We start from the raw sequence: 134,782 nt of genomic DNA, 5'->3' as shown, positions 1-134,782 counted from the left end.
ACACAGAGACGTTTTTAATGTGGTTCGGTTTCACTGGAAACCTACGTCCACAGATTTTGTATTTTCTTATGCATTCTTAGCCTTCATCTATCCTCTCTATATATAGATGATTAGAGATAGGTTTGATGAGGTTACAAGGATTAATCTCATGAGGTGGATAAGTACAGTAGGACTTATAGTTTGAATGAATCTGGTCATGATCCTTGAGCTTAGAGGAGTTTGATTGCACTTCTACAACTGCACCATGATCCTTGAGCTTAGAGGAGTTAGATTTCACTTCTACAACTGCAACAACCTTGTGCGATGGGATGACTCCTGTGATGCTCTTCTCCTCTAATCGGTTGAGTTGTTTAGGATTAGATTGGGAGGATAAAGCCTTGTGCGTTGTGGTATCTTTACCCTTTAAGCCGTTGGGCTCTTCTGGATCAGTTGGGAAGGATAAAATATTATCCTTATCTCTAACACGCCCCCGCAAGTTCAAGGGTGGCAGAACCGCTGCCGTGATAATGCCTTGGTCAAAATATCTGCAATTTGATCCTTTGTAGAGATAAATCGAACATCGAGGTCCCCCTTTGCAACCTTATCCCTGACAAAGTGGAAGTCAATTTCCACGTGTTTGGTACGTGCATGGAACACCGGGTTTGCTGTCAAGTAGGTGGCACCTACATTATCGCACCATAGGACTAGTGCATGGGCCATGTAAAGGCCAATTTCACTCATCAACGATTGTAACCAAGTGAGTTCTGCTGCTGTGTTTGCCACAGCCCGATATTCTGATTCAGTGCTTGATCGGGCAACTGTGGCCTGTTTACGTGAACTCCAAGAGATTAAGTTGGTGCAATGATAAATGGCATAGCCACCAGTTGATTTTCTATCATCAGGGCATCCAGCCCAGTCAGCATCAGAGTAAGCATAGAGTTGTAGAGTCTGCTGAGGTTGAAAGTACAATCCATGATCAATGATAGTTTTGAGATATCGCAATATCCTTTTAACAGCATACCAGTGCTCAGTGGTAGGCTTGTGCATGAACTGGCACACTTTGTTGACTGCAAAGGCTATGTCTGGTCGAGTCAGTGTTGCATATTGCAGACCCCCTACAACACTGCGATACAGAGTGGGATCGTCCATGGGTGTCCCTGCTGCCTTTGATAGGATGTGGGTGGTGGCTATTGGTGTAGAAATTGGCTTGCAGCCAGCCATGGTGGTGCAATCAAGAAGATCAAGTATGTACCGGCGTTGAGAGAGTTGCAGGCCAGTAGGTTGTCTTTCCACACTGATGCCCAAGAAGTAATGAAGATGCCCTAGGTCCTTGATGGCAAAAGTGTTGGCAAGTGTATGAAGAAAGCTTGCAATAAATGTGTTGTTATTGCCTGTGAGGACTATATCATCAACGTAGACCAATAAGAACATAGAAATCCCAGTGGAGCTGTATATAAACAGTGATGTATCAGTTTTGGAGCCCTTGAAGCCAAAATCTTGAAGAAACATACTAAGTCGGTCAAACCAGGCCCGTGGAGCCTGTTTCAGTCCATAGAGGGACTTATGAAGTTTGCAAACATGAGTGGGATACTATAAATCTATAAAACCCTGTGGTTGGGCCATGTATACCTCCTCTTGTAACACACCATGTAAAAAGGCATTCTGTGCGCCAAGTTGCCGGATTACCCACCCTTTTGATACTGCCAACGATAAAATAAGCCGAATTGTGGTCAGCTTGACAACAGGACTGAAGGTTTCTGTATAGTCCAGACCCTCTTGTTGATGGAACCCTTTTGCCACCAAGCGAGCTTTAAATCGCTCTATAGTCCCATCAGCCAGTCGTTTGACCCTGTATATCCATTTACACCCTACTACATTCATCTTGGGTTGGTAGGGAACCAGAGTCCAGGTTCCATTACGGATGAGAGCATTAAATTCTTTGTCCATTGCATTACGCCAGTTGGGATCCTTGGAGGCAGTAGTATAACATGTTGGTTCCATAGAGTGAGCTACGGAGTCGGTTAAGAGAGAAATTGGTAGGGGATGGCGGGTTGTGAGCAGGACTTTAGGTCGCCTGGTGCCATCACGGGTCCTAGTAACCATATGGTGTCGTGGAGCTGGTGCTTGTGGTGAGGCAGGTGGAGAAGGTGGTGGGACAAAGGGTAATGGATCCACGGAGTTGGTGGAGTGTGGTGGGGAATCGGCTTCTGCAGGTAGTGGTATTTGAGGAGCTGCAGAAGCAATAGGTGAATTTTGTGGTGGTATAGAGGGCGTAGAACCAACAGGTGAAGTGGTCCCTTGAGAGCCCAATGAAAATAGGGGAAGGAGTGGTGGAGGGCCTAGAAGTGAGGACGGAGGGGACGGTATTGGAACCTTGTTCATAGCCTCTTTGAATGGAAACCGTTCCTCATCAAAAACAGCATGCCTAGATATGATAATTCCCCTGGTGCGCATATTTAGGCAAGTGTACCCCCTGTGCCGTGAGCTATAGCCAAGGAAGGCATGAAGCTCAGATCGATAGTCCATTTTATGCTTGTTAAATGGCCGTAATAATGGGTAACAGGCTGCCCCAAAGACTTTTAAAGTCATGTAGTCTGGCTAGGTCTCAAAAAGCTTGAATAAAGGGCAAATATTCCCAAGCACAACTGTCGGCAATCTGTTAATTAAAAAAACAGCAGTAGTAAATGCATAATGCCAGTAAATTTTAGGAATGCTAGCATGAGACAAAAGAGCCAGCCCTGTTTCAACAATCTGGCGATGGCGGCGCTCAGCTGCTCCATTTTGTTCATGTGTATGTGGGCAAGATATTCTATGTTCAATGCCATTCGCTTCCAGAAAGTGAGATACGGAGCGATACTCACCCCCCCAATCACTGTGCAGGCGTTTAATTTTCCTGTCAAACAAGTTCTCAACAAGCAACTTGAACTTGGTAAATACAGGCAATACATCAGATTTTTGTACTATAGGAAGTAACCATATAAATTTACTAAAATCATCAATAAAATGAACATAATAACGATGTCCATCTGAAGAGGGTATGGGTGAAGGGCCCCATACATCAGAATAAATAAGGTCTAATGGCCCGGATGACCTATGAGTAGATGAATAAAATGGTAATTTATGGCTTTTGGCTTGTTGATAGGCATTACAAATATTAAAATCCTTTTTAGTACTAAGAGGTAAATTAAATTGGCTGGTAATCTGACGAACAATGCGTAGAGCAGGGTGCCCTAGCCTGTTATGCCATTGATGCAAAGATGTCTTCTCTCCAATGAACGGCTTTGGATTCTTAGTGTCCTTAGCAGCAGCCTTATTTATAGTGAACTGGTACAACCCATCCTTAGTGATGCCCTGAAGGAGGCACTTCCCCGTGCATCGATCCTTTACAAAGAAACAGTCAGGATGAAATTCAAATAGAACATTATTATCCTTGGTAAATTGAGAGACAGAAAGCAGGTTTCTTGTAATGTCAGGCACATGCAATATTCTAGGAAGAATCAAATCTTTAGATTTAGAAATAATTTGAGTGGAGCCAGTGTGAAGAATTTTCAAACCTGAGCCATTGCCAACCTGAACCTGATCTGTTCCAGTGTACTCTGTTGATAAGCTTAAGTTGTCCATGCCAGCAATGATGTGATTTGTTGCACCAGAATCAGGAAACCAAGTATTATCAGTAGCAGCTGTCCTATTATAATCAACATTATTGGCAGCCAATGGGGAAGCACCCTGAGTGGACTGGTATGCATGATTAAAGCGTTGGCGACAGTCAAGGGCTTTGTGGCCAACACGATTACAAACTTGGCATATAGTCTGATTTTGAGAGTGGGGCTGTGGAGTTGTTGCCCCTTGATTTGCTTGACGGGGATAGCCAGATTTATAACCACCACGACCATTCCGGCCACCCCGATATGGGAACCTTCCACCTCGAGGGGTGAAGGCACCACGATTAGATCGCCCACCCTTATCATCAGTAGTGGTAACATTGTTCACAATGATACTAGTTTCAGACTTTTGGGCATCAAGCAGTCTGATTTCTTGTGTACGGAGCATACCACAGAGATCCGGGTATGAGATCACATCAGTTCGGGTGGTGATCGAAGTAACAAAGTCCTTATATTCTGAGCCTAAACCAGCAAGAGTATATAGACAGAGATCCTCATTACCTACAGGCTTACCAGCGGCTGCAAGAAGGTCTGTAATGGATTTAATTTTCAGCAAATACTCCTGTATGGTAGAGGATCCTCGTTTGGTTGTTTGTAGCTGATATCGAAGCTGCAATACTCGAGCACTCGACAGGCTGTTGTAGGAGCTTTCGAGCGTGCTCCAGACATCATGTGACGTTGTGCACCCAATGATTTGAGCATGCACTGGTTCAGATAGAGATGAAATTAACCAGCTCATGATAAGTTGGTCTTGCCGCTGCCACGTTATGTATGTCGGATTAGGTACTGGTGTGTCTGTAGATGCTTCAGGCCCTTGTTGATCTGTAGGAGAAGCATTTGTTGTAGCAGGAATGTACTGAGGTGGGCAAGTGGAGACACCAGTGACCAGGTCATACAGATCATACCCTCTAAGAAGAGGGACGAACTGTGACCTCCATAACAGATAGTTCGAATCTGTTAATTTGATAGCAATCGCATGGTTGAGAGATGGAAAAGGAGAGGATGATGAGGAGACCGATCCAAGAGTGGGAAGGTTACTAGCAGATCCCTAAGAACCCTGGTCGAATGATACCATGTTTAAACTAGAGAAATTAGATGCAAAGAGAAGAGATAAAGAGAAGAACACAGAGACGTTTTTAATGTGGTTCGGTTTCACTGGAAACCTACGTCCACAGATTTTGTATTTTCTTATGCATTCTTAGCCTTCATCTATCCTCTCTATATATAGATGATTAGAGATAGGTTTGATGAGGTTACAAGGATTAATCTCATGAGGTGGATAAGTACAGTAGGACTTATAGTTTGAATGAATCTGGTCATGATCCTTGAGCTTAGAGGAGTTTGATTGCACTTCTACAACTGCACCATGATCCTTGAGCTTAGAGGAGTTAGATTTCACTTCTACAACTGCAGCAACCTTGTGCGATGGGATGACTCCTGTGATGCTCTTATCCTCTAATCGGTTGAGTTGTTTAGGATTAGATTGGGAGGATAAAGCCTTGTGCGTTGTGGTATCTTTACCCTTTAAGCCGTTGGGCTCTTCTGGATCAGTTGGGAAGGATAAAATATTATCCTTATCTCTAACACCCGATGGTAGCGCTATTCCCATCACTAGTGCTGGTTCTCTTTTCCTCACACCCAATATAATTCTTCCTAATTTTCTACATGCCCCGGCATTTCGACATAACCTAATTTTGGTTCATCAACTCGCTACTCATTTGGATGCATTCGTAACTTTTTTTCCTTCTTATTGTCTTATCCAGGACCGCTTAACGAGGAAGGAGATTGGGTGGGGCCATGAACGTGGTGGTCACTACTACCTCCATATTGAGCCGCCACCCAACATTTTAGCCGCTTCTACCGTCACTCCCGAGTTATGGCGTCAACGACTTGGCCATCCTTCTAATGACACTATCAAGGCTTTACGCAGTACTTTAAATTTTTCATCCCCTTCCCCTAATTCAATTTTTTATGTCTGCCCTATAGCAAAACAACATCGGTTGGCTTTTCCTCTTCGCTCTATTTCCACTACAACTCCTTTTGAATTATTACATTGTGACATTTGGGGTCCATATTCCCCTACCAACAATGGTGCTCGTTATTTTTTTACCATTGTTGATGATTTCTCAAGGTGCACATGGACATTCTTGATGGTTTTTAAATCTGATATTTATAATGTTTTGCATAATTTTTTTTCTCATGTTCACACTCAATATAGACACCCCATTAAGACCATATGCACTAATAATGGCCTTGAATTTTTTTTCGCAACCCATGCAGTCCCTCTTTAATACTCATGGTGTTTCTCACCAGCATAGCATGGTCGCTACTCCTCAATAGAATGGCGTAGTTGAACGCAAGCATCGCCACCTTCTCAATGTGGCACGTGCTTTGCGTTTTCACGCTCATCTCCCTTCATATTTTCGGGGTTATTGGCTCCTTACGGCTGCATATTTAATAAATCATCTTCCCACCCCTCTTCTCAAAGGTCTCACACCTTTTCAATTACATGTTCAAAAACCACCCACTTATGACCACATAAAGATTTTTGGTTGTCTATGCTTTGCATCTTGTGGTCATTTACATCATGATAAATTTGGACCACGAGCCAAACGTTGCATTTTCGTTGGTTATCCACAAGGCAAGAAAGGTTACTGCCTGTTTGACCTTGTCACTGGCAAATATTTTTTTAGTCGCGATGTTGTTTTCCATGAGTCTATTTTTCCATACAAAGAACACCCTCCACCACCTTACCCAAATGACTCAACCGTAGTCTTACCTCTCCCACTACCCAACCAAATATCCTTGGATGAATCACCTCCAACAGTTCATTCCTTACCACCTACTCCAAATGACCCACCCATAGCCTTACCACCTGACCCGGATTCTCCAACACCACAGGCATGGTACCTTCCCAGGTTACCACTCGCACTCGTAACCAACCTGTTAAGATGCGAGAATATTACTGCAGTCATGTGCACCACAATCCCTCTTCTTTGTTGGGCAACACATCCATCAACTCAGGTTCGCCTTACCCTCCTTCAAATTATTTATCTTATTCTCGTTTTAGTGCAGCCCATTCTGCTTTCCTTTGTTCAATTACACATGATCAGGAGCCAAAATCTTTTATTGTGGCAAATAAAAATCCACATTGGTAGCATGCCATGGCAGCCGAAATTAAGGCCTTAGAGCAAAACCACACCTGGTCTATCACAGATTTACCCCCAAGCAAAGTTCTCATTGGTCGCAAATGGATTTATATGATCAAGAGAAAATCAGATGGCTCCATGAATGGTACAAAGTGCGTCTCGTCGCCAAAGACTTCACCCAAACCAAGGGCATTGATTATAATAAAACTTTTGCCCCATTAGCCAAGTTTGTTACTGTCCGGTGTCTCCTTGCTGTTGCCACTATTTGTGGATGGTTTTTACACTAAATGGACGTTAACAACGCATTCCTTCATGGTGACCTTGATGAAGAAGTGTGCATGACCATTCCACCCGGTTTTGCCAAATAGGGGGAGCGTCGTGTTTATCGCCTCCACAAATCATTATACGGCCTCAAACAGGCATCACGCAATTGGTTCTCCAAGCTTTCTCATGCACTTATCACTGCACGTTTCTTACAGTCCAAGGCCGATTATTCATTATTCACTACACACTGCCCTTTTTCTTTTACAGTTGTGCTCGTGTATGTTGAAGATATCGTAATCACCGGTGATGATCCCACTCCCATCAACATTTTAAAGCGGTATCTTCACTCTCAGTTTCAGATTACTGGGCCCTTTAAAATACTTTCTTAGCATTGAGGTGGCACGTGTCAAACAAGGAATTCACATTTCTCAGCGCAAATATGCTTTGGATATCATTAATGATGTTGGATTTCTGGGCGGCCGTCCTTGTGATTTTCCAATGAAAACCAATCTCAAACTCACACCTGAGGATGGTACTCCACTACATGATCCCACCATTTATCGGTGTTTAATTGGCAAACTCTTGTACCTCACTGTCACGCGGCCTAATTGTATGGTACATCAAAGCTCATCCAGGGACTGGTGTTATGTTCTCTTCTTCTAGCAAGATCCAACTCGGGCTTATTGTGACTCTGATTGGGCTACATGTTCTATCACTAGACGCTCTATAACTGGTGACTGTACATTTCTTGGTGATAGCCCCATTTCATGGAAGTCCAAGAAGCAACACATGGTTTCTCGCTCCTCGGTTGAAGCGGAATATCGGGCCATGGCTGCCGCATCTTGTGAAATTACATGGTTTCAAGCTCTACTTCAAGACCTCAATGTATCATCTTCCCCTCCCACTCTGTACTGTGACAATCAAGCCGCACTTCATATCGCTTCCAATTTTGTGTTTCACAAGGGGATGAAACACATAGAAATCGATTATCACCTCATTCGTGATAAGCTTCAATGAAGGAGCCTCAACACAGCCTATGTACCCTCCAAGCTTCAAGTAGCCGATGTTCTTACCAAGGCTTTGGGCAAAGACAGCTTTCACTCCTTAATTGGCAAGTTGGTTTGTGATCTTCACTCTCCAACTTAAGGGGCAGTCTTAACCATTACATGTATACCTATATTCTTATCTCCTTGTACACCTCATCCTTATCCCCTTCCTGTTGAACACACAGTGAAGATGGCAGTGACTGTGTGTTGGTTGCCATTGTTGTCAACACAGTGCATGTGTATTGTTGTGGTCAATACAATGCATCTTGGTGCAGATACAGCTCATAGGGGCATTTTGGTCATTTGACAGTATTGTGGCATGTTGGCATTGATGTTGGAGCATCCGAGAATTATGTAGCACTGTGGCAGCATAAGATTGTTCATTGCAATGTTTGGAAGCTTTGAATAGCCTTGGGTGAAGACTAGGTGTATTAAGAATGTTGATTTCGCATACAGCTCATAGGGGCATTTTGGTCATTTGACAGTGTTGTGACATGTTGGCAATGATATTGGAGCATCCGAGAATTATGTGGCACTGTGGCAGCATAAGATTGTTCATTGCAATGTTTGGAAGCTTTAAATAGCCTTAGGTGAAGGCTAGGTGTATTAAGAATGTTGATTTCATAGGTTTCCACACTGGCAGCGTGTTCGTCGGCATTTTTGGAGGTATAATGATAGAACTGGGTGAAGCATTCTACATGAATATTTTAGTTCGTCCAGTCCTCTTCGAAATGCAACTGGAATCGCGCAATTCCGAGTTCGGACGGCGAAGTTACATCAATTCCCGTTTGGTCACCTAAAATGAAGGGCAATTTAGTCAATCCGAATTATTTTTGGGTTTCCTGAGAAAATCAGTAAGGATTTTGCTGGTGTGGCTATTTTTGATTGGTAGTGCTCATCGTCACGGACACGTGGCCGCAAACGGCACTTAAATCGGAGCTAAAACGAAGAAGTTATGGCCTAGATTCCATTTTGGGCTCCTTGGTTAGTTGAAGATGCAAAAGATTCCGATCGATAAGACAACATTCAACTGGAATTTTAAAATTTGAATGTGCGGTCCAGATTAATTCAGATCTGTAGATCCTGTGGTCCCTGATTGAGTGTAGCGCCTACATATAAAGCTCCCAAGAAAGATTCTGTTTCGAAGGACCTCATAAGCCCTTTCATTTCAAGATGAAATGGATGACTATCCGATGGGTGAGAAGTATTCCCGCCTTCACCGACAGATCTGACGGTTCGCAGGAAGCCGTATGAGACAGCCAATAGGACCGCGAAACGTCGCCTGCCACTGTCAGCCTTTGACATTGACTTTACCTCGTGATACTGATCTGACGGATGAGATCTTGAGCGATCTGACATATGAAAAACATGCATATTTCAAAGTCAAGATCTGACGGATGTTGATAAATGTACTGATGCACTGGCGCTACATGAAATCAATCGCCGATATGATGCTTGCGCGCGCACATGTACACAGTCCTCAAGATTCCATTTTAAGCTCTACGAATGACCCAACTTCTAAACCCGATATCTCACTCATCCAATGGCCAAATGAGGTGAACTTTTTTTTGATTTTGGGTAATTTTTCGAGATCTATCGATTGGTGTGCTGAGAGAACATAGAAGAGAAGCAGAGGTCGCCGGAAAAGGAGCGCTAAATAGGTGATGTATGTAGTCATGGCTTGAATCACCTTCTTCATCTCATGTGTTCAGCCTCCCTAGAAGCCATTGATAGTCTGAAATCATAGTTTCAGCACCTCCCTTTGTGGTTGTAGCCAAGGAAGAAAGGGGAAAAGAGAAAGAAAAAAAGAAGGAAGGAAGGAAGGAAGAAAGAAGAAGGGGAAAAGAAGAAGAAGGAAAGGGGAATGAGATAAAGCAAAAAGGTTGAAGCTCATCTCACATTCGGTGAAGGTTTAGTGCAAAAAGAAAGAAAGGAAGAAGAAAGAAAGAAAAAGAAAAAGAAAGGAAAAGAAGAGAAAAGAAAAGAAAGGGAAGGAAATAGAAGGAAAAGAAAGAAAAGGAAGAAGACAGTGGTTTCCCACACTGTCAGGAACCACTCCATGACTCCAGTGACTGAGCACACTTGAAGATTCCAGTTCTCCATCAAATTGGGAGAAATTGAAGATTCCAGTGAGCCACCAGAGTTGTCAGACTCCATCACCGGATATCAGTGATCAGAGACAGTGCATGGTTGTGAGATTTTCTACACTTTATTGCCTGTTGTATTTGATATACTGTATTTCCATTGCATATGCTAGCTAGGTTATACTGCCATAGACCTATGCTATGTGGATTTCATTGTAGGGCATTTGTATAAGCCCAATTGTTTTTATTGAGTTGTCCAGTTGCATCTGGACACAGTGCTAGTTACCAGTGGGTGCTGGGAAAACCATTGGGGGTAACACCCTTGTCTTTATACTTAGGGATAGAAACAGGTCAGATGTCCTGAGTCATAGGTGTGACTAAAACATCATCTGCAGTGGGTGCGGCCTCTCAGCTTTATGTTGGGAAAATTAGTGATGAGTAGATGCTGAGGTCCAAGTGACCATTACTCTGTGCACGTAGGCAAATTGCCGAAGCACGTATTTCTTTGTGTTGTGGATGCTTGCTTGCCTTGGTTAGAAGTGCATTTCTACAGGATGGGTATACACACCTGGTAGAGCCTTTAAGTCTGGCTGGGGTGTGTATACGACTTTGTGGTTTGTATTCAGATCCTCCAGTTGTGATTGAGTCAGTGTGCTTGAGTGAGGGATCTCCAACAGTTGACATAGCAGCTCTTGGCAGCACTTTGTTTAGCAGCTCTTGACAGCAGTATCAGTGATTGTGGTTGTATGTGACTGTGTGAGGATTGCTAGTTAGATTGTGGTTGTGTGCCTGTTTGCCTTTTGAGAAGACTGTGTGATTGGTTGTAGTGAGTGTTAAAGATCTCACAAGTGAATTGGGAGTGAAACTGTTGAGAAAAAAGATTTTTATAGTCCACTGATTCACCCCCCCCTCTCAGTGGCCATCACTGTTCAACACTTCCCTTCTTTTTCCAATAGTCCATAGTGTAAATATGGTAAGATTAGATTGTTTCCATCAATCATGGAACCAATCAGTTTAAACAAAGGAGAGAACCTCTCCAATACTTCTGTACAAATTCCTATACTATCAATAGATTCAAACAACTGAGTTTTGAATATCAAATTCAAACTTTACAAGTAGACATATATATTAGTAGCGACAAACAAAATAGTGCCACTAAATCTCTATGTTCATCAATGGCAACTAAATACTGCCATTGAATGCGTATTTGTAGCTACAGTTTATTATTACTATTGCTAAATTGTTCATTTTAAAAAAAGTTAGATTAAAAAAAAATAAAGAAAGATTGCTGCCACTAATTATCTAGCTGAAATTCCAAAAATCTTGGTTTTTATTTCACCTTCCCGCTCACACTCTATTTCTTCTTCTCCTTCTCTTTCTCATTATTACTGCCTTCACTACCAAAAGGAGGATTAAGCCTGCCGATAGAGGATTTCATTTCTTCTACAGGCTTATCCCCTTTTGGTGGTATCTATAGTGGTTTCACCATTGGTTGGGCGGAGCACAAGTGGGGTGGATTAGGGGATGGGATGGAGAAAGTTGGGTGGTAGGCTACTATGAGGGTGGGAGCAGGAGATGCTTCTATGGGGGTGACAGTAGCTGAGGTGCTGTTACAGGAGTGAGGTTTATGGGAAGATATTAATGTAGGGTGGGGAGAAGTGGTGGTGGTATCCAAAGGGCGGGGTGACTGTGACTGGGTTCAAAGGGGGTTGCATGTGATTGTCATCGCGGATGGGGTATAGGGGTGACGGCTAGGGGGTTCTAGGTGGTTGTAGCATGCAGGTTTCCTTATAGGGATTGTCGAGGGTCGGGGTTATAGGGGTTGTTACAAGGAGGGGGCAAGGGCAAGAGATGTAGGGGTTTGTTGGATTACAGGGAGGTCCGTGAGGGAAGAGGGCTAACAAGGAAAGCTCATGGGATTTTGTAGAGGAGGACAAAGTGTGTGGGGGTGGGGATGAGCAGGAAAGATGAGGGCGGAATTTGTAGGGTGTAGTATAAGTGTGTGCAGGGACAGAGGCTGGGGTTGGGGGCTGAGGAGTTACAAAGGTTTGGGTGGGGCTTGGAAGAGGGGGCAAAGTGGGGTTGATGATGGGGGAGCATAGGGGAAAGGGTGGTGGGGCAAGGTGGACGAGGGAGCCTTTTGGGGTTGTAATGGGGATTCAGGGCTGGGGAGGGGTGGGGACGAGATGGATTTTTTATTTTCTTTAGAGAAATACTGTAATAACCCTGGTATTTGAGGATTGGTCATAACCTAAATTTTAGGAGATGACATGGCGATTAAGAGTCAACGTTGGACTTGTCAAAGTCAAAGATTCCATGCTATAATTTTATTGCTTTTTAATTAAATTCTTTTAAAATAAGTATTTAGAGGATCTGATTCTGATTTGAGTTTCTATGATTGTTGTGCTTGAAATGTTAATTAATGGTATAAGGTATGTATAATATTGGGTTTAATCGAATTTAGTAAGTAGGATATGAGATAGGCTAGTGTAATGGTAAGAATTTTTTAACTTAAACTTTGTCTAGGAATATTTGGAGGATATTTGTGGGGATTTCAATCTAAGATTTTAGCTAGTTTAGAGTCAAATCTTGGGAATCAAGATTTGAGGTGAGCTAGCCTATTCTGGGCCAACCCAAAATCGTGGGAGGGAGCTTTCACCCTTGGACGATTTTTAGAGAGAGAGATCATAGAGAGGAAGAAGAGAAAGAAGAGGAGGGGGCAAGAAGCATACCTCTCCCACCGGATTGTGCAACTTGGATCCTCTTTCAAGCCTAGGCTGGGTGATTCAATGGAAGTAGGATTTGGGTGTAGAAGATCTTTTATCTAAAGGGGTTAGGATTTCATTTTTTTTTATTCCTTCAAGCGGTTAGTGCCCTTCCTAATTTCCATGCTTTCATTCTTAATCTTCAAAGACTCGGTGTTCTATTTGATGTTATCTTTAATGATCTACGCCTATCCGATTTTATTTATAATGAATCCATGTCTATTTGATTTTTATCCTTAATGACCTATACCTATTCGATTGTATTTCTAATGATCTGTGTCGATTTCGATTTCTATCTTTGATAATCTATGTCTATTCGATTTAATCTCCAATGATTCGATGCTCTAGTCACTCTTATCTCTAATGATCTATGCCTTCTCAATTTTATCTTTTTACTGATCTATTCCTATTAGAATGCTGATTTATGTATATTCATCTTGAACCAAACTATGATTAATTTCATATCTCAATTTGGTTGTTTTGGTGAATCTATCTTATGGTTTAATTACCATATAAATTTTATGTGACGATTATAGTATGTACCGATTTTTAATTTTCTATAGTGATACTAGTATTGTGTCGTGTTTTTGTTTAAAAACGAGAAATCTTATAAAAGAATGTTGTAAGTTAATATGTGAGTGGGAAATTATGTTCTCCTACATTTGGATTGAAATAAAGAATTGATTGATTTTAACTAATAGTGATGATATAGTGTTTAAGGCTGTATTACGGCACAATGTCATGATCCTGAAGGATATATGAATAATTATAAGAATTTGGCATTGGTGAAACTTGAAAATGGTTAAAGGTTGTATCACGTTACAGGTTGTATTACGTTACGGGGTCATAATTTCATTTTCACCAAAAATTAATTGGAAATGTTCAAGAAGAAAATTATTATATAGCATAATCTCATCTTTGTTTATGATCATCTATTCCGTTATTACCATAGTTTCCATCTATTCTTGACTACTGTTATTTCTCAATTTGTGTCTCTAATTTTGGAATACTCGAATGGTTATTATGTTGTGCCTCCTTGCTAAGCTTTTTCCCGAAAGCTTACCCCCTTACAAATTCCAGTTAATGAATCCATAGAACCTGAACTCGCTTATGGTGAATGGGCGGCCAAAGAGGAGGAGCCACGTGGAGATAATGTCGGACCCTGCTCTATTTGTTGTTAGAGGATATTAAGGAATTTATTAGTTTAGAAATTTTTGGACTTAATGATTTAATTAGAGACTTTATGGAATGAGTGTATTAAAGTGTTAGTTAAGATTGAAAAGATGACTGTAACAAGGTAGATGTCGTTGGATTATTTAAAAACTTCTGCTGTGTTTATGTGAATGGTTATGATTAGTTACACTGTTACTAAAATTTGAAACTATGACGCTTTTTTTGTTCACACTCCGGTTCCTTTTCGCTAAGACAATCGATCTTGTGGAACGATAACGACCTAAACTCCTGGACGGATTTGGGGGTGTTACAAATACATTTAGCATGATTATTTTACCTTTCATGGTGGTAAATCAATTGTTGCTAATAGCTCTTAACCTGTTGGGTTTATTAATGAAATAGAAACATTTAGTGATATTAAGGGTGAAACAGGGTCGGGTTGGGCCGGGTTTTTAAAATCCTAGCCCAACAGTGAGTCCTCCTAGCTCAACCCAAGCCTAAACCGGCCCTAGATTGGGTTGAGATAATTAGCCTTTTTTTTGTAAACCAATAGATAATTGGATACTAAACAAAAATTGCAAAATGTAAACAATAAATTGTAAAGCATAACCTAACACAGGGTCGGGCCGGGCTGGATGGAGCCCAAGCCCTCAACCCTGGCTCAGCCCGACCTTGACCCAGGACCTGAAAATTTCAACTCTAACCTGCCCTCAGGGTTGAAAAATCAAGCCTAAGCCTTGTTCGGGCTCAAGGCGGGCTCTGGCCGACAGGGCCAAACATACACCCCTAAGTGATAGGAATTACCATAACTAAATGTAAACTATTTAGTATTGGTAATATTACGCACCGTCACTAAATCGACAAACACACCTAGTAGCTAATATCGCCAGAATTCATTAGTTGCAACACAATTTGCGGTAGATTTCCAGTGAGGAAAATAACTATTGGTAAATGATATAGTTGCGATTTTCTGGGCTTTAACATTGGTAAATACGGACGCTAAGGCAGACTTTTCGTGTAGTGAAAACTAAATAGATCTAGACAGTCCAAAGACTTTTTTCTGTTTAGGTTTAGGTCGGTGCCACCAATAGTGAATCCTTTAGAATCTGTGTTCCTAGAATAACCGAATAACCTCACCCTTTTGATTATGTGTTCATAGTGAGATAATGGAACCAATGGGCATTCTGAGAAATGACATCTAAATTGTGTAACCAATCATAGGAAAACGTGTACTACACGCATAGTGTGTGAGATATTTTCACATAAACACTCTGTTTTGCAACATGGATAGATGATTTAGTCACTCTAACCGTTGGATATGTGAAATCCCTAAGAGAATGAATTATGGAGAAACGTTTTCGATGAGAGAGTGTACTGCCCACGCCTAAACATAGTGGGGGACAAAAATCACAAAACGACTGCCCCACCCCTTTGAAATGCGGAAATCCTGCCTCCATGATGCTTCTACTCACACTCTCATTGGTAATCATTCCCACTTGTATGGCCATTAATTAGTAGCCCTTGTGTTTTAAAAAGGTCCTTGTTCTTCAAGCAAGTTTAATAATTTTACGCAATACTTTAAAACAGAATATTAAAACACGGGGAAATTAGTTTGGTTTGAAATTTAATCTCATAAATAGCTTAAGATATGTGCAACACATTCACATGGTTTGAACCTCATAGAAACTTCAACCCTTCGAATGTGATATGAAAGAAACTGTATATCCCTGGAATATACGTTTGGGATTTGAGGACCATACCGCCAACGCACATCACGCATTAATTGATTTAATTCTCTCCCCCAAACCCGCAGGGGAACAAATAAGAAGCAGATTATACAAAAGACTTTGACCAGAATGTGTTATGTTCACTAGACCTGGTCATATTAGAATCTCTCTCTTTCACTTTCTCTTTCTCTGTAATGCAAGTCTTGCTAGAAGTTAAGTCATTTGGGACAGATGTGCCTATTTTTATTAGAAGTCATTTGGTTCAGTGAAGATGTACAAATGCCTTTCCTCTTCTTGCTCCTCTATAAAAGGACATGCAACCTCTCTCACCCTTAAAAGCAAGAAAGCCAAGAGAAGAGTTTAAGAGTTCCTTCTACTTTTGTAGTAACAGTAAAATTAAGAGATTTGAATCTTCTTAAGAAATATGGGCATGGAGCTTCGTGTTCTAATGGTGATGGCTATGGTTATAGCTCTAACCTCTGTTGGTTCGGCAGCAAGTGGAACTGCCACTTACTACACCGCACCTTATGTTCGTAAGTTCCCACTAATTAATTAATTAATTAAGATCATCTTCCTTATTTGCAATTCTCATTTTATTGATCTGAACAAATTAAATAAATAATTTGTGTTTAATTAATTTTGATAGCCTCATCATGCTATGGGTATGAAGACGAAGGGACTATGATCGCAGCAGCAAGTGATGCAGTTTGGAACAATGGAGCAGCATGTGGTACATACTACACAGTGACATGCACTGGGCCTACAAACCAAGGTGTGACACAACCTTGCTACAATACAAGTGTAACCATTAAGATCGTCGATTATTGCCCTTCCGGTTGCCAAGGAACCCTTGATTTGTCTCAAGAAGCTTTTTCCACCATCGCCGATCTCAATGCCGGCAAAATCTACATCGATTATTATTAATTAATTAGTAAGCATGAATGCATGGACAATCCCTATATAATTTAATTTTCTGGTAAATTAACATTAGAATTAGTGCTGTTACTTTGTCACTCAGTCATATATAATTAGTTAAATTGATTGATCTTCACCATCAAATAAAAGGATTCTGATAAGTGTGTTCATTGTCTTCTCAACTGCAGGGTTTGAAGTTGTTCTTGAGAAGATAATAAAATTGTTTTTGAATAAGGTCTCCATGGCTAGCTAATGTTTATGTTTTTATTGACTAATAAAGGAAGAAATGTAATGTTTTGAGTTCCAATAAGAAATAAAGAATAAAAGAAAAAGAATTTAGTATGTTTTAATGGTATGTGGGACACTGGTACTATTAATCATCAATCATTAATTGGGCCACGACCAGAAAGTGGGTAACAAGGCACAGGCCCATAATGTTCTGTAATGGGCCACAATGATACGGTTATGCAATTTAGCTACCCATGCCCTTGTGCTATTTATTTAAATCCCAGATCTCTAGGTGAGCCATGGAATTAAAAATCAGATCAGAATCAGCCGATTTGACTTCAAATTGTTTGGGGTGCATTCCAATTAATCCTAATTCTACTCATACTGAGTCCTAATTCTGGAAAGATATGAATCAATGGAGACCGATCTCATGCTTGATTCCGAGTTTTCAAGTCTTTCGTGGGGCACCTTTGGAATTTTATTTATAATTGCGGTTGTACACAGATGGAAAGACATAGGTGTGCAAGTTTGACCTTGACGCTTGACCCTACCCTGGCCTTGGCCCGTCCGGAGTTTTGTATGCCTTTCTTCTTCTTCTTCTTTCTCCTCTTCTCCTTCTTCTTCCCAACCTGGCCGGCCAGCCCATGTATCTCCCTTCACCCCCCCCCCCCCCCATCGTTAGGGCCAATCAGGGTTAATCCGACCAAACCTTGAGGGCAGGTTAGGATTGGATTTTTCTAGCCCCAAGTCAAGGCCGGGTCGGGCCTGGACCCAGCTCAGGGGACTCAAGGTTGGACTAGGGTTTTAACTCCCAATATGAAATGTACAACACGCCTAATCCATAACCCCAAAAACTAAATGAGCACACAAACTCAGAAACGAATAAAACCCACAATATATTAAGAAGAACACAACTAAATTGTATATGTTTAGGGACTCTTCTTGGTCATTGAGACAATGTTTGCCAACCAATCAGGATTTTTCTCTTCTCTTATAAAATCCACATCCTTTAATTTATGAACTTATTTATCAATCTTCTTCATGAGGATCCTGGCCGCGAACTTGTACGCAGCGTTTGAACCGCGATGAATGTATAAAGATTTTGAACCCTTTTCTTATCTGAATCTTAAGGGCAGGACCCTACCAATTCTAGAACCCTTTGTCGACATGCCTCCACTGCTGTAGTTGGTATTAGAGCTGGATCGGTTCATGCTTTGGCGAGCAAGCGCTAGAGCCCGCTTTGGGCTGGCATTGAGTGGTACCATACATCATCCCTTTATAATAGCAAAACTCAACAAGACTCGACGCGAAGCACAAAAGCGCTTTAAGACGCATTAATCAGGCTTTGAAGGTCACACAAGAAGGCTCTATTCAACCGACAAAATTAAGAATCTCTTATTATTAATTAATCATCAAATGTGGATCTTTCATTCCTTACTAATACTGATTTGAATTGGACGATGGATGGTAGCCAATAGGATAATGACATGTGGCATAAAAGATTTTTTTTTTTTTTTTAAAAAAAAAAAAACATTGGATGAGAAAGTGTAAACAAAGATTGGTCATTTGTCATATTCAGCAATGAGAAGGGTAGTTTTGTCAAATAATTCTCTTATTGTCTACAAAGACTCAGTCTCACGCTCTTGCACTACCCTTATGGAGATGTACACCACGTACTCTACAGACCTGCTTTGTCTCTAAGACTCTTAACCGTTTTTATAACTTAGAACCATTCAATCCATTTTCCACAAATCCCATTTTCCTTTCTTTGAATCTTCCTCTAAGCATCATCAACCTTCTGGAAACTCTATACATCTTTTCTTCCTCCACTCTCTCCTTCAACCATTAATTAATTAAGTTATCTCCAACCTGCAAGTGGATTTCACAATCTGTAAGCTTTCTTTTTCTCTGGCTTTCTTTTATATTCCTGTTCCTTATTGCTAACATACATTCTCTTTGTTTGAATTTTTTTTATTACCAATTGGCTCCTCCCCCCATAATCACATCTAGGAGATCTCCTAAACCAATAATCAGATTGATTTATAATAGTTGTAATCAGTTATATGGGTTCTCAATTTCAGGGGAAATTCAAATCTTCAAATGAATCAATTCAGATTTCAAACATGTCTTAGATCTAACTGTTTCTTTCCTTCTGTCTCTTCTTCTTCTTCTTCTTCTTCTTCTTCTTCTTCCTGATTGAATTTATTAAGAAAAGGAGAGGAAGGATGACAGGTCCACCAGATAAATACATTCCAAAGAACATCTTGATAACAGGTGCAGCAGGGTTCATTGCCTCACATGTAACAAATCGTCTCATCAAGAACTACCCTGACTACAAAATTGTTGCCCTTGACAAGCTTGATTATTGTTCTAGCCTCAAGAACCTCATCCCTTCACGATCCTCGCCCAATTTCAAGTTCGTCAAGGGTGATATCGCCAGTGCTGACCTTGTTAATCACCTCTTGATTGCCGAAGATATCGACACTATAATGCACTTTGCTGCACAGACCCATGTGGACAATTCCTTTGGTAACTCATTTGAATTCACTACTAATAACATCTATTGCACCCATGTCCTCCTTGAGGCTTGCAAAGTTACTGGTCTGATCAAGAGGTTTATCCATGTAAGTACTGATGAGGTTTATGGTGAATCCGACATGGAGAGCGACATTGGCAACCCTGAGGCTTCCCAACTCCTCCCAACTAATCCTTATTCAGCTACCAAGGCTGGAGCAGAGATGTTGGTCATGGCTTATCGCAGATCTTATGGTCTTCCCACAATTACTACAAGAGGCAACAATGTCTATGGCCCAAACCAATTCCCCGAGAAGCTTATCCCCAAATTCATCCTCCTTGCAATGAAGGGTCAACCATTGCCTATTCATGGTGATGGTTCAAATGTGAGGAGCTACTTGTACTGTGAGGATGTTGCTGAGGCATTTGAAGTAGTGCTCCACAAAGGTGTCCTTGGGCATGTGTATAATATTGGCACCCAAAAGGAAAGGAGAGTGCTTGATGTGGCCGAGGATGTCTGCAATCTTATCGGATTGAATGCTAGAGAAGTTATAAAGTTTGTCCACGATCGGCCTTTCAATGACAAGCGATACTTCTTGGATGATCAAAAACTGAAGAAGCTAGGATGGGAGGAAAGGACCACTTGGGAAAAAGGACTAAAGATGACAATGGATTGGTACACTAAACACCCTGACTGGTGGGGTGATGTGAATGGTGCTCTTCTCCCTCACCCAAGAACCTTAGTGATGGGGTTTTCAGATGAGGATGCTTACTTTGCCCAATATGGTTATAAAAAAGAGTCAAATGGTACCACTACTGGAGAAGGGCATGGATCAACAGGTTTGAAATTCTTAATATATGGAAGGACAGGTTGGATAGGGGGATTAATAGGAGGACTCTGTAAGAATAAAGGTATAGAATATGAGTATGGTAGGGGAAGGCTGGAAGATAGAAAATCAATCATGGAGGATCTAAGAAGAGTAAGGCCTACTCATGTGTTTAACGCAGCGGGCGTGACAGGCAGGCCCAATGTAGATTGGTGCGAATCACACAAAGTTGAGACAATCAAGACCAATGTGGTGGGAACACTTACATTGGCTGATGCTTGTAAAGACCAAGGACTTCTGATGATGAACTTTGCTACAGGTTGCATATTTGAGTATGACAATGAGCATCCAGAAGGGTCAGGTATTGGATTTAAGGAAGAGGACAAGCCAAATTTCATTGGTTCTTTCTATTCCAAGACCAAGGCCATGGTAAGAGTAATAGTTCTTGGTGAAATTCCTCTGTTTTATCATCTAATTCTGAGTTCAGCATAGACTGAATTTTAATCTCAATTCTTTAAACTCAGTATTGATGCCCATTAGACCAATTTATGTGAACATTATTTATGATTGTGCAGGTGGAAGAGCTCTTGAAAGAATACGAGAATGTTTGCACCCTCAGGGTTCGCATGCCAATCTCCTCTGATCTTACTAATCCAAGGAACTTCATCACCAAGATCACTCGCTACAACAAAGTTGTTAACATACCAAACAGCATGACAGTGTTAGATGAGCTCATACCAATCTCAATTGAAATGGCAAAGAGTAATTGCAGAGGAATTTGGAATTTCACAAATCCAAGTGTAGTAAGTCACAATGAGATATTAGAGATGTATAGGGATTACATAGATCCCAATTTCAAGTGGGAAAACTTTGATTTGGAAGAACAAGCCAAGGTGATAGTGGCACCAAGGAGTAACAATGAGTTGGATGCTTCTAAACTACAAAAAGAGTTTCCTGAATTGTTGTCAATCAAAGATTCAATCATCAAGTATGTCTTTGAACCTAATAAGAAGACTTGAGTCTTTATGGTTACTTGAATTAATTAAAGAGGCCAGAAAATCCATCTTCTGGTGGTAGATGTGATTGCAACTATAACTTTATTCTTTCTATATTTGTCATTTATATTATGGAAATTTTTTTTCTTTTCTATCATTTAGATCATCAATTTTATTGTTCTTTTCTTTTAATTTTCATGTCATTAATAACTCATTTTTCAAAGTTTTTTTTCCCCTTGTACTATAAGTATAAGGTCACTCTTTTATTTTTCAATTCTTAGCTCCTAATTGCATGTTAGAATGTTTCAACAATGTAGTCCTTCAATTCATCCTTTAAAAGCTAATTCTCCATAGGCCTTCTATAGATAAGAGTAAGGGAGAAAGAATGCTAATTGGTGTTGTGCCTCGTCGTATACTTGTACCCAGGCATAACCACGCGTGAAATGATCGACGCACCTTTGGTCCTTTCCGAGACACAGCACCGGTTAGCGTTCTTTCTCCCTAGAATAAATTTGTAGAATAATCCGCTCTCTTCTCTGGCCTGTAGGTGTTGTAAGCCACCCTTGGATAGCCATGTTAAACTTTTTTGAGGCAATAATCCAATATTTATGGGCTCCTTCTAACTACCAAAACCATGAGAAATTAACTCAAGCAATGTATAACCACGAGATAATAAACCTATATAGTTGTAGGGATTTTCTTATTGAGACCTCTCAAGGTGCCAATTAATTTATAACTTTACCTTTTTGTCCTTTTGGTATGACACAATTTGTTTTCAATGAGGGTAATAGCATACTTTCGTATGCATATCTGAAAAATGTGCATGATAATAACATTTTTTGATAATGACATGTCAATTTTGTACTCCTATTTAAAAACCTTTTGAAAATAAGACAAGCGGCAATTAAAGAAGGTATAAAGTTCTAAATGCAACTATAGAGGTGTCATTCAGACACTTTCATAGGTGTATGTCTATCCAACTATTAACCAAATAGAAAGAAATTAGATATATATACTTGACCAGCAAATACTTTGAATAGAATTGATTGAAGGATAAGGATCCATGTAGCCAACCCCATTTAATTGGGATAAAACGGAGTTGTTGTTGTATTGGGCCAGACAATGCTTGATCTGGCCCATCCTATATTGGTGCCACCAGGTCTAAGGTTTTTAATTTTGCAGCCTCACATCCAGATTATTGTTTCTTCTTCACTTATTCTTCATTTCTCTTGCTGCTCAAGGATAGCCTAGTGTGGCCCACTAAATTCACAGGAGTAACACCACCAATTGGTAAAAGTGGTTTAATTTTCAACTACTTTAGATTTTACATGGATTGGATCCAGGCTCGCCCAGGAAAAAATGGTTCACACAAGTTTCAAGACATTACTTCTAAACTGACAGCTCAGAAGGTGTCCACGTGTTCTACTCTCGGGCTATCTTCTTTCATATGGAAAGTTGCAACCTATAGTTTTATGTCACATGGCAAAATGAGGCTAATTGAATGATAATTCCAAACGTCTTATTCTTTTGGAAAAAGGTTAGATATACTAGGGTATACCATATGCTAGCACCCTACGTGCCTGTCTCTCTTTCCCCCCCCCCCCCCATTTGAAGGTTAAAGAAGTCATTTCAAAGGGGGGAAAGAGAGAGAAAGATAGACACATAAGGTGCTAACATACGGTATACCGCTGGCATACCCATCCCTCTCCCCATTTTTATGAAAAACTAAGTATTAACAAAATAAAAGTTCACAACAATATTGGATACCAAGACCGAGAGACACTCAATCCCTGCAAGACTTGATAAAATCCCTATATTTTAGACTCTTGAGAGTTCCATACAAGGGCATAATTCACATAGAACGTAAAATTTAAATAGAAGCTCATCATGCTAAGCCAACCTTTGGCTCAAGGCTGCGATCACATATAATGATATACAATTCCCCTTCGAAGCTTAAGCAATGAGGGATTGAGGATAAAAGCTGCAATCAAATCACACAAAGTAAATTACTAAAAAGAAATCACACAAAGCTGGAGGGAGAGAAAGCATTCAGATTTCATGCACAAAGGTCCAGAAGCCAAAATACGTTTAGAGAAATCACATGATAAAAATAGATGCCACTCGGTCTCAATAGTATTGATCAATCAGAAGGAAAGAGTCCACCTTACTCTTAACATGCAAAGCATGAATTAGCACCTTCTACAAAACAATATGAAACTTATGATGAATACTTAGACACCACATAAAGTTCCAAACCTTCTTAGGAGACTATCTAGTAGTTAAACTATATTGACTAGGAAGCAGCCTATTACATCAGCACCCGAGATTCTAATGGTTTATCTCTGACCTTTTGATGTGTAGATGGTACTGCCATGTATGTTGGTGAGTTGTTCTCGATGATGGTCAAACCCAGCTACAAGATCATTAATTTTGATATGGGTTTGTCCCTCGAGGAGAGGTTTCTAAATCGGGAGTGGGGCAAATTCATCGATGGCGGCTTCACCAACTATCCTCCTAGTACAAGTCCTAAGAGTGAGGAGTACCGGAGGGAGCACCCCGTGTCGTGCCATATCGACACTTCATCCCTCAATGAAGTTAGCATCGCAGTAAGGAAACTCTTTGGGGTCACAGAGGACACACAATGACAGAAGTGGGCTAACTTACTGACCCTATTTATTATTTGTTACTATCCCCCTCGTAGTTCTGGAGGTCCGGGCCAACCTGTGGAGCTTTGATCGAGTGGTTGAGATAAAGGACGTAAGCTCGTCAGTGAGGACCTACATATCGTTAAGAAGGCAAACACAAATTCCTTGCAACTGTACAGTTCACCACCAGATGTACAGCCTTCGGTAGGCATCATGCCTTAGTTCTAAGGTCCTACCCAAATACACATTATAAATGACCTAAGAGGCATGTAGGTGGGTGGTCACACGAAAGCCTTGGCCTATGGATGATTTGACACAAAACAGCAGAGTGCTTTCAGCCTTTTTGGGTTTGAGATCTGACTAGGGTTATGAACAAGTGCTACTCTAGGTTGGGGTTGGATCATCCAAACCCTCACATGTCTTGATGAGAACTCAATTCCTTACGTGCTTGTTAAATCCCAACTCGATTGTCAAATTCTATTGTTTTGGCAGATTGACCCCTATTCAGTTAAAATGACATAACTCCACCATCTGAAACTTGATTGCCTTGATTCTTGATTTATTAGAAACTAGACTCATAGGACTTCCTTTTGTTAGAAGAAACCATTTTCCAATTCTCCCTCCAAGTGAGATGAAATTCCACTTCAAACCCAAACTTTCCTACTGTTGCTGTCACTGGTCGATTCAGATCAACCAGTCCAATCAACCAGTGATGTTGTTGTGTGTGCTTTTCATCTCTGATGTGTGGGGCCTAGTGTCTCGCACCATAAATCACCTCCCCGCATCCCAACTAACTCGTGGGAATATTACCCCAATAATGTGATCATGTGGGGCCCACCTATAGGCTTAAGTGCTTAGGAATAAGATATAGAATGTGTTTTTAGCCAAACAGGCCTTCAGCCAGCCTCTATATAATCCCAAATCTATTTCTGAAATTCATTTCTTTCCCAAAAAGAAACGTTGGAGAGAGAGGGAGAAGAGAAAGAAGAGAAAGGAGGAAGGTAGAAGAAGAGAGGGCTTGGGAGCTCTTGAACCTTAGAAATCCTAAGGTAAGTTTGCATCCCACGATTTTTCCCTTCCCATAGACCTCTTTAAATTCTGGTTTTGGCTAGATGATAAGTCAAATTATTAGCTTCCTTGACCCCTCATGTCTAATCTATCATGTGTATGAGCTTAGGAACATGATTCACTAAGCATGCAGCCCAATATACTTGTTGTTTGTATTTCTTTAAAGTTTCAGAACATGAAACTTCTCTTTAAGTTCTAATTCTTGTCCTTTTGTAGTTCAAATTGTCAATATCTTAAACCCCATGCTCAATTCTTCTTGTATTCAAGCTTAGGAACCCAAATCCATAAACATGCAAGCCAAACCCCTCTTTGATTGTTTCTTTTAAACTTCCAAAATCTGAAATCATCATGATGAAAAATGGCAGCCATGGAAATGACCATCTAACATGTAAAGTGATGTATATAAACCTTGGATTTGTAGGGTAAGACTCATTCCTTTACATGCATGTTAAATTCCTGAGTCAATAGCTTAACAAAGGTGTGGAGCTACTTATACTGTGAAGATGTTGCAGAGGCATTTGAAGTGGTGCTTCGCAAAAGTGTTCTTGGGCATGTGTATAATATTGACACCCAAAAGGAGAGGAGAGTGCTTGATGTGGTTGACAACGTCTGCAATCTTATCGGATTGAATGCTAAAGAAGTTATAAAGTTTACCTAAGATTGGCCTTTCAATGACAAACGATACTTCTTGGATGATCAAAAACTCAAGAAGCTAGGATGGGAGGAAAGGACCCCTTGGGAAGGACTAAAGATGACAATGGATTGGTACACTAAACACCCTGACTGGTGGGGTGATATGAATGGTGCTCTTCTCCCTCACCCAAGAACCTTAGTGATGAGGCTTTCAGATGAGGATGCTTACATTGCCCAATATGGTTATAAAAAGAGTCAAATGGTACTATCACTAGAGAAGGATATGGATCAACACGTTTGAAATTCTTAATATATGGAAGGACAGGTTGGGTAGGGGGATTAATAGGAGGACTCTGTAAGAATAAAGGTATAGAATATGAGTATGGTAGGGGAAGGCTGGAAGATAGAAAATCAATCATGGAGGATCTAAAAAGAGTAAGGCCTACTCATGTGTTTAATGCAGCGGGTGTGACAGGCGGGCCCAATGTAGATTGGTGCGAATCACACAAAGTTGAGACAATCAAGACCAGTATGGTGGGAACACTTACATTGACTGATGCTTGTAAAGACCAAGCACTTCTGATGATGAACTTTGCTACAGGTTGAATATTTGAGTATGACAAAGAGCATCCAGAAGGGTCAGGTATTGGATTCAAGGAAGAAAACAAGCCAAATTTCATTGGTTCTTTCTATTCCAAGACCAAGGCCACGGTAAGAGCAATAGTTCTTGGTGAAATTCATCTGTTTTATCATCTAATTCTAAGTTCAGCATAGACTGAATTTTAATCTCAATTCTTAAACTCAGTATTGATGCCCACCAAACCAATTCAAGTCATAAATATATGGTGATTGTGTAGTTGAAAGAGCTCTTGAAAGAATATGAGAATGTTTGTACCCTCAGGGTTCGCATGCCAATCTCCTCTGATCTTGCTAATCCAAGGAACTTCATCACCAAGATCACCCGCTACAATAAAGTGGTTAATATACCCAATAGCATGACAGTGTTAGATGAACTCATACCAATCTCAATTGAAATAGCAAAGAGGAATTGCAGAGGAATTTGGAATTTCACAAATCCAAGTGTAGTAAGTCACAATGAGATATTGGAGATATATAGGGATTACATAGATCCCAATTTCAAGTGAAAAAACTTTGATTTGGAAGAACAATCCAAGGTGGTAGTGGCCCCAAGGAGTAACAATGAGTTGGATGCTTCAAAACTACAAAAATTCGATCATTAAGTATGTCTTTGAACCTAATAAGAAGACTTGAGTCTTTATGGTTATTTGAATTAATCAAAGAGGTTAGAAAATCCATCTTCTGGTGATAGATGTGATTTCAACTATAACTATATTCTTTCTATATTTATCATTTATATTATGGAAATTATTTTCCTTTTCTGTCATTTAGATCATCAATTTTGTTGTTCTTTTCTTTTAATTTTCATGTCATTAATAACTCATTTTTCATAGTATTTCACCTTGTACTACAATTATAAGGTTACTCTGAGGATAAGATTTGAGTTGTGTTCAATCATATGAATTACGGATGACCTATCATTGTATTTATAATCGATATAGTTTTACATGATAAGGGCTAAGAGCCCAAGTATGAGTAAAACAAGATACATGATAAGAACTAAGTGTCCAGCTATACGTAAACTTAGTTAGAGTGATCCTCAATGGTGATAGTGCTTATCCTTATCCGTTATCATCCCCTTTCAAACTGATGGGAGAATCCACAACAATTTGCTATGATGTACGTTGAACTATGGATAAGAAAGCCCCTTTGTAAAAAATGTCTGGTAGCTGGTTGTGAGATCGTTCAAAAGTGACACAAACTTTCTTGTTGATGACCAAGTCATGAATGAAATGATAATCAACTTCGATGTGCTTTGTGCGAGCATGTAAAATTGGATTGATCGCCATATATGTAGTTGAAATGTTATCACACAAACCAACCATAGGTCTGTCAATCTTTATGTTGAGATCAGAGAGAAAATAGGAAAGCCAAAGCATTTCTAAAACTGTCACCGTTAGTGCTTTGTATTTTGCCTCGGAACTAGATCGAGGAATAGTTGGTTGTTTCTTGGTGCCCAAAGAGATGACAATAGTTAAACGTCTAGTGTCTGGACATCCGACTTAGTCAGCATCAGAATAGGCCAAAATCAATTGTAATGGGCTTGGTGTCAAGGAAATACCGGCACCAATAGTGTGCTTAATATATTATAAGATACTTTTGGCAGCCTGTAAGTGATCAGTTGTTGGGGCATGTATATGTTGGCAAACCTGATTCATAGCATAAGAAATGTTTGGACGAGTCATCGTCAGATAGTGAAGTGCACCAACTAACTGACGATACTCATGTGGATCTAGTAACAAGTCACCAGTTTTATTAGATAGTTTCGAACCATAGACAGCAGGGGTTGTACAGGGCTTGCAACCAGTCATACCCGTACGTTGGAGGAGATTGATGGCATACTTAATTTGTGAAATCACCATCTTGGCAGGATGCCTTGTTACCTCGATGCCCAAAAAATAATGGGACTCCCCAAGGTCAATCATGGTGAATTCTTTTCCAAGATTGACTATAAAACCATCAAGAAGATTGGTATTGTCTCCTGTCAGAATAATGTCATCAGCGTAAATAAGTAGGATGATTGTGCCCGTTTGTGACTGAAAAATGAACATAAAAACATCAGTCACACTCTGTTTGAATCCATACCGAAGTAAGTAGCTACTAAATCAGTTGTACCAAGCCCGTGGGGCTTGGCGAAGCCTATATACTGCTTTGTTCAATCGACACACATAGTTCGGGTTTGAGAAATGGTGTTGTAATTGGTGAGGATGGTGTTGGGGAATTATTAGATGGTGGGATAACAGTAGTGGAACTAGTGAGGAGTGGTGATGTAAATGGGGCTTGTGATTGGATAACAATGGAATGTGGGGAGGGTAAAGGAAGTGATACGGATTAGGTGAAAGTCTACCTCAAACCACATATAGAGCCATCATCCTCAAATGGATATAATGATTCATCAAACGTCACATGTCTTGAGATATATATTTTACCCGTTGGTCGTTGGAGACATTAATAACCCTTGTGTGATGAACTGTATCCAAGAAAAATACAAGGCATTGACTTTGGTGATAACTTGTTCGCCCGATAAGGACCAAGATAAGGGTAGCACCGATAGCTAAATACGCGCATGAAGCTGTAATCTGGCTTGTAACCAAAGAGAACCTCATGTGGAGACCTATGTTGTAAAATAGGTGTTGGTAACCTATTGATTATATACACAGTAGCATTAAAGGCCTCTAACCAATATTCTTGAGGTAAATGAGCTTGAAATATATGTTGCTGAGTATAAGGATAGGAGATGCAAGAAACAATGCCATTGGTGTCAAGAAATTCCTTGAAATGACCTTTTATGAGCTCAAAAGCTCCATCACTATTATAGAGAAAATATTTCTGTCATTGATTTAAAGTGCTTAAAACACATAAGTGCATCAGATTTGGCAATCAAAAAATATAACCAGGTAAAACGAGTAAATTCATCTATAAAGATTATATAATATTTATAACCAGAGATGGACAGAATTGGAGATGATCCCCACAAATCGCAATGTATTACTTTTAAAGGAGAAGTACATGGTGTAATGAAAGCAGAAAATGGTAGCCTATGGTGTTTACCTTGCTGACAAGAAGGACAAACAATATTTATTTCTTTGAAATTAGGAAAAGAAAGCTTGTTAGAACTGCTGATTTGGCGAAGAACAAGAACTGAGGTGTGTCCAAGGCGTTGGTGCCATGTAGATGCAGATACCCTTGTACTATGAAAAGCGAAAGATAGTAATGAAGAGGCTGGAAAACTGTATAGATCACCTATGAGTGAGCCTTTCAGGAGTGTCTGACCTGTGCAAAGATCCTTTACAGAGAAACCCCAGGGAAAAAATTCAACAGAGCAATGGTTGTCATGGGTTAGCTTAGAAACTGAAATTAAATTTCTAGGAATGTGGAGAACTATTAAAACATTGGGAAGAGTAAACTATTTATGAGGAGTCGATAGAATAGTATTACCAGTTCCAGTGATTGGGATTCCCTTTCCATCACCAACAGAGACTTCATCTGAACCAGAGTATGCAGAAGACTGTTGAAGAAGAGATGGGTCACAAGTCATATGGGAAGTAGCCCCTGTATCGGTAATCCACTGAGCATCAAAGGGGGCTTGGGCCCGTGGGTATGTTGGAGCAGCATAGGGTGGTGGTTGTGCAGTTGGCTGTGTGTGTAGCCTAGCATATGATGAGGAAGCAGCACTGTTTCTGCTTGCAGCATAACGATAATAGCACCTATTTACGGAATGGTCATGTTTGACACAAATCTGGCATTTCATGGTAGCACAAGGAGAATTATACTAAGGACGTGGTGGTGCATGTTGTTGAAAGGTGGGTGAGGCAATATTGATGGTAGCGGGAGTGGGTAGAATAGGGTTGTTAGGGTGAGTGCTATGAGAGAGATTTGATGAACCTCTCTCTTTGTTCTTATGAAATGGTTGTCTATCAGTGGTAAAAAGGGCAGTTGGTAAATTAGGATCCTGAAGAGGAGAGCTAGATGGGCCATAACCTCAACGCAACCACTGTTCATGAATGAGCAGCTTTGCACGCAAGTCAGCAAAGGAAATGAGTGGGGTGAGGTTTTCAATGGTTATAACAAAAGGACTGTACTCAGAATAGAGTCCATTAAGAGTGTGTCCAACTAGATCTAAATCGAAAATACCTTCATTGATAGCAGCAAGAGAATCGGCTAAGGACTTGAGTTAACAGAAAACCTTCTTAGAATTGTGCTAAAGTCCCTCGAATCCGAACTTCCACTTTACTTTGTCCCCGCCCGACTGTCAATAATTACAAATAAACCCCTATAGACCATTTTCGCGCGTCGTTACGGAAACGACCGTAACTTCTTCGTTTCAACTCGGAATCAAGTGCCGTTTGAACCGTTGCGAAGCTGACTCGATGGGCTACGCATCCATACTATTAACATCTCTAAAGAGCTTTAAAACATTTTCTTAGCATCATCTCCTCCATTTTCACAAGAATTCACCTAAAACCTGAAAAGTACAAGAAAGCACCGAGTAATTCTGTCCAATGTGGTAAAATGTATGCTTTATGCCCTAAGATTTCACACATAAATGTACTCATCACACGTGCTAGGGCCAATGGGAGCACGCACGACAGCATCAACAGGGTGGTCATTACCACCTTTCATGGGGTAGGGGCGATCATTCCCCCACAGAGAACTTCTCCCTAAACGTATAAGAGATTTTCTTATTTATGCCTCTCAAGGTGCTAAATAATTTTATAACCTTATTTTTTTGCCCTTTTGGTATGACACAATTTTTTTTCAATGAGGCTAATAGCATCATTTCATATGTGTACTCAAAAAACATGCATGACAATGACATGTTTTGATAATGGCATGTCACTTCCAACTTTTATTTGAAAAATCCTTTAATATTCCTATCTTAAAAACCTTATGAAAATAAGACAAGAGGAAATTAAAGAAGGTATCAAGTTCTAAATGCACCTATAGAAGTGTCATCCAAACATCTCAATAATTGTATGTGTATCCAACTATTAATTGAATAGAAAGAAATTAGACATATACACTGACCAAGAAAAAACCTCCAATAGAGCTGATTGAATGGGCAAGGATTCATGTAGCCGATCCTATTTAATTGGGATAAGGCTGAGTTGTTGTTGTTGATGTATTGGGCCAGAAAAATGTACAAATTGAGTTCGACCAGGCCCATCCTATATTGGTGCCACCAGGCCCAAAGTTTATAATGTTGCAGCCTCAAATCCAGATTATTGTTTCTTCTTCACTTATTCAAGATAAAAGGACATATTCTCATTTGTCTAGCTCAAGAATAGCCTAGCGCGGCCCACTAAATTCACAGGAGTAACAACACCACCAGTTGGTAAAATGGTTTAATTTTCAACTACTCTAGATTCTATATGGCCTGGATCCAGGCTAGCCCGATAAAAAGTGGTTCACACAAGTTTTGAGATATAACTTCTGAATTGGTAGACTCTAAAGGTGTCCACGTGTTCCTCAGGCTATCTTCTTTATATATGACAAGTTGCAACCTATAATTTCATGCCACATGGCAAAACGAGGCTAATTGAATTACAACTCCATCATTTTAATTTTTTTAGGCAAAAAGAACATCATCTGGTCTACCACCCATATGCCTTGACACGGGGGTGCATAAAATAACCGTCGCACCCCCCTGGAACCCCGAAAATGACTAGGCGTGTGGTGCTCATTTCGTGCACCCCTGTGTCAGGGCGCAAGGACGAGGTGTCTGGCGTGACCGGGTGGCGCTCTTTCTCCCTTTTTTATTATGAAAAAGTAACTAAGCATTAACAAAATAAAATAAAATGTTCACAACAATATCCATTACCGAGGTCTAATGACGCTCAATCCTCGCTTTTACAGCCCATATGGGCTATAGATCATAATTCAAATAGGCCGCTATGAAGTGAGAACGTAAAATTAAAATAGAACCCCATCTTACTAAGCCGAGCTTTGGGTCAAAAGCTGCCATCACATATAATGATATATGATTCCCCTTGTGAGCTTTAAGCACCGAGGGATTGAGGATAAACGATGCAATCAAATCACACAAAGTTAATAGACCTTAATAGTTGTGTACATGCTGATACAATTTTTTTAGTAACCCCTGATAGTGCTTTAATTTTTTGGATGACAATTTAGCTTGGAAAGCTATCAAAGGTCATCAAATCCTCTGGTATGATAAGAACACTGTAGATACTCTCTTTTCTTCTTAAGTAATATAATTTTATTTTCCATCAAAAACAAAAAAATCACACAAAGTTAATTACCAAAAAGAAATCACATGGAGCTGGAGAGAGAAAGCATTCAGATCTAAGGCCCAAAGCTCCAGCAACCAGAATACGCTTATAGAAATCACGTAATAAAAATAGATATGGTGTCAAAAAAACCCGACCATCCTGATCCGGCCCTAAACCGCCCTGAGCCCGAACAGGGCTGGGCCGGGCCTAGGATAAGGAAAGGTCAGGCTGGGTTTCATAATTGCTAGGCCATGGCAGGGCCAGGCCGGGCCTGGGTTGAGGCCTCGGCCCTGGCAAGGCCAACCCGACCCTGTATTAATGTATTGTATGTTATATAATATATTATATATTTTTATATATACATATATTAATAATACATTAATATATTATATAATACATAAAAAGTGGGCGGGGCTTTGTTAAGTGGGCTTTGATATACATTAATATATATCAAGTGGGTTGGGGCTTTGTTAAGTGGGTTGTGTCACCATGATGGGCTTTGTTAATTTCACTATTCACTGGGCCAATCAAGGTCTGGCCGGGCTGGGAAGACCCTTCCGATAAAACTGCTCTAACTTCCTCTCCTAATACCTGATTGACTTGATTCAAACCGCATTCGAAAAAAAACTTGAAATTATACAACTTTTATATTTTTATCTTCCTCAAGTTAATAGGATAGCTCAAAATTCCCATGAAGTTTCTATAAATGCACATTTAGAATTATGGACACAAATGATAACTCAATCAAAAGCCAATGGCCCTGAATTGAATCAAACTTGGAATATGGAATTCAAAGGGATCCAATAGGAACTGATACTCTGAATCATAAAACTATAATGAAATATATGAACAACCAACATTTCTCTAATTTGGAAAACAGTCTGAAGAAATGGTTTGATCCTCTTATTTCGTGAACCGAGAGATCCATGAATCGGGATCCTGATGCATATAGATACAAATGGTCCAATGGAATCCCTCATCCGAACTCGGATTGATATAATTCAAAATCCGATTAATATAAGCCTGAAAGAGCTTAAATCTTCATGTGTGAGATTCAACTAAGGTTCAGTGGAAGGGGCTCAAAATGGAGCTCGAAGTCACTGGACATGCAGAAATAATGTTTTGTAAAATTGAATTACCTTCACTATCCATAACATAACTCCTTCATCGAAACTTGGATTGATATGATTCTTGAGGCATTGGAACACCAACTCTGAGATATAAAAATTTCATCTTTTGAGCTTCAATAGATTCTTCCTCTAAGACAACTCAAAACTCTCTTGAAGGTATCGTACATGCAAAATGCACTGCAAAGCATTGCACATCAACTTCAAGCTTTGCTACCTATCACTTCACTACTGAACTCTAGGCTTCTTTCAACACACACCCAACATATTGAGCTTGACTACTGCTACCTCAAAATGTCAAACCGGCATTTGTGACAGAGTTGTTGCTTGTGTCTCTCAAACACTATTAAGAGAGGGTGTCGCCAACAATGACAACACAGCTCAAGTATCTTTGCCCGTGACTGACTGCCACAACTGACCACCCTGTCTGCCACATGCTAAACACATAAAACATCCTATTGGTGTAGAACAAAAAACTTTTTTCCTTAACCCAAATTTTGAACTATTTTTTTTGTTATGATAGTTGGGCTCCAAAGATAATTGAACTCATGGCCTCTTTTGTAATGTGCTTAATGGGGTCCACTCTAGTGTATGGGTGCTAAATTGGATCAGCCTAATATGAAATATGTTAAAGGGCTTGATTTAACATGTTTCATAAGCTTCGAAACTTTTGTCGTATCGATCAAGTACCTAACATCTTCTTTGTGATCGAGGTGTTGGTCCTTGCCAACTGAGCAACCCCCTTGAGGTTGAACCCATTTTTATTACCCTAAGAACACCCATATCCCACCTATCTTGTACCATGGCCCCATATTAAACCTTCTTTAACTTGTAAGCAAGAAGTTGATATTGACAGATTAACATATAAAATGACTCTATATATCCCATACAACATATTTTACCACAACGTGGCACGTTTCCTAGAAAATGATGGTTGTGGGCTTCAACAAGAAAGAAGAATGAAGAAAACTTTGTAAAATACATATAAAATCATGTATCTATCCTTGAATCGATTTTGAGCTTAAAAATGAGGTCCAATCTCCAAACACAACATGCCATCGTGGCTCAACAAGAATCAGACCTTGGTATTGAAGTAGTTGAGAAATGAAAGGAGTTTTATTCTTGTTTTTTGTGGTCCATAAACAAAACCTTTGTTTAGGTGTAAAGAAAGTTGGCAACTTTCAAGCACTCTTCCCCTCATGGTCTCTTTCAAACACCTTGGCAAAGGATTGTTCTAGTTTTGGTTAGATATCTTCCTAAGGCAGGATTTCGCCATAAAAGAGGTGGATGAAGCAATCAAACATGAGACAGAGAAAACCTAGAGACATCTTTTAGCCTTTTGCTAAAAGATGGGCCTCCCTAATAAAGTCACGATACACAGAATGAATGAAATACAAAAAAGAAAGAAAACAAGAAGAAAAATCACATCATCAAAAATAGATTTTGTCACCCCCAATCAAGAAATGATTCAAGCCTGTTAAGAGCCTTGATCACTAATAAGTAATCAGCACATATAACTCTAGAGAGGTAAGTTAGAAAGCTACAAACCAAAAGCATTACATCCTGAATTGCTTTGGCTTCCATAGTTGACCTTCTTCAGTTTATTATTGAAAATCTAGGTAGTCAGATTCCATGTAAGATCAAGCATTATCAATGTTGAAAACGAAACCTATAATGATGCAAAAAAGGAACGGAAATCGCAAAGAAACTATTACATAATGCATAACGATTTACGTAGTTCAGTAAAATTGCCCGTCCACGGTGAGAAGAGATCTATTTTACTATTAATGGATAATAGGATTAAAGACGTTTGTCCTCACACCTCTCTCAGATTGCATTACAGAGAAGAACCCTCGCTACCAATTTATAGCAAAACCCTATACATGAATTTTACCAAAATACCCTCAAAGCCTATGGGACGACCTTTTGAAATCAACCCACAGATCCAAAAGAAAGACGGAATATAAGACATCTTATCCCCAACAAGAAGGCCATATAATTGAGCTCTGAAATCTCCATTAAAAAGCAGCTTTTAACACCCCCATTCAGATTTCTGAAAACTCCTGATATTTCTTAAAGCAATATCAGGAGTTTAAGTTTTCTCTATAAAAACAATGGAAGAAAGGGAATGGGCCGGAGTGATGGATTATTTCTAGTCACATGTGAGGACAACCTCATGAGCAGAGGAACAGTCACACTCAAGTAATAGCAACTCTCACCGCCCAATAAACCAAACTCGTGATTCATATAAAACCAGTCATTAATGTATTGCCACTCCATACATGCATACCCCCCCTCCCTGTAAAGGAAACCCTTGGCATTTACTCCAGAGCCTGTAACTGCAGAGACCTTGCTTGGCAAATGGCAACCTCTGCAAGCTCTCAGTTTCAAGAAATTGAATACCCCCAAGGCTTCAGCTGTTGGGTAGTTATGCCCAACGACAGATAAAAGAAATTTTGAATTTTGAAACCCATTATAGACTCCCAACATCATAAAGAACCCATGTTAATTGAACAGAGAACTATCTCTACCTCCTGCAACATTAATGGAATTAACATCTAGTCTAGTACAAATGATACCCAAATTCAATGAAAACAACAAAAAAAGATTGAAGTTCAAGAAAAAAAGAATCAACTGAAGACATTTAAGATTGTGAATTTGTTGATAGAGAAGCCAAGTTGGACAGATTTTGTATTGGAGTCTATTAACATCTCTTTCATTTTCTGTTTTTGATTTCTCTAATGTTCCTATGTCTCATTTCTACCATTCCCTTCAAAACTCTGGATTCCAAAACTAATTAATCCAAAGATTAAAATCTAAAAGATTCAGAAATTTTGTGAAGAGGATGAATGAACCACCTTGTTCTGTCTTCCTACGAGCCAAAGCAGTGTTCTCCTTGCAAAAGATGGGGTTTTGGCCTGAGAATCCATACTAATACAGCTACCAATTTCTTCATCCAAACCCAATTCACTCCCCCCTCCACTCTCCCACCTGCCAACATCGATCTCTGAAATAGTCCTTGTACTGCTGTTGTTCTGCTTTGCCTTCAAATCATCCGACGAATTTCGATTCAATGGGAATCGGAAAGAGAAAGCCCGCCTCGACGAATCTCCGGTGGTCGCCGGCTTATCCTCCTTCGATCGAAGCCAGATCTTTGAAACAGAAAAGCTCTCTTTTTTAGTCCTTTCAACAGCAGTTCCAATTCCAATACTGCTTTCTCCTTGGAAATCACTACGACCCTTTACAGGGTCAAATCCCTTGAATCCTTCCCTACAAGAATGACCACCACATTCAGACATTGCAGTTCTGTGGCCAGGCATCAATTGCAGAGAAGGCTTCCTGGTTGAATACTTCTTAGTTGGAGGTCTTATGGGTACCTGCAATGAAGTGCCCTCATCCATAAAATACTCTAAAGAACCCATAGAAAAGCACCTCCTTGCATCTACATTGCTGTTACTGCTACTTCCCTCACCGCCACCTCCGCCGTCGACATTGATGAACTTCCCAAGCTTAACTGGAACAACCCTCTCTTCCGAAACCACTGGTGGTGCAGGTGGATCCTCTTTCACTGGAATTTCACAAGATTTCTGAGAAACATCACTATCATCCTCACCATTAGAACCCAGATGGGCACTTGTAACTGAACCTGTATTAAAGCCCTGAACAGCAGCTTCTCTGTCTGAAACAATCTCTCTAGAGCTCTCACTCCCAGATTCAAGAACAAAAACAATGGGTGAACAGATATTGCTTGAAGAGAGATCAGGAAGCAAGCTCCCTCTACAAAGAGGGCAAGTTGAGTGGGAGAGAAGCCATGTGTCTATGCATTCCATATGAAAGGCATGACTACATTTGGGAAGCAATCTAAGCTTATCTTCAGCTTCAAACTCACAGAGACAAACAGCACAATCAAATGGGTTCTTAACTCCTATAATAGCTTTATAAACAAACACAGGAAGGGTGTCTATGAAGGATTGATCAACCCCAGCATCATGAAGATGGAAAAGCTGCTGTAACTGTCCTTGTAAAGCAGTAGCATGTTCTGAATCTACTGGATCTCTGGTGGGAGGTCTCAGCAGGAATCTAACAAGGAGGTGTAGTAAACCAGAGATGAAAAAAATGATAGCAAGAATTATGATGATAAGCAAAATACTTGGGCTAATCTTGTTATCCTGATCCAAAACACCAGATTGAACAGTAGGAGGTGGGGGTGGCTGAGGAAAAAAGAATGGCTGTTGAGATGGAGAAAGTAAAGCCTTTACCCTTACTTCAAATACCCAATCCATATCTCTAAGGAAGAATCAGAACAACTTACCAGCCAACTCTCAAGAAATTCATCTGGCTCTGAAGAAATTAAAGCCTAAATGAAGAACCCATCAAGCTTTGCAGGCCCTTTTGAAGGGGGCTCATAGTTTTGTTTTTTCCTATTTTGCTGCAAAAAGGCCCTGCAAGTCAAAGGCAGAGAGAGAGAGAGAGAGAACTCAGAGAAGGGGAAGGAGAAGATTAAATCTCGAAATGAATCAACCCTTGGATTTAGAAATAAATGGAAACCAAGCAGGTAAGAATTCAAAAGTAGCAATAAATATTTCCAACAGGAAATATAAATGCGATTTGCCTCTTTACCAGAGAAGAGCTAATTAGCAGATTCATGGTCAAACATGGTAAAAAAATTAAATTTCTGCCAGAAAAAATGGTGAAAAGCTCGAAACCTGTGAATTATTGATCAAGAAGAGGAAGAAAGAAGGGGAAGAGACAAGAGTACTGGCCGAGATTTCAATCCAAATATAAAACGCTTCATGGTTGACTTTGAAAGGAGCCTTGCATCAAACCCAAAGTCCATTTAACTCTCCACAACTAAAACAAAAAAACAAAAAGAGAAAATCAATGTAATTTAAAATTTTTTTTTACTAAATAATGGGTTCCTTTTACCTTCTCTGATCACATTTTACCTTCTCTGATCACATTATTCTTCTTCTTCTATTCTTTTCCGAATTTTTTATTCCGGTCTGTGAATTGTGTGAGATTAAAAGTCTGAAAGGTTGAGACCCAACACATGAAAAGCCTATAAAAGCCCAGAGAAACTGAAAGAGAGAGAGATTGACGAACATCTCTAGAAAGTGCCTAGGATAATGTGAATTTCAGGATAAATTATGGTAAGGGAATTTAATGATATGGCGTGAGCACACGCTGGAGTTGAAGTGTTGAACTGCTGGTATCCTGACTGAGCACAGTAATTCTGTCCACACGCAGGAGTTGAACTGCTGGAATCCTGACAGCAGTGAGCACATTTAACTCTCTCTGTCTCTCTCTCTCTCACATGGATATATCCTATTGGTATCACTTTTTGTGCCGCTAAAAAAGGAAGTCAGAATGGACATAAAAACGCACACAACTAGGGATTATGTTTTTTTTCCATGCTTTCTTCCCTCTCTCTGTTTTGTAAGGTTTAATTCCACTTTTGGGCTGTCTTAGAACTTTTCTCCAACCTATAGTGGTGCCCCAATGTTTTCTGTATTCCAACTCTAGAACAAGGTTCTAAAACTCGAGTTTCGATTAAGTTTCAATCAGTTAGAAAACGAGTTCATCTCGATTTTGATCATATCTCAGTTGAAATCTGGGATTTTCTCCAGGCTAACTCAAACCTTAGTTTTGAGACCCAGAAGTTGTTCTTTTGCCCTGATTCTTATTTTGTTGCCTATTCTTGACATTTTAAACTCAATCTATGCATTAATTTCACATAGAAAACACTAAAAATATTATTTGTGATTATGATCCAAGTTTGATACTGTATATTGTTCTTGGACATGGTATCCAATAAAGTTTGACTGGAACATAACTCCTTCAATATAAATGAGATTTAAGCAATCTTAGATTTGTTAGCAAGCTTTCCAACAAGTCCAAGATCGCTTGCTAACAAGTCCAAGATTGCTTAAATCTGATTTATATTGAAGGAGTTATGTACCGGTCAAACTTAATTTGGTGTACACAAATGCTATCAAAATCGCTCTGAGTGAAAATATTTTTTTAGACATCAAAACAAATGAATATTTTATCACACTTTTGGTTTTTAGCAATGTTTTACCATATTGAGGTTTATGGAATTTTTAGATTTGAGAAAAATCCTAGCACTAGAAAGTTGAAAATTGCACCTACTGTTGAAAATCCAGTTTTTGTTCTTAAACTGGGGGATTGACTTTTTTTCCTTTTGAAATTTTATTTTTTAACTATTTTTATTAGATTCAAATAGGGGTTATTTGATTATTTATGAATAATATCTTAAGTAAATAAAAATATTTACTTAAATGATATTAGGCATAAATAAGTGTCTGTCCTAGTTTCTGGCCTAGTAACTGGCATACTTAAGTATCTGTACTGGTTTCGAGCCAGGTTTCCCCAAGTTTCGATGGGCACAAGGGTCAAAACTTGGGAAATTACCAACATCTCGGTCGAAACTAGTCGAAACCATCGAATTTCAGTCGAAACCCTGGATTTTTTAAAATCACCCTTCAACTCGTTTCGGAAACCTGCGAAACCGAGTTAACTCAGTGGTTTCGACAGGTTTCGATCGAGTTCTTTTTCCATGCTCTAGAATTGTTTCTGGAAAAAAATCATCTGCGCTTGAGAGTTTGACCCATGGAAGATGCAACATCCAACGATGTTCAATTCAAGAAGAAATTCGAAAAAAAATTTTGAGTCAATTGAGCTCGCACTATTGGATGACGCATCTTTCACGTGTCGAACTCTCAAACCCAAGATCGGTGCATTGCAGGGGATTTTAATCCTTTGTTTAGATGACTGATATCTAAAATTTTGGATCCGACCAACAACATGGGGGTACAAAATACCTTTCATCAAGAGTAGTAGCTATAATAGCCAACTATCCTAAGATTGGTTTAATGCACAAGGAATTTTGTCAAGCTAGGAAGTAAGCATGCATAATTGTAAGAAATAATACCGAATGAATTTCATTAAACAATAAGAGAGTGTATGCTGCCTCAGACCAGGTTGATGTGAACGGGCGAGTCTACAAGATTAGAAAGCAAAGGGAGTAAGAGAGCATTAGAGTGGACTTTGGGGGAGGACTCAATGATGCCTAAGTCAGTTCTCCAAGCAACGATATGAACTTGCAGAGCTAATATTGCGTAAGAGAATGAAAATTGGTCGAGAAGACAGAGCAAAAACCCTAGCAACAATTTCCCAGAGAGAGAATAAGCTGATCTTGACGATCGGCGCACTGGCAATGTGAGGTAAGACATTCTTAGAGAGAGAAGAGATAATCCAGCTTAGTATAAGCTGATCTTGACGATCACATAGTGCAATGGCAACAGTGGTAGACGCCAAGGTTTTAGGTATCAGTTTTGCCATTGGTTTCATCAGGCCATAAAACTGAGTTCTACCAAGATCTCGGTGAGATCTTGACGAGTTGTTGTATTTTTTTTTCGTCTTGACCTGGTGGGTTTTGGTGGCCATATGACCAGTTTAGGTCCTAAAACTTGATGCCCGCCCTACTTTAGGATTTCTAAACATAATGGAAACATTAGTTTTTATAAATTCAAACCCAAAATGGTACTTTGACTCCAAACCCTAGGTTGGTAGTCTACGACGTAGGTGAGCTCTATCTTAGGCTATTCCATGGTGGGTTTTGGTGGTTATATGGCCAATACAGGTCCTTAAACTTGATGTCAACCCTACTTTAGACTTTCTAAATACAATGGAAACATTAGTTTTTATAAATTCAAACTCAAAATGGTACTTTGACTTCGAACCCTAGGTTGGTAGTCTACGACATAGATGAGCTCTACCCTAGGCTATTCCACAGAATATATAAAACACATATACTTAAAGTAGAGGTGTAAAACAACTTAATTAATTATTAGGAATTAAAAAACATCAAACCATAAACCATTTAAGCATTAGGTATCATATTCATAATCTTACATGGTGATGGTTTTGACAATTTGTTAATAATTGTTAGAAGCTTGGAAAGAGAGAGATTAAATAAAGGGAAAATTACATGATTAGCTACTTTTGGGTTTTCATTTACAAAACTGTCCACCCTATGTTTGAGTTAACAAAAATAGACAAAAACAAGCTTAGTTTTACAAAACTAGACAAAACTGTGACTCTCCTTCCTTCCTTGGCAATTCCCCTCTGGAAAAATCTCTTCTTTTTTCCTCTGTTACTTGGGGTAGCAGAGAATGGTGGTGGCTAGGACAAGGGTAGAGTTGCAGGGAACGGAGGATGCCTGGGTGAGAAGGCAATGACAGGGGTAAAAATATCTAAAAAAGTAAGTGTGGGAGGGAGAGATACTATTTTGTCCAGTTTTGTAAATCATAACTTGTTTTTGTCTATTTTTGCTAACTCAAACATAGACTGGAGAGTTTTGTAAATGAAAACCCAAAAGTAGCTAATCATGTAATTTTCCCTTAAATAAATACAAGTGTAAGTGTGTAACAAGTCCTACCATTTGAGAGTAGCTAGTACTGAAACGAGTGTCGAGCAGATCATCGAAATGACCATGTTGCTGTTGTTGAATCAAGGTATGCTCTTCTTTTTACCTAAAACTATTCTTGAGATGCAATTCAGCTCCCTCTCTTGATGTTGAAACTTCAATCTTGAATGTCCAAGCTTAATCTCTAGTTGAGGTAAGATTTGCCAAAAAAAAAAAGCACCAAAAACCTCACATCCAAGTGTTTTTCCTTCAAAGCAGAGCGAGAGAGGTGAGACAGAGATGAGATTTCGAGTTGAGGTCGAATTCTTGCCGAGATTGGTTCCGAGTCGAACCGAGATCGAGATATATCATGAGACCTCAATGAGATACCGAGATCTCGAGTGAGATTCTGAGATCTTAAGAGAGATCTTGCACAAATCCTGTATCGCCTGCCGTCTTGTCTCGAGACTTCACAAAATTGAGATATTTTTTAAGATCTCGATGAGATCTTGCCGAGATCTTGTACTATGGTAGCTGCAGTCTCATCCGAAGTTCCAGAAGCAGAGATCGCTGGATGAGGAAAGGAACCGTCCACATAAGCAAGTAGATTGTAGCATCAGAGAAGAGGCAAGAACTAAGCACGCCAGAGGAGAATTTTGAGGAATTAAGTTTCAAAGGTAGATGCAAAGTGACATTCGGAGCGACAATAGACGAAGCTAGTAGAGGACCATCCGAGAAAGAACTCGTCGCCATCGCAGATGGAGCGGCCAAGAGAAAGGAAAGAGAGAAAACAGAGAGCTCGTGGAAGCGATTAGGGCAAAGCTAGTACCATGTAGAAAATAATATTGATGAATTTCATTAACAAATAAGAGAGTATATATACAGGTGTAACTGAACCCTAAAACAGAAAATAATAAAATATAAAATATGATGAGTTGGACACATGAGTGGTGAGATTTATTCGTAACAATAATCATATCCTTCACTAAATTCATTTCAAACTATATAATCAAAGCTGTATTATTTTAAGGTAAGGGTTTCTTGGATATCATACAATTTTACCTAACTTAGATAAATTTAGGCCATATGGTAGGTTAGGGGGTGGACCTTGGCGTAACGATAAGGTTGTTCCTTTGTGACCTAGTGTTTGTGGGTTCGAGTTAAGGATGCATACATTATGACCCTCTCTAAACCTTGTAGTGGCGGGAGCCTCGTGCATTGCAAACATATTAAAATGTTTTGGACTACCAAAAAGGTGTATGGATATACACATGTGAGGCTAGAATATTGAGGTTGAAGATGAAATTTAAAACATTGCCAATATAGAGTATTTCTTAAGGGAACGTATTCTCTGCCCGAGAGCGTGGCCCCTGCACCACTATGCAGGCCAATGGGAGTGCGGGTAAAAGCATCAATAAGGGTGGCATTTCTACATTGTATGGGGGCAGGCAGTCATGTTGACCCTTGTGTTTAGCTGCAAAGTGCACACTCCTGACATAGTTCTTTTTTCCATTTCTTAAATATCCAACTGTAAGAAATACCATGTCACACTACCGCAACTAGTTCCATAGAATTTTATCAAAAAAAAAAAAAAACACTACTGCCACAGAACAAATAAATTTACATGGTCTATGTATACCAAAAAACCTTTCATCAACTTATTTTTTGTGGTGTTTATGATGAAGATTATATATAACTTCATGAGAAAAGCCTTTGACAGAAGATTATCAAAATCCAAAGGATAAGTTGCTAAAATTAATATAGGGAAGGGTTCTATAAGCCTAAGATGTTTCCTACACCATCTCATAGTATAAGTTTCATTTTTTTTTTAAGAAAAACGAAAAAAAAAAATTTGATAAAAACACATAGTGAAAGGGCATAGGAAATGCCTTATGCTTGGAGGTACTTTTTTCAATTAATATATTTCATATGGCAATTGAAAAGCTAAAATATTGAAAAACACAATATCCATTGCATAGGGTCAAAACACCATAAATAGCAGCATTTAATTAATGGTCAAATTCTAGGTTAGCCACCATCACAATTAAGCTTGATATCGCCACATGAATAAAAATTGCACTAAATGAAGATTTACTACCTTAAGTATGTAACTTGGGACTAGATATGATACATCAATGCTATTAACTTCCATAACTGGCTAGATATTTTTTTCAAAATAATAATTAAACTACATAATCCTTACTTTAATCAAATTATGGGATCTTCTATCAAAAAAAAAAAAATCAAATTACGGGATCAAAGCCTTATTATTTGAGTTACTTCAATGAAGATTATCTATGGTTTCAAGAGGATTGCCTTTAACCAAAGCTTATAATGCATCCTAATTAAGAAATGTCCACTAAAATCCACATTATATGCATTGTCACATTGGGATCCAACCCTTGCATTTCACAATTGCTTTACTTGGAGCTATAACAAAATGCCTCAATTGCTTAGGAAGGTTCATTTAGGCAAGGAATGAGATGATTCTAAAGCGGGCAAAAAGAAACTAAGTAGCCAAGGCGAGAAGAGGCGGTGGGTGGGCTTGAAAAGTTATAATAGCAAAATATTACACAGAAAAAAATATCCTCGAGTAAATTTTCCTAGGTCAATAACTGTGATTAGTCACATTTGACATCTAGCCTATTAGGGAATTCTAACCCCACCTCCATAAATATTTTGATGATAACAAACATGTAGACATGGTCCTGTATATGTCTATATGCCAACAGGGCTAATAAAGTCAAAAGAATAAAAGACATATAATACGAAGTGGAGATGTTCAAGACAAAGCCATGAAGATCAAGATTTCAAGGGCATTTCAAGAAAAGAAGATCTTGAAAAATCTTTTGAAGATTGAAGAACATCACTTGAAGAAAGAGACCAAGACTTTAATGAAGACTCAAGATGCCCGTGTGCACATACTTAGACACACAACACTGCATACTTGTAATCGCATTTGCATTAAATAAATGAAAAAGCATATGCATCACTTAGAGACCTTAGGAGGTTAGACTTGAACCCTCCTTAACTCTTAAACATGTTGGAGTCAGTTGAAAAAAGCCTTGGTCCAATCCCCTCAGTCAAACGGTCGGAATCAAGTCTTGACTGTGATCCGATCTGAGCATCCGGTCGATCGGATCTCAGTGCATGCATAGACCGGATTGGGTAGAAGCTTCATGGGTACGTTCCCATTGATGATCCGGTTGATCGGATTAAGTGGGACGATGATCCGGTAGACCGGACATCGATCGAATGGCCCTATTGCCCTCTAATGGTTAGTTTTTGTAACGGCCAGGATCCGATCGACCGGATCAATCTCTAGATCGATCGGATTGATAAAAATAGATTCGTTAGAGCACTTTCTGCACATGTTTCTTAGACCATTAATGAGCCTATAAATAGAGAACATGTCAGACCTTTTCACCCATCAACTACAGTCCAAAATCCTACTTTTGAGAAAGGTGAAAAGTGATTATTGCTCTCTAATTAAAGTCTTGTCCGCATTATTCAAGAATTAACTTCAAAGGCTAAAGAATCTTCCTAAGCTCATACTCTTAACTCTTATAAGAAGATCTTCATTGTGCAAGCATACATTCGCATCATTTGGCACTTGTAAGGAGTACACATCACACTCCTTGCTTAGGTATTTTTACCTTTATTTCTCTTGTATTTAGTTTATGCTTTTAAGTTTATAAAGCATTGGTTGTATTGGCCTAGACTGTACTTAGGCATTGCAAGGATTCTCTTGTCCTTATGAGATTCGGATTCTCTTATCCTTAAAAGATTGAGATCCTCTTATCCCGTGTAAAAAGATTGTAAAGGTATTCTTCCCACCTACCGTACTGAAAGGAAGAAACGAGTAAATTCTTTCAAGGTTGAGAGGAGTGGACGTAGGCTAAGTTTAGCCGACCACTATAAATTCTTTGTGTCCTCTACTTGCTTATTTTATTTTTATCTATCTTATTTATATTCAAAAAAATTTTAAAAAGACATAAATTCACTAATGATAACCTATTCACCCCCCTCTAGGTTATCCAACATAGCCAACTATGTCTTAATATTGAAATAATTTTATGATATGAAAAAACTTTTTCCTTAAGTCTATGGGGCAGTGGAGTAAGATAAAGTGAAAAAAAATGGTGTTTGAACTAGGCTAGGGTTGAGGAGGCCCTATGTAGTCTTTCTTTTCATGGGCGGTGAGTAGGACAGTTAAAGCTTTAGCTTAATGGAGACATAAAATCATCCAAAGACTCATTTCCTTTGATGATAGTTTATCCGGAGTCAGAATTACTTCAAAGGATCTCCAACTCACACGACATTGGTCTTAACAGAGCCTGATAAACACCATTTTTTTTTTTGATGAAAAATGAAAACTTAAAAGTAAGAAAAAAAAAGTTTATATCTTTCTTTTATTTTTTGGTAAATAGAAATATTTACCAAAAAAAAAAAAGAGTTGTGAGAAGATGGCTCTAATACCATGAAAGTCTAAGATAATTTTGGTGTTCAAGTGTTGTCCACTATTCAGTCGGGTATTATATTTATAGAGTAATAGCGATTACAATCAATAGACAGATTCTATCGTACATGTAAAACTATATTCCTAGTGTTTGGATATTGTTACCACAAAGGTAAGGGAGAGGATAATGGTTATTAACAATCGTGTACAATTGAAAGAGATCAAATCAAAATGGTTGTTAGCAACCATGTACCGGTGGAAGAGACCAAGTGCTATACGTTATCAGAGCATTTTGTTTGATAGGTGTAGGAACCTAAGCCACGGCCTTGGGTGTTGCGGGTTGGGTGGTTTGGTGGATTACTTTGGGTGGTGGGGTTGGAATAGTTGGGGCCACAACCCTTGGGTTTGCGAGATTGATGGTTTGTATTGGTGAATAATGCAGTGGGAGTGATAGGATCAGGAATGGGGGAGATTGGAGTGTCGAAGCCGCGACGTAGCCGTTGTTCATGAGTAAGTAACTTCGCTCTGAATTCATTGAAGGTGACTGGTGGAGAGGCATTCTTAATGGAGATGATAAAAGAGTTGTACTCGCTACCCAGGCCATTCAAGGTGTAATTAACAAGATCGGAGTCCTTGACTCTTTCTTTAATGATAACTACGAAATCAGCCACAAATTTCAACTGTTGAAGGTATGCAGTGATAGTAGATCTCCACTTTTGGATGGAGTGAAGCTCTGTTTATAGGTAAGTTTTTTGTGCCATGGACTGCTAACGAAAAAGTTCAGCAAGTGAGTCACACGCCTCCTTAGATGTCTTGAGACCAAGTATATCAGAGGACAGGGAGGGGTAAAGAGTTGCATTAATGCAAACTCATACAAAGTAATTGGTTTTATACCAAGTGGTGTAAGTAGGATTGGTAATAGTGATTGTTGTTGAGATAGAGAGGTATTAGGGAGGTTTGGAGGTGGAGTGGTGGTTGTGGCATCAACATGACCAATGAGGTCAGAGCTGATAAAGATTGACTCCAATTGATCACACCACAATAGGTAGTTTGTGCCCTTAGGTTTGAGCTTCACAGCAACAAGGTTTGACAAGTTGATAATCGAAAATGGGGAGGATCCGGTGTTCACCATTAAAATAAAAATAAAAAAAAAACGAGTTGTGAGAAGATGGCTCTGATACCATGAAAGTCTGAGATAATTTTGGTGTTCAACTGTTGCAGACAATTCAGTTGGATATTATATTTATAGAGTGATAGAGATTACAACCAATTAACGGATTCTATCGTACATGTGAAATTATATTCCTAGTCTTTGGGTATTGTTACCACAAAGGTAGGGGAGAGGATAATGATTGTTAGCAACCATGTACAGTTGGAAGAGACCAAGTCATAATGGTTGTTAATAACCGTGTATAGTTGGAAGAGACCAAGTGCTATACGTTATCAAGTTTTGATACAGAGTATCAGAAACCAAGGAGTGGAGTATGACCACACTATCTTACATGCCAATGACAGGGTCTTCCTGGCTAGTGAATGGGTAAAACCAATGGACTCTTTAGAGATAAAGTTGTAGACACAACTTAAAAGATATAAGGGTACATTAACTATATCTTCAAGTGAAAAAGAAACTACTAGTGGATGTGTGGTAGATGACGCCCTATATATGTCCACTTTGATGTCTAACATATTGTCTGGTCTCACAGTTCCAAATTGCATACGTGTCACTTCTACCAAATTAGCAAGTATGTGGTCAGTGAGTGCTACAACCTCAGTTTCCTTACGATGGCCAGTGAATACTCTACGTTGCATGATGCAAGCAAACCTAGATAATTTAATTAATAGCTATAGACATCATAGTATTATTTTTCTTCTGAAAGTTCACAGATTTAAAGAGAGTTAAAAGTTTTGAAACATCTAGAATTAAAGAGCCAAAATTACAAGGCAACATTCATGATCAATCCATATTTCTATCGTTGAAAACCCTATCTGCAATGCCCTTTGCACTCCCTGCTAAACTCCCTTAATTTGTCTTCTTGTTTGTCTTCTGAAATATCAAAATCCATATATGTCCAGACAAAGTTACGGTGATTGAAAAAAATAAACAACAGCCCATCCAAACATAGTTGTTAATAAGTTAAAAAAACCATGACAAATGAATATAGGATGATCGTCGATGGTAAATCAGAATACGTAGAGATGAAAAAGGAAATATCATCAAAATATGGTAATGGAGAAAGGGAGTTAGTATTAAAAATGCCTAAATCACCTTCCCATCTAAGAACATTAGTTAGAATTGAAATTGAATTAGGGAAAACTTGTTGAAAAGACAAAGATTATGAGATTGCCATACTAAATAGAAAGTAAAAGAAACAACATTAAACTTATCAATAATACTCAAATGTTTATCAGAAACAAGGGATTGAAGGGGCTTGGAATGATGCACTCCTCACACTTAAAGGCCCTGCAAACCAAACATGTTCAAGCTACCGGACTACCAATACAAGAATTAGATTTTGAATTCGATGTCAAACAAATTGTATAATGTATATGCTCCCTCTAAATAACCATATACTATATTGAATGCATTGGAGAAGAAATATGTTTTGTAGGATGCTAGTAGGAAGAAGTATGTAGTGGCTAATTTTTTTGATTTTATTATGAAAGATGTGTGATGTGATAGAATTTCACTCACATTGTGTCTCTACTATTCTCGGCAACTATAGTTTTCAATCCTCCAACGTCACTTGATCAACTAGATCCCTATATAAAGATTCATATACAAACTTTTATAAGTGGCCGGCCTAGCCTAGTAAGCAAGATCCACCACAATTTTCCTTCATTAATCCCCCAAAAGCCCCTTTTTTGGTCATCCAAAAGAAGTGTCTAGTCGACCCCCATTCATGTGAGAATAACCGATCGATTGCTAGGTCGAACCGATCATCCGATTCTTGAGAAAATCATGCTCGAGAATGGTAGTTTCACTTGTTTTTCCCAAGAACTCAATGTGTAAGTACCGTGGTCCTCGGAGGGAGGGTTCCTCGGCCTTATGGTGACAGAATTTTCTTTGATGAATAACGATGTATCATTTCGATACATCTTCATGGGGATTGGGATCATGCTTTATAAAAAAATGGAGTCGCCACCTAGGATTCGGGCCTAGGACCCAATGGGCCCCATCTGGGATTAGCAGAAAGGTCTATGTGATAACGTATGGTCTAATCAGAGATTATGGGTAAGTGGTCAGGTTACAAGCGTGGGAAGGTACTAACACCCCATCTTGCCCGATTAAACCGATCTTTCTGCTAGATACAATATTTTGAAAATTCTCCTTTAATAATGCGTCTTATACCAACATGTAAGGCTAGATTATGATGCATCAAATATGACAAAGAAAAGAAAAAATTCATTTACTATGTACACTAAAGTAAATTACTTTAATGATCTATGTTGTATAAAAAATGGTAAGAAAAGAAACAAATACCTATCAGAAAATAAAAAAAATAAAAGAAGATATACCAAATGTGAAATATGTGATGTCCCACGGTTCAGGTGGAGACGGATGATCGGCTTGCTTCTCTCTTGTCGGACAAAGTAAGGACTATATGAGATGGATTTTATTACTCAAACTTTGGGCAGATCAACGGCTGTATAAGGGATTCTCGTTATCTGTATACAGACAGAATAATGGTTGTAATGAAGGCTTCTTCATTAACTGTATGCAGACAGAATAACGGCTGGGAGAGTTAGTTAGTAGGATCACTTCTTAAGTGGGGTAATCGAAGGATCTACCCATCGCCATCGCCAGAGTGACTCCCTACCCTCGAAAAAGAAAAACTAGGAAAAAAAGACTCTTTTTTCCCTTTTTTGGGGTAATCGAAGGATCTACTGGTGGCTTAGGAGCATCCTCGCTCAAAATCACTCAAAAGTTCTCAAAGAGGGAAAATGGGTGAAAAACGAGGCTGGGACCCTCTCCCTCACTCTATTTCTTCATCTTTTTGGGGGGAGGGGGACCCTCCTATTTATAGGGGTACGACAAAAAATACAGCGCCGTGGATGACGTCACAAGACTGACATCTGTCCTTTTTTGTGGTGTCATGTGATTTTACATGGCGCCGTGGAACCCCTTCCACGGCGCCGTGGTAACCTCACATGACGCCACACTTAATACATGACATCACCCACATTATTTTGGGCTCCCCAAGGGTTTTTTTGGGCTTTCAGGGGTTATTCTGGGTGAGCAGTACCTCCTTCAACATTTGGTAAAAATGTCTTATAAGTAATTTTTAGGGATGTTAGGGTGATCTAGCTTAAATGTAGAGGCAAGAGTCATTCTTTAGAGAGTTACTGATGTCTGTCCATGTCCTATTGTCATTATCGCTGGGGGGGTGACAAAATTCAATGTCTACACAATGGTATTTAAATCCCTCTCACACACAATCACAACAACCTACTGTCATTAACCCATAGGACTCCATGTTACATCAAAATCATATATTGAAAGTCAAAGGGTTATTAGGTAGATAGAACCTACCTCTTTGGATGCAAAAATCCATTTTTCAAAGTTGGCTTTTTGACCCCTTTGATCTCAAGCGCTCTAATCCTTGATTGTGCATCCAAATCAACAAAACCCCAAAGCTTTTGTACTAAATTCTCTGGCTCTTTCTCTTCTTCTTCTTCTCCTATTTCCCTTTTATTTTCTCTCACCTCTCTGATTTCTATTTTTGAAAAGAATGAAGAATGAGCCCTGATTTCCACTTAAAAGCTAACTTTTGTGATCCAACGTTCAACCGCCACATTGATCCGGTCGACCGAGTATTTAACCGACCTTAAGTTGTATCATCCAGATGCATACTAGACGACTCAAGTTCGTCCTATTGTTAGATCTAGTCGATCGACAAACCATCTGGTCACATTCGGTTACTCTCTATGACCTTTGTATGTAGCATCCGATTGACCGCTACCATGATCCAGTCGACTAGATCCAGTTTTCAGGATTTAGTGTATTGATCCTTGCCTACTCAAATGGTCATATCTCTCTCGTTCGAACTCCGATTGCCCTAATTCTTCTTCATTGGAAAGGTAATTCAATTACTTTCATTTCTCATGTTTTGGGCTTCCCAGATTCTAACTAAAGAGTATCTTAAAAATCAAGCAAAGTTGTTGCTTCACCCAAACTGCCTATCTATTAGATCCAACATTATACTGTGGACCATCAATAGGGTCTAAACTAGTTTAATCACATTGGGGCCATTTATCATTATAATAATCATATTAGTTTCACTCATCCTAATGTAATACATTCATAAATCAAATTTAGTTGTAGATAATACCATTCAGTTGGACAAACATAAGTCAGATTTTGTCAAAAGGAATCCGTATAGTATCTGTCAACCATGAACAATCTTACATTAATCAGTTTCTGGGTATAGAGTATAGCATGTATCAATAGGATAGTCATTACCGCAATTCATGGGGGTGGGACGATCATTTTGCCCCCTCTGTGTTTGGGTGTGGAACGCACACTCCCCCACTGAAAACTTTCATCCATAAAAATAATAATAATTTGCTTCATTTAACCACTGCTGTCTCATGCACAGAGAGAGAGAGAGAGTAATGAATGAAAATAATAACAATTTGTTTCATATAACCACTACTGTCTCATGCATATCCAGGGTAATAATACTTGGGACAACAAAATGGTCGGCACATAAATAGAAAAAGTACATTTTTGTATATATTTGTCAGATGTATGCACATTGTTATACCCCCCACAAGCCACAAGCCACAAGCCACAAGCCACAACCGATGCAAAATTAATCTTTAATTTAAAATGAAGATCACCCACTTTTAAGACAAAGAGGACTAGAGGCTCCTCCCAACTCTTTTCAATTTTTTCTTTTTGGAGCCACTCTTCCAAAGAATATGATGAATTGAGCTTAAACTTTAATAATCATAACAAACCACATTAATTAATTACAAAGACCCACACCCTATCAACGAATTGGAAACTATTCGATAATGATCAAGATCCAATGGTCCATCAATGTTGTAATAAAAGCATTAATTCCTCAAGTCTTGTTTAATATTTTACAAATCCCTAAACCGATCCATGAACTCACTAGCTTTCTTCTCTATTTATTTGGGAAGAAAAATGGTCAGTGGTTAGGTTAAATGAACTGGCCCCAAAAAGGAAAAAAATGAAAAAAGGTTAGGTTAACTGAAGGAAAAAAGGGTTTGATTAATCCAGATCTCTGGTATGAAACCCTTCAATTTCCAATTAGCAAAAGAGAGAAAGAGAGATCACCAAACACAACTAATCCATTTTACCTGCCTTAACAACTTCATTTGTCCCATTTGTAATTTTAAGATTAAAAAGGTTGAAAATGTAAAATGTCAAAGAAATGGAATCCAAAGAACTAATATAAATTTAATTTGGTGATATGACAGAGATGTGGAAGGGGGGGGGGGGGGTTTGAAGTGTCCCATGTGCATAAGATTTGGTAGTGCCCCACCCTCCACCAAAAAACAACCTTTACTTTGACTTTTAGGGTGTTATCTATCGAATCTTATTGGGCTTCTTTTCTTTGATACCTGAAGATCAAGAAGAGAAGATGCTAGAGGTCAGATATAACTCAGAGACAAGACCTTCCAACGAATTTTGTTTGGTTTCTTCTCTAAGTAGAATCTATCTGTACCTTTCTTCTATCCATTTCAAAATCTTGTTAAGTTGCAGATGAAAAAAACCAACAAACACAAAGAAGACCCAACATAGGAATCACCTGATGGGACCATGTTGTTGAATTCTATAAACTGAAAAAACTATTGCTTTACTTGATCTCTGAGACTCTGACCATTCTGTTTGTTTCAGACAAGAGGAAAGTTTACCAAATTACAATGGAGATTGATTGACCTTTCTCTATGTAAATAGCAATTTTTGACCTTTCTCTATGTAAATAGCAATTTTCTCAACCTAATTAATAACTGCACTTGAAGCTTAAAAAACACTGGGGATGACCAAAATTACCTAGTGCTTTTTACGGACTAGACTCATTTCTGATCGAGGTGAAGCAAGTAATAACCGCACTATATTAAGCCAATCCGGCCAGTCTTCTTCTTTCTGTTCTTTTTTTTTTTATATCTTTTTCTAGTTCTTGCTCTTCATTTTTTTTTTTACTTTCTTCTTTTTCTCAGCCTAGCCCAGCACATGCATCTCCGTTCTCCTCTCTTCATGGTCAGGGCCAATCAGAGTCAGCACGACCCTGGGCCTATCTAAGGGGACTCAGGTTTGAGCTAGGGTTTTCAAAAGGCCTAACCCAACCCGACCCTATTACAGCCTTATATATAGATCTCGCAAAAAAAAAAAAAAAAAAAAAAAAAAAAAAGCCTTCTTATAGATATATATTTCCTATTCAAAAAGATTTAGTTTACAAGTTTGAAGTTTAAATTAGAAATATAAATAGGGAGGGGATCACAGCCAGGCTGTGTGGTCCAACACCAATATGGTAACCAATGAGAATGCATGCAAGGGCATCTAATAGGAATGAGATTTTTATTTTTTTTTTTGGAATTGAAGAGCTTTAATAGGAGGGGGTAGGAGATAGGGATAGGCCCCAAGGTAGTTTGAACTCATGACCTCTTATTTGAGAAGTTGTCTATTGCTAATTGAACTGACCCCTTAGGGTAGGAATGGAAATTTTCATTACACGTTATAGAGCATTCATTTCTTTTCTCCCTTACTGTGTCTGGCATAGTTACTACACTACGCAGCCTAGCAGCTTTATTTTTTCCCATGTAAATAATTGGGAACATTAGGAAAGGAAAGCTAACACTCTAAGAAATTTTTAAGATATTTCTACCCAAAAAAGGGAAATATTAAGATAGGACTTAATGACAAGAAAAATGTTATAGTGTTGTACTCTACCTAACACAATAAGCAGCAGCTTATAAATGCCACATGGCACATCGCCTCAGGCAGAAATTTAAGGCACCAATAGTTCCCATCAACCTGAGAATAGAGATAGATGTGTCCCATGAAACAAAACCATTACAATTTAATGTGTTACTGAATCGGTCGGGCTTTAAGGCTGAGGCTTGGCCGGCCAATCATAGTAAAACCTGTTTTAAACCCCAATTTTTTTCTTGATGTTTGTCAAATGTAACTCTCACTTATTTACATAAATGCTCAATTGATGCCTTTCCCAGCTCTTTAGTGTTCCACAACAATTAGGGGCAGGGATCTACTCCCCACTTGCATGTAATGACATCTCCCAAACTAAATCAATAGGTGTACCGTGTACGGGAAGGGGTGTGGCTGTATGATGATTCATATGACGATGTGCACTTCCATAAGATGGCCTAAAACATATTTGGGCTCGATTTGGGAAAGTCTTGGTCTAGCACTCTAGCCTAATATATCCGGCCGTAGACAAGAGGGTGGGCTCAATCTAACCAATACTGGCCCAGAAGAACATTTGACAAGGTCCTTTCTAAGTTGTTTGGCCCCAAGTTGAAGGAGACTATCCTTGCACTATAGTTATTTCATTCCTAACTTAAAAAACAAAAAAAGTCTATTACTGACACCATATCATTCCACCTTGAACAATCTTGTTATATATCAGGTTTACCTATCAAGGATATTATCGCGCATTGGTTGCCGATCGAGCCTACATGTTATCTCTGTGGTGCTCGTGATGAAACCCAATGACATCTTTTTATATCTTGTGAATGGACTAAGCGTATCTGGGTATCTGGGCCCCTCGGGCTGAGAACTGAGTACCTTAGCAGCCCTTCTTTGGCACAGCTCTGTGCTTCCATCTTCAATTCTAAGGCCCTGGACTTGAAATCTGCTTCTTGGTTTTTTTCTATTGTTATTTTAACTTGCTGTTTTATTTGGTCTGTGAGGAACAAAGTCTCCCTTGGGTTAGCCTCGGTTAATCCGCACTTGGTTTTATCTAATGTTACTCACTGGATGTCCCTATTAGATCTCAACCCTCCTCTGGTTAATGATCTCGATATGATTCCCCAACCAACCACACTTTGCACTCCACTTTTCACACAACATTTGCCTAACAACGACATGCACTTCCCTGTTCTCTGCTATGCAGGCCTTTTTGAACCATCAATGGGACTAACCGGCTGGGGGTATTGCTTTTTGTTAAATGGAACGAGTGTTTTAGCATCTGCAGGATTTTCGTGTTCAACTAATCCAAAGGAAGCTGAGCTGATAAGGATCTTGTAGGGGTGGAAACACGCTCTCAAGGAGGGGATACCTTTAAAAGAAGTTTGGATTACTAGTTTTAGTCGTAGTCATATTTTGTAACCAGGACATACGTTTGGTGTACCTTGGCCACTTATGTAGTTATGTAGAACTTGCAGAACTAACTTCGAATTTTGCCACTATTCCTATATCTCACAGGCACAACCAATGGGCTGCAGCATCTTATACTCAGATAGGAGTTAGAACCAAAACTCACTCACATCCTTGTTTGTACATTGTCAATGAGTTTTTACTAAGGGTAATATAACATATGCTTTTTCTCATCAAAAAAAAATCTTGTTATATATAGCATTGAGATCCTGCTCTGAAATCGTTCGCTTCTTGATGAACTGCCCAAGGACAGACAGCTTGTTGAAACACTGTTTTATACTCGAGCCCATACCCAATTTGAGGAGTAGTAGTACGTGTGTTTTGGTGCTTTTTAGATTTGATTAGTGCCCCAAAACCTTTCTCTATGTCCTAGAAAAAGGGCCGGGAACAGGGAGGGAGATCGCCCTTTGCTTTAGTGGAAGATGGACTGACCAATACAAACACATTAATTAAATGTGCTCCATATATGACTCTTATCGATCAGTTATACGACTTTACTACTTATAACTCACTACCTCCTCCGAGCCTTGGGTTTTGTACTTTTATACATCCAACGGCTCACAGCCGTTAAAATGGAATCCACTCTATGTGGGTCCCATAGAATGGATTCTATCTGAATGACTGTGAGTCATTCTCGTACGTTCATGTACGTGAACATAATCCTGATTCTCTAACCAGACTTCTACATTTACCCACCTTTGCTCCCTACAAGCCCTGGTACAGTTCCTGTATCTCTGACTCTTATTACAAGATTATGATTCATATAGTCCACCACAAATTGAAAGATACCGATAGGATTGAAACCCATCTTGCTGTACTTGTTAAAGGATCGAAACTGCTATCACATATTAGAATAAAAGATCTCCATCTGATCATTTACGCTAACCATCTATGCATAAAAGACTATCATTATTATTATAGGAAAAGCTTATACGATCTGAAAATGAAAGGAACTTAAGATCATAGGTCCATTTACTAATTAGCTAAACAATCATCGTAGAATTGGGATTCAATTTACAAAAAAATTAAGGAATTATGAGCCATCCAATGAAATAAAAGGATATGGCCAAAACTAATATAATGTTATGCTTATCTCCGTTTAATAGAGAAGGGTTAGAAACAAAATATTTTATCAACTCACACAAAGAGCAAGATAGGAAATATCCTACCCTTAAACCTAAGTGTCCAATAGTCAAAATCTTTATCGAAAAATCACACAATAAAAAATAGGGGGAGCATAGCCTCTGCGTGTGTGGGGGCCAATGAAAGCACGCATGGAAGCATTATGGGGGTGAGATTTTCGCCTTTCATATGGGGGCAGTCATTTCGCCACCTACTATGTCTGGGCGTGGATGGTATACTCTCCCACAAAGAATTTTTCTCTTAAAAAATATGTCATTTTGTTTCTATATCCTTATTGCAAAAGCTGCAATAGGAATTAATAGGAGTTAGGAACGATAACTTACTTTTAGTACTTAACGCACCCATCAAAACTTTCCATAAAAAAAGATAAAACTTGGGATGGATCTTCAAATGCCATACAAAATCCTACAAATTCCTAGAGCCAATATTCACATTCATAGCTTGCTGTAACATAAGAAGCCATTTAGCTACGAGTAATCTTAGTACAGAAAACACCTATCATACTGAGAGGGAAAATCCAAAAGTTGTTCACATGATTATAACTTAGAAAAATACGAAGGATGGATGAGGCTACATCTGATGAAAGAAGAGAGTGAACATTAACATTTCAATTACTATTTTGAATCAACTCATTCAATAAGGAATTCAAGAATACCAAATTGAAATATTAGAACCATCTCCTACTTTCCAACAAGCTAGTTGCTGCAATAATGGTAAAGAAATGAAGTGGAAAAAGTTATGAACAAACCTTATGATATCTAACTTAACCATTTACCAACAATTTTGGTATAAGACAACAAGAATACCATTATGGACATGAGCCTTATAAGGCCCAATGACAAATGCATCTTCCTTAATTTACTCATGGGATAGCAATGAGTAACCTATTCTCCTCAAATATGATAAGGTCAACTAAACTTTCTATGAAAGATGGATCAAAAGGATTTGTAGGGGTATAAATAGTATCAAAATTTCAACAAAAACCTAGCTTTAGAAGGAACATCAAATCCTTCTACTCCTTGATTATTAAAAATATAAAGAATAGAAGGAGTGATGCCTTGTACCCCACAGGTGACAGATGGTAGATGTGATAATGTAGTATGGCAAATAGTATAGCACCGATATATTCTTGTAGAAACAATAACATCAATACACGTCCTCTTGTGTAACCCGAACAGTAAAAGGTAGAGTTGGATCGTATTGGATTTTTTTTTAAGGTTTTTAAATGCCCCAATTTGTGCAATCTAGGTTGACCATGCGTTTATACCTTCAAGATAAAACAATTCTCTAATCCCATACAGTGCATCCTGAAATGTGATTACATAGGGAAATCTGAACGCTATACTCACTAACTCATTGACACTAATGCACTACGATAGAGGGAAACGGATTTAAGATTTCTTCAAATAGTGTTAGATAAAATGCGCAAGACCTCCGATCCTCTCTTTATATAGGAGAGGAAGAGACACCACTAAGGGATGTCTCCAAAAGATATGCCCAAAACATGTCTTTTCCCACAATTCTTGTTTGTTAGCAATTCAAACAAGTCTTTCAAAGATACCTTCAGGGTCAGGTATCTCGGTCCAGGCCCTGTTCGGGCTCAGGGCGGGCCAAGGCGGGTTTGGGCCGACAGGGCCAAACTTGCATCCCTAGTTCTAACCCAAGGGAAAACCCCGGTTACATGATGAAGCTGTCCCCCTACCCCGTTTAACAATTCAACCCCAAAATAAATTAATAATATTTTGTTTTCACAAAAAGGAAAAAAAAACTAAACTTTTGGATTTAGTTATCTACAAAGAATTGACTCCCCCAACTACCACCAAAAGGACTATTAGGCTTTGCAATAACATTCCCATTAATTAAAACCTGGCTAGCAACAATAATGGAGCATAAATGCTTCTCATAAGGCCATTTACATGAGAAAAAACTGCAACCTTTTGTTCCACCATGCACTAATCCCACCTTTAGAATCAACCTAATTAGTTCCACTATCTGTGCCTCTTCTTTGACAAACACAGATCATGGCATGTTCCTCTTAACAAAATATACCCAATTCATAGTCTTAATTTCCAGTTATATTTATATATTTGATCCTTCATTCTGTAATGATCTTGTAAGGCAAAACAACAGATAATAAACTAAAGGGTAGTTAACATATTGAATTGGTGATGTTTTTTTGGGCTAATAAATGGTCCAACAAAAACTGCAACTTTAGTTGTTGACACCACACCTTTCAATTCAGTCATCCAAAAAGAATAACTACAGTGAGTTCTCAAACTGGATTAGACTTTTCTGTTTTCCAGACAAATAAAAATGAAAGTAGCAATTCAGAATAGAAAGAGGTGGACCTCCAAATGATAGTTTCTCATTCCATGCAATATTGATTATTATTCGGGCCCAACTTGTGTCTTTTTTTGGTATAATCAGGGCCCAACCATTTATAACATGAAAAAGCAATTTATTGGATCTGAGGCCTCATACTACTCTTTAAGGCAATTAGAAGAGAGAGAGAGAGAGACAGACATTGAATTCAAATACCGATCCCTATCCTCATTAACATTTTCCCAACCAACTACTATAGGAAGGAAAAGCACTCCTTTCAACTTATCAGGATTGTTGGTTGTTACTACTTAAGATTTATAGAGGATTACACATTATTATATATAATGAATTAAAGGAAGAAGGATACCATATTTGCAAATGTCAGCTGGTTTGTATCCATCATACTGTGAATTGATAAGGACCTCCCATGTTATTATACTTCTGATATGCAAATTACATTTTTTTTGTGGGGAGGAAGAACTATATTAGAAGAGGGGGTATGCCTGTAGGAGCCCAAACCCTAAAAAGGCTATTACATCGGAAAAGAAAATTCAAAACAAAACAAGCAACACAATTACATGGACCATGGTAAACAAAATTTTATTTAACATTATTAACTTAGAGGCAAGAAACGTTGGCTTGAACCCGATATGCGTAGACTACGGATTGGATATGATAACAATTGTGCATTCACATTCAGAGATCATGGTAAACAAAATTTTATTTACTCAGGAAGAATCGGTTACCTTTGAGCCACAATTAAAGCTCCTCCTCCAGATAATAGTTATTCCAATTTGTGCAAAAAATAGGATCAACCGTTTAACTCCTTGAATCTCCAATCCAGGAAACAATGGGAAGATTACAATCACCAAAGACTAGGGTTTCTAAAACCCTAAATTCCCACCACTCACACACACACACTCAAGAGAAAGAGAGTTGGGAAATTCGGCCAGCTTTCCTCCCTCTCATCTTTCTTTTATATTGTGATCCCACCCAAGGTGGTGGGATTCATTTTTCTACTCAATTTTCCAACAAGTGTGTACTTCTAATTTTGGTGGTGAAGAGAATCTTTCCAATTGTCAATTATCCTGGTTCTAGAGAAGGAAGAGGTAGAATCTAAAAGAAGGACTCTAATCTCTTTAATTATGACCAATTATATAATCCAATTGTATCTTATTTATTATCATAAATTAAAAGATAATTAACCAATTTAATATTTCCCAAAATTATCATGCATGCATGTTAAGATAAAAAACTGAATTTCATTCTCATTGAATTATTGTCACACGATTACATCTCAATATATATTGTGGATAGAGTTACAAAACAATATAAACACTTGGATAGAGTCTTAGTATTATCATATGTGATCAACACCTCTTGGTGATAGAATCCTATTGTTATCGCATGTGATCGGCATAGAGTCCTACTGTTATCACATGTGATCGGTAGCTCTTGATGATAGAGTTTGAGTCTCCGTAAACAACATCCGTTCATCATGATAGAGTCATACTCGGTTAGGCAATGTGAGAGATACGGTTGATGATAGGATCAACCAGCTTAGGGCTTTGCCGATGGTGAGAAAATGTAAGAGAGAAACATTCAGCTCATAATGCATAATTAAACTCTTTAATTTGCATGTAAGACCTTCCACTTTTCTAATATCCCATAGTGAGTTACAGGGCATGTAAATTTAATTCTGTCAAACCCCAACTCATTGTAAATATCAATTACAGAGATTCTGTGATCATGATCAGACGTTGTAAAACACTTAAAAATATATTTCAATACATAAATTATTATGTTTAATACTACAAATTTATTTTGTAAACGATTTACCAAAATGATACCGATACTAGATTTTTGTCCGATCAATTATAGACTTTCTCTCTCCTTGATATTCTCGAATCTTCGATAGTGGATTCCATGTCAAGAATTTCTTTTATTAACAATGTGGGACACGTATCCAGTGTATCAATGTATAGTCCGTAGGACATCAACCCTTGGCTTACCAAAATAAGTGATACAACATTGCAACAAATAGGATCTCTCAAGTCAAAGGTCAAACGACAGGTTCGAATCTCGTCCTCTCACAACTGGCAGTATCACATGTGAGATTCTTATTAGATTCTTTTTCTATATACACACATAATATGTATACTCACATTTACGTATTGAAAACGCATTTCTAATAACATACAATGTGACAATCATATGAAAGGAATGTTCGGTCCTATCCCTAGTCGAGAACCATTTTGAGTGAAAACCCATGAAACAACTTATGAGCCCAAAATAAATATGTCATACGTAAAATAAAATAAACTCTTTATTAAAATAAATCAAGTTTGATAGACACACATATCCAACAAGAAAGTGACACATGCTGCCCTCCTTGTTAGAAGTTGGTGCTCCCATGTGATGTGGGATCATTCTCCTTAGTTTTCTTTGCAGGTTTGGGTTTGCCTGGAATCTACCCTTATTCGGTTGATTCCCTTATGGTTTTGATTTCTTGGGTGGCCGGGTAAGGCTTTGTTTGATCTGGTATTGTTATCCTTCTCTTGGAATTTGTCCTTGAGAAGGTTGTTGTTGCTGTTTTTCAGTCGCTTTGTACATTCTTCTCTCTCTTTTCTCCCCTTTTACAATAAACGTGATACCTATAAACAAGATTACATGAAATCCAAACTCAGTTCCATATAAGAACTGAGGACAGATAAATTATATTACTCTAATTTTAAAAAATAAAATAAAATTAAAGATATAAATTATTATATTATGCAACATCATAAAGATACAGTCTCACAACAATGTCAAATATGATAAGTTTCAACTTTTTTACATACCTTCTACCAAAAAACAAAAAAAAAATTTTACATACCAAGGTCCAATTAAGTCTACTACATAATTACAAAATTTTGCAAAAATGATTTAAATATCAAATATATATCTTGGAAATATTTTTCAATTGATCAACAATTACTGAAGCACTTATGCCCTCGAAAATGAATAGAAGTGCAAAACTGCATAAAAAAGTGAGGAGATCGAGTTGGATAGTAGAAGTTTGAGGCAGAAGAGATGAAGTGAAAATGAAATTTTAGTACCCGTGGTTTAGCCTTTTAAGGTTTAGTATGATTTAAGTTCAGTTCGGGTTTAGTTTATACTTTATATGAGTTACATGTTATTTGGTTCGGTCAAATGAACGATTTTTAATTTAAAATCAAAATCAAATCGAACCAAATTAAATTTCAATTTCTTTTAGGTTCAAATTTAAATTGCCGATTTCAGTTTCAATTCTAAATTGACACCCTTTAATAATCGTTGAAAAGACAAAGGGAAAAATGTTAATACATGATGAGTTACATGATTGATATCAAGGTTTGAGGAATTTTTTCAACCTCCTTTTTTGAATTGGTAACGAATGATGTTCAATCTTCATTTTTTGCCATTGTTTCCTTTTATCCTGTGAAAGAGTAGAACATCACTCAAACTTACATCTTGTAGGAAGATCCCCCAATTTATTGAATAAAAAAAGAGGATTAAGTTTTCCTCCACCCATAAAAGATGGTTCACCCACCATCCTAGGGTTCACAAACCCGAGTTCAGATCTGCTACCCATCTTGGGTTTTAGTATGTTCCAAAATGCCCTCCCAATACCCTCTCCTGCCCTATCATTCACCATGGGTGGAGGGAAACTCCGTCTTAAAAAAAATTCCTAATTCTCACAGATTTTATAAAACCTCTGCTTCTTCTTCTAAATCTATTTCTAGGATTTTAACATATTAGTTCAAGGACTGTACCCTAAAAAACAAGGATGTCATTGGTTAAAAGTTTAAAACATCCCCCAGGGGAAGGAAATAAGGTTTTGCCCATACAAGGAGGAATTCAAGGATCAGGATCGTCTCCAGGGAGCAGGGAACGCCCAGGGCGCTGCCAATCGTTGGGTTATGCCATATTTATCCCTAGGCATATGCCGAAATGTGTGCGGCGCAGCTCAATCGCTGGATGCCCCTGACAGCACCCTGGGCGCACGTCTCCCTAGAGACGAGTTAAATTCGGAATTCGAAGGGCCTCATCATAAACAGCACTTCTCCTTCTCAAAAGAAAAACTCTAAAATACACAATACTCTATAACGTGCTATGGTGCAAATTTATACACTTTTATATAATTGATCGGAATCTCGTATCTTTATCGGTTGTTTAATTCTGTGAGAATACCTTCACATGCGGTGTTCATTAGGTGGAAATAATTGGAATACAAAGTGATACCACTCCAATTTAATCGGGATTTGAGGTTAAAAATTGATAAATCTCAACACACAGCAACTACCAGACCCCTTTATACCAATCTAACGGCTGAAACTAATCTTCGCCTGTCAAAAATTGACCAATCTAACGGCTAGAAACTTCCTTCAAGTGTCCCTCTCAGAGAGGTCGAGTTCATTATAACGTTCTTGAAGAACAAGAAGGCGAGTAGGCGACTAATTTTCTCGTCTCTTTCACATTACACATTACAGCCTCACTGAACTAAAATTAATAATTTCTACCAAAAAAAAAAAAACCAAAATTAATAATAAAAATTCAAAAAAATGATAGATATTGCAGCTGTACTCTCTTATCATTTAATGGAGAAACAAACCATCCACTATTCTGGGTTTCCAATCATGGAGACACGCTTTTCTTGCAGGCTTGTTGGTTGGAAGTAACAGTAAAAGTGGTTGGCTCCAAATCCTTAAAATTCCATTTTTAGTGTTATTTTTTTTTCAATTGAATTGTTATTTATTATTATTTTTTAATTGATTTTAACCTTTACCCTTTTTTCTCATCGTCACCCAATTCTTTTACTTGTTCTAAGTTTCAACCAGAAATTCCTTCAATCAGACATCTTTTTAAGATCATATACGATCTGGGTATTGATTAAAACAGAAAATGGTGGAGAATTTCTGTAAGGAGTTGAAGTTCTTAATTTTTCAGGGAGTTCTGATGTGGGTTGTTCTTGTTTCCCTGAAAATATCGAATTGGACTTTTAATTTATAATTCCTTCGTGGGTTGTTGTTGTTGTTGTTTTGGTTAAACGGTTCTGGGCTGAGAGAGAACAGGGTTGCTTCCATTTCTTTCAATATCCTTTCATTTCCAGTGAGGTTTCTTCATATTGTTTTGGGGGTTGGGTTTGTTCTTAATTTGATAGATAGTGAAGAAGGAATTGTACAGAGAAGCAGAAGATTTTTTTCCTTTGGTTTTTGGATGTCTAATGATCATGGAAGAATGTCTTGCCAAAAAAATAAATTGATCATGGAAGAATGGGTTTCCATTATAGAATGTTTTAATATGGGTTCTTGTGGCGTTAGTAAAGCTAAGGGGCTTCTACAGAGAGGAGACCAGAATCTTCTCCAATAATAACCTGTGTAACCTGTGGAAATCATGAGATTTCTGAGCATTATGGGAAATTCGTTTGGGTGCTCTGCTTCTGGGGAGCGCCTGGTTTCTGCTGCGAGAGATGGGGATCTTCAGGAAGCCAAGGCCTTATTGGAATATAATCCGCGCTTGGCGAGGTACTCGACTTTCGGTGTTCGGAATTCTCCCCTCCATTACTCTGCAGCTCAAGGCCACCATGAGGTAATCCACATATTCTCACACTATCTCAATTGTCTTTTATCAATATCCATCTCAATCTATTGAATTCACAGGTTCTCAACAATGGTTCAATTTGTTTTCCTTTAGATTGTCTCTCTCTTGCTTGAATCCGGAGTCGATATTAATCTTAGGAATTACCGTGGGCAGGTAAGCCAATCCAATCTTCTCATTGGAATCTGTTGTTTTGCCATATCCTTCATTTTTCTTGAGCTAGATTGGATTTCTTTAAAACAATGTTTAGTTTTTAGGCTAGCTAAATTTGAATTTGAAACTAGATTGGATTCTTATTCAGAATTGAGTTACTCATCCTGTTTGACAGACTGCTTTGATTCAAGCTTGTCAACATGGTCACTGGGAGGTTGTTCAGGCTCTGATAATTTTCAAAGCCAATGTAAGATTTTTATTTCATCAACTATTTCCTATTCCATTGGCAATTAATTGGACTTAAAATTTTCTTGATAACTCTCTGAAAGATAGATAATTGGGTAATTGAATTTTAGATTCGCAGAGCAGACTATCTGAATGGGGGTACGGCACTCCATTTTGCTGCCTTAAATGGGCATTCCCGTTGCATTAGGCTCCTCCTTGGGGATTACATTCCCAGCATTCCTGATGTTTGGAATATCCTTAGGAAAAGTTCCACTAAACACCAATCCACAGAAGAATTTGATGAAGGGTACATGCACCGCATTGTTCTCCCTTTTGCTTTATGATATTCTGTAAACTATTGATTTGTATAATTTTATTCTGTTTCATTTTCTTTTGGCCAGTGCCCTTCATAAATTAATTAATAAACGTGCTGATGGAGGTATCACTGCCCTCCATATGGCAGCGCTAAATGGACATGTGGAGACTGTGCAATTACTCTTAGACTTAGGTGCTTGCGTTGCGGAAGTTACTGTGGAAGATGGTACAACAATTGATCTGATTGGTAATTCTCTCTAGTGCTTACTGTTCATTTCTGATCATTACTCATCCTTTGTTACAGCTGCAACAATTTGATCTCATTTTAATCATGGTTGATTATTCGAGGCAACAATTTTCTCGTTCTTTGGTCTTCATGAATTTATTTTTTCCTTTTAAGTACTTGAATATTCAAGATCTACCCATTCTGATTTAATTTGTTTTATGTAATTTTTAATATTACTATCATTATGGTAACTTTTGAAATTGAGTATGACAGTTGCCTAATTCCATTCTTCTGATGATACTCCTTAGGTGGTTCTTGCTTAGCACTTATTAGTTTTTTCTTTCTATATGGAGTGTCAAATTGTACTACTCATATCACAGTAGCCTACCTATCTGATCATTTTCTCTGTAATAAGGACTTTCTGAGAATTTAATCTAGACTTGAACCATGCAATACTAATGAAAATAGAGAGCAACAGGTTTATTCTTTTTCACCCTCCCAAATAAGCATAGAAGGAGCCTCGGTCAACTTTGTGCATTTGTTTTTGGTCCCTTGTGTTTTATTTTGGTGCTAGCATTTTTTGAAGTCTGAGAAAGTACTTGATCCATAATTAAGTCATCAGGAGAAATCGAAGGTTTCTACCTTGTTTGAGAACTTGATGTTTACATCTAGTTTTCCATTGCCTAGTGTCAACTTTTTCACATATTTTCCTTTTACTTTTTCATTCCCCCCACCCCCCCCCCCTTTCAAATTCATTTGGATTTCTAGTATAAGCACGATGGAAGGAAGGCTGTGGCTAGAGCACTATGACTTAAGAGAGAAGAATAATAACCCATCTGGACATGCTACTCTTTGTTTACTACTTTTAACAACAAAAGTTGTTGACTGGCTACTGTTTCTCAGTATATGCTTCCAGTTCCTGTCTTTCATTCAGTATTAGTTTATTTGGCCTTGTTCACAATCATGTCTTCTATAAAACCACCTTGTTATTTCCACTCTGCAGGGGCCGGAAGCACACCACTTCATTATGCTGCATGTGGTGGAAATCTGCAATGTTGCAAAGTATGTTGACATTATATGTTGTAACTGGATTCAATATGTGATGCTTAATTATATTTGTTGGAATCTCATCCTGAATGAGCCTATTCTTTATGTGTATTTTGTGATTCAGGTTTTGATTTCCAGGGGTGCCAGCCTAACTGCTGAAAATGCAAATGGGTATCCCCTTAACATACAATCTTTATTTTTATCTTTCTACATAGCAGGTGTTTTCTTAGTTTCAATTTTCAATGGTCGAATATTCATTTTTTTTGGGATACTAATTTCTGTTCTGATGAGTTGGCACACATAGCATTGAAGAGCAAATTTAAGTAGAATTTTTAACAGTTAGCCTTTGGGTTTTCATGACCTATTTATCTGTATGAGAAATTATACTGTGCATTTGTTAGATTAGGTAATCCATCAAATTCGTTTGCATTCATATTGAAAAGTAACAACATATCTATAATTCTTTGTCCCAGTCATCGTATTCAGCTATTAAACAACATGAAAATTATGCAATTTGAGTTACACCATGAAAATATTTCTTTCTTATAGTAGCATACAACTGGCATTTAGTTTTCATCTACGGGGTCAATAAGGAATTAAAACCAGTTAAGAAAAATGGGACACTTAGAAGAAAGGCATGACTGGATGAAGAAATGAAAGTTGGCACAAGAGCAGAACCTAAGAACTAGTCCCCAGATTTTAAGAACTGAACATGATTTTCCTATTGTTGTGTCATGTAAAAAAGAGTATACACAGAACATAGGTCTAATTTATAAGTGTAAATCTGGTATGTAGTTCGAAGAAACTCTTTCTGGTCTAAAACAAATGGCTCATTATTACCTTTTATTTCTATAAACATTAATTAGAAGATTTTTATCCAAAATTTAGAGGCTTGTGACCATTTCCCCCTTGTTTCTCATTGACACTAGGTCGATTTCTGACATGGATTAGGATTCAGAAAAAAAAAGGTCCAAGTTGTATCTGAATGAAACCAAACCAATAATAGTTGGTTCTAATGGATTAAAATGAAACTGAGCTGAAGTTTCTAGCTATAAAACCAGTCTTTCACAAGGTCAGTTTGCTTTCCCTGTTGGCCATGAAAGTGATCAAAAAGTGAAAAGTTTGAAAATGAAAGTAATTGACTCCTTTAGTTAAATATATTCTGGGGTGTTAAAACAAAAGGTTCTGGTAAACAATTAGATTATAATAGGTGAATTTGAATGAAAATCAGTAAAAAGTGGTTCAATTTGGTCAGGGACTGGATTGACTTGATCCATGGCCACTGCCATAAAAGAATCTTAACTGGAAGGAATGTGGCTTGTTGAATTTTTCGTAGATTCGGAGCCCTAATATTAGATATCTATAGCTCAGTTTGGTTGCAAGGGAAATAAAGGATGGCAAGTGAAATCAAATGATGGTGTAACTAACTCCAAAACATACCAGATTTGGTTATTTAATTTCACCTTACTTCGTAATCAATTTCCTTTGATTTGAAATATAAAATATATTTTACATTGAAAAGTATATTCACCAAACATGACAAGAGTTTTAGGTAGATTGCCCAATCATAATTACATAACTTCATTTTTTCTATTCAAAAGTGATTTTACTTCTCTTTACTTGTAACCAAACAGAGCATATACAACAAGTAGCCCAAGTAATAGTAAATTCGATACAAAGTATTGGAGTTTCTAGCTTTTGGGTCTTTTTTATCCGGCTCTATGTTAACCAAGTTCTTCAAACCAAGATTAATTCCTTAATCATGTAGCTGGTGAATGTATTCTGTCAAAGACTCTCAGAAACAAAAGAATTCCTGAGAGCAGCTAATATGGAACTTCCCTGTTTTAAGATACTTCAAGGTTTCCAATAAAAAATCCTTTGAAGGAAACTGCAATCTTTCATATGCCACAAGTATAAGTAATCAGAATGAGTGAGCAAATACTGAATGCTAGCTTATCTGAGTGTACTTTAGCATTTAAGCATTCCCTAATGGTTGCAGAACTCAACTGCATGCACCAGAACTTCAGCAAGGTGGTCCAGCTAGTATCTGTATCTAAGGGATGTAACTACAAGAAAACCAATTAAGATGGAAGTATGGAACAACTAGAAACAGATATGAGTAAAGCTACAGTTTTCTATGCCCCTTAGTGGGCTGACGACATGTTCTTGGTCAAAAGTGGGAAATTACTGATTCAGCCTTAAACTTAATGATGGTTATTTCTAGGATGGGAGCATGTTTTATGGATGGACATGTCCATAGAGTATCTGTGGACAGACCACCTATTTGTACCACATAGCTGGTCTAATGGGAGCTGAAATTTGGTTGAAGGTAGATTCAAAGGTCCTCAGGCTCAATTGGAACTGGCCAAGTGGCAAAATAAAGCTTTCAAAATTCCAGGATTACCAAGAGGGTACTTGACAATGGTTAGACTATTAAGAATATTCATAGCAATAAATGGGAGGGTACAAGATAGAAATTAAGTGTGGGATTTGGTAAGTGGTCAATCCAAACCATTCTCTAGATATCCAACAGTCAGAATTGCTACATCACCAGTCCAAGTGGCACAACTAGGTGTGTCACCATATATACTCTATGGATGGGACCGTCCATAAAACCTTCTGCCTTTTTAATATATTCTTTTTGCTCTCTATTTCAGGGAGAATATAAGGTTCATGAGGCATTTGGAAATTCCCAATTATTTGGGTTGAGATAATATAATTTTTCTTACTTCTAATGCAATTTATGTGAATGCTGCCAAGATAGAGACTTCCTGAGGAAGCTTTCCTTCCGAACTTTTATTTTAATTTGATTTCTCTTCTTTTTCAAGTTATTCCTTGCAAACCAAGAATCCAAATTCATCTTAGTTCATATGAGATCAAATCTGAGAATTTGTTGAGAAATAAGATCCCATATTCATTCAATTGGGGGGGGGGGGGGGAGGGGTTCATTAATGTTTGCTTTGATTTTTTGTTCCCAGTTTCAGGGTCATTTAGCTGCATTACATGTAAAGCTTGTTTCTCTAGTTAAACTTGCCTTATATTTACTTATGTGGAACGGGAAAGAATTTGTGTCAGATGATCTATTATATCCTAAGGGATTTTGAAGGAATTGAATTGGTTAATGTTTGAAGGGGAAAAAATAGAAAGCAATCACATCCAAGCAATTCTAAATCAGTGCCAAATTGATTCAAGAATCATCCGAATCGGACCAATTCAGTTACTTGAGTCACAAAATCGATAGAGACTCGAAGGATTATTCTAAATAGGGATATAACAGGGATCTATGAATCATTTGGCACTTATTCACTTTGAATCATATGATTCATTATCTGAATTGGTGGGATTTAACAACAAAGGCTACAAACATGAGATATGGAGTTTGGGAAGGAGATGAGTAAGAAATATTATTTTACAATATAGTAGGTATTTCTCATTTTTAGTCAATTCTTGATCAATTTTAGTGATGAATGATCCTTTGATATGTTTTAAAGCTTAAGAGTAATGCCTTTTTTTTTTATAATTATTAAATTGTCTTCTTAAACCCTCTTTTATTTGTACAAAGATGGACCCCCTTGATGGTTGCTCGTTCGTGGCATAGAGACTGGCTTGAGGGAATTTTAAATGAATGTCCACAGGGCCAGCCCCGAATTCTTCCTTCTCCATACCTCTCTCTTCCCCTTATGAGCATTGTCAGAATTGCAAGGTAAGAGTAACTTCTTGTCTCCTACCATCTTCCATTGTATTTAAATACATAGAATATTCATTATGCGTCTCTTGTATAACATTGCTTGAATTTTTAACTTGCGCAGAGATTTGAGTGAACTTCCAACTCTTCCTTCCCCCTCACCCTTTTCCCTTTCCAGTGTGTTAATGCCTATGCTTGTGCAACTCGGGAATGGGTGATTGGCTACTGAGGGGGGCTATAGGTTAGCAGTTTAGTAGGTAAAAAAAGTTTTCAAACACAAACTTATGATATCAAATTATGGACTTAGGCTTTGCACCAAAGGAACAGATTGGCTGCATTGGATTCTCAGATTATTCACATTGATGACTCACAAAAAAAGGATTTACACAAGCAAAAATAGGATCCTGGATTTTTGTTTAGGGTAAGTTGTGATGAAGCAGGAAAAAATAATGTGGTTCGTTAGTTTAATTGGTGTTGTTCCTTAAACCTCAGGATCAAAGTTTAGATCTTTAGAGGTGTAGTTTTGACCTTCAAATTCAATTTCTTTCCTTGACTTTGGGAGCTGGTTGCCTTGTTGAGACTTAGGATCTACCCATGCACCTAAACAGCTGGAAAGAATTTATAAAATTTTGCAGCAAAAAAGTTCACCCTATTTACTCTCTAAGATGAACTAGTCCTTCTGTCCTGCACTCACAAAAACCGCTACAACTCACCTCACAAGTGATTTTACTACGCAATAAATCTCTTTGCATAGGAATTTATCTGGATAAGAGTAACATATTTCTCATTATAGAGAAAATAGGAAAACTTCCAAAATGCAATCAAATCTTTTGCCGTTTGTAAGCATAACTTTAATCTATTATATACTTATGTTTGTGTGGCACTTTCACCATCTTGAAGGAACTGAATTGTTTAGTACTTGTATAAATTATCTTGTGATATATTGCAGAGATGAGATATAAGTTCTGATTTATATGACCTGCTTATGACCTTTGACAACCTCAATCAAATCTTGGCTTTTGTTGATCCATTACTACCTTTTGGAGTTTAAGTAAATTTTTTCTTCATTTGGTTGAGGGGTGAGAAGGATTGAAACTACACAGGAATCACATATGTTTACTTTTATTCCTTCATTTACTTGTTTTATGTAGAGAATTTGGATGGAGGGTCAATAATTCAGTAATCCCATGTGTTGATCCATGTGCTGTTTGTTTGGAGAGGAAATGTACGGTAGCTACAGAAGGTACACTCCCAGGACACTTACCATTGATGGTAAAATATTGCTATTTTTTTTCTTAAACCGTTATGAGCTACCAAAGCCTGGTATCACGTAGAATTACTGGTAAGAAATTATCTATCATGACAGATTGAGTCAAATCTATTAACAGTGAAGAGGGATGTTAGATTTATACATCTGAAGAGTACAAAGAGAAATCATTACTGAGTCTCTACTCTTTTGATATGATGTGAAGATTCAGAATGAATCTATAAATTACTGAAACATGTTTATCAAAATCACCACCCTATGTGAGGTCCCCATTCAGAACGTGACCTTTACAAGCCGCACCATGAATGATCTGTTATCTTATTATATTGGACTATAACTTGAGTTGGTTATACCCCAAGCTGGTAAGCTTGCATTATTTTCTGAAGATTCTAGATTTGCAGTCTGTCTTCAACTCCTACGATCAAATATTAAGATGTAGATTTTCTATACACAGCTTATGCTCATTGATAGCAAACAAATAATCAATATTCTTATTGATCCCTGTGAACACATATCAATATATTAGGAAACTTTTGTGTCTTACACAACATGAACTTCATACTCTGCTTCAGACATTTCGACTTATGGATCATTTTTTTTTTTTTTTTTTTTTCGGTCGACCTTGTGGATCATCAAAATCATAATATCTGAGGGTTCAGAGTCAACGTGTCACTATATCACTGTCCTAAGACTTGAAAATTTCAGTCTCACAATCCAAGGGATAAGTCTAGCATCTAGTCAGCCTAGATCAATGATCAAGTATGCTGGATCCTCATAACTAAAACCAGACATAAATCATGTAATGATCAAAGATGCTAGTTCAGCCATTGACAGTTTAGACTAACAAATGAAGATTTCAGATCCCAAAGTAAGACATAGAAACGCGGGGGAGAGGAGTTCAATGCCATCATCCCTCCAAGTTTACAAGAATTGGATTTGAAGAGTTGAGTCATTATTACGGGTGCACCAAAAAAGAGAAACTAAGGAGCAGCAAAATGAGAATTGACATTTGAGAAGAAACAGGTAATGGGTTTGGGATTAGGGTATTAGGATTAGGGTATTACTGGGATGGTGGATTCGGTGAAGGAAGTTAGCAGAATGAAAGGAAAGTAGTAAGAAGGTTGTTATTGCTTAGGTTGGGAAAGTGAATAATTGGATGGAGACAAGGAGCAAGAAGGGATGGCGAGTTTTGAGATTATGGCATGGATGGCTTTTGTTTCTATTCTTGTGTTTTTTTATTACATTGCATATGGAGAGAGAGGTGAATCGCCCGCCCGTTCATGACATGGCGGAGAAGAAGAGGGGTTACAAATGTAGGGCAGCGATGGTGAGAGGTGAGGGGAAGGGAAAGTAGCGACGGGTGGGGTGTTGCAGTGGGAAGGGGGAGGGGTTGGGAGGTTTAACCGATTCATGGTCAATCAAAAAAGCGATCTAAAACTGGCCAATCCAACCAAATTCCAATCTGAAGGGGGGGGGAGGTTTATGGTCAATCTAAAAAGCGATCTAAAACTGGCCAATCCAGCCAAATTCCAATCTGATCGATCCGGATCACAATTGGCTGAGACAGATCCTGATTCTGTTCTTTCATACCCAGACTCAAATAACATGACTATTAATGTTAAGTATGAAGCTCATTTTTTTTTTCCTGTGCTTAAACGATTGTAAGTTGGTAGAACTTGATGAGGTCTCTGTATATCAGACTAAAGATGATCGTATGGCTTTCTCAAATATATTTTCTTATGATATGATTCAATTGAATCATTCTGATCAAATCCAACAAATGTTACAGAACCCAATATTTATAACATGAGGCCCATCTAATCAACCTGAGGTTGTCTTTTTTGTATTGTATTTCAAAACATTGGTCTACATTTCCTACTTTCTTTTCTGATTGCCATTTTGGTTATCACATGCCATGCATTATCATTAAGCAATATCAGTTCTTCACATAAAATATACTAATTTTCGTGTTACAGGTTGTGGCCATGAGTTCTGCACTCGCTGTGCTTTGTATCTCTGTTCCACCAACAGCACCTCAATAGCCACAAATGGGCCTCCAGGCTCCATTGCATGTCCTCTCTGCCGGCACGGCATAGTTTCTTTTGTGAAGCTTCCAGGCTGTCCAAGAATCAAAGAAATAGCTAGTAGGACAACAAGCATGTCTTTGAACTTTTGTGCCTGCTCATCTGAAGAACAAGAACCCACTTCAATATCAACCCCCTTGTGCAAGTCAGACTACCATTGCATCCGTACTTCGTCTATTGGGTCTTCCTCCTTCCAGAAACTCAGCTGCCAGAGTTTCCCATCTGTAAAGCTCAACCCAAGCTTTTGCATGGGAGCTCCAGACGCTAGTCCTTCCTTAGTTCCATGTGACAACTTGTGCAATTGTTCAAGATCATCAAGCTTGCGAAGATCAGCTTCACACAATGAGAGTAGGTGGTCTTTGTTCTCTGTACTCAATCAATGTGTAACCACTGGTGGTGGGTGTTAATTTTTTTTTTTTTTTGCTGCAATGTTTTACTTTCATTATTAATTGTAAATACATATCTACTACCATGTAATACAAAGTGAAAATTCTTATTGAGCTCTAAGTTGGCAATTTGGCATATTGGTTGAACTCTCGTAATTTTACTATCATATCTCATGCTTTAGAAGAAGCTTAAAATAAGCACTAATAAACTCAAAGAACAAGTGTTAAAATGAGAACCCAGAAACTGCTTCATCTATTAAATATATAAATAAAGTCAATCTTACAATAATACATCTTAATAAACTTGATTCAAGCTCTTGAGGGATAGACGCAGAATAAGAAAATGGGAGATTTGACAAGAGTCAAGATGAGATTCATGAACTGAAGCGGAGTAGAGAGCGGCCAAGAAATTCATCTTAGACCAACAAGTCTTGCAAGGTCAAGAAAAAAAAAAACAAACATGAAAAAAAATTTAAAAAAAATATATATAAAAGCTCAGCAAAGATAGCACCAAACCTACAGATTCTGATTCTGCTCTTGTTTTTTCTTCCATTTTATGTGTGTTTCAAACTTTTGTTTACTTCTCCTTCTTCTTCTCCTCCTCATTTGGTGGCAATCAAACAAAGAGGTAGCTGAAGACGAAGAGAAAGAAAGGACAGAGACGAAGGGACTAAAAGACATGTTTGTTGTGATGTGAAGTGACAGAAATTGGCAAAAGGAGATGCTGCACTAAAGAGAGTTCGAGCGTTTATATAGGAAAGAGCCAAAGAGGCATCAGAAATAAATATGAGAGAGAGAGAGAGAGAGAGTGGGGGAAGACTTCCAAAATCCAAATGGGTGTATTAATTTCTGAGCAGAGGAAAAAACGACTGATAAATCTACCTAAATTGGAGTAGAGAAGTAAAGCCAAAAGCGAGAATTGAACTCCAAAAACGGTGACTGATTTGAGGGTAGGAAGAAAGTACAGATACACAGAGCAGTGCAATGATGTGACTTAAGATCAGTCAGAAAAAGCATCTCCCACTGTTAATACTTCCTTTCACATCTTTTGCCTCCTCACTCACGCAACTCGATAAGCTTACACTTCTGGGCTCAAAGTTTCAAGGTTTTTTCTTTATCAGAAGAAGAAGAAGCAGAAGCAAAAGAAGAAGAATGCCACTGTATACCAACAAAGATAGCAATAAGGATCAAGATCATCAAGTAGAAGTAAAGTTGAAAGGTCAGAGTCCTCCTTCCCTACTACTGCTATGTCTCTTTCATACTGATCTGATGATGCTTATGAGTTATGACTTTGACTTTCATCAAAGCAATGTCTTTTATTCTGTGCTTCAAAAAATTTTTGGGAGCCATTTCATATTTGGAGTAAAATATAGGGTTGGTGAGCATGAGGGTTGGGTGGGATATTGATGAGGAACACTAGAAAATTTTCATGACAGGATATGCAAACATCATAAAGTGTACTTTACTTGGTGTGACATTCAGGATATTTCAATTAATGGTTCTTTAAATAATGATAAATTCATGTTAGCATTTCTTAAGTTTTATTCAATGATATGCAGTCACCTCACAGTCTAATCCAAGTCATGAACATTCATGTCAATTGCATTTTGTGAAATAGAAACCTGATTGGGAGCAATACTCATGAATCATGTCTGCATGCATCATGCATGATGGTCATGATGGATCATAGCACCCATAACGAGAGAGAGAGAGAGAGATCTTTTAGTTTGATTTAGGGTGAAGGAGATCACTTTTAAGACAGCTTTTTAAGAAAACAGGTAACCTAGACCTTTTTTTGGGTTGGTCATAGAAGTCAGATCTCAGGTTATTTCCTAAAAGTAGGAACTAGGGCTTTTTTTCCTTTGTTCCTCTGCGTTTGTTGCAGAAGACTTTGAGGTGAGAAATTATTCTCAGAGGGTTGGGTTGACAGAGAATCATATTGCAGTCTGGAGTTTCTTCTCTACTTTATCCCTGGCTGCTCTGTTTCATCATCACCATCAGCTTTGAGGCATGACTACTCATTCCTCTGAGGGCTTGTAGCTGTAGCCGTCTACGTAAGACAAGAGGGTTACAAGTTACAACACAATGGGGGGGGGGGGGGTGTGAGGAGAGACAAGTCACTGCACACATGTGAGCATTTTAGCATTTTTTTTTTTTTTGGGCTCTTGGGAGTTTAATGCTTCTCTTCCCGACTGCCCCAGTTAAACTGGCTCACACCCTTGCAGGGTTATTAAATTGGTACCCTTCTTCAGAAACTAAATAAATTGGGTACCCTTACAACCTTCCCTTTTTGTGTTTATGGGCTGCATTTCTTTTTTTGATGGGGTTACAGAGTTGCAAGTTGCAAGGTTACCTTACTCCACAATGCTTAGGAATCATCAACACCCCCCCCCCCCCCCCAAATAGTCCCAAACTCTTCTATTACTTTAAATGCATAATACAGATTACTTATGTAGAGTGCTGACTCACTATACAGGCCCTTTTGATGAAAAGGGATTCACATTCTACAAGCCGTTGGATTGGAATCCAGATAGGTTTTGCTTCATATTAGTGAAGGGCCTGTCCAAATTTCATAATGGGTTTTGGATAGACAGTCAAGCAAACTGCTGGAGGGTCGTAATTTATTTTAGAAACCCTTGTGATAAAAAATAGGTTTACAATATGGTTTTAGTGCATGGTATTAGATCGGATATCGATAACCTATAAAATCGATATGATACCGATATGGTATTGGCATAGATCGATTCTATTGGATAAATTTGCTCTTATAAGAAAATTTGGGTTTTTTTTTACTATTTTACCCCTCGTCCGTACTGCACCACCAATAACTCAAACCATGGTTCACAAGCCATAAACCGTTGGATTGGAATCGTTTAATTTTATTTATATAAAAGAGGAGAGTTTTTTGTCCAGAAGCGTGGCCCCTATGTTAGCACGAGGCCAATGGGAGTGCACACAAAAGCATCAACATGTGCAGGATTTTTGCCTTTCATAGGGGGGGGGGAAGTCATTTTGTGGGCTTGTGTTTGGGCACAAGAGCCACGCTTCTGAACAGACTCATTTTCTCTTATTAAAAATTGCACATGCAAGAGAACACTAACTGATCTTGTAGCCCTTGCAACAGCACAATAGCCAATAAAAGTACATACAGAGGCATTGGTTTGGATGCAATTTTGTATTTCACTGTGGGCTGAACGATCTTTTTGTGCACAAAGGCATTGATTTATGTCTAGGCGTAGGAACCACGCTAACCACACGTTCGGTTGGCGTTCTTTTTCCCTTAAAATTTTGAGGGAAAAAAGAGTTTGTTCAGAGCTTGGATCTTGCACTTACACACAGGCCTCTACAAAATGACCACTTTGCCCCCTTGAAATGCAAAGGAAACCCCTCCCCTGTTGATGCTTCCACACGTGCTCCTAGTGCCTCTCGGGCTAAGGGAGTCAATTTGGAACCAAAACCAAAATCGACTATATAAAACCGCACCAAACCGTACCAATACAAATTCAATATGGTTTCAGTATAGAAAAATAAAATCTCTCTCAGTATGGTACAATATCGGCTTCTAAAACAAAACCGTCGGTAGGTACTGATACCATACTGAATTCCCTATACCAAACCGAGGATAAAGTGTAAAACCAAAGTACCAAACCCTCAAAATCAAAACCCTGGACTAAGTTTTTATTCTTAATTTTGTTTTAAAACATGAAATATATTTTTAAATTTACATTGAAATTCTTGCTAATCATTTTCTTTTCCTACATCTTCAGTCGAAAATTCTTTCAATCTGACCTTTCTTCTTACTATCGATATCCTTTAAGAAGAGCTTGATTCAAGCTCTTAAATCTATAGCATCTACAACTCTGAGTATATATAAATCAGAACCACAAGAGGCAAGTCTTTATGCTCTTTCACCTGCCATTCTTCTATTGTATCATCTTCTTCATTATCATAGATTGCGGATGAAAGTGGAATGTTGAAATAGCTCAATCAAAGCAAAGCCCCCAAGAAATAATGGATTGTTTGATCTGATTGAGCTATGTCAATATCATGTATTTGATATCGAATAGAAATCATAATAAATCAATATGATATCGATATTAGAAATATAGTTTGTATTTGGTATGATATGGTTGCGATTCTGTTTTCTATGTCTTCTATATCGTACCAAAGCGGTATCGGATTCCCGATACTGTACTGACTGACACTTTTATCCTGCATAGAAAAGCTCCCCCCCCCTTATAAATTATGACACTTGTTGGTAATTGGGGACTTTGCTTTTGCTTTTTTGCTGGTGAACGGCGGCCTATCAAGGAAGCACATGGCTTATTTTCTTTATTTCTCGGTCAAAATGGGAGAAAGTACCCAAGTACAAGATATTGTATGCTGACGGTGTATATTCGATTCCATTCCAGTTGGAACTTGAAAATTTAGTTTGGATCACTATCGGTAAGGGTGTAAATGAATAGCCGAAATTCGTTTTCGTATCTGTGTCCGTATCCGTTTAGCACTATCCGAATCCATTTGAAAGCTAAACAGATGCGGATACAGAGAGGCTATAGTCATTCGAAAAGCCATATTTACATATAAACGGATAAAATATTCGATCCGTATCCGTGTCCGTATCCGTTTAGTACTATCCAAATCCGTCCGAAAGCTAATCGGATGCGATTGCAAATATAACACTATCCGAGCCGAATCCGATCTGTTTACATCCCTACTCATGGGTAGTTTTTAGTTGTTAAAATTGAGTTTGGATCACTCATGGATAGTTTTCAGTTGTTCTTACCAAAAAAAAAAAAGTTTTAATTGGTCAAAAGCATTCTGACCGTCCAAATATGTGAGATCCCCCACCTTCTCAACTCGTCATCTGAAGTACATTGTATCTGATTCCTTTTCTTTCCATCCAGAGTGAGGGATTCCTTTCTGGCTTTCGTTCTCAGTGCCAATTTCAAAATTGCATCAGAGGTGGTTATCCCATTAAATAGTTAATTTGGGCTTCAAATTCGAACTTCACTGGGTCAGGCCTAGGTACCATTTGGCCCATGTCAAGCTCTAAGAATATGAGATCACAAGGTCACTTAGAGAAGTCACCATCTTAGTGTAGGTGCACAGACGGAGGTTGCTAAGGTGCACTTGGGGAGAAGAAGGAAAATGGAAAAATGGGAGTCGTCACCTAGATTTAGGGTCTAGGACCCAAGAATGGTGCTCCACTTTCGGAGAAGGGGCACTAAATTAACTCCAATGACTCAATGGATGGTTTGTCCCAGATCTCTGGATAAGTGTCAAGTTACAGACTGGGAAGGTGTTAGGCACCTAGCAATCGCCCAACCGACAGCCGGTCTTCCTAGACCAAACTTTATTATGTACTATTGTGTTATACATATTATGCACCTGATTAAACTAATTTTTTTTTGAGAGATTTGATTATCTTTGTTGAAATTTATGGGCCTAATTAGGCTATTTAAAATTAAAGGTGTCAAAACCAAATCGAAACCATTTACCGAAATCGAACCGAACCATTTAAACCGAAATCGGCAGGCCGTTTAGTTAAATGGTCCGGTTATGATTTTAGAAATGACACCGTTTATTTAATTGGTTCGATTCGATTTAGATCGATTAATCCAACGGTTTCAAACCGTGTAATCCAATTAAAATCGATTATAACCAAACCGTCTAACCGTTTAAAAACCCTAGTTTCAGTGGAGCTATTGATTCGGACTGTTATTTTGAAGCTCTAAGTATGGCTTCCGTTGTTCCTATTTCATTCTTAATTTTTATATGCGTCTTCCTTAATGGTTATGTGCATTGCCAAAGACCCCCATTTTCTATTAAAAAATGCAGTAATTAGACTTAGGAAATAGTTTATGAAACCATCTAGTAACCGTCTAACCGAAACCGTGTAAAACCGTTTAAAAACCATTTAAAAGAAACCGTTTACCAAACTGTCCAGGTTTTGATTATGAGACCGTTTAGTTAAACGGTCTGGTTACGGTTTCTACCCTCAAGTAGTCAAAATCGAATCGAACCGAACCATTTAACCGAAACCAGACCGTTTAACACCCTTATTTAAAATTAATGTTTTAATCCTAATTACTACCCCTAAGTTAGTTGATTATGTACATTATGTGCCTTAATTAATCTAGTTGATGTGTTTTACCTAAGTTCTAACTCTATGGTCAGAACATGGTCAATTGTACAAAAGTGATTAAGGTCCTAAACCTGTGATTATATCACGGATAAGGACAATTATTTAGAAGAAAACTCACTTAAGAGTCAAAATGACCAAAATTACGAAAATGCCCTTATAGAGCCAAAATATGTACAAAAGCATGAAATCACATTTAAATACTAAAAAGATTAAAACATGACTAAAAATCATTAACAACAAGCATATGAATCAACAGAAACACATAAAATGCTATGGAGATGCAAGGTGGTAAAAATTATCAAAATGCCCATGTTGCCCATGTGAGGGCAAAAATACAAATATGCATGAAAATGAAAATGCAAATGTATACTTAAAACATGCTTATGAAAGTTAAAACATGCAAATAAAGTGACAGAAACCTTTTCAGGATCCTAAACATGGTTCAATCGTAAAATGACCAAAATGCCCCTAAAGAGCAAAATGGTAAAAGTGATAGAACATGCACTTTCAAGTAATTTCAAGCATTTGATATGTCATTAAAATCCTAAAAGTACTAAAAATACCAAACAAGGCTACTGGATGATACAATGGGCCCACATTTGGTAAAATTACCAAAATGCCCCTAAGGACAAGAATGAGCTTTATGCATAATTATGATGCAAGATGGACATGTATATACATAAAAACTTTCTAAAACATCCTAAAACAGCATGTAATGCACAAAAGCATTTTTTTTTCCTTATTTTTTGAGATTTTTTGTTTTTCACATACAAAATTACCATTATGCCCTTAGGGTGAGAAAAGGCATGGATGACATACAAATCAAACTCACAGACGGATGGGGATTGTTCTCTATGATATGATACATTACAGAGGACACTCCATGTCCTTGCTGGGTAAAAAGTCATACAAAAACTTTTTTTTTTTGTATTTTTGGAAGGTAAAAATAGGGATTAGAACAAAGAAAATACAAAATAAATATTAAAAGCCTGAATCAGACAAAACTACATCATTTATATACTAAAATAAACATGCTCTTTACGCCTATGTCAGTGACTAAACCAGAATCTTACTTTGTGGGTCCCACTCTTGCAAAACCCCAAAATATTCACAAGAAAAAAAGTGTCCCAAAACACATGATTTGGACCTCAGAAAAATTAATGGACATCAAAGACAATGGTAAACATCATTCCTGAAAATTTCAGAATTTTATAACTCTTGTGTTATTTTAACATTTTTATAACTGAAAAACTACATTGTTTGTAAAGAAAATCAAAACAAATATCTAAAAATACATAAAAAAATATAAAAAAAATACCCTTGAAGAGTGGAAGGACTTGGGATCAGCTAGGGTAACCTTTGTGGCCGCAAATTGTCGCCGAAAACCTCTGAAAGCTGTTCCAAATGCGATTGCTCCGAATGGCAAGGGTGATGAGAAAGGGGTATTTGTTGAATTTTATATATCTACTGGAGCATGTTCTAGGGATATAGCTAGGATGGATTGAAATAGGAGAGAACTAGCTTCACAAAGGTAATTTTCTCATGAATTTGATCCCTCTATAACCCTCCCAAAACACAACCTATTTATAGGAACAAATGTGTTCGAGGAAATGACTGAATGAACCCTGAGGCATTGATCGTAGGGAACAAGAGGCTAGTGGGCAGGTTGGGCTGGCATGACTTTGAGGTGCCTAGGCTGCCTAGGCCGGTGCAGCCTTGACTTGGGCACATGCACAAATGGGCATGACCTCATGCGTATATGGGGAATGGTGGGCTTGTGGCCTGCCGACAGGCCCAACCGGGCTGGCCTAGTTGGGTCAATCCGGTCTGATTCGGGTTAGATAACTTTTTAAATTTTTTTTCTTTTATTCCATTTTAAGGGTCCACATTCAAGCGTCAATACCTTTCAATTTGTGTGGCCAATTTTGACGTACAATATATCACCGCGAAGGTGTTGACACATACTTTCCATCCGTACGAATGATGTGGTTGTATTTTGCCTAAAAGTGGCATAGATACTGAGGAAAGCATAGAAATGCTATTTCATGCTGATCAAAGTCCAAATGATACCAAAATTACACGAAATTTTACGTGCAAGCATAATACCAAATAAGGTCATCAAAATGATTTCATGTCACATCGGATGGCTTGAATACTAAGAACCATGCCAGGGGCAAAACTGTCATTTTCACAAAATTTATCCTGTTTGGCCGAAACTTTACGTTAGAGCATACTATAACCAAATGAGATCATCCAATGTGTTTCGAACTAAATTGGGAGGTCCGATTACTGAGAACCGTGCTAAGGATAAAATGGTCATTTTGACAAAAGGTGCCAGATTAGAGTGAAATTTCACATGTGGACTTAAAATGGTTAAATACGGTTATGCTAGGGGTTTAGGCTCTACTTGGGACAATTTGGTTACAAAAAATGGGGTGCGGGTAATTTGATAAATCTTGCCATCTAGTCACCACACGACTTACGACCTCAACCATCATTGCCTAGACACACTTCCAAGGTGTAAAAATGTGGTGTCTACACTTAGACTAGGCTGAAAACATGGATTAGGGTATCAGATTGAATCGGCTATATTGATATTGGCCTTACCAATATTGATACTAGCCCGATATTAGATCGGATGTACAAAAACCAAGAATGGAAAAATAATAAAAAACAAATATTGTATTAGAAAATTAGGGGGTAAAAGTGTTCGATCTGAATCGATACCTTAATCTATGTTTTAGCCTAGCAAAGTTTTCTCACAATTTTTCTATTTTTTTTTCTTCAGAAACTCAACAATCTCCCATTTATGGAGGAGCATTCCAACAGTCAAATTTCTATCTATTTAACTCTCTAATGGCTCTATTTTCAAAGCACCAGTCGATTGGTCACTTCCATGTAGACCGAATTTGAACACCTGTCGGATTCTACTAGTCAATCGTCTGGTCGACCGCTGCATCAACAGTCACGGTAACCAGAGGTGCATCTATTGATCGACCGTTGCGTGATCACCAATGGACTACACATATTCAGATTGGTCAGTCGTTCAATCAACCAAAGTACTATTTTGGGTCTTTTACCAAAATCAACTCATATCACTTGGACATATCTTCCAGTTAATTCATATCATGCCAAGTGAACCAATACAACGTCCATAAAGATTATCAAGGGGCTAAGTCAAGTTTCATGATGAATATTAACCATTAGCTCAATTTTGATTTAGTGTACTCTATTAACCATCTATCTTAGGTATTCCAATTTAGGTATCTAGATGATTAGATGAGCTTGAACATTTGGGATATTTACATCATATGATCATCTATATAATTGCAAAATAAAAACTTGTCCTATTGACACATTCAAGCAAACTTAGAATGTTTCCAACTTTTGTCTCAAATAGCTTGAATCACTTGGATGAATTGGTTTGATCATTAAGTTATACTTCACCACTCTATGACAAAGATCTCTTTAGAAGCTTAATATTTCCACTTTGATGCTTGGATTCAAGGACATGCTTCTTAATGTTTGGAACCCAGAAACTCATTACAAAACTTGTTAAAGCAAATAGTTTTTTCACACACAAATAGATTGTAAGTACCAAAAATATAAACCATTAAAATCATGGATTGTTTATTCAATAATCCTAACCTCAATAATATGTGTGATTACTTTGAGTTGGGTACTTCTAACCATCGTGTTATGGGTGACTACCATAAAGTCAAGTTGGAATTGAAGGAGTACAATGGAAAACATGATCCTTTGATATTCTACGATTGACTATATTGTTTGTATGATTACTTTAACTGGATTAACTTGACATAGCTAAGAAATTTGCAACTAGCTCATGCCAAATTAATCGATCCTATTCCCGAATGGTGAAAGAATCGTGAAAGGAGATTACAAAGGATTGATGCAACCATTACTGTGTGGGGAGAGATGAAAGAAGTGTTTAAGGACAGATATCGATATTCAAGGCACAATTACATGACCAGCTTAATTCACTACAATAAGGTGCAATGTCAGTAGCTGAATATATGGACCAATTTGATGCCTTGGTTTCATGTACAGATGTTAAGGAGGAGGAAGACCAGCTGATATCCAGTTTCAAAATAGGATTAAGGTCAAATATCTGGGATCAAATTGGAGTTGTAGACATCTATGACCTGCAGGATTGTTTCCAAAAAGTTTAATAGGCCAAAGAGCTATTGAAAGTTTCCATCAGATGTTTTGGTTTTCAAGTTTTGGAGAACAACATGGAAGTTTATATTGTGTGGTATCTGAAAACCCCACAGCTCATCCTGCCTCTGTTCCCATCCCTACACATACAGAGAGTAAGGGAAAGGCTCTTATGGTTAGTAATACTAGAATACAATAATCCCATTGTTAGGAGCATGACCATGTAGCAAAATTCTGCCATTTGCGGTCAAAATTGAATGAAGTGGTTCCTAATATTATTGAGTGTTAACGATATGGATTCCAAGTCATCATCTAGTAACAAGCTGGTTCAAGAGATTCTCATATCATCTAAAGATGGGAAAGAAATCAATCAACCAGACAAGATTATCAATCAAGACAATCATGCTAATCATCTCAACGATTATAGAAAAGGCATCAATCACAGCCGAGGTTACCAGTACCAACACTCTTAGCTACTTCGGATTGTCTTTTCACCCCCCTTGTGAAAGAACTCTAGTACCGGTGTATTGGTGCCCCCCAATCAATATGGTGAAGCTCAATGTAGATGGGGCTTGTAAAGGGAACCCGGGGATTGGAGGGGGGGGGGGGGGCGGCGTTATTAGAGATAAAAAGGGGGTGGTGTTGGCAGGTTTTGCAAGGTATTATGGAGACTGCACCAACACGATAGCCGAGGTCAGAGCGTTGAATGATGGGCTGAAATTGTGTGTTCATTTAGGCGTTAATGGCATTGTGGTCAACACGGATTCGATGGGAACAATTCAAAGCTTGACTAAGGGGAGATGTGGTTCATGGAAGTGTTGGTACTGGTTCAACGAGACTTTGGAGATGATCAGGTCCCTAAAGCCGTTGATCCTTTTCACGTACAGAGAAGGAAATAGGGCTATAGACTGGCTGGCTAACCTTGCTTGCAATCTTAGGATGGATAGGGAGTTTCAGGGTGGTGAGGATATCCCAGCTGAGTTGCACAGGATTACTCGGGAGGATGCTTGCGGTTTAGTAGTGGTAAGGACATAGGTTTCTTTTATTTCTTTGTCGTTGGTCTGGGTAAGAGAGATTTATGAGGTTTGTGAGAGGTTGCTCTAGGATGGGTTGGGGTAAGGCGGCCATGTCCCCCCCTTGTATTCTTTATTTGTTTGACTGATTCTTAATAAAATTCTAGGGGATGCCCCGGGTCCCAGATAAGTTCGAGTAAAAAAAAAAAAAAAAGGGTATCAATCACAGCAATTGGGGTCTCAATCAAAAGGATAATCAAGAGAATAATAGCAAGGCTGTTTCCTTAATTAAATATCCTATTTTTGTAAAGAATTTTTCAGGATCCTTTTATAAAGATTGTCACACAAGGAAGAAGAGATAAGAAAGATTTCCTTGGCTGTGGACGTAGGTCTATCCAAGATTGAACCACAATAATTCTCTTTGTATCTTTTCTTTTCCTCTCTGTTTCTCAATCTCTCTCACGTTATTTCATCATGGTATCCAGAGCTCAGGACGTTATTGGGAACTCTTCTTCCTCCACACTGCTTCTTGACCCTCCCACCACTACCCATGGATTCCCATCTCTCAATAACTTTCTCTCAATCAAACTTAATGCTTCCAACTTTGTGCTTTGGAGGTCGCAGCTCATTCCTCTCTTGAAGAGTTACAACTTGTATGACATCGTGACAGGAGCTTCTGTATGCCCCCTGTCCACTCTGCCGACTGCTGATTCTACCGCTACAACTGAGCTCACTCTGAACCCTGCCTATCTTAAAGGGGTTCGGCAGGACCAGCTTCTCATGTGCTGGTTGATAGCTTCTCTGACTGAAATGGTCCATGCCCAGATTGTGGGCTGCTCTACCTCTTGAGAGGTATGGTCTACCATTGAGCGATTGTGCTCAACTTCCTCTACAGCGCGTATTCTCCAACTTCGCCTCCAGCTTCAAAACCTTCGTTGTGGTGGTTCTTCCATCCATGATTATTTGTTGAGGGTGTAAACCACTGCCGATCAACTCGTTGCCGCTGGTAGGCCCATTTTAGATGAGGACCTATGTCTCTATGTCCTCAATGGCTTAGGGACAGAGTATGCTGCTTTCGTTACATCTATATCGACCCGTGATGTGCTAGTTCCCTATACTGATCTTAGGGTTATGTTACTTACTCAAGAAATCAGACTTCAGGCTGAAATTCCTTCTCTTGATGTCTCCACACTAGTGGCAAATCAGGCTAGCTGTAATCGTGGAAGGCATTTTTCTCGCAACCCTAACCAAACTCGGGGTCGTTTTGGCAATAGGATGTTCCCCACATGGACGTTCTTCTGGTTATCGTCCACAAGGAGCGTTTGCCACTCCCAATCTTGGTTCCAACCATGAGCAAGGCAAATCAGGCTAGCTATAACCGTGGTGGGCGTTTTTCTCGCAACCCCAACCAAACTCGGGGTCGTTTTGGCAATAGGATATTCCCCACATGGACGTTCTTCTGGTTATCGTCCATAAGGAGCGTTTGCTGCTCCCAATCTTGGCTCCAACCATGAGCAAGGTAACTCTCTTTCATGTCAGATTTGTGGACATGATGGTCACAAAGCTCTTGATTGCAGGCAACGATTTAATCACTCCTTCCACAATGGGTTCATTTCACCACCTTCGATCAATGTTTCTGATTTTTCGAATGGAGATAATCGGTGGTTCCCTGACTCAGGTGCTTCTCACCATCTCATTGCAAACTTAGACAATCTCCACAGTTTGCAGCCCTATCATGGAACTGATCAAGTGCAGATTGCAAATGGTTCTGGACTGCCAATATCCAACACTGGTAATGCAAACCATTCTCAACCAATCTAAGCCTTTATTCCTCAATAATGTTTTGCATGTTCCTGGTGTTACTGAGAATCTATATCATTAACATTGAGGATGATGATGAAGCGGAGGTGAACAAGCAATACCCACCTGATGATGATGTTGAATATGGTTATGAGGGTGGTGAAGATATTCAAGGTATCAACCATATATGTCTTGACACTATCATTGACACCAAGGAAGAAAACATTCTTTTGGAATAGTTATAGTTAAGTAATAGTTTCAATTTTAAGTTGTTTCTTTTTTCTTGTAATAACAAGGGTCATCCTTTTGGAATATTGATCCTAATTTTGAAATTCTTTTGTTTTTTGGTATCCTTCTCATACAGGAAAAAGAACGCTACCTGGTTGCATGGCTCCTGGGCCCAAATATAGGAACTGCGAAAGTACTGCCCTGCCCCATGAACTCACTCACAGGCTCTGGATTCCTTGCGGCGCTGCCTCATGCTTGCGCTTGCTTGAATGCCAGTATGTTACGTTACTAGAATAGGCGGTTGGCTGCTGCGCTACAGATCTCACCAGAAGGGTTTTTTTTTCCTTTGCTTAAATAAAAAAAAAATATTACATCTAAGTTGATGCTCTTGCGTGTGCTCTCAAGCGCTACACAACCAAACAACGATCTGTTGCCCTTTATTCTAATTATAGCCAGATGAGGTTACGCGATTTCCAATGGAGGTTTAATAGGAGCATTAAGAATAGCTCTGATGTATTCCTGTTGATACTTAACTCTTAGGGAAATCTTTCACTCTGGTTTTCTTTATTGTCAAAGTTGCATAATTTGCAATAGCCACACGTATTGGAATATATATTCATTACGAGAGAGGAATAGATACATCGCCGCCCACGTGTGGTAAGTTAGCAGGCGGCTCCATTGTTGGTGCAGAACAGAGCCATCATATAGGAAAAACATGAAAGACATTTCAAAAAAGGAAAGAGAGAGATAGACACAATAGACGTTAGCTTGCAGTATGCGGATGATGTGCTTAGCTTTTTCTCATTCATTAAACAAATAGGCAAAAAAAAAAAAAAACATCACCCGCGAGGCAGCTTCAATTCTTAATGGGTAGAGTTCCATCTTCTATGATTTATAAGTAAATGAATGTAAAATCACAAGAAAATAATCTACATAGCCATATTTAATTAAACCTATAGTTTGAAATTATATATAAGACACTCATTTATATATTCTCCCACAGGCGGGGATATGATGTGAAGAGAGAATAATACTTTTGAACACCACTAAGTATTAAATTGACAGAACATTAGAGAGCACATATAACATATATATAATATTATAAAAGACAGAACTCAATTTTGATAGAATTGAAGTTCGTATCTAGTAAATGAAGTAGAGAGCATAAGCATATGAGTTATGGTCATAGCCCACATCTTATAATGACCATAATCATCCATCATGTCTAGTTTGATAGTTCCCCGACTTGTTGTAAGCACAATGAGATATGATGTGTCTGTCTCCTCCTCACCATCATCTGAATCTTTATATAGCTCTGCATGCAAGTCCAACACAACACCTGCCACCACCAACTTAATAAGATTAGTATCTATATCTTCTTCACTTTTATCTGTGAATTGAATGTCTCAATATATAGAATCATAATAAACTTGTGAACCTACTTTCTTTTGTTCTTGCAAAGGCAGCTGGGAGCATATTGATCTTCTTGATTTTGAGAATAACCTGTCATAGGAATCCGAAAACCCATCATAAATCAGTTGTAATCATGGTTAGTTACAAAAAGTTATTTTAGTCATGGGTAATAAGAACTTAAGGATAGTAGTTTTCAGTCCGGGAGTGTGGCTTACGCTAGCATTCCCATGTGTATATCTCTCTTCTCCTCAAAACAAGGGGCAGATATGTCTTTTTCATATGGGGAGGAAATAGATATATAGATTCATGGGAGTGCTGGCATAGGCCACACTACCGGACAAAGTTCTTTTTCCTTAAAGAGTTTTCAAAATAAGTTGAAAGTGGCGCTACCGCACACTTAAACATCCAATGGTGGCCATGAGACTGAGAGGATGAAGTTTAAAGGTGCACTACTAGTGCACCGTCGGATGCCCAAGTGAGGTGCATTGGGCAGTGCACTGCACATGAGAAAAGAAAGATCTGATATTACATCATTTGCAAAAGTTGTCATTGTCCATGTGAAATGATAAGATCACCCCTACATTAAATAACATATAAGAATAATATAAGGGACAAAAAAGTAAGGTGACAGCTTATTAGTTTACTAAAAAGTTTGACACCCTTAAACATTAGGATTGAGCCTTGAGTATGGATGGGCTAGGCTTGGGCATTACGGAGGATGGGCTTCAGTTGGGCTTTATTGGGCATGGACCCATAGTGACAAGGAGTAGAAGGCCTACGGCCCCTACCTATTTGACTATGACAGAGAAAGCAGAGAGATGGTGTCATGCTGAGATGGAATACTATACCATGTTACCCAACCTACACTAGTATCATGCATCATTCCTGTTTCTTCTATTAGCTTCTATTATTAGGGTGAATGCATGAGGCTTTCTAATCATGATAATTAGGTTACAATCATAGGGTGATTTCGTTGCAACCAATAGAATAACTGGAATCTGGATAGATAGGAGGAGTAAGATCTAACCTTTGCTTCATTGTTGAGGATAACAGACACCGATCTCAACATGCTTTTCCCTGAATAAGCACCAAAAGACAATAAGAATAAAGCAAAAGTTTTCACTCTGTGATGATAGATTTCTCTCTGATGCATGGGCCTTTGGTCCATCATTCTTGGTCCACCTACCATAGTATGATCTGTGGCCCATCAGGTCCAATTGATTTGCAAAACCCATCAACTTCAATGGACTTACTTACCATCAGGTGATTCCACTCCAAGCACAGCTCCCTTTGTGAGCAGAGATCTACCCTTATCAAAGTCAAAGTCAAAGTCAAAATCATTGTTCTCCTCAATGGGAAGTATTGGTGCAACTCCATTGATCTTATCCCGGTGACCTGGCCTTCCTTTTAGGGTAGCAGCTCCCTTCAATGCTAAAACATCACAAACCACCAGAAGAAAGTTAATCACCCCAAAACCATAAGCAACTAGGAAATAGTTCCCCCCGCCCTCCCCCCTCTCTACTCAACCCTGATATACATCAATAGAAGCAAAAATTTTGATCAGACGCCCTTATCTAAAAACCCATACAAACCGGCTTGGTTTGGCCCGGTCCATCCCTCTAATCATACATAGCAGGCCATGTGACTAGTAGGTGTACAATTCAAAAACCATACAAACCGGCTTGATTTTCACAACCTTGTTTAAGTTCATATCAGGCCCAATTTTTGCTGGATGGACTGGGCCAAATCTTTTTTACTTCAACAACTAGCCCAATTTTCTCAACCCGCCGCTTGATTTGGCCCGGTCCAACCCTCTCATTAAGCATTAATGTGGGCCATTAGACTAGTGGGCATATATAAGTAGAGAAAGGTGAGATTAATACAAGTTGCAGCTGCAGCTGTAAGTGTTAAAATTTCACTGGCACTAGTACTACTCATGGCTGAACCCATGACAGTGCTGAGCTGCTCCCTTTTTGCACCCATGGCTTCTGCTACTTGTGCACATTGTGCTGCAACAAGTGCAGCTGCAGTAGCCACTGCAGATTCCTTTGTGGTGTTGTTTTGGTTGTGTTTAGTGTTCTCTGCAGCAATTGCTGCAAGTGCAGCAGCAACACCTGCAACAGATATAGCTGCATGCACTTCAGCTCTCTGTAATCTCTCTTCCACCTTCTTCCTCTGCTTTATATCCTTAAACCATTTCTTCAAAGATATGTTCTTAAATGGTATTAGCTTCCATGGAGCCTACATAGAAATAATTACTACTATGTTAGAGACACAATACTTGAGACCTGAACCCAACTCAAAAACACTGTAGAAAACAAATTTACCCATTTTTTCCGGAAACATCGGTCGTAGTTTAACTCTGGATGCATAGCTTGCTGTAGCCAGATCCATGACTAGTAGGAAGAAAGATTAAATCAATGAGAATGGACATGAATACAGTAGCTCTGTTACATATAACTGTTTATGTTATTACCTTCAAATCATTTGATTTCCATGGGGGCAAAGGCTTGTTGTCTCCATCATCCATCTTCATGCTCTTGTCCATCTTCTGCATAAGTTCACAGTCCTTATTTTTCAAATTTTCTGACATTAATGCTAATGAGAATGATCTAAATTCGACTCACCGGAATTGAGGCTTTCGGGTTGCTTTCCGGTGAATTAAACTTCTTATCTTGGAGAACAATGGACTGATCTTGTTCCCCTGGTTGGTACACTTGAATAGCAGAATTGCACCAAGCACGCGAAAGAAAATCCATTGGCTCTTGAAGGGATTGGAGACTATTTAGATTGAAATCTGAATCCATACAATTGGGAGGAATAAAACCAATCTGGAGATGAAATTAGTGTAGAATGAGAAAAGCCACATTGGTTGAAAATATATATATAACTTGACAAAGGAGTGAGAACTGACACAAATGAATAAATTAAATTGCTATCATGTCCTCTACCATTAGCATCCTTTCTAATGAGTGCTTAAGTCTTTGATTTGTTTAAATAGATACCTCGAATGAGGATGGAAGGATGGCTTCTGTCACATAAGAAGCATTTTGGAAGGAGATTAGTGGGGTCAGCCCAGCTAGTTAGGAGATCTATAAACTATAATCACCATGGATGACAAATGAACCCTGTTAATTGAATGGTTAGAAAAGCCTTCTTAAACCCAAAAGAGAGAACATTTCTGATATCACAGTTGGAAAGGATACCTTTGCACATAAAATATATGAAATTGGAAACAGGGGACCCTTTGGTATGATAAGGGAATTTAGACAACCATGATAGAATCATAGGTGTTTGATAAATGAATTGTAAAGAGAAGGGGAAACAACAGGGCCCTTTCCTTGCTGCTTTAGTTTTAAGCCAGGAATTGAAGGTAAGGATAAAGATTTATCTATAAGTGAAAGATAATGTGGGCTTTATAGGTTGGTTTGTTAAGGACCACTACCTTAAGAGTCCTAACTAAAAGAGAAGCACTGAAGTTATGAAAGAAGATAGAAAATTTAAGGACACTATTAAGCATTGATACCCAAACGTGCACTTGGGCCACCTTTGAGAAAGCTACTAGACATGTATCATTAATGTTAAGCAGTCTTAATCTATAACCAACTTTCTTTATCACATTCGCGTGCATAATTAACTATTCATTAATGAAACTAACTGTAGATTACCTTTTTATTTTATATTATGAAGTGATGGAAGTCGGTTGGGGAAGCTTTTGTGGGGTTTGAATTGTATGCCTTTCCAGGGTTATTAGAAGGAAGATTAATAATCTCTTGTGTTGATGGGTTTGTGATGATTTGGTTAAGGTGTTCACCAATTTCATGTGATCAGTGGCTTTTTCTTTGCTTAATTAATGCTTGTCCAAGTTTTGACATGGTGGGTGTATGGTGAGTTAGATGAATTAAGCTCAAGCAAATTAAAGGAAGATTTGATGCCCATAGCCGCAGGTCCTACAGTAAGGAATCATTACATTCTCAATCTTAAATATTGAGTACGGGTGAAGGATATTTCTTCCTTTGGAATTTCCTTATGTATGAGAGCGTGATTCTTTCTTTCTTTATCTATGATATCGGTAGCTGCTAGTCAGGAAAGCACGAATGAGATGGAAAATTATCTCCTCCAGTTTCCTGCCCGGCCCAATTCCCCATTTCCACTAATAGGGGGTGGTGGACCCCACCCGGGCAGAGTGTTTGGGCAGGGGTAGGGTGGTCATTTCAGCCCTCTTTGTTAAAATTATCTCCTCCAGTTTCTTGCCCGGCCCAATTCCCCAATTTCTTAATGAGATTGGTAATGCCCTCTTTACTTTTTTCGTTTGGTAGAAATCAATTTATTCATTGCTACGTGAAGAACTCGTAGTGTTGGATCACAAGACTCTATCAACCACAGAGTGGACTTTAGCCAAATTGTTGTACACATCACGGATAAACCGGCAAAAGCGGATTGGGGTCCATTTGCTGATTCGGGATCTTAGAACGAAATGATACATGATTGATAGATTTTGCCAATAGCCTAACAACTTCGATCATTCTCGATTCTATGAGAAATTTTATGAAATCGATTCATTTGCTTCTCTGCCAAGGAAGTTTCATTTTCTTAGAATGTAATCTAATTTTTGGTCTAATTCTTCTTCCAATGTTTTATTCAACCTCTGATAAAAAAAAAGATATACCTTGGTTATCTTAGCGTACAATCTGTGTTATTTCCTTCTCGACTTTGGATCTGAGCACCCAAAAAGTCTGATTGGACAAACGATGGCAACCTATATTTGGAGTTTCCCTGGGGTTGATAAAGCGAAATGGGGGCCACCCTAGCCCATTGAGTGCTCTACCTTGCCCTTTCCTATCCGGAAAACCGCCCTCCTTAGTGAGGTTCCCATTGAGGGAAGAAGACATTTTTCACATCCAATTGGTACAAGGGCCAATTCCAGTTGGCTGCAAGAGATAAGAGAACTCGAACTGAGGTGAGTTTATCTCCCGAAGATAAAGTCTCAGCATAATCCATACATGGGATTTGAGTATAGCCTTTGGCCACAAGACAAGCTTTCATCTCTACTGAGGTGAGTTTATCTCCCGAAGATAAAGTCTCAGCATAATCCATACATGGGATTTGAGTATAGCCTTTGGCCACAAGACAAGCTTTCATCTCTTCAAAAAGTTTAGTAACGAGTATAAAGACCCTATTGTTCTGATGGAGAGAAGAACCTATGATTAGCTGTTCAGGAAATTTCCAAAACAAACACTTTTAACCTTGGGTCACCACGTAAACCTTGGGCTAGTGCTTTGGGTCTATGTCAATTAAATTACTAAAAAAGCATTAGAAAGTCTTACCTAGGCCCTATAAATTCTTGAATCTTCACAAAGAAGACTTTGTAAGTTCCATTAAGATTAAGAGTAATCATATGTATGGTAAATGATTCATGTTCAAATGGGAATTACTTGCTCATAATTGATTTAACTGAATAACTAAATAACATAGTTAGACCTTTCTCTGCAAAGGTATAAGAGTTGGACAAACTAGTGCCAACTTGTCCCTATGGGGCTGATCCTTGCACGGCCTGATCGGAGGCTATATTCTTGCTGAAGATATTGACGCATATCACCACGAAGGTCTCGAAATGTGACTTTCATCTGTACAGCGGCCATGATCAGATTCGACAAAAAAGTGACACATAAATTGAGGAATCTGCAGAAATAATGTTTTATGCCGATCAAGATCTGAATGATAAATTTCATGAAATTTTACATGTAGGCTTAATATGACCAAATAATTTCATCTGAAGGGTTTCAGATCACATCGGGTGTAAGGGTACCGAGAAAAGTGCAACGGCAAAATGGTCATTTGGCAATTTACGAAGTATTGGATGATGTCGGATTTGAATGAAATCTTACATGCATGTTTAAAATAGGCATATGAGACTAAATTAAGAGTTTTGCCTCAAACCCAGGTGGTTCAGATATCGAGGAAAGTATTAGGGGCAAAATGGTCCTTTTTGCAAAAGGTGCCAGTTTTGGGTGAACCTTCGCATAGGGGCTTAAAATAGTTAAATAAGGCTATCCTAAGGGTCTTGGCTCCATTTGGGATAGCCTGGGTACAAAAAATAGGGTAGGGGCAAAGTGGTAATTTTTTTCATTCAGTTACCATGGGAGCGAGCTAGTTTGGATCATCATCACCAGGATGATCTCCTAGTGTCAAAATGCAGTGTCTAAAATGTGTCATTCATACACTCCCGTATGTAAAAGATAACATAATTTCTTATAGCTCCTATAAGACCACAAATGCATGAGAAGTCTACCCTCATAAACAAGCATTACAAATATTGTTGTAGGGTAAAAGGACTACGTTAGGGAGCGTTGCTCTTGCGCCCAAACATAGGATGAGGTGAAATGACCGTCCTAACCCTCCCCCCCATGAAAGGTGAAAATCCCACCCTTGTTGATTCTTCCACGTGCACTCTCATTGGCCCCCACGCTGGTGCAGGGGGTATATATATAAGAGTGACTGAATGACACCTCTACAAGTCAAGTGCTTGGTGTACTGATCAGAGACCACATGGTCAGGTGTGTGTAGCGATATCCAAACCAACAACCTTCAATTCCATTTTGATGGGTGGAGCAATGGCTAGGAGAAGTGGAATGCTGGAAGCAATTTCAAACAATTTTGATTGGATTATAGTGGAGACGGACTGTAAAATCACAAAGGTTCATCTATCAGTCCAACCTGTGATTAAAGATATTATCCACCTATCCTCCTATTTTATTGATCGTAAGTTCCAACATATTCGTAGGGAGAATAACACAATAGCTGACTCCCTAGTTAGGAATGTGTTCAGTAATTAAACTTTCATGAATCCATTTTTGTTTTTACATTCTAGGTAACCCCCTTGAAGTATCAAATAATAGAGGAAGAGTGATATTAGACAACCCACCCTTCCTCTCTTTTTTTTCACAAAAAAATAAGAAGTTATCGGGTTGGCTGATATGTTTTAAAATTGTTCGATATGACCCCTTCCTATTCCTTCTAGGTTGCAGGGTTAAAACCAAGAAATATTTGTTGTTTTTTCGATGTTTCCTCAAGTTTAGTGGTCCTCCCCCAACCAACTGAAGATTAAGCAAGAATATAGCCTCCGATCAGGTCATATTACGCCTACATGTAAAATTTCATGAAATTTATCATTCAGATCTTGATCGGCATAAAACATTATTTCTGCAGATTCCTCGATTTATGTGTCACTTTTTTGTCGAATCTGATCATGGCCGCTGTACAGATGAAAGTCACATTTCGAGACCTTCGTGGTGATATGCGTCAAAATTGGCCTCACAGATTGGGAGAAATTAATACTTTAACCCCCATCAATTAAAATGGAATCTGTAAAAAAATTATTCGGGGTAACCCAGGCTGACCTAGGCCGAACCAAACCCGAGCATGGCCTACGTATAGCCCAAGCCTTGGCAGGCCTGCGGGCAGGCCATGCCATGGCTTGGACGTCAGTGTGTGTGCAGCCCTGCCAAGGCCATTCACGCATGCCCAGGCAACCCCTGCGAAAAACAGAAAGCTCCTTGAAGCCCTCACTGCCCCTCTAATTTCCATTACAACTTATAGTGTTCCAAAACTCCTCAGTATTTTTATAAATTTCCTCAAATACTTTTGGTTCACCCATTTTGCCATTCAGAGCAACCACACTTGGAGCGGCTGTTGGTGGATTTCGGCAATAAATTTTGGCTGTTTAAAGGGTTCTACGTTGAGCATTCCCATGCTTCAAGGGTAATTTCCCTAATTTTTTTCTATTTTTGTATATTTTTTTTAATTTTCCTTAGTAAAAGGGCGCTATTTGAGTATAAAAAAATCTTAAATATAGTTATTGTGTTATAAAATTCTGAAAATTTTATGGCAGATGTCCACTAATTATCCTAGGGTCCAAATGCTTTTATTTTGGACAGTGTTGTCCTTGTGAACATTTTGGGAATTTGTGAAATCTAAATCTGTGGAGGGTGTTTTGAGCTCAAACTTTGTTCTGGATTTAAAGAGCATGTTTTATTAGTATACCAGAATTTTAGTTTGGACCAATTAAGCCTCTAATCTCAGGTTTTGTATTTTTTTTTTCCTCCTTTTTACCCTTGATTTGGAATTTCAAAAAACATAATAAATATTACGAATTCATAAAATTACCCAAAAATTTATGAAATGCTCCTCTCAGTGTGTTTGATTTTATAGGGTCAGTTGCCACTGTTGTATGCATGCTCCCCCATCCCCTTATGACATAGATATCATTTCTAGATTTGACGCAAAAAATGAAAATATAAATGTACATATTGTTCCTATGGTTTGTATGCATGTAGAAAAACATCACTCACTATCTAGTATGAATTTATTCACATGAGTAATTTTTTATGCATTTATTTAATATATTTTATATTTCAATAAATACGACAAAAATACATTATAAAATTACTATGACATGTGCAAAATGAATTTCGGCCATTGCAGTATGTGTACATGACATATCAACATATATACATGATCACCATGCATATATATATATTGCATTAAAAAAGTGTCCATGCTATTTTCTAAATTACAAAAAATACAAAAAAAAAATATTATTTCCTAAGGTTTGATAGTCTAATAAAATTAATTTATGTTGCTTGAGGTGTTCCTCGTGATTTAGGATCATCCCCTTCAATGTGTCAGTTGAACTTGCATGCCATTTTTACATCTTTCCATTCTAAGGGCATATCAGTAATTTCATAAAGGAAAATCCCAAAAACATGATAAAATCAAAAAAATAAGAAAAAATATTTTTCATATATTCCATGGCATTTAAAATGCAATTTTAGAAAATTCTCACATGTATGCATGCTCACCTCATGTCTCATTCATACATAAATTATATTTTTGCCTTCAATGGTCATTTTGGTCATTTCACCAAGTGCAGGCCCAAAATGATTTTTCAGCAACAGAACTTTTAGTATATGATAATTTTAGGATTTTTAATATCATTTTTCATGTTTTCAAGGATTTTAAAATGTATGTCCTAGTACTCTTACCATTTACCTCTTAGGGCTATTTTGGTCATTTTACAAACAAGTTTTATTTAGGGTAATTTACACATACCACCCCTGAGGTTTGACGAAAGTCTAATTTTACCCCCAGTTTTGGAAAATTCTACGTACCCCCTGAGGTTTGCAAACAGTAACAAATAAACCCATTCCGTCAGTTCATGACTAATTGCATTAAAATTTTGATTTGAACTGATGGAATTGCCCTTACAAGAAACAAAAAAAAAAAAAAAAAACACCTGCAACTCATCTTCCCCAAAATCGATTTGGGAAGATGAGTTGCAGGTATGGAACCAATTACCAATACCCTTGTCGTCCACTGCTCGATTCAAGCAGAAGTCATCCAATCTTGCTCATGGCAGAGGAAGAAAATATTTGTCTTAGCTCCAAAGCAGAACTGAAAAGAAGGGAGAAGTAGAAGAAGAAAGCCAAGTCTAGGGGATTCGAATCTCTAGACCTAAGCCCTAATATCTTCCGAGGCATCAAATGCAAGGGTTACAGGGTCCCCACACCCATACAGTGGAAGACCATGCCTCTCATACTCGCCGGTGCAGACGTTGTTGCCATGGCCAGGACTAGCTATGGTAAGACTGCTGCTTTCCTTGTACTGATGCTCGAGTAGTTAAAGCAACATGTCCCTCAAGGTGGGGTTAGGGCTCTCATTCTTTCTCCCAGTAGAGACTTAGCGCTTCAGACTTTAAAGTTCACCAAAGAGCTTGGTTGATTTACAATTTAGTTCTCGGGAATGTTTAGTTGTTCAGGTTGTCTAGGACTCAATAGTCATGAAACCTTGAGATATAAGCCCCATCGTGGCCGATGGGAAGCAGTGGGTATCGGTGGCGCTATCGAGATTGACGATTGGGTGGCGGCTTAATTTCCGAAACAGCTCAGCGTACTTAGTAGATTCAAATAGTAAAAAATCCTAACCACATGCATATGTATCAGCAATTTAGAGATGAGAAAACCCTAAATCACATATCAGTAGGAATTCAGATCGAAAAAACCCCGAACGTACACCGATTGGTGACTGCAAGAGAGGGAGAAAGAGGAGGTGAGAGTGACTTAGTTCTGGTAAATCGAAATACCAGGCGACGTCCGCAACCGACCGATGATTATTTGCTCTACAAAATGGATATCAGTGAGAGGGAAATGGGAGAGATAGGAGATGACAAAAGAAAGAGAGAGAGAGAGAGAGAAGTGGACATACCAGTAGTGCCTCTGCGAGTTGGGAAATTGTACTTGGGTTTGAGGAGGTCGAGAAGAGCAAAATTATGGGGATCACTGACTTGAGCTGAATATGAGTGCCAGAGCTGAGTGACGGATTTTGCAGGCGGGGGCGGGGGCGGATGCCGAAGCAGAGGTGACGGTGAGTTCTATGATTCCGGTCATGACGCTCGTCTCCAATTTGAGAGGGTAGGGACGGATCTTTTCCTATGTGGGTTGGGTTTCCAGGTTTTGATTATCGGAGCCCGACACGAAGAGGGTATTGGTACTTGGTTCCATACCAGCAACTCATCTTCCCCAATCGATTTTGGGGAAGATGAGTTGCAGGTGTTTTTTTTTTTTTTTTTTTTCCTTGTAAGGGCAATTCCGTCAATTCAAATCAAAATCTTAAATCAGTTAGTCATGAACTGATGGAATGGGTTTATTTGTTACCGTTTGCAAACCTCAGGAGGGTATGCAGAATTTTCCAAAACTAGGGGGTAAAATCATACTTTGCATGTTTCAACAACCTTCATATGCATGTTTCGAGCATAAAATTGCATTTTCATATGGTTTTCATACATATTGCATTTTTTCCCTGACATGGGCATTTTGGTAATTTTCACCATCTTGGACTTTTTAGCCTTGTAATTAATTTTCAATAAGTAACATGCATGTCCCTAGTTTCATTTAGTCATATCTCAGTCATTTATGGCATTTAAATGTGATTTCATGCAATTAAACATATTTTTTACCCTCCAAGAGCAATTTCATAATTTTTGCTATTTTGGCTTTTAAATTCTATTGCTATGCATACAATGTTCTATCATTCATCATGTTAAACTTAGTTTGGAATTTTAATCTTTTTGTACGTTGAGCTAACGCTGTCGAACATAGAGTTAGGATTTATGACTTAGGAAAATGCATCAACTAGATCAAAATAGGACCAATGATGTACTTAATACCTAATCTAAAGGTAGGAAATAGGATTAAGACATTAATTTTTATTAGCCTAATTAGCTTCTTAAATCTTCAACCAAATAAAGTTAAACTTTCCAAAAATTAGTTTAACTAAGTGCATAGTCTGTATAACCAACAAGTGTATAGTAAGTATTGTGAGGTTTAAGAAGATCGGCCATTGGCCTGATGATTGTTGGGTGCTTAACACCTTCTTAGCCTGTACTGACACTTACCCAGAGATCTGAAGCAGACCAACCATTGAGTTTTTGAGTTAATTTGATGCTCCTTCTATGAAGGAGGGGCACATTTCATGGTCCTAGAACCCAAATCTAGTTGGCGATTCCCGGTTTTCATATCCCCCACCAGGGTATGCAGACCAGTGGATTATTCATCTTGCACCCCTACACACCTCTATAGGTCTATTTAGAATTTGCCACCTTCTTTTAGTTGCCCTATTCTTATTCCTAAAAGTCCTTTTAAGTTTTTTTTTTTTTTGGGTGAATAGGAATTTATTAAAGATAAAAAAATTATATAAGCACAACCCGAAGAGGAACTAGGACTAAAACAAAGGAGGCAAAAGGCAACTTAGTGTAGCCGAATTTGAAGGCCCCAAGAAGAGACAATGTATCTGTTCTTAGCACAATCTGAATCAGAGGCATTTATATGATTGATCTTTGTCTTGATCTCAAAATCTATAGCACTCCAAATCTGTTGGTAGGTTTGAGATGAAGAGGTCTGTTGCGTCAAGAAATCGTCGAGCGGTCCTGCGAGTGCCGTCACCTGCAAGTGGACCAAAGGGGTCAATCAGAGAGAACCGGTGTGGTCCCGGCCTAGGGCTCTCCGATGCCAAAGTTAGATCTCCTGGCGCAAATAGATGAATAGTGATTATTCAGTATGAGTTTAGATGTCCCCTGATGGAGTTGCGTACCTTGCCTTTTATAGTAGCATATGGCGGTGTGGAGAGTCCCCGTTTGATTGACGATTGTGCCGTTGAGCGGATAGAGGCCCTGGGTAACGGGGCTCTATCCTGATTGGCCATCTCCCCGCGGGAGGGAGTGTCCTGGTGGCATCAGGATCCTTGGTGGATAGATATCCGCGTGTGGTGACAACGTCCTTGGTGCTTGAATCCGTCTGGATGACGTGACCACTAAGGGTCTAGAGTCCTGGTAGTGACATGAGTCTTAGCGATACGATCGGGGTCGTAGATGGGTGGCCCCCACCTCAGGTGCCCATGATGCTGCGCCTGGGTGAGGCCGCGCCCTGGTGAGGAGGCCGCGCCTGGGTGAGGCCGCGCCTGGTGAGGCTGTGAGGAGGCCGCGCCTAGGTGAGGCCGTGAGGAGGCCGCGCCTGGGTGAGGCTGTGAGGAGGCCGCGCCCTGGTGAGGAGGCCGCGCCTGGGTGAGGCTGTGAGGAGGCCGCGCCCTGGTGAGGAGGTCGCGCCTGGGTGAGGCCACGCCCCGGATGTGTGGCCGCGCCCGAGTAGTGGCCGCCCCCGAATGGTGCTGGGACTCCGGTTCGTTCCCCTTGGCTATGGGGCGGGTCGTCTATGACACGTGGCGGTCGTTGATTGGCCCTGTGAATATTGGATGTATCATTTGCCCCCCACTCTCTTAGGATAGGATGTCCAAGAGAGTAGGTGTCTTTGCATAGTGAGGGGTCCGCTGCGAATAAACTTTCCTGTGGGGTTTGCCCGTAAATCCACTAATGAGGTAGGAGAGGTTGGGGGTTCAAACCTTACCTCCTACACTTTTTCTTTTTGTTTTTTGTGGGTATATGTTCCTTCCTCTCCCTTCTTCTTTCACTTCTCCTTTCTCTTTCTTACTTTTTGTCTCCGTCGCGATCTCTATCTCCTTGGCCTGAGCGGTTGTCACGTCTCCCCTTCACATACTTGTTCAAGCTTCCTGCTCTTACCAGTTGTTCTATCTCTCTCTTCAATTGAAAGCACTCCTCTGTGTCGTGCCCATTCTCTTTGTGGAAGAGACAATATTTGTTAGGGTTTCGCTTCTCTGGCGCTGCTAGCATGGGTCGTGGCCAATGGAGTAGGTCACGGTCCTGGATCTGCCTGAGTATCTGGGACCTGGTGGTGTTCAGTGGTGTGAACTCAGGGGTGCTTGCCCTCTCACTTCTCTCTGGGCGGCGGTCTGTCCTCCTAGATGGGCGATCGCTCTTCTCTTGTCGGCGTTCTGTCCTCGACCTCTTACCCTCGTTGCGGTCATCAGGTGCTGACCTCTTGTTGTCCTGTGGCTTGGCCTCGATTATTTTTGTTCTAGCTTGTAGTACCTCGGCCATATTTGCAAACTCGTTGCACCGCTCCAGGAGTTCTTTCATAGTCCTGGTCTCGTGACGTGCCAGGTCCTTGATCAAGTCCAGGTCCCTAATACCTCCTGCTAGGGCTACATGCTGTGTCTGGTCATCCAAGTCTCGAACCTCCAGGGACTCCTTGGTGAACCTGGTAACGTATTCCCTGAGAGATTCCCCAGGGTTCTATACCACGTTTAGTAGATTGACGGTGGTCTTCTTCTGCTTGACGCTGCTTTGGAAACGGGTGACGAACTGTTCGCATAGCTCTGCGAACGAGCATATAGATCTCGGTCGTAGCCTGGAGAACCATGATGTGGCTGCTCCCTTGAGGGACGCAGGGAATGCCCGACAGGATACCACGTCCGACCCCCCATACAGCGTCATCATGCCATTAAAATAGTTGATGTGGTCATTAGGGTCAGTGGTACCACTGTAGAGTTCAAAGGTGGGTAGTCGAAACCTGGAAGGTAGTGTGGCTGACATGATCTCTGCCGAGAAGGGGTGTTGTCCAGGTATGGAATGTGTCTTGCCTTTGGTCTGCTTCTTCAACCCTTCCAGCTTCTCATCCAGGTCGCGGAGTCTTTGATCGAGCTCCTCGTCCCTTGTCTGCCCCCCACGCCTAGCCGGACGTTCGCTGCAGCCCCGTTCACGCTCTCTCCTGGATGTCCCCTCCCGCCTTGAGTGTTGGCGGGATGGTGAATGGTCATGCCGTGATGAACCCTGTCATGAAGGTGAGGGGCTTTCTTCTCTGTAGGTCCGGCTTCGTCGTGGTATGTGACTTTCTTCCAGTCGTCCGTCAAACACGGACCTCCGGACCGATCTCTGCGGGCTAGACACCCTCGCCTTGGGTGTTGGCGTCCTCTCACGCTCTGACCGTGGCGAGAGGTCTCTTGTTCTCCTGGGATGCTGGGAAGGCTCCCCCCGCTGCGGAGTGGGGGTTGCCTGTCGCGCAAGTCTCTCTGATTTCGCGCCCCTTGGAGATGATCTCCTAGGGTTTGGCTCTTGTTGAGGTATGGACTCCACCCTTGCTGCTGGTGAAGTCCTCCGACGGTGAGATGTCGCACGCTGCGTCAGGTATTCTCGAAAGAGTCGTTGTTCATCGAGGATCTGTCGTTGCAGGTCGTTGATCTGACCCACAGTGGCTGGAGCATTGGGGTCAGGTGTCACCTCCACCACCACATCGTTGGCCTCGTCATTGTTGGGCTCGGCGATCACGAACTGGTCATTAAGGGGATCTCCTCCTCCGGAGGGACATGGTCTGGTCATTGGCTCTGCGGCGAGAGCACTCGGGGTGGTGATCCATTCCTTGCTCCGTTGTTGGTGGTGGTAGTCTTCCTTCGTGCCATTGAATGAGTATGGAAGCGAGCTAGTAGCTGTAATGGCTAGCGTCGTTCCCACAGACGGCGCCAATCTGTTGCATCAAGAAATCGTCGAGCGGTCCTGCGAGTGCCGTCACCTGCAAGTGGACCAAAAGGGGTCAATCAGAGAGAACCGGTGTGGTCCCGGCCTAGGGCTCTCCGATGCCAAAGTTAGATCTCCTGGCGCAAACAGATGAATAGTGAGTATTCAGTATGAGTTTAGATGTCCCCTGATGGGGTTGCGTACCTTGCCTTTTATAGTAGCATATGGCGGTGTATGGCGGTGTGGAGAGTCCCCGTTTGATGGCGATTGTGCCGTTGAGTGGATAGAGGCCCTGGGTAACGGGGCTCTATCTTGATTGGCCATCTCCCCGTGAGAGGGAGTGTCCTGGTGGCATCAGGATCCTTGGTGGATAGATACCCGCGTGTGGTGATAACGTCCTTGGTGCTTGAATCCCGTCTGGATGACGTGACCTCTAAGCGGCGGTCTAGAGTCCTGGTAGTGACATGAGTCTTAGCGATACGATCGGATCGTAGATGGGTGGCCCCCACCTCACGTGTCCACGATGTTGTGCCTGGGTGCAGGCCGCGCCTGGGTGAGGCTGCGCCTGGATGTGTGGCTGCGCCTAGGTGAGGCCGCGCCCAAGTGGTGGCCGCGCCTGAGTGAGGCCGCGCCCTGGTGAGGAGGCCGCGGCCTGGGTGAGGCCGCTCCCTGGTGAGGAGGCCGCGCCTGGGTGAGGCCGCGCCTGGGTGAGGAGGCCGCGCCTGGGTGAGGCCGCGCCCTGGTGAGGGGGCCGCGCCTGGGTGAGGAGGCCGGGCCTGGGTGAGGCCGCGCCCTGGTGAGGAGGCCGCGGCCTGGGTGAGGAGGCCGCGCCCGAGTGGTGGTCGCGCCCCCGAGTGGTGCTGGGACCCCGGTTCGTTCCCCTTAGCTATGGAGCGGGTTGTCTGTGACACGTGGCGGTCGTTGATTGGCCCGGTGAATATTGGATGTATCAAGGTCCATCTACAGATATTTCTTTACCACCATAAGGATATATAGAAGCCCAGAAAGCCATTTTGACAACAAGAATACAAGCTGACTTTCCCTTGAACTCATGCTTGATCCACTTACATTCTCTATCCAAAGAAGGTAATGGATTGTGAGAAGGCATGCATTTAAGAAGAACCCCTTTCCAAATACGCATATAGAGAAAGGACATCTGAAAAATAAATGTTCAATATCGATCTTCAATATCATTCTAATGGAGACAACAGTTAGGAATTTTGATATTCCTATGTGAAAGATACTCTTCAGTGGGCAATGTATAGGTCAAATCTTTCACAGATATACAACTGTGTCTCGGGATATGATGTTTGAACCAAACAACATTCCATCAAGGAACAAGACTGTCCTTGGACCTGACAAAGTCCTAAGTCAAGGCAGAGGTGAAGCATCTAGAGGGAGAGTGAACCCACACAAAATCCCCACTTCTAGGCCATCTTCTGGGAATCAAGTGTAACTAATTCCAAACCAAGGTAAGGTCTGAAGAAGCTGGGGATTCGGGTCCCATAGTTCATAAGAAATAATGGAGGAAACAAGGGCCATTCTTTTGGAATTTGCATCATATCTTATTCTTTCACCAAAGAGAGAAAGGAAGACTCCACATGGGTGTCGGTTATCTAGCCATAACCTGGTAGAAGAGTCATCATCATTCTGATATTTGATTGCATTTGAGGCAATACTTATGAACTTCGAAATCTCCTAGCAATCTCATTATACAGTAAGATATTATCTACAATGCTTCTCTTAGGAATGGAAGCAGAGTAATTATTATACACGAGGTCTTCAATCACAACTTTCAATTTGTTGCCCAAGACCTTTGCAATGAATTTTTAAAGGATATTGCCTAGTAGAATGGGTCTGAAACCACTAACCTTTGATGCACCTTCATGCTTGGGAATAAGGCAAATAAATGATCGGTTGATGCTCTCAATCTGCTCTGGATTATAAAAGAAGCTCTTGATGACTTTGAATAGATCATATTTGTTGATATCCCAAGAAGCATTGAAGATTCCATGTTGAATCCATCTGTACCCAGAACATTAATTACCTTGTGGGATTTAATTGCAGTCAAGATTTCTTCCTCTATAGGGATAGTAGTCAAAGCACTCCACTGCTCCAAGGAGATCATACCAAACCAGATGAGGGATGGAATATCTTTGATCAGACAACTAAGGAAGGTCTGAACACCCCAAGAAAATACATGAGGATTTCTTGTTTAGTTTCATCTGGAGAAGATAAGAGACTGCCCTCAGAATTGGTGAGCCATAGAATAGAGTTGAAGTTTTATCTAGCCTTCAAGAACCGATAGAAGAATGTTGTATTGGAGTCACCAAGAGTCAACCATTTGTTTCTTGATTTTTGTTTAAAGAAACTTTCTTCCTGAAGTTGAAACTAACCTAGACATGTAGAAACTTTGTTTTCTTCATAAGCAAGATGAGGTTGTGATCATCATCAATTTGTAATCTAGCTGAGAAATACTACCAAAAGTAGATTTGTTTTACTCTTTGAGGCTCCCTTTTACTAACATGAGCTTGTGAGCAAAGTGAGTAAGAGGACAAAGACTCATATCCATGGGCTGAATACTCCAAGCTTGTTGCACTAAGTTAGGGAATTCATCAAAAGATGTCCACATGTCAAAAAATTTGAAAGGCTTCGAGCCAAAGAGTAATAACAAGCTAGACTGACAATGGTTGAGGAGTGATGTGAGATCCCTGGAGAGTCAAACCAAACTGTAGATGTCACACCCGCAACCCATCCCCTAGGAGATTCAATTAGTGACACGGATACCCAAGGTATCCAACCACCTCGAGGATCAAGAAGTAGTAAATACAACTCACAAACCACACATTCATAACGGAAAATGATTAAAATTATAGAGTGCAACGGGAAACTAAAAGATTATCCACATCAAAATTCAAATACTTATATATTTCAGTCTTTGTTTCTACACTTCGTCTCCTACTATACTTTGTTTGCATAACCTCTTAAAAGCTTTACATATTAGTTACAATAGATAACCTATCTATTCAAAGGTGAGTATCCATAACACCAAAAGAAAAAGAAAAATATTCAATCCCTCACGTCAATCATGAGGGAGCATAGTAATCACATCCATAAAAGGGATCATGCCCCTCGGGCTCCATCTCCACATAGACATAGTCAATATCATCTGGTACATCATCATCCTCCCGTACAGGGATATCTCCACCTATAAGATCATTTAAAAAGAAAGATTCCATAGGGGTGAGCTCCACCGAGCTCCGTGAATGAAAAATAAACCATGCATGGAGATGCAATACAACACATGATCCTATATCCATGAGGTTTAGTTTTAATATTAATCCACCTAACAACAAAACTAAGTCCAGGTAAGAAATACTAATACAATCCCCAATACATGTATCCCTGGTTCGGGTTTCTAACTCCTTCCCGCGATACACCCATTGAGTTGACGGAGAAAACTAGTTGGCTCTAGCATCCCTTCCCAGGGTCAGCCACTTAGCCCGACAAGCCCTCTAAGTTATCACTGTGCTATAACAAGCCCTATTGACTGATGGGACAACTGACACCACCTGTTCTAATGACCTGATGAGTCTACTGACCGACCAATACCCCTTCAGGACATTGACCTCATACAATTGTAGTATCCAACACCTTAACCCCTGTTGATAAGGGTTCGTAGTATGGGTGATGATAATCCCTAGCCACAGGCACACTCCATGGTATAGTATGAAGTGTACAGTGCTCCCACATCCCATACTACGACACACCATACCCTTCATTTTCAAATCGACTACGGCGTCTAATCTAACAAAATGAATAACATGCATTTCAATATAAAGCAGTATCTTGACAATTTTTCATTCAAAGTTCCATATCAACAATAAGAATAAAAGAGCGTGATGTAACATATTTAGCCATAACATCATAACACAAAAGAATTGTTACACCTACATGAATGGCATATCTCTACTCACTTTGTAGTAGTTGCGATCGCGAAGTTGTATTTGTTCTCGTGTTGGTTGTCGATAGGTCCCGATGATCAAACGACTCAATCCTTGAATTGATAGACCACAAAACACGTGTTAAAACGTGTTAGAGTGAAGGTGGAACCCAAGAGTAGCTTAGGGTTACATTAGGTTAGGTTTAGATGACCCAACAATCATAACAACAACTCTAGTTGATGAGGAGTAGTCGACCAGAGGGATCAGCCAGAGGCTGGCAGTACATAGGCTAAAATTTGGACTGTGCTTGCATTCTCTGGTCGATGGGGAGTAGTGGACCAAGACATCATCCGGAGATTCTGTAGCAAGAATTCCAAGGTCGAAAATAGGGTTTTAGGAGGGGTTTTGGCTTGGATTTCATCAATTATCAACAGGGATGATACACACTCATGGAATTGAGTCATTACAACATAAATTAGCTTAGGGGGAATGGGTAATTTGAAGAATTAAAGTGGGTTCAACTATGCATTCATGGAATTGAATTTCTAATATGACAAGGCATGCATGCAAGGGTCTAATTGATTCAAACCCAGTCTACACAAAATCAGTATGTAGTTTTTAAGTCTAGGAAAGATTACAGCAAAGGTTTGAGATGAATTTTGAGCATGCATGCAAGGGTTTAATCCCAATTTCACAAATTTCTAAGTATATCCTCATGTATGAATGTTGGGTATTAATTCCCAAATCAGAGATAGGTTTAGCATTAGAGTTTTAGATCTGGAAAAGAAATTAAGTAAAAGATTTAAGAAAAGGTAAATATTACCTATTCAATTGTTGTTGCTTGGAGATAACTTTGATGGATTTCACACTTGATCCTCCCTTATACAAGCTAGACAAGGGAATTACAAACTGATTTTAAAGGGGGTTTGATAGGAAGAACAACTAGGATGGAAATTAGGAGAGTGGAGATGAGGGATTTCTTACCTAATCCAAAATTTTGCTCTCAAGATCACCTTCCTTCCCTACTTCTTTTTCCTTCTCTTCTCTCTTCTCATTTCTCCTCTTATTCTCTTCTTCTTCTTTCGTTTCCCTCCAACGTTTTCAATAGTGAATGAGTTTTAGAAAATCAGGTTTGATTTTATAAAAATGACTAAGGGCCCGTTTGGTTTGGGTTCATTTGACCAAAATTGTATTAGATACCCAAACTTGCGTCTACAGCCCGTTACGCGGGTCCCACATACCAATAATTATCGGGGAAAAATTTCTACTATGTAATTGGGATGTGGCGGTGAGATTCCCGACTCGAGATACTGGGCTCTGCACTCCCGGGACAGAGATTTGCTTTGACATTCACTCTAGTAGATAGGTGCAGTCTACCGGAGGGATCAACCAGAGTGAGTTTTCCTTGTTGTTTTTATGCCGGGACACCCGAGTGTCGGTGTCTTCGCGTACTAACACTCTCTCATTATAATTCTTAAGTTCAAAACATTAAATTATGGTTGCCAGTTAGTGGTATTTACCATGATCCCTACATCTGACGATGGATCTAGAAATTTCACGGGGGAGGTATCCATCTGATAAACGACAAGTGGAATCTCGCAACTGGGGTCCCTTCTTCTTGCTCAAACACTCAGTTAATATTTCACAAGGTACTGAGGGCTATAACCACGGGTTCTTGATCTATAATTGGATTCGGGTTTAGATCTTACAACTAAAGTTCAAATTTGCCCAGGTTTCTCGGCACGAGTGTAACAGTAGAGGCCAGATATGCTAAAAGCCAACCAGTATTGATAAGCACTTTGTCTAACTTGCACTGAACCCTACCATCACCACTTCTCCGGTTAGACTAGGTATACTTGAAGCCAGACCAGTGGAGATCATCAACACTAATATTGTCAAGACAATTTGATAGATTATTGATGGCAGAATCATCAGCATGGTGGTACATAATCGTATTAAAAGAGTCTCCTATGCACCAAGGGTGTTTATCACCCTGAGAAAATATTGAGACCATAGAGGACCAAAGAACTCTTTGGTCTACCCCAGAGTTAGCAGCATATACTACAGTAAAAAAGAAACTGTCATTTGTGGATAGTAATGTTAGAGACATTAAGGGTAGTAAAGTCCTTTAAATTAAAGGTATTAAAGGGTTTTCAATAATAAAAAGGTGTCATTGTCATGCAAATGTTTCAAGTGTACATGTGAAATGACAATAATTACCCTCATTGAACAACAAATCCGATTTGTTGTATTGAAATTAGTCAAGACATACCAACCTTATCTGGATGGATCATGGATCTGGATCGGATTTGGATTAAAACCCAATCCGTTGGACTCTGTTTGAGGCCTATGCCTAAATTAATTTAGAGGATATTATTAAATTTTTTGCAGGGTTCTCCTGTCTTACTCTTAATAATTAAGCCCAATAGGTCCCTTTCATTGGTTTTCAAAAAGTCAAATATAGTTATGCATCAAACTCAGTGTACTGTTTACCAAAAAAACACTCAGTGTACTTAGGGCCATTTAATTGGGGAGCTTTGTCAATTAGGCTGTGTTTCATGAGATCCTCAATAATCCAAACTGCCAAAAATTTAATAATTTGCATTCGATCAAGTGAAGATGATGCCCTAGAGCACAAATTTTAACCTTCATCTAGACAGTTAAAATAATAGGGTAAGTGTTCTCCATCCGGGAGCATGGCTCTTGCATGCGTATAAGGACCCGATGGGAGAGTCGCATGAGGGCAATCGAGCAGGCATCATTTGTGCATTTAATAGGGTAAGTGTTCTCCCCCATAAAGAGTTCTTTTCCTAAAATAATATTAATAGAACAAGCTAAATTAATTAAGGAACTTTGCTGACAATTATATGTACATGGAAAAAAAAAGTCACCACTTGCCATTTGGTAGACATATGTGGGTCAATTGGGCAAATGAATTAAAAGGGAAATTAAAGTGGATATAAAATTACATAAATGCCACTAGATTTATTTTTTGAAATGGAATTCCTGTAATTATATGAAACTTTAAATACACTGTAAAATTAACTATATCTGGTGTTTGTTTTAGATTGAAATTTAACATAAGATGAGTGTAAAATCGTCTAGCCTAATAAATCAGGACTTAACTCATCTCAGGTTCCTGTCCGATCAGGTCCGTAGGTTCCTCTCATAAGGAATCGAAAATAACGACCTCACCCCTTGCCCGATCAGGTTCGTAGGTTCCTCTTTACTCAGTTCACTATATATAATTAATGGGTAAAACTGTTTGTAACCAATCCGGTTACAACACATTGTTTAACCGGATTTATTTGCCCCTCCTGTTATGGTTGGCAACTTTTAAAAGTCAGGTATTTTTCGGTAATTCCCTATCTCACTCTCCCTCTTCCCCAGCCACTCCCCTTCTTCTTCTCCCGTATGCGGCTCTCAGTCCGCAGTCCCCACCCAACCCACAGCCGCCCTCTCCCTTGCTCACCGCCCCTGCAGACCATCCCCCCAAGCCAACACGAACGACTAGCCGCACCCCTTGCCTCGTCCCTCTCCTTAACCTTCTCCTCGGAAAAAAGAGGTTGGAGCTGAACGGCGTTGCGATTTGCATCAGGCCAGCAAAGGAGCTAACAGAGCAGCAGCTAAAACAGAGGAGGTGTTGCGGGGAGTTGCAGGGGAATGGGGAAGGAAGATTGGCGGGAGGAAGGAGCCGGCGCCGGAGAGGAGAGCAAGAGGGAGAAAAGAAATTATAAGGAAAAAATTCGTCCTATTAAAATGGGATTAATGACCTGATGAATAAGCCCGTAGATCCAGTGGAGAGAATAGACCCAAGTTATTGCCCGACTTCCATGTCTTGAAGAAGATTATCTTTTTTGTTTCTGAAAATTTAATTTTTCCAAAGCTGTGAATAAAAATTGTTGCTCCATGTTTGGAATCCGTTCAAGCTCTTCCTATCAGAGCTAGTTTTGTGGGCCTTTTGAAGTTCTGGTTTCGACATTGCTGAGCTTGCAATGAAGATGGAAATTGAATGGGAATCCAACTCCCACAATTCTCTGAGTCCTCTCCCTCTCGTCAACCTCTCGCTGCCCACCTAGAGCCTCTCCTGATCTCCCATATCATCTCCCACCTCCTCCCGTCTTGCCTCCATAGCCCCACCTCCTCCCGCCCATCCTCTGCATACCCTTGTATTGAGCAACATCCCTGTGGTATTGAATATGCTTGTCGTACCATTTTCAACGAAATTGATAAGGAAGACATAATTTTACAATTTTAACCCCCATAAATCACTGACACATCATCTTAATTGTATGGTTACAAGTTCTGTCTTGGATACAAACAGACGCACCCATAATTAATTAGCCGTAAAACAATTTCTACTATTCAACCAAAAAAACAAAAAAAAAAAAAAACAATTTCTACTAGGTTAAGTTGATGGGTTGGTGTACCAAAAAACAAAAAACAGTTGATGGGTTGCACCAGCATATAATCCATATGTAGGTGTACGTTGGTTTTGGCTTAGTAGATGATGTCAGTTTTTTGAAAGAAAAAAACAAGTGGAAGAACCTGCATTCTTTTTGCCTATCAAGTTTTTGGGGAAATGTTTTCTGTGGAGGAGCGTGGTTTCTATGCTAAGACATAGAGGGAATTGAATTGAAATGACCTCCCCGCCTCTCATAAAAGGAGAAAATGTTCGTCATGCTTTCATGTAGGGCTGCAACAGGGTTGGGTTGGGCTGGGCTTTTGAAAACCCCAACCCAACCCTGAGTCCCCTTAGCTGGGCCAAGGCCCGATCTGACCTTAACTCAGGGCCGAAAAAATCCAACGCTAACCCGCCCTCAGGGTCGGGTCGGGCTGATCTTGTTTGGCCCTGATCATGGAATAGGAGAAAGGAGAGATGCATGGACTGGACTGAGTTGGGCTGGATTGGGAACAGAATTAACAATTTTACGTAAAATAACACTATAATAAAATATATTATCACTTATTATCTTCATATATAATATAGTAAAATATGTGTGACATATGAACTTTATAATATATATAATAAGGGAATATTTAATAGTATAACTTAAAACCGGGTTGGGTTGGACCGGGCCATGCTCAGCCCGAGGCCTGAACCCTGGCCCGACCCGCCCTTGACTTAAGGTCAGAAATTTCCAGCCCTAACCAGCCCTTAGGGCCAAGTATCTCAACCCAAGCCCTGTTCAGGTTCAGGGCGGGCCAGGGTGGATTTGGGCCGACAGGGCCAACCTTGCACCCCTACTTTCATGCGTGCTCTCATTGATGCATGCACAAGGGTCATGCTCCTCACAGACAACTCTTCCCTAATTTTCCTATAATGGTTTGCAAAAAGAAGGGGAAAGATATGAAGAAAAAAGTGTCAAATTAGGTTGGAATTCTCAATCTCAATTAGGTTGAGCTCAGGTCAGGTGAGGTCAGTATTGGGAAGTCATGTGTACAAAAAGAGCTCATCACCTTAATCCTAATGCGTCCCACATGGGTCTCATCTTGAGCTTTTCATTGGGCTGGGCTGGGCTGGTCATAAGAAAAGAAGCTTATCACTTCCATCCTAATGGGCCTCTTATTTAGCTTTTAATTGGGCTAGGCTGTGCTGCGCTGTGCCCAATGTCATACTAAAACAAGCCTGGATTGAATGGGTAGGCCCTGGTAATTCTTGGACTGTCATAGGGTTGGCCAGAACTTTGCTGCCCTAGTTTAAAAGTAAGGTCATTTATTTTCTTAAAGTCCAGAAGGTCATATGGTTAGGTTGATTATAGTATAAATCAGGAGGGTGAAATCCGAGCAAATTGAGAATACTTACAGTGTTTGGTGTGTATTCTTGGAATGCATTCTAAGTTGATTTCACATTCTCAGATGTTAAAAATAGTTGTTTTTTATCACCTGAGAATGCGAAATCAACCTAGAATGCATACCAAACACAGCATTAATCTATATAATTTGGGATTATTTTTTAATTTTTTTAAAAATTAGTAATAAATGAACGTCTCATTGTCTGTTGGAGTATAACTAATTGACAATAATGAGGTTTTCTTTTGCATATTTTATGAGACATTAAGGCAATGGCTATTCCTACTAAGTATAATATATACAGCTTTTATTTTTTTTTGAACTTCTTGTTACTCTTGTTACCATCTTCTGGCCACAAGCCAAACTTCTTTTTTCATTTTTATAAGGGCCATAAAGCAGAGTATAGACAACCAAGGATGGGTTTGAAATCAATGGGTCTATATAATATAGAACCTTATAACCATCTCACTAATTAAATTGTATCTAAAAAGTATTGGAAGTGAGTTTGATATTTCAAAAAAAGGAAAAGAAGGTTGTCAAGCTGCATGGTGCCTACGGCCAAGCACAAGAAAGCTGAAATGACCCCCCCAATCACGTGAAATGAAAACTCTCATCCCTGTTAGATGCTCCAACACACACTCTCATTGCCCACCGTGCTGCTACATGGGCCACATAGCCTAGCAACGATTCCCCTCCCTTCATAAAATGTTGATGATATTTTTTTTGGCAAGTAATAATTTTGCCCTTCTACATGAGACAAAGTGACTATTATCTAGGCAGTTTTACAAGAAAGATCTTGGTGAAATCTTTAATTATGGGCATTGAGATATATCGTAACAAAACAAGTGGCATATTGAGTTCGTATAAAAAAGCTCCCTGGTTAGGAAATTTTATCGAAGGACTTAGTATTGTTGACTCTATATCTAAGCCATTGAGGATGTTTAGTGACAATTCCTCTGCAATTCTTTTCTCTCATAACACTAAAGTACTTTAGGCTCTAAGTATATTGACATTAAACATTTCCTTGTTAGAGAGACTGAATTTGTGAGTGATAGATTTTTTAAGAATACATTAATATATATAATATGATTACTGATCCACTAACTAAAGGATTGACTACAAAAGTTTTTGCAGAAGCATGTTAATAATATGAGATTAGGTAAATCCTTATATGTTTTTGTTAGTGGGAGTTTTATTCTATTGATGTTATCAGTTGCAACTGACTTAACGAGAGTTATGTTTATTTTTATTCTTGAGAATATTTAAGCATCATTCAAGGTATGGTCATTTATCTGATGTGTGGATACACTTGACTATTTTTGCTATATGCATTGTTTTGTTACTAAGGCATTGTGGTGTATTTACATCCTTTTGTAACTAAGGTATTTTTAATAATATATGGACTTTTGATTTTGAATAATGCCTCCTTTTAATTGAGGACTTATGTTTGAGATTTGGGACATTTAGGCACAGTCCCAATGAGATTTTGTGGGTAAAGAGAATGCATTTTGGGTAGACGTCTATTGTTTATGAGACATTTTGAATTAGTGTTAAAAGGGTTTCTTTTAATCAAGCCTGGACCAATTTGGAAATTGGCATGTTGATCACTATTGCATGTAATTTTCATACCACACATTCATACTTAACTATCTAGGTCGATGATCATAAGCTCTTTGACGTGTATGGTCTCTTATCATTTTAGATGCAATGATCCACATAGATTGGTGTTTCAGTCTCATTTGGACTAAGGTAATTGCTTATGGTGCATACTCCATTCAACACTTCTTGTAGTTGGGATAAATCTATTAAGTCCAATAGTGGGAAGTGATCCCATATTGGGTTATTGGGCTTTATTTGACACATCATAATTAGGATGTATATATACATATGTGTGGACTTGGTTCTAATATCCTATAATGGGAAAGTTGATATTTTATTTCCTTGTAAGGTTGGTCTCTACCATCACTCTTATATAGTCAATATTGGCCCAAAGTATTTTTTACGTCTTCTTGTAGTGGGCTTGAAATGAAGGATGACCATTTCTCCCAAGCTAAGGTGTCACGCCCCCATCCCAACAAGGAATAAAATACAATACAAGGGGTGACTAGGACGACGCGTGTCATCCTACTAATCTGTCAGGATCACTGACACAGTGTCCCAATGTACAGTCATAACCAATATTAAAATAATATAATATCAGAGTGCGGAAAGGAGAATATCACATTCCAAAAGATCAATAGTTTTGCGGAAGCATATAAAATCAAATAGTTACAAGATGATCAAAGCCTAGATGATAAATACTGTAATTAATTCATTTTCCATTACCATCTAATAACTATTAACAAGGGTATAACAGTAAATGTTTATACATGGGCCTATGCCCTAAAATAAACAAAAGGGGAACAAGTCCCTAGAATTCTCACGGCCCGTAGGTGCAATCGTCACAAGGACACCCGTTGTCATGTTCCTCTAACACAGCTTCCGGTTCCTCCGTACCTGCATCATAATCTAAAAATTGTGTACACGAGGAGGTTAGCTCCACTGAGCCAGTGAGGGGATGGGGACGCACAAACACACAATTCACATAGTCCAATGATGCATGCACATGTAAATTCCATTTTTCCACCTATCACACAACTAAGTCAGAGGTATATGCTACTGTGACAACTCGGGAGACACTGTGGGTCACTTAACTTATCGCCACAATGAAACCTCAATTGTCACCTGGGACCTACGCCGATTGAAGCCTCCAAGACCACTCAGTGGCAGACCCCTGATAACCAATACTATCATGACTGGCCTCTCCCACCTCCACAGAATCCGGTGTACTGATTACCCAACACCTAAACCCCTGTTGGTAAGGGTCGTAGCATAAGGGTGTAAAATCCTAGCCACAGATATACTACATGCAAGTCCTATCGTCCCGAGAGGTAATCCAGGCGCATCAACTTTTCATCTGGTTTAGTGCCCGGTTACCAGCACGGCACGACGCATACAGTTCAACATGACATTCAACATAATTTCTTCATAAATATATATAGTATCCGGGGTTCCGGCACTGGCACCCACCGGCACCGAGACCCATCAAAGTAAAGCATCTCCAATCAACATCATAACAATCATATATATAAGTATGCAATATGCTCAAGCATGCTTAATAATTTATAATGATGACATAATATACAATGCAATAATAATATCAAACCCAAACAACCAAACCCACTCACATATAAGTTATGTTCCGATGTTATGAGTTGTCGTCGCAATTAAGTCACACGTCGCAAGACGAAAACTTTAAACCTAAATAAAGAGTGAAAACATGGTTAATTAAGTAAAGGGACGGATCCCCAAAAGGTCTCCCGTAAATCATTTAAGTATAAGGTTTCAGAGGCAGGGTGGTTTTATGGGTGGTTTCATGCCTAATTCCTGCAACCACATGTAAATCCTAGCTAACCAGGGGCTTAGGAAGGTCTCTGCCAAGGGTGGTTTTACAAGTGGTTTGTCTCAGAACATGAAATCGCACCTAAAACCGACTTTAACAGGGGCTTATTCAGGGGGTGGTTTCTCATAGGTCTTGAAACCGCATGTAAAACCACATACCTGCAGAATCAAAATTTGAAAGGTTTCTCACCAGGGGTTCCTTTCCCAAGGGGTTTAAAGGTAAGGAGGCTTCAAGGAAGTTTCCTCCTAGGTCCATTAGGGTTCTAAGACCTCATTAGGTCCATGTAATCCCAATGATTTAAGAGGGAAAGCAAAGAAAACCTAATTTAGGACATAATAGGGTAGAAACCTTAAATTTCTCAAATGGAAAGAGATTGCTTAGGCTTAGAGCTTGTAATGGAGTGAAATAACTCCATCATAGTCTAGGTTTAGAGGTTCCATCGATTCCTTGGGTTCCAAGAGAACCCTAGGTCAAATCTCTCCCATTTCTCAAACCCCAAAACCCAAAATAGAAGAAAAGAGGTGGGATTTAATGGCTTACCTACCCCCAATATAGAAAAGCTCCACGTAGAGGGCTCCACAAGGTGAGGTTCCAAGCCTTCAGCCAAGCTTTTCTATTCTTCTTCCTCCTTTTCTCCTTCCTTCTTTCTTCTTCCCTTCTTTCTTCTTTCTTCTTTCTCCTTTCTCTCCTCTTTCTCTCCTCCACGATTTAGGTTAGATGGGAGAAGTAAAGAGAAAGAATGCTTCTCCCCCCCTTTTGTCTTATTTATAGAAAGTGACTTGGGTCTTTTAAGTTAAATGGGTCAAGAGTTAAATGGGTGGATCCAAGACAAATGGGTCATTAGGCCAAATGGATACTTTAAGTTAAATGGGTCAAGAGGGCTTAATGGGTTGACCCATTAGTTCTATTTGGGTAAGAGAAAGAAATACCCAACCTTGGGTCAAATAGAGTTAGATGGACCCTTAGGTTAAATTGCCACTTAAGCCCAATGGGCCTCTTAAGCTAATGGGCCTGCCCACTAATTATAATTAGGAAAGAACCTAATTAAAAGATGAGCTCACATGATATGGGTATAATTGCTCTTCACAGGTTTTCCCAAGGCAAGTGGGGCCCATAAATGAATTATTCCCAACTCAACTAAAATAGCCCGGGCGGTCCAAACCTTGACCCGCACTTCGAGGGCATCGAGAAAAAGGGTAAATAAATAAAATTAAGGGCTAGCACTTACTATTTCCTTGTCATGGTTTGTCCCCCATGACCCCGAATAGTTTTCTCACAGGCAAAATCGTACTGTGGTCAATAATTTTGTAGCTGGGTTTGACCACCAGTGAGAACAGCTCACCAGCATACGTGGCAGTGATAACTACACGTCAAGGGCAAGAAATAATAATAATTATACTCCCGGGGTGTGGGTATAACATAAGAACTCTAATAAGAACCTTTCGAAAGAGACTAATTCTGCAAGTGCATGCATCAGATTCTCCTATAACACAAAGATTTCATTGTGTTTTATGGCATACAACCAATAAATATATGCAATGACGTAAATAGAAGTGAAAGCTCATTGTAGAGAAGATAATTTGAGGGATTGTACTTCTTAAACTTCAAAATAAAAAGAGGACAGAAAGAACAGTCATTTGTAACATGAATACTCCAAATACTAACCCGAATGATGTAAAAAGGAACAAGACCATGATATGGGAAGCACAAAGCTCATAAAATGTTAATTCCCTTTAAGAGAATCATTGTCATCGGCCGTGGTCTTGATTTTTCGAGAGTCTTGACAATATGGTGAACCACGACTATTAGGCTTCAAAAATGGTACTCACGCAGAAAAGAACAGAGGCATGGGGTTTCTTCTACATATTCAGATTCAAGAGAGAGGAGAGGGTGGAGGATTAGAGAATGGGGGCTGAGAGGAGTGGTAGTGGATCGACGGGTAGAGCATGGGGGTGGGATGGGGTACTTGCAGAGTAAGGGGTTGGGAAGTGTGTGTAGAGAGGGAATAGGAGGGGGAGGGGGAGGCATTGCGTAGCGACAATGGGTAGAGCGTGGGGGTGGGCGGGGTACTTACAGAGCAATGGATGGGGTGGGTGTGTAGAGAGGGAGAAGAGGGAGAAGAGGGGGGGGGGAGCCGTTGTGTAACGACAATGGGGATTATGGGTGTGTAGACGCTGAATTTTGTCACCCCCCGACGACAATAGGACACGGACAGACATCGGTATCTCCCTCAAGAAGGACTATTGTCCCTACATCTGAACCAAATCACCCTAACATCCCCAAAATGACTTATCAGACCCTTTTACTAAACGCTGAAGGAGGTACTACTCACCCTCCCCTACCATAGCGGTCCCACTACTATGCCCCCACGGCGCCGTGGACTCCTTCCCATGGCACCGTGGGGACGTGTACTTGATTTCTACGGCGCTATGAAGGGGTGTGATATCAGCCTGCTGACGTCACCCACGGCGCCATGAAAAAATCCCCCACGGCACCGTGGAGGGCTTATCCAGCCAAGGGTGAGGGTCCCCCCTCCCTATAAATAGGAGGGTCCCCCTCCCTCATTTTTTAAGCTTTTCTCTGGTAAGGAGACCCTCCAGGGCTTGTTTTGCCCCCTTTTCACCCTCTTTTCTTCCGTCTTTCCCTTATGAATATATGAGTGAGTAGAGTTTTTCGACGTGGGTAGATCCTTCAGTTATCCATCCAAGCATAGAGCGATTCTACTCTTGGGTATTGTTATCCCGTTAGTGTACAGATAACGAAAAACCCCCTTCACAGCCATTATTCTGTTTGTATACAAATAATAAGAATCCCTTATATAGCCGTTACTCTGCCTGAAGTTTGAGCGAAACCCATCTCATATAGTCCTTACTCTGTCCGACAAGAAAGAAACAAACCGATCGTCCGTCTCCACCTGAGCCGTGGGACATCACATATTTTACCCTTGGTGCACTTTCATTTATTTCTTGCATTTCTAGTCAGGTATCTGTCTATTTTCCTCTCATTATTTTTGGCATAATGTAGACAATTAAAGTAACTCCTTTTAGTGTACATAGTAAATGATTTTTCTTTCTTTGTCATGATTAGTGCATCATAACTTAGCCTTACATGTTAGTATAAAATATATTATTAAGGGAGAATATTCGAAAACCAGCATCTAGTAGAAAGACCGGTTTATCCGGGCGAGGTGGGTGCCTAACACCTTCCCACCCTCGTAACATGACTACTTATCCTGAATCTCTGACCAGACCATATGGAATCACGTAGCCCTTTCCGCTAACCCCGGATGGGGCTACACCCATTGGGTCCTAGGCCTTAACCCTAGGTGGCAACTCCATTTCTTTATAAAGCATGATCCTAATCCCTATGATGATATATCGGAACGATACACTGTTATTCATCGAAGTCAATCCTTATCGCCAAGAGGCTAAGGAACCCTTGTCCCGAGGACCACGGTACTAACAGTGGCGACTTCACTTGGGACATGTCAAGCTTTCAACACTAGATGCTCTCGTTAAATGCAAAAATATTCTCCCTTATGTTTTGTTTGTATGATAACATGTTTGGCTAACCCTTTTGTTTGTATTAACTGCATCATACATAGTGCTCGAAGTGAAATCAAACGACGAGGGTACTCCCTATCATACCTCTATCCCCGGGGAGGTGAGGTACGTCATACTAAGTACTCTGAGATCAGATGATAGCTGCTTCATGTACCACTTTTGTGCACACACGCACTGCATGGGAACACTCTTATCCCCGTAGTTAGTCGTTGGACCCCATGAGTAGTCATAGGTAATTCGCGGCGAAGCTACAGCCTTTGATATTTACTGTACGAGTTTAGAATCACCAGCGACGGTATTCACTAGTGTGCTGTGGGATGCTTTAGCCATTCAAAAAAGGCACTAGCATGATTGCTCTGAGATTGAGTGACCTACTCTCTAGGTATATTAAAAGAACCACGTACCCGCAATTCGCAACCACGAGCGATAGGTATATTGGTTCTGTCAAGGATGACTTTTTTCTGTCCTATCAAGCCTACCCCTTACATGCATCATGTAGGAAAATAGACCATATATGATTAGGGTGCGACATAAATTAACCATTGTTAGCTGTAAGAAAGACCAAGTTTAAGGTCGCTTGATGATTAATCTGGCCTCAATACGAGACGCCGCCCAAAGTAAGGAATCCCATAGTCCCGGGATAGTCCCTCGAAGAAAGATGGGAGCCCACTCCCGTATGATGGATTCCCACATGTCCCTCGAAAATGGGGCACCCCGTATTGATTCAAGATATAATCATCAGGAACCTGAAACTCGGCTTTCTTCTTTATTTGTTTATTTTTCTTTTTTAAGAAATGTTTGGGCGACGATGGCATTTGAAGTATGGTTTGAGAGAACTTCTACAATATCAGAAGCTCCAATGACGACTTCGATTACTTAAGCCAAATAAATACAAAAAAAAAATGATAAAAATAAAATACAAAAAAAAATGTTTAAAATAAAAAAAATATTTTACATACTCAAGTAAATTCCTTGTGACCTGAAATAATTCTCTCTGACTTATGTAAAGGACAATTCACATCAAAAGACTTCCTGTTACCCGCGTGAGCCAGTTATGACAATAGGCTAACCCAAATTGGTCCGATCCAATCCAGAGGTGTTCAGGACTTCCCCTTCTCCACCCAACATCATGAGGCAGAGTTCGATCAGGCTTTTCCCGGATAGAATCACTATGGATTCGTTAGGCAGTGATCTACCCGAAGTACGGTTAGGTCAACAAATGGACCAATTACAGGCTGAGCTGGCAGAGATGAAGCAATTTATGGTGCAAATCTTGCAAACAGTACGAGACATGTCCCAAGGAGGCACAATACCTACTTTCAGGGAGCCGGAGCATGCTCAGCCTATGACTCGCAGAGTAGTCCCGACAATGCCTAGGGTACCCACTAGGATTATGATGGAGGAAGAAGATGCCGTGATCAACGTAACTTAGGAGTATCCTGAGACTGAAAGGGAGCGTATGATGAGAGAGAAAGTTGAAAAGCTTGAAATTGCTGTCAAGGACATGGTTCACGAGGAGCCTGAAGATAACTTGGTGTTCTTCCTTGAAGGAAAGATACCCGAAGACTTCAAATGGAAATTGGATAAATTTGATGGTTCAGGTGATCCTAAAGCTCACCTCAAAATCTTTGCTACAATGGCTAAATCTTGCGGCGTCATGGAAAATCAAATGGGGCAGACTTTTTTGTACTCGCTTGCTGGACCTGCTTTGCGATGGTTGACACAATTAAATTAGGCACAGACTCAGACTTGGTCAACGGTGGTGAGAGCCTTTACAAAGCAGTACTCATACAACATTAAAGTGGATGTCACACGGAGAGGGTTGGAGACAGTAAGGCAAGGCCCTACTGAAGGGTTCTACAATTTCATTATGAGGTTTAGAGAGAAGGCTGTAAAGATGTGGAATCGCCCGACAGAAGCAGAACAGATGGAGATGATCCTGGAGAATCTGTACGGAGAATATCACGATTGCCTTTACTACAAACACCTCAAGACTTTTGAAGAGCTAATGGTCGTAGGGAAGCGTATTGAAAACAAATTGTTCAGAAAGGCATATGGCTAGTATAGCCACACAATGCAATATTAGAGCCAAAATTCGGAGGCGAATATGGCAAATTCAAGAGAACGTGAGTTCACCTATTTGGGTGTGGCTAGGTCTCTTGCATATGCTGAATTGAAGAAACTGGGACTTCTGGGCACGGTTCCTCCGCGATTGATCAGGGATCCTCCACCATTTTGGTATGATCCAGATCAATACTGTGACTATCACACCCAAGAGGGGCACCCCATTGATGAATGCATTGCACTTGAGCATGCTATCCAAGACCTGTTGGAAGCAGGAAAATTCAAGCCAGGGGCAAAACAATAGTCTGTTAATCAGACAATCAATACCCTCGAAGAAGATTTAGAAGGGTTTGATCCCACCTCCTTGATCCAAGCTTTGCCAGTTCCTTTAGAAGAGGTAGTGACAGGTCAAAAGTCTCCATCAATGATGTTCGCCCAGGATGTTCATGAATCCTCTCTTCCTTCAACAATTGATATGACCAAGCTGAATGGGTTTGAAGGCCATGAAGAGATCAAGGAAAAAGAGGTTTTGGCAGGATTGCAATATCGGATTGACCTTTTACCTTTCCATCTCCAAGAACAGATCATGCATCAGGTCCTACAATCAAGGAGTGAAGATTTTCTGGATTTGTTTCATGAAATTACTCTCCTCAACCGTGGGAATGACAACCTCCGAGGACTTCCTGTCCATCCAGATTATCCTTTCTTCGATATCTTTGGGATAAGAGACCTCTACCAGTTATCTACTGAAGCCTTTTATTTCCTTTTGTACCTTTGCGAAAGGTACGTGGTAGTATTCAGCTTTCATGTTCCAGAATTGTTGACCTATATGAGCCAGGACGAATTGCATCCAGAATTTGTTTCTCCTCGGTCAAACACAATGAAATTTCTTCTTTGGTTTCAAACACAGATTCAATGGCTCGAGCAATTATTCAGTTGTGCAAAATGGAATGTCCTCTATACCCTCCATAACCCCTATTGGATACAGGAGTCACGAGAAGAACCAAATGCGAATCTGATTATGCATCAACCTCACTGCACCTTTCATTTTGGTACAACATTCAATTTGGTGGATTTCTTTAATAGAGGATACAGAAAGGAAGATTGGAAGAAGATAAGGAATCATTTGTGTGAGATTAACGGAGTCTCTAAGGAGCAGATTCCTCCAGGATTATGGGAAAATCCTTTTGATGCTACCACCAATTTTAAAAGAGAATACTTCTTTTACATTGCCAGCCTACAAAGTGGTAGAATCGCTGAAGAAATTTTTTCGTATTCCTCCGATGGAACAGGGGCAGACACTGATTGAGGACATCACTATCGCCCGAAGGCGTTAAACTACAATCATTAACTTGATGAGTATCAGTTTTTCTGGCTGACTTAAAATGGATCCAACACTTAGCTCTAGTTAGAAGGGCATTTTTCATGGTACAAACTGCATAGTCCTGTGACAAAGCAATAATAGTACTTCACTCTTGTGTAGACAGGATCGCACTGAAGACATCATCGGGTCTACATCCCTTAGTTCTTTAGGTCTTTTCATTCAGTCAAATTTTTTTCTGTAAACTCATCCACCGTGTATTTTTCATTAGCCGTCAATGAATATGTTCTCTCGTCCATCTACTCATTCTCTTTCTTTTCTCTTTCATCCAAATAATAGTTTATGATGATCTTATGACTGCTCGTTTAAAAAAAAAAAATTACTACCCTTCTTTCCAATGTCAAAGTCTTGATGGTCAAAGATCTAGAGCTTTCCATACATCTGATCCCCTTTCAACGAGTCGGAAGCCTGGATGAAGATTTCATCTCATAAAGCCTGTTAAGGGAGGCCCCCTTTGGCCGCTAGTCGTCTCAAATAAACCCTGAGACAATAAAATCCGCTAGTCCCCCAGTTATGCCTTAGCCGTTCCCTTTAAAAAAAAAAATTAAAAAAATAAAAATACTCACTTTGGCCCACCCACACCTCATTATCCATATGTCCTCTTGCTCATCAAAATGTCCCATTGGGTTCTAGGGTCTAATCGGAAGAGGTCTCTCGGTGAAGTAAGATGTCATAAGGGCAATACGTTTCCGAAGGATGCAAAAAAAAAAAAAAAAAAAAAAAAAAAAAAAAAAAAACAGAGAGCAGCTTCGTCCCCACAATCAAAATTGGGCCAATCCAAAAAAGAAAAAAATGAGAGTTCAAAATAAAAGAGCAAAAAAAAAAATGAGAGTTGAAAAAAAAAAGAGAGAAAAAGGTTCAAAAAAAAAAAAATGACAGCAAAAAAGAAAAAAAAAAAAAAAAAGGAGAGAGCAAAAAAAAAAAGAGAAGAGAGGATGCATTGGCTCAAGGCATTGCAAATAATTGGGAGCACTTAGACCATGGGGCAAAAATAGCCATTTTTCCTTCGGAGACAATATTGTGAAAATTATCAGGGTTAAAATTACCAAAGTCTTCAATTGAAACACGAGAGGGATTGCCAAACTTCTTGATTACATTATTAAAAAAGAAGAAATTCCCCAACAAGTTCAGTTACCAGAATCTTGGTAAAGTTTTGGGAGCAGAAGTGTCGAGTCATGGTTAGACTCTAGGGGCACATTTGAGCCTTTACCATCCTTTGGAACCTAGTCCTAAGCCCCATCCTTTGGTCCTCCCACATGTACAGTTTTCCATTCATCCATGTACAACTTTTCATTTTTGCTCACTTGCTTCATATCTATCATATTTCTACTTTTTCCCATTTCCCACTAGTATCCCTCTCTCATTGATGCGATCCGATGATGTGAAGAAAAAGAAGTACGTCTACCAAGATCATGAAGATTTCTGAAGAGATGATTAGGGGATTAAATGCCAGCAGTATTGTACTCACCCTCTCAACCAGTAAGACGACCAGAAGAATTAACTTGTCACTGAGGCAATCTCTATCGAAGATAAGAAGGACAAAATAGCATAAGGAAAAGGATTTGTTTCCTTGGGGCAATCCACCAGACAAAAGCATGTGAAATTAAGGGGGCATGTTGTCCATGAGGATCGACTCCCAATCATGAAGAGTCCATGAAGGGAGGGAAGAATGACCTATCTAGCCATCTTGTTCATACACATTCTCTCAATTTACCCCCTTGACTCACTTTGTCAAAAATTCACCCCACACCCGTTCGATGTTGGATAAGCGATGTTTGACGAGCCTACGTGTGTAACAGGATGAGAATAATATGTCTATGTGAAATTGTGCATTACTAGGTCAGAATGTAAATAACCATAAGTTTTTAAAATAAATTTCTCTCAAAAATAAAATTGTTTCTTAAAAAAAAAAAAAAAAAAAAAAGGGTTTGAGTGAATCTCAGATTTCTCTGCCAAAGTTTTTTTTTTGGTAACGTATAATTGTGCACTAAGCTTTTGTGAAGGATAAGTGTTGTGCAACACAAAAATGGAGAATATCTGGTAAGTGTCTATGGTTGTATGTGATTACTTTTCACTTGCTTGTATTTGTGTCATAAACATTTGCATAGAATTGGTTAGTTGCATAGGGTTATGTTTTCCTTTTTGCATGACATAATTTGCATTAGAACTGTGATTCCCTTTGCATACTAAAAATAAAAAAATATATATAAAAATATGAAAAATTACTTGCATAAGATTATTTTTTTTTGTTGCATTTTGGATCATAATGCAACTACCTGAGTTTTAATGGTAGACTTCCTTTCCATTGTCATCATGGATACTGCACATGCATAGGATTGCATTTTCCTGACCAATGCCTTGATCATATACCATATGAATTCTTATTTCCGTTGTACTCGCGTGCAACCTACTCAACCAATCATGACAGAATTTGTATACAATCTGGGCTCTGATCATTTAATTCCATCGGACCCTCGTACTTCCTGCACTCACGTGCAGTTGGACTATCTGATCACTGTTGAATTCATGTACAGCTCGATCTCCAATGATTTGGCCCCATGTACAGTTTGACCAAGTCCTTAACCACTTCTGCACTCATGTGCATTTGGTTTTTTGGATCACTGTTAGTTTGATCTTTCGGTTATACCAGATTCACGTATGCTTCCGCACTCTCGTGCAATTTGATCATTTTGATCCCTGCTATACTCATGTATAGTTCGATTACCATTTGAATCTTTTGGTCTCAGCTGTACTCGCGTACAAATTGATTGAACCTTTGACCCTATTGAACCCTGCTATGCTTGTGTATAGCTTGATCATTCATTGATTTTTTCAATCCCACTATACTCACGTATAGTTTGATCACTCTGTGACCTTTCTGATCCTTGCTATATTCGTGTATAGTTTGATCATCTCATTAACCTTTCGATCTCTGTTGTACTCGTGTACGGATTGATCCATCATTTGATCCTTCTTGTACTCGTGTACAAGTTAATTGTTGAACTTTCTGACCTTCATTCTACTTACATGTATAGTTCAATCATACCATGAATCTTCAGTCTCTATTGTACTCGTGTGCAAATTGACCCATCATTCGATCCTCATTGTACTCGTGCACAAGATTGATCCAGTATTTGATCCCCCTTGCACTCGTGTGCAAGTTAATCATTGACATTTCTAATCCTCGCTATACTCATGTATAGTTCAATCATCTTATAAATCTTCGATCTCATTGTACTCGCGTACAAGATTGATCCATTATATGATCCTCCTTGTACTCGTGTACAAATTAATCATTCAACTTTATGATCCTCACTATACTCGTGTGTAGTTCGATCATCTCATGAATTTTCAGTCTCTATTATACTCGTGTGCAAATTGACCCATCATTTGATCCTCATTGTACTCATGTACAAAATTGATCCATTATCTGATCCTCTTTGTACTCATGTACAAATTAATCATTGAACTTTCTGATCCTCCCTATACTCACGTGTAGTTCAATCAATCTATAACTCTTTCGGTCTCCATTGTACTCGAGTACAGATTAACCCATCATCCTGATCCTCTTTGTACGCGTGTACAAGATTGATCCATTATCTGATTTTCCTTATACTCGTGTACAAGTTAATCATTAACATTTTTTATCTTCACTATAATTGTGTGTAGTTCGATCATCTAGTGAATCTTTGGTCTCCATTGTACTCATATACAGATTGACCCATCATCCTGATCCTCTTTATACTCGTGTACAAGATTGATCTATTATCTGATTTTCCTTGTACTCGTGTATAAGCTAATCATTAATATTTTTTGATCTTCACTATACTCGTGTGTAGATCGATCATCCCGTGAATCTTCAGTCTCCATTGTACTCATGTACAGATTGATCCATCATTTGATCCTCATTGTACTCGTGTACAAGATTGATCAATTATCTGATCCTCCTTGTACTCGTGTACAAATTAATCATTGAACTTTTTGATCCTCTCTATACTCGCGTGTAGTTCGATCATCCCATGAATCTTTCGGGCTCCATTGTACTCATGTACAAATCGATCCTTTTTAGTCTAAACCCATGGATAATTTATCATCCAAATCATTATTTTATCTGGCCACTACTGGACTCATGTATGGTCTGATCGTCGTGATCTCTTGACCACTTCTGCACTTGCGCATAATTTTGTCGTCCAACCTTTGTCAAAACTCATGAATGGCTCATTCCCCAGTAAGTATTTCAGATGAGACCTGTCCCTCACTGAAACCATATCTTTCCCTCGGAACGACTGGAGTGTGTCATTCCACAAGTCAGCCAGATCGGCTATAAGTAAATCATACCATTGTCTTAGATTGACTGAAGAGTGGCTTTTCACATGCCATCATCGACAAAATGATGTCTATACCATGCGGGCACCTTCTCTGCACCACAATACTCCTTCGGCATCAGGAGTGTCTTACCCTATAGAACAAAGAAAAAAAAAACCTAAAAAAAAATAATTTTCAAGAAAGGCTCTGAAAAGGGGAAAAACCCTAAATATTGAGGAAAAGTCCTCATACATAAACTCCAATCATCTATCATGAATCTTACTAACTCTTGTTCAAGATGTTAGCGCCAAGATCAGTCGAGTCCTCTTACTCCCAACCAAGATTAGTCGAGTCCTCTTGCTCCCAACCGAGATCGGTCGAGTCCTTTTGCTCCTAACCAAGCTCAGTCGAGTCCTCTTGCTCCCAACCAAGATCAGTCGAGTCCTCTCGCTCTTAATCAAGATCAATCGAGTCCTCTTGCTCCCAACCAAGATCAATCGAGTCCTCTTGCTCTCAATCAAGATCAGTCGAGTCCTCTTGCTCTCAATCAAGACCAATCTAATCCTTTTGCTCTCAATCAAGATCAATCGAGTCCTCTTGCTCCCAACCAAGATCAGTAGAGTCCACTTGCTTCTAACCAAGATCAATCAAGTCCTCTTGCTCCCAACCAAGATCAGTCGAGTCCTCTTGCTCCCAACCAAGATCAGTCGAGTCCTCTCACTCTCAAGCAAGATCAATCGAGTCGTCTTGCTCCCAACCAAGATCAATTGAGTCCTCTCAATCAAGATCAGTCGAGTCCTCTTGCTCCCAATCAAGATCAATTGGTTTATCAAAAGATTTCATCGCGGTTAATCGCCTGTTTGGCAACTCTGGTTGATTGGTACCATATTACCCTCAAATTTGTTTTTTCCCGAGTTTCCCTTTTAAGGTTTATCGAAGGATTTTATTATGACTAGCCCCCTATTTGGCAACTCTGGTTGAGTGGTACCATATTACCCTCAAATTTGGTTTTTCCCAAAATTTTCTTTTGAGGTTTATCGAAGGATTTATCGTGATTAACCACCTGTTTTGGCAACTCTACCGCCTTTGACCAAAGCGTCAGCAGTACATGCTCTTGGTAATAAAATTAGTTGGTCTTTTATCTTTACCCTTCGGCTATTGGCACAAGCCTCGGCCAAAGAGGGGCAAACTGTAGACGTTGAATTTTATCACCCCCCGGCGATGACAGCAACAGGACACGGACAGACCGGTATCTCTCTCAAGAAGGACTCTTATCCCTACATCTGAATCAAATCACCCTAACATCCTTAAAATGACTTATCAGACCCTTTTACTAAACGCTGAAGGAGGTACTACTCACCCTCCCCTACCACGGCGGTCCCGCTACTGTGCCCCCACAGCACCGTGGGGACGTGTACTTGATTTCTAAGGCGCCATGAAGGGGTGTGACATCAGCCTGATGACGTCACCCACGGCGCCGTGGAAAAGTCCCCCACGACGCCGTGGACATCTCCATGGCACCGTGGAGGGCTTATCCAGCCAAGGGTGAGGGTCCCCCTCCCTCATTTCTCAAGCTTTTCTCGGGTAAGGAGACCCTCTAGGGCTTGTTTTGTCCCCTTTTCACCCTCTGTTCCTCCGTCTTTTCCTCATGAGTATGTGAGTGAGTGGAGTTTTTCGACGTGGGTAGATCCTTCGGTTACCCATCCAAGCATAAAGCGATTCTGCTCTTGAGTATTATTATCCAGTCAGTGTACCGATAACGAAAAACCCCCTTCACTGCCGTTATTCTATTTGTATACAAATAACAAGAATCCCTTATATAGCCGTTACTCTGCCCGAAGTTTGAGTAGCGAAACCCATCTCATATAGTCCTTACTCTGTCCGATAAGAGAGAGACAAGCCGATCGTCCGTCTCCACCTGAGCTCTGGGACATCACATATTTCACCCTCGGTGCGCTTTCATTTATTTCTTGCATTTCTACACAGGTATCTGTCTCTTTCCCTCTCATTATTTTTGGCATAATGTAGACAATTAAAGTAACTCATTTTAGTATACATAGTAAATGATTTTTCTTTCTTTGTCATGATTAGTGCATCATAACTTAGCCTTACATATTAGTATATGATATATTATTAAGGGAAAATATTCGAAAACCAGCATCTAGTAGAAAGACCTGTTTATCCGGGCGAGGTAGGTGCCTAACACCTTCCCACCCTCGTAACGTGACTACTTACCCTGAATCTCTGACCAGACCATATAGAATCACGTAGCCCTTTCCGCTAACCCCGGATGGGGCTACACCCATTGGGTCCTAGGCCCTAACCCTAGGTGGCGACTCCATTTCTTTATAAAGCATGATCCCAATCCCTATGATGATATATCGAAACGATACACACTTATTCATCGAAGCCAATCCTTGTTGCCAAGAGGCTGAGGAACCCTCATCCCAAGGATAATGATACTTACAGGGTGATGCATGATTGCAAGAACTAACGGATGAGATACATTATGTTTCATCCAACGGTCAATATAATGCTAGTATGTACAAGATTCCATTACATCCCTATGAGGACCGCATGACGAATGGTGGGATCGCCATGTGACCTCCACATCATGTTGGAAATGGGAATGAGGATGGATTAAAACATGGAGAGTTGTCACCTATATTAGGGTCTAGGACCCACACATAATAAATAATGACTCAACAACTTATTCGATGGGGAATTGGTTGAACCATCGGTTTGAGAAGAGCTCTTAAGTTACAGTCAGGGAAGGTGTTGGGCACCACAGTTTGCCTGGTAAAAACTAGTCTCCATATTACTTGGCTAAATCAGGTATAATACATGATCTTAACATGCATAAAGAAAAGGAAGTTTAGAAGACATATACCCAGAGGTTTGGCTAAAAAACCAAGGCTAGTATACATAGCGTAAAAGAAAGGCAATACATCCCAAAATATGGGATGATGAGGAACGAGAGACCTAAAATATGACTCATGAAAGAAAACGTAAATATAGTATAAACATGTAATCAGTATACTATCCTAGAACAACATAGGCACATCGTAGAGAATCATGCATGAGATTACAAGGAAACTACTCTAGCATTAACAATATCGAAATTGATTAAGCATGGATGTATGGCCACTACCTAGAAAGGTAGGATCACACCCCTTTGGGCTTGTAAAACCAAACAAGGGAGAAGACCCAAAGATAATAAAAAATGTAAAAGAGAATTTTACACTCACCTTAATCGAGATAACAACCAAGCGAGATGTAAGGAGGTTGCTCTTGACTCAAGTAGAAGGCTCCAACTCGGATTCCAAGGTGCACACACACTTTGGGCATAAAAACTCAACCTTTTTCACACCTCTAATCACGGAGAGACTCCATAAACCATGAGGTTGCAACTAGATTTGAGAAAAATAACCAAAAGATGGAAATAACTAACCATAGACCAAGATAACTAGTCCAACATATGCAAAACACTTGTATTTATAGATTTATGAGGGACTACCCACTCCTAAGTATGATCTAGGGTCACACAGCCCATCACAACAATTCATATGAGTTGGTTTCTTATCTATAGTCTCAATGAGTGAAAACACTCATAACCAATGATATTTGAGCAAGTAACCAAGTCTATCACATCAATGAGTTACCATGGGGGCCAAGAAATGAACCTAGATGGGTTTATGGCCTCCAAGAATGGATTAGAACGCCCAAACATGATCAATTCCAAAGAAAAAGAATTAGAATAAATCGATCCGAATAGGGATAAAATCCCAAAAGCCAGGATATCCATAGGGCGTTCAAGAACACAATCAAATAAATAATAGAAAATAGGGATTGAACCACCAACCTTGTTTCACATCCATAGTGATGATGATTGCAACGAAAAATAAAGAACAAAGATCTAGGTGCTTCCCCTCTATTCCCAAAGTAACTGGCCTGATGAGAATACCGTATGCGCAGGGACGATGAACACTGAATATCTCCCTCTCTGTCCAGAATGCACTCCTCAATAGAGATTGAGAATAATTAGTTGTTATGGGTAGAGGGGGGAACTAGCTCTCCTTATATAGTAATTCCTATAGGGTCTGACTCATCACAGTCCTAATAGGAATCTATCTGCCCACACTAAAGCCAGTCCACATAAGATTCCTAATATAACTCATCGGGTCGGGTTCATGGGTCAGAAAATGGGTCGACCTGACCTGGGAGGCGCATGTTAGCAAAACCCTAGCAACAGCCAGGGCGCACGATAGCAAAACCCAGAAAACCCTTTTTTTTTTTTTTTTTTTTAAAAACTTGAACGGTGATCCATCCATCGAAAATTCGGAAATTTCATGCTCTACCTTCCTATATGGTCAAATTCAACTTTCGCCGGATAAAAAAATCGACAGTACCCCTATGTCCGTACGGATTTTCCAAAAAATTGAAAAAACCCTAAAAACCTTTATTCGAACAAAAAAACTTTCAATTCCCTTAGCATGATCTATTAATTTAAATCCATATAGATTCAAGAACGGATCTATGGACGCATAGATGCCACATGTTAGAATAAATCGATCCGAATAGGGACAAAATCCCAAAAGCCAGGATCTCCATAGGGCGTTTAAGAATACAATCAAATAAATAATAGAAAACAGGGATAGAACCACCAACCTTGTTTTGCATCCATAGTGATGATGATTGCAGCAAAAAATAAAGAACAAAGATCTAGGTGCTTCCCCTCTATTCCCAAAGTAACTGGCATGATGAGAATATCGTATGCGTAAGGACGATGAACACTAAATATCTCCCTCTCTGTCCAGAATGCACTCCTCAATAGAGATTGAGAATAATTAGTTGTTATGGGTAAAGGGGGGACCTAACTCTCCTTATATAGTAATTCCTATAGGGTCTGACTCATCACAGTCCCAATAGGAATCTATTTGCCCACACTAAAGCCAGTCCACATAGGATTCATAATATAACTCAATGACCCCCTTAATTAGACCAATACCATAATTAGCTTGAGTTTTACTTTATTTAATATTAGTCCATATTAGGGAATATAGAATTATATTTCAAATATAATTCTAACATCTATGTCTGTCTGGGAAATCCTCATCAATCGACATCAATCAGGTTCGAGTCGACAATGAGGCTCATAAGTACTGATGTCGAACTAAGCCTATATTCTGTTGAGTAGAATCTACATTTTGTCTATGGACCTTTCTGACAAATCAACATATCTTAAAGCTTGTTCACCACTTTCTATGGAGGCAGTCGACAGACAAATCTGTCGACCGACATCATATAGATGACAAGTTGAGCTCTTTTTGTCGATTCACCCTAATATATCACGGGTGCCGCTTTAGCTGGTAAATTTTTGAACCAAGCTAGTTCCAAGTAGGATGAGGCTACGTTTGGCTTATGCAATAGTATTTTAGGACCTTGGAATGCCTAAACTTATGCTACATATGTCCAAATCGAACGATTCTAAAGTAATTTTTTGGCATATTTCATATACTTTAACTTAGCACAAGAATCAGGGACTATGTACCTCCTAAGTAAATCCCAACAATTCAAACATATCGGCAACTCTTCGGATCAAAACACTGTATAGAATGATGGGAACATTGCGATCATTTTCCATGGATGGTTTGTGAATGTACCAGAAAGTGGGTAACTTTCCAAATCTACAGATACAAGACTAAAATGCCTCAAAGGACACTCATCATCGTTACGCAATTAACGATCCAATTTGACTATCCAACATTCCTTGGGTTAATGTTTAGATCCTATTGGTTTCCACCTTGTTTGTCTGGGGCCTAGTTCCTCTTGGTGGCTCTTTGCCTTGTATTTTTATTTTTTCCCCTTTCATTGAGGATTCATATATTTATTTATTCACCCCAAAAAATGTGTAGGAGATTCTTAGTTCGTAGTTCATAATCTGATTTATATTCATAATCCATGAATTGAGTTGTCCGTACTTGTTGCCCATAACTCCGTGGAGGCCGATTATGCATGAGATCCTCTTCTTGTTGTGAGAATATCCCTCTTTTGATTGCAGTAACTATATTTTCTTTTGTTTATTTCCCTTCATGCGATAGTGGTAAACTTATAATGGGTTTCACCAGGAAGATGACTCGAGACGCTTGGGAGAGGACTTACTGTTTTTTAAGAAAGAAGATCTAACACGAAA

At 39.4% G+C, this 134,782-nt stretch overlaps 5 protein-coding genes, 1 long non-coding RNA gene and 1 pseudogene across 7 annotated transcripts; 5 read left to right on the top strand and 2 right to left on the bottom strand.

Moving 5' to 3' along the window:
- Positions 1–16,223: 16,223 nt before the first annotated feature.
- Positions 16,224–16,794, top strand: LOC122657925 (EG45-like domain containing protein). The gene is made up of 2 exons (XM_043852724.1): positions 16,224–16,382; positions 16,496–16,794. Exons 1-2 carry the CDS (start codon positions 16,274–16,276, stop codon positions 16,771–16,773), a joined length of 387 nt encoding a protein of 128 aa, XP_043708659.1. The 5' UTR covers positions 16,224–16,273; the 3' UTR covers positions 16,774–16,794.
- Positions 16,795–18,759: 1,965 nt separating this feature from the next.
- LOC122657733 (trifunctional UDP-glucose 4,6-dehydratase/UDP-4-keto-6-deoxy-D-glucose 3,5-epimerase/UDP-4-keto-L-rhamnose-reductase RHM1-like) lies at positions 18,760–21,458 on the top strand. Its single transcript, XM_043852527.1, has 3 exons — positions 18,760–18,888; positions 19,200–20,762; positions 20,909–21,458. Exons 2-3 carry the CDS (start codon positions 19,218–19,220, stop codon positions 21,350–21,352), a joined length of 1,989 nt encoding a protein of 662 aa, XP_043708462.1. The 5' UTR covers positions 18,760–18,888; positions 19,200–19,217; the 3' UTR covers positions 21,353–21,458.
- A 2,269-nt stretch (positions 21,459–23,727) lies between these two features.
- On the top strand, positions 23,728–26,946 carry LOC122659151 (annotated as a pseudogene).
- A 9,355-nt stretch (positions 26,947–36,301) lies between these two features.
- LOC122660311 (RING-H2 finger protein ATL13-like) lies at positions 36,302–38,135 on the bottom strand. Its single transcript, XM_043855554.1, has one exon. The coding sequence runs from the start codon at positions 37,954–37,956 to the stop codon at positions 36,499–36,501; it is 1,458 nt and encodes a 485-aa protein (XP_043711489.1). The 5' UTR covers positions 37,957–38,135; the 3' UTR covers positions 36,302–36,498.
- Positions 38,136–45,868: 7,733 nt separating this feature from the next.
- Positions 45,869–64,361, top strand: LOC122660505. Its single transcript, XR_006332703.1, has 4 exons — positions 45,869–45,906; positions 46,490–46,498; positions 59,407–59,412; positions 64,242–64,361. It is a non-coding gene; the product is annotated as an uncharacterized LOC122660505 (long non-coding RNA).
- Positions 64,362–64,679: 318 nt separating this feature from the next.
- On the top strand, positions 64,680–74,467 carry LOC122660440 (probable E3 ubiquitin-protein ligase XBOS32). The gene is made up of 10 exons (XM_043855750.1): positions 64,680–65,002; positions 65,108–65,167; positions 65,340–65,411; positions 65,521–65,696; positions 65,791–65,951; positions 66,934–66,992; positions 67,102–67,148; positions 70,540–70,680; positions 71,814–71,905; positions 73,906–74,467. Exons 1-10 carry the CDS (start codon positions 64,808–64,810, stop codon positions 74,418–74,420), a joined length of 1,518 nt encoding a protein of 505 aa, XP_043711685.1. The 5' UTR covers positions 64,680–64,807; the 3' UTR covers positions 74,421–74,467.
- A 14,335-nt stretch (positions 74,468–88,802) lies between these two features.
- LOC122660087 (VAN3-binding protein) lies at positions 88,803–92,283 on the bottom strand. Of its 2 annotated transcripts, XM_043855261.1 has the most exons (9): positions 92,129–92,283; positions 91,805–91,974; positions 91,654–91,728; positions 91,505–91,573; positions 91,061–91,418; positions 90,435–90,608; positions 90,205–90,254; positions 89,207–89,267; positions 88,803–89,103 (listed from the first exon to the last, which is right to left on the bottom strand). In XM_043855261.1, the coding sequence occupies exons 2-9, from the start codon at positions 91,934–91,936 to the stop codon at positions 88,880–88,882; spliced, it is 1,143 nt and encodes a 380-aa protein (XP_043711196.1). In that variant the 5' UTR covers positions 91,937–91,974; positions 92,129–92,283; the 3' UTR covers positions 88,803–88,879. The 2 variants fall into 2 exon arrangements, with proteins under 2 accessions (XP_043711196.1, XP_043711195.1); XM_043855260.1 differs by lacking the exon at positions 92,129–92,283 and having other exon boundaries at positions 91,805–92,082.
- Between the last annotated feature and the right edge of the window lie 42,499 nt (positions 92,284–134,782).

Source organism: Telopea speciosissima, chromosome 4, assembly GCF_018873765.1.
Source record: "Telopea speciosissima isolate NSW1024214 ecotype Mountain lineage chromosome 4, Tspe_v1, whole genome shotgun sequence".
Lineage (NCBI taxonomy): Eukaryota > Viridiplantae > Streptophyta > Magnoliopsida > Proteales > Proteaceae > Telopea > Telopea speciosissima.
This window is presented reverse-complemented; position numbering and strand designations above follow the sequence as displayed.

Coding starts and splice junctions, on each gene's coding strand:
- LOC122660087 (XM_043855260.1), bottom strand. CDS start 91,984: ATGGATTCAGATTTCAATCTAAATAGTCTCCAATCCCTTCAAGAGCCA. Junction 91,729..91,804: donor ACCCGAAAGCCTCAATTCCG/GTGAGTCGAATT, acceptor GAACTTATGCAG/AAGATGGACAAGAGCATGAA. Junction 89,104..89,206: donor CTTTGCAAGAACAAAAGAAA/GTAGGTTCACAA, acceptor TGGTGGTGGCAG/GTGTTGTGTTGGACTTGCAT.
- LOC122657925 (XM_043852724.1), top strand. CDS start 16,274: ATGGGCATGGAGCTTCGTGTTCTAATGGTGATGGCTATGGTTATAGCT. Junction 16,383..16,495: donor CTACACCGCACCTTATGTTC/GTAAGTTCCCAC, acceptor TAATTTTGATAG/CCTCATCATGCTATGGGTAT.
- LOC122660311 (XM_043855554.1), bottom strand. CDS start 37,956: ATGGATTGGGTATTTGAAGTAAGGGTAAAGGCTTTACTTTCTCCATCT.
- LOC122660440 (XM_043855750.1), top strand. CDS start 64,808: ATGAGATTTCTGAGCATTATGGGAAATTCGTTTGGGTGCTCTGCTTCT. Junction 65,412..65,520: donor TGATAATTTTCAAAGCCAAT/GTAAGATTTTTA, acceptor ATTGAATTTTAG/ATTCGCAGAGCAGACTATCT. Junction 65,697..65,790: donor ACAGAAGAATTTGATGAAGG/GTACATGCACCG, acceptor TCTTTTGGCCAG/TGCCCTTCATAAATTAATTA.
- LOC122657733 (XM_043852527.1), top strand. CDS start 19,218: ATGACAGGTCCACCAGATAAATACATTCCAAAGAACATCTTGATAACA. Junction 20,763..20,908: donor ATTCCAAGACCAAGGCCATG/GTAAGAGTAATA, acceptor ATGATTGTGCAG/GTGGAAGAGCTCTTGAAAGA.